The sequence below is a fragment of the Canis aureus genome, chromosome X (genome assembly GCF_053574225.1).
Source record: "Canis aureus isolate CA01 chromosome X, VMU_Caureus_v.1.0, whole genome shotgun sequence".
In the NCBI taxonomy this organism is placed as follows: Eukaryota; Metazoa; Chordata; class Mammalia; order Carnivora; family Canidae; genus Canis; species Canis aureus.
The window spans coordinates 73583714-73727892 of NC_135649.1; the positions used below are offsets into that span (position 1 = coordinate 73583714).

A 144179-nucleotide genomic window follows, 5' to 3' on the forward strand; every position below is an offset into this window, starting at 1 on the left:
AATGTTGGAGAGGATGTGGAGAAAAGGGAACCCTCATACACTGTTGGTGGGAATGTGAACTGGTGCAGCCACTCTGGAAAACTGTGTGGAGGTTCCTCAAACAGTTAAAAATATACCTGCCCTACGACCCAGCAATTGCACTGCTGGGGATTTACCCCAAAGATACAGATGCAGTGAAACACCGGGACACCTGCACCCCGATGTTTATAGCAGCAATGGCCACGATAGCCAAACTGTGGAAGGAGCCTCGGTGTCCAACGAAAGATGAATGGATAAAGAAGATGTGGTTTATGTATACAATGGAATATTACTCAGCTATTAGAAATGACAAATCCCCACCATTTGCTTCAACATGGATGGAACTGGAGGGTATCATGCTGAGTGAAGTAAGCCAGTCGGAGAAGGACAAACATTATATGTTCTCATTCATTTGGGGAATATAAATAATAGTGAAAGGGAATATAAGGGAAGGGGGAAGAAATGTGTGGGAAATATCAGAAAGGGAGACAGAACGTAAAGACTGCTAACTCTGGGAAACGAACTAGGGGTGTTGGAAGGGGAGGAGGGCGGGGGGTGGGAGTGAATGGGTGACGGGCACTGGGGGTTATTCTGTATGTTAGTAAATTGAACACCAATAAAAAATAAATAAAAAAAATCAGTCACACACACACAAAAAAAATCAATCACCATGATCAAGTGGGACTTATTCCTGCTATGTAAGGGTGGTTCAATATTCGTTAATCAATCGACATTATATAGCACATAAATAAGAGAAAGGATAAAAACCATATGATTTTTTGAATAGATACAGTAAAAGCATTTGACAAAGTACAACATCCATTCATGATAAAAACTCTCAACAAAGTAGGTTTAAAGGGAATATACCTCAATATAATAAAGATTGTTATATTAAGAACCCACAGCTAAATCATACTCAATGGGGAGAACCTGAGAGCTTTCACCCTAAGGTCAGGAATAAAACAAGGATGTCCTTTATCACCACCTTTAGGTAACACAGTACTGGAAGTCTTAACCACAACAATTAGACAACAAAAAGAAATAAAAGGCATCCAAACCACTAAGGACAAAGTAAAAATCACTATTTTCAGATGACACAACACTATGTAGAAAACCCAAAAGACTCCACCAAAAAAAATGCTAGTACTGATAAACACACTCAGTAAAGTCACACCACACAAAATCGATGTGCAGAAATCTTTTTTAAAGAGATTTTTATTAATTTATTCATGAGAAACACACAGAGAGAGAGAGAGAGGCAGAGACACAGGCAGAGGTAGAAGCAGGTTCCATGCAGGGAGCCCAATGTGGGACTCTATCCCGGGACTCCAGGATCTCGCCCTGGGCCAAAGGCAGGCGCTAAACCGCTAAACTGCTGAGCCACCCAGGGATCCCCCAATGTGCAGAAATCTGCTGCATTTCTATATACTCATAATGAGGCAGCAAAAACAGAAATTAAGAGAACAATTCCATTTACAATCGCACCAAATAAATAAGACACCTAGGAATAAACCTAACCAAAGAGGTGAAAGAACTGTACTCTGAAAACTATAAAACACTGATGAAAGAAATTGAAGATGACATAAAGAAATGAAAAACATTCCATGCTCATGGATTGGAAGTATAAGTATTGTTAAAATGTCCATACTACCCAAAGTGATCTATACATGTAATGCAATCCCTATCAAAATACTAATAGCATTTTTCACAGAGTTAGTACAAACAATCCTAACATATGTATGGAACAACAAAAGATCCTGGGTTGCAAAAGCAATTTGTAAGAAGAAAAGCAAAGCTGGATGTATCATAATTCCAGATTTCAAGATATATTACACAGCTGTAGTAATCAAAATAGTATGGTATCGGCACAAACATAGACACATATATCAATGGAACCGGAAAGAAAACCCAGAAAAGAACCCACAACTATATGGCCAATCAATCTTTGAGAAAGCAGAAAAGAATATCCAGTGGGCAAAAGACAGTCTCTTCAAGAAATGTTGCTGGGAAAACTTGTCAGCTACATGCAAAAGAATGAAACTGGACCACTTTCTTACACCATACACAAAAATAAATTCAAAGTGGACTAAAGATCTAAATCTGAGAACTGAAACCATAAACGTTCCAGAAGAAAGGACAGGCAGTAATGTCTCTGACACTGGCCATAGCAATTTTTTTCTAGATATGTCTTCTGAGGTTAGGGAAATAAAAGCAAAAATTAACTCTTGGAGCTATATCAAAATAAAAAGCTTCTGCACAGTGAAGGAAACAATCCACAAAACTAAAGGCAACCTACTGTATGGGAGAAGATATTTGCAAATGACATATCTGATAAAGGATTAGTACCCAAAATATATAAAGGACTTATATAAATCAATACCCAAAAAACAAATAATCCAATTAAAAATTGAGCACAAGAAATTAACAGACATTTCTCCAAAGAAGATAACCAGATCACCAACAGACATATGAAATGATGCTTAACATCATTCATCATGAGGGAAATGGAAATCAAAACTACAATGAGATATCACCTCACATTTGTCAGAATCGCTAAAATAAAAAACTCAAGAAACAACAAATATTGGCAAAGATGTAGAGAAGATGGAACCCTCTTGCACTGTTGGTGAGAATGTGAACTGGTGAAGCCACTGCGGAAAACATTATGGAGGTTCCTAAAAAGTTAAAAATAGAACCACCCTATGATCCAGCAATGGCACTACTGGGTATCTATCCCCCCAAAAATGCAAGGACACTGATACAAAGGGATACTTGCACCCCTATGTTTATAGCAGCATTATTTGCAATAGTCAAATTATGGAAGTAGCCCAAGTGTCCATTGACAGATGAATGGATAAAGAAGTGATGTGATACACACACACACACACACACACACACACACACACACAGGAATATTATTCAGCCAGAACAAAAAATGGAATCTTGCCATTTGCAATGACGTGGATAGAGCTAGGGAATATAATGCTAAGTAGGTCAGTCAGAGAAAGACAAATGCCATGTGATTTCACTTGTGTGGAATTTAATAAAATAAGCAAAGGAAAAAAAAGGAGAGAGGGGCCAACCAAGAAACAGACTCTTAGCTATAGAGAATATATTGATGGTTACCAGAGAGGAGGTGGATGGGGGAGATGGGTGAAATGGGCAATGAGCACTGGGAGATGTATGCAATTGTTGAATCATTGTATTGTATACCTGAAACTAATATAACACTATATGTTAACTATACTGCAGTCAAAATAAAATTTAAAAATTTTTAAAAAGTGTTAAAAAATAGTATGTCTTCAGAGTAGTGGTTCCCAAGTCTGTCTACACATTGGAATCATCAAATGTACTGATGCCTATATCCCACTACTACAGATTGCAATTTGATCTGAGCATGTGGTCTAGGCTTTTCAATCTTTAATATTACAATGTGCAGGGACATCTGGGTGGCTCAGCGGTTGAGCATCTGCCTTTGGCTCAGGGTGTGATCCCGGGATCAAGCTCCATGTCGAACTCCCTGCATGGAGCCTGCTTCTCCCTCTGCCTGTGTCTCTGCCTCTCTCTCTCTCTCTCTCTGTGTGTGTGTGTTTCTCATGAATATGTAAATAAAATCTTTAAAAATAAGAAAACTTTATTATAAAAAATCAAATAAAATTCCACTGTGCAGACAAGTTCAGGTGTTCTGGCTCAAAGGTTTGTTGTGAAGGATTTAAAGCTCACAGAATACATAGTTTGCTTTTTCCTCCAAGTGTTGATTCACCAAGAAGGAGACTGGTAAGTAAGATAATGTGCCAGGTTCAAGACAGCCTAGTAATTATCCGGGTCTCAGTTTCCTCATCTGTAAAACTGGCATAACCCCATTTAGGTTTCAAAACTAATGTGTTTTGTAAGCCATAAGGAACTTCCCAACAGCTTTTTTACATATATATAATATTTATATGTAATATATATATTATATATATATATATATATACACACACAATCTCTCTCTCTCTCTCACACACACACACATACACACACACACACACTCCATCCTCACTTCACACTCCACTCCCCTTTTACAACAGGGCTCAAGGTAATCTTTCTTTCTGACCTTCACTGGTACTGCAATAAGTAACAGTAGTAGGAAGTTGGCAAGCCTGGAGGACTTCCTGACAAGAAGACAGGACAGAGCCTAACTATCCCAGGAGGAGTCTAGAGATACAAACCATCCCTCACAAACAACTCTAAAGTCCCAAGTGCAAGCGAGCCACAGAGCATCACATGGTCAACGCAAGGCCCACCTACACTACAACAGTTGGCCTGGAGTTGTGGAAAGGGCATAAGTGATTAAGACAGTTCTGTGCCCTCGGGTAGTTATTCTTCTTTTTCAAGTCCATTGTCCCCTTTTTAAAATGAGGATAGTTATATGCATTCTCCATAGGGCTGAAATGAGGATGAAATGAGACCAAGGATTGGAAGGTGGTCTACAGAATGGAAATTACAGTGAAGTATATTATAGCCACCCACTGATACCACGCACACAAAAAAATCAAGTCACAGAGAAGTCTTCCTAAATTTTATTGGCACTGAAATAGAACATGGGTTGAGCATAAACCTCTCCAAAAAACAATTTTTTTAAACCCCAAAGATACACACACACAAAAAAAACCCTGAATACAAAATCTAACCTTTATCCCCAGCCTCCCTGTGGATGTGTTTATTGTCCTTAAGGCAGCTAGATTGCCCCACAATTCCAGGTTTGAATTTAGCCAGTATAGGGCATATCACCAAGATAGCATCAATATAATTCACAGCAATGCACATAAGACTCCCCAAGGTCAGGCGGGATGGAGTCATGGAGGAATCGAAGTCAAGGGCTCTGGGCTAGGGGCACTGCATGGAGGGACAGTATGAACTTTAGGGACTGAACTCTGGGGAGAAGAGAAAATAAAAAGAACAACAAAACCAAATACTAAGTACTTTAAGAATGGACTATATGACCTATGGTGACAGGTGACATCACTAATACTGAAAGTTTATTACAATAATGTTTCTGGCAAAATAGTCTTTTAAAATATAGTATATGCTTCCCAGGTATGGGGTGGTAAGGAAATGAGGCCAAAATGATCCCGCCTCAAAACTATTATCTTCTAAGAGTATGTTAGCAAGAAACACAGAAATCATTATTGAATTAGATGCCACTAGAATATATAATTCTGGTAGAGAATAAAAGAGCACACATGAAATAAAGAGGAGGAGGTTACTCTTGTGTTGAGAGAAAGAGGTTAGAGTGTAGAAGGGATCAGGTCAAAGTCTCCAATAGCTCTCTGAAGCCCAATGTGAACATTTCCCCTCTTTGGCAAGACTCCTGGATAGGGCTGGCTAGGTTTTTGGGTAACCATCCCTACCATTCTAGCTGGAGGTAATTGGGAACTAGAATGCAGAGGGGCAGATCCCAAGAAGGGAAGAACCCGGAGTAATAGTAAGGGATACCTTTGCTCATAGAGTTCACTTGAAACAAGCCTAGGTTCCCATAAGGCATGGGGGAGGATCTTCTAACCAGTCTTGCCTGAATAGAATGGCCAATAAGTTTCTAAGATGTTGGTGAAGTCTCTTGAAGGTACTGTCTCCTCCCATCTCACTGTGGGGAGAAGCTGAATTCCTGAACTCAGGGATAAGACTTCTAAGAATTGAGTTTGTAACAGGTCCAAACTGGGAGGTATAGGGAAGAATGACTGAACATCTCTTTAGCTTCCAATCATTACAAACCCTACATAACTCTAGAAGAAATGGACATTGGAAGGTCTAATCCTAGGTCAATTGACATCCTAGAGTATATACCTAGGGCCCTGCCTCCTTCCCTAAACCTTGTGCTATTCCAATTGTGCAAATCACAGGACCCTGAAAAGAAAGGCAGTTACAAGGCAGGGATGAGGGCTAGTTTTCAATCTACACCATGCTTTGGTTCTAGAGAACAGTAAATGTGGGGGTATTTCCCCAATCAAGTGGGAAGTGCCTCTGAGCAAGGGAAGTGGTCTTTTCTAAGTAAGCTAGATTAAAATGTGACAGAGAGGGAAGAGAGGGCCCAATTGGCACCATAGTAGGCCATTTATTTGCCCAAGGAAGTGAGTGAGGGCTGAGGGGTTAGGTTTGGTCCCATAGTGGCACTGAATGCTTAGCATGACTCCAGGGCTGCTCTAGTTAGTGGCTTCAGCACAGTGTGAGCTAGCAAGAGTACAGGAGTGTGGGGGCAAGGGAGAAGGGAGGGGAGTCCCTAGAGGCTGGGTGAGCATTACATGGACTCAAACTCATCAATACGCTGCTTGGTATTGCCCTGCCGGATCTGACGCAGGGTCTTGTATTTGTCTCGGCCAAGTCGCATGTTCTCAGCATGGATCATATCATTGGCAGTCTTCTTGGACTCATCACGGGCATTGGCCAGTTCTGAAGTAAGGGCCTGTGAGAGTGCAAGGGGTATGAGGTGTTAATGGCTTGCTCTTGCTTTCCCTCCCCCTATTTAACCAGATTCAATCTCTCTCTCTCTCTCTCTCTCTCTACACATAGACACACACACACACACACACACACACGCACGCACTTCTTCACTCCTCTCTTTCTACACAAAACACACACATTTTTGAGGGCCATTTTTAGCTCTGTTGGGACTGCAGTGAGGGAAAAGAATAAAACAAAATCTCCACAAACTTAGGGGGCCAATTGATTGGTGGTAAGTATTCTCTGAGAGTAGAAAAATGTATCAAAGATTCAGCTAGAAATTGGGTCAGGGTATTTTCTGAGTACAAGAGGTAAATGGAGCATGGGGCAAAAAAACAAAAGTAAGAGGTAGCCCAAGGTCTGATGAATAAGTGATGGACATCTATCCATAAAACTCTTGTTAGAAAAAGGCTCCAACTCCCATACTCCATTGAGACAGGCTAACCTAACCCCCATGATGACCTAGGGAATTTGCATGGTATCTTTGAGCCTTTGCCCCTGCTGGGATACCTTCAGGTGCTTCTGCACACGTTCATTCTTCTCTGCCTCAGTGGTACGTTCCTCCTCACTGCGGTCCTTGGCCATGGCATCAGCCCGCAGGTCAGCACTGGCTTCTGCTCCATTCTCATCCTGCTCATCTTGCTCATTCTCAGCCGGCTCAGCTACATGAGGTGTACTCATAGCAGTCTTCAGCTCAGCACGGGTCTTCTCCAAGTCTTCTTGTACCATCTGAGCCTGTCCAGTAACAGAGGGCAAAAAGAACCAGCAGTCAGATCAGGCTAACTTATAGCATCCTACTGTGCATAGAATGGCCCAGCAGGAGGCAGGCACCAGGTAGACCAAGTCATTTTGTCTGCCTTTAGTTTCTGCATCTGTACAATAGGAGCAATTTACCAACTTCCCTGGTGCACTAGAGAATTCTGGGAAGTATGTGAGAAAGCCTCAGGCTCCTTCTCCCATGCTAACCTGCTGTCAAGGAAGGATGGAAGGAGTAAGGATCTCAAATCTGAAGAATCTAAGGAATCGAAACCTATGCATGTGGGACCCTTTCACATAATGCTTTTCCTCTGGGCATTGTGTCTCACCTTCTGCTGCCATTCCACAGCCTCATTTTCCTTTTTCTGTCGGGCCATCTCCAACTGGGAGATTCGAGCTGTCAACTCTGCCATTTCCAAGGCCTATGGGTAAATTGGAAGGTTGTGAGATCTGAGCCTTCTGGTCCTCAGGACCCAGGATATCTTCAACCCCAGTTCCCCTGGAGAAACTGCTGTTCCACTTGCATACCATCCTGGAAGCCCTTTTACCACACCTTCTCCAGGAAGCCTGGTGGACCACTCTGATTCCCAGATCTACTATTTCTCATCAACTCCAAAACATTTCCTTATAAGTCACAGATCTGCACCTAGACAACAGACCACCTGAACACAAACACATCATCTATTTCTTCCTCATCTCTCTATCCCTCCCTCCCCCTCTCTTTCTCTCTCACATGCACTATTGCCCACTGCATATTTAGGGCCTCTGTAAAGCTATGGAGATCACCATGTCACTGCCTAAAGTGCCAGACTCTTTCCTGTTTTCCTACAATGCTCAGGGGGCTCCACTAAGACTCCTCCCAGGACAAGTATAAGAAAGGCAGTGTAGTGTCACAAGGGAATCTAAACAAGGGACAAGCTTATGCACATCCTCACACCTTTGACATATCTCCTAGAGGAAGCTTCCCCCTGGTAATTAGGTCTTAGTTCCTACACTCAGACTCCAAACAGTAGAGGAGAAGAGCATATATCAAGGAATTTGGACATAGGTTCTAATTTTTGAGTCAAAAGAGTAAGTAAAGATGAAAGTAAAGATGTTCACCTTCCTCCCCTGAAAAATACATAGACACATAGTCTAAAAATGCATAATTGCATATGCTTTTAGAGAACAAAGCCTTCAAAGAGAGGCAAAAATGGGCTCTCATCCTACTCAGCCACATTGTGTGATCTTTAACAAGTATCTTAAACCTTCTTGAGCTCTAATTTCCTAATCTGGGCATAATATCCCACATAGCTTAATACCATAGGGTTATTGGGAGAGGAAATAAGAAAGTAAGGGAAAAGGAAAAGTTGCTAGCATAGCTTGTAACACAGAGTAGGTAGTCAATTAAATATAAGTCCATTTCCTTTTTTCCTTCTTCCCTTTCCATTGTCAGGTCATCAGCTTGGATCCCCAAGGGCTAAGAAAGTAGAAAAAAAAATAAGGGTTGGGGAAGACTGTTTGCATCCCTTTCTGGGCCACACCAGTGACTTTATAGCTTACTTCTGAATAAGTTAACTGCTGTGGGCCTGTGGACTGGTATCCTGCTGGAAGAAGCCAGCCCTGCAGGCAGGGGTAACTGAATAGGTAGACAGGGGAGAAAATTCATGTACCACAATCCTGGCCCATTTATTAGTTTTACCAGCTGTTCCTGGGTCTTCTTCTGATCTCGGGAGGCCTGCAACAGGGCTTCTTTGGCCTCTTCAGCTTCTTGACGTTCCTTGGCCAATTTTTCAGCCTCGCTCTGGGCACGCTTCCGCTCCTGTTCGAGCTCTAGAGCCCTGCGGGTCTGTTCTTCCAGTTCTGAAAAGAGAAGAAGTGGGAAATATGATGAAACATACAGACATGGAAGGAACACCTAGTTTCCTTCCTAGAAATGCTTTACCCAGGGCACAGCTGGCAGAAAGCTCTGGGCACTCATCCTCTTGCCCCATCTTTCATCTGTCTGTAGCCACATATGGATTATATAGCCTGAGTCTGCAGCTCAGGCAGAAGGGCCTCCAACTTGTAGAGTGAGGTTCTTGGAAAACCAAGTATCCAAGGTGACTGACTCTAAGCCTCACCATGCTGAGCCTTCTTAGTCTGTTCCTCAATCTGCTTCAGCCTCTCCATCAGTTCCTCCTTTTCCCGTTCAATCTTCTCCTTCTCCTTTTCTGCCATCTCACGTTTCTTCTTCTCATTTTCCAGCAAAGCACTAAGAAAAAAGAAAGGATGGAATAAGTCACATGAAAAGGCCCTAAGGTTCCCTGGCCCTGGATCCTCAGCTCATACCCATCCAATGCACTTAGAGTTTGTGAGTTGGGACCACATTCCCTTATCTCTACATCCTGTTCTCACATCATAGTCCCATGTGCATCAGTATACCCTGTCAGTTTGTCCCAGAGTCACGAGATCCAACCTGGACTCCCAGCTCTACTACTCTACTCTCTACTACTAACAAGTGGATGACCCTAGCTATATCATTTCTTTGCTCTTGTTCTCAGTACCTCTATCTGTAAAATGACCTAATGAGTCCTGCCCTGTCTACCTCATAGTTATAGGGAGTCAGGTTTTGACTTTGTGCTGGGATACTTTGCTTCAAGTCCACTGATCTCTATGGCTAGGGTATCAGTCCTTAGGCCTAATTCTGCAGGCCCTCTGAAGCCCAGCTCTAAGCTCTTTTTCTTCCCAGAATTTGTTGCAAATCTAGAACAAGTATTCACTTTTTCTTGCCCCCAAAACTTCTTCCAGGAAGTTGCTTTCTCACCCTAGCCTAGGTATCTTTCTTTATCTGTGTCCTTAGAATATTTGGCCTATCCTTCTCCCCATCCCTCCTCTTTATTATTTTTCTCCACAGCACTTCTTACCATCTCATATATATCTATTATTTGCTTATTTTTTCTGCTTCTTCCCACTAAAATGTCAGCTTCCTGAGGATAGAGATTTTTGTCTGTTTTATTTTTCACTGCTCAATAAATATTTGATTGAAAAATGACACAGCAAAAAAAAAATAAATAAATAAATAAAATAAATAAAAAATAAAAAATAAAAATAAATAAAAAATAAATAAATAAAAAGAAAAATGACACAGCATTTATACCTTGAACAGTATGTATATATTGTTCCTCTTTCTCCTACCAGATTGTGAGGTCCTTGATGGTAGAAAGATCCTGCCAGATCCAGCTCTGTAAGCTGCCCTCAATCTCAGTAATTTTTTTCTGAATAAATAAGAAGTCTGGTGTCTAACCTCTCAAACAAGGACTCTTTTTCTAGCCTACTAGATTAGAAGCCTCCCAAGGCTCCAAACTCTTTATGACAGAGTACCTACTAAACCTTAACGTGCATAGTAATCACCTGGGATCTTATTTTTTAAATAACTTATTGAGGCAAAATTCACATTATAGTAACCATTAGAAAGCAAAAAAAAAAATTGGTGGCATTTAGTACATTCGCAATGTTGTACACTCACCACCTCTATCTAGTTCCAAAACATTTTCATCAACGCAAAGCAAAATCGCATAGCCATGAGTTTCTTCCTATCTCTCCTTCCCATAGCCCCTAATAACCACCAACCTACATTCTGCCTTTACAGATTTATTTATTTTGGATATTTCATATAAATGGAATCATATGGTATGTGAAATTTTGTGTCTGGTTTCTCTAACTTAGCATAATATTATAGAGGTTCATTCACATTGTAATATATATCAGTATTTCATTCCTTTTGATGGCTGAATAATATTCCATTGTATGGCTATATAATGTTTATTCATTCATTTGTTGGACATTTGGGCTGTTTCTAACTTCTGACTATTATAAATAGCACTGCTGTGAATACTTGTGTATATGTACTGTTTCAAAATATTTTGAATATCTACCTAGGAGTGGAATTGTGGGATCACATAGTAATTCTATGTTTAACTTTTTTGAGAAACCATCAAACTATTTTCCATAGTAGCTGAAACATTTCCACCAGCAATTTACATGAGTTCCAATTTCTCCATGTCCTTAATAACAGCTATTATTTTCTGTATTTATTTATTATATCCATGTTAGTGAGTTATCAAGCTGTACCTCACTGTAGTTTTGATTTGCATTTCCCTAACGACTAAGGATGTTTTCACATGCCTGTGGCCATTTGCATTCCTTCTTTGGAGAACTGATCAGCTAGGATCTTAAGATACAGATTCTGAATCAGTAGGTCTGGAGTAGGGTGTCAGATTCTGCCTTTCTAATAAGTTCCCAAGTTGATGTTACTGTTGCTGAGCCTTTCAGTAGCAAGGAGATTATAGAGCATAGGGGCTTCATTAGGAAAATTCTGGTCGTTCTACTGAATTCCACTAAAAAAATCCCTACAGAGTCCATGTTTAAATTTGCATAGAGCTTTCTGCTAATGCCACTACACTGGTCAGATAGCCCAGAGCAACTCAGAATCTGTCTAGAAGAGCAATGGCATGAGGGTCAGAGAAAATCTGGAACTATGAAACACCCCTCCCTGTGAGCCTCTGAAATCCTAGGCTTCTAATACCTGCTTCCTGGGGAAGGGGGGATGCCTGAGACTTTTTTTTTTATAAATTTATTTTTTATCGGTGTTCAATTTGCCAACATATAGAATAATACCCAGTGCTCATCCTGTCAAGTGCCCACCTCAGTGCCCGTCACCCAGTCACCCCCACCCCCCGCCCACCTCCCTTTCTACCACCTCTAGTTCGTTTCCCAGAGTTAGGAGTCTCTCACGTTCTGTCTCCCTTTCTGATATTTCCCACTCATTTTCCTCCTTTCCCCTTTATTCCCTGTCACTATTTTTTATATTCCCCAAATGAATGAGACCATATAATGTTGGTCCTTCTCTGATTGACTTATTTCACTCAGCATAATACCCTCCAGTTCCATCCACATCGAAGCAAATGGTGGGTATTTGTCGTTTCTAGTGGCTGAGTAATATTCCATTGTATACATAGACCACATCTTCTTTATCCATTAATCTTTCGCTGGACACTGAGGCTCCTTCCACAGTTTGGCTATTGTGGACATTGCTGCTATAAACATCGGGGTGCAGGTGTCCCGGCGTTTCATTGCATCTGTATCTTTGGGGTAAATGCCCAGCAGTGCAATTGCCGGGTCATAGGGCAGATCTATTTTTAACTCTTTGAGGAACCGCCACACAGTTTTCCAGAGTGGCTGCACCAGTTCACATTCCACCAACAGTGCAAGAGGGTTCCCCTTTCTCCACATCCTCTCCAACATTTGTTGTTTCCTGTCTTGTTAATTTCCCTCATTCTCACTGGTGTGAGGTGGTATCTCATTGTGGTTTTCATTTGTATTTCCCTGATATGCCTGAAACTTAATGGAGGAGGTGTCATCCCTTTACAGCTCTCTCTCTCTCCCCATCCCAGGATGGCTTCATGTCTTTCCTTATCAATATTGACACTTTTGAGAACCTTCTTTGCCCCAGCTCCAGCCTCCACTCCAGTTCCACAGAACCTACCGTTCCATCTGTTTCTGGTGCTTCTCCTCCCGAGCCTGTGCCTTCATCTGCTGTACCTCAATGGTGTCAGGCTTGCGGCGGCGCATGTATAGTTCATGGTTCCCCATGCACAGAGCCAATATACGCTTGTTAATCCGCAGCCGAGGAGCATAGAAGACAAAGTCCTGATGGGAAACAATCAAAATAAGTTTGGACTGACAGATGAAGGTGATCTTCTACCTTTTGAAAGTATTGGAAGGGTTATTTAGCCCAATTTTCCCATGTTACAGATAGGAAGATTAATTATCAGAGTGGTGAAGTGACTTGTCCAAGATAACAAAGTAGACTAGTAGCAAATCAAGCACTAGAACCCAGGCTTCTTGACACTGAAACTAGTGCTCTTTCCAACAAACCACAATTTCTTTCAACCTTTGTTTATGAAAGCATTGCATCCTAAAATATCCCCAATCTAATTGAAAGACAGGAACTGAATCTATCTGCTAACTAGGGATCCTGCTAAATCTCAGAGGCCCAATAATCCCTGCATAATACACTGATGAGTACAGTATGGAGGGCTGGATTGTTTCTGTAATCTCATAAAAGCATATCCTAGACAAAAGCCCCATAAATCATTTTTTGGAATAAGGCAAGTTGTAAATATATACATAAATCTGAACATTGATTGTCCTGGTTGTCGTTTTTTAAAATAAACCCTCAATCTCAGCTGGCTTTGTTACCTACCTTTCCCAAAACTTGAATACAGCAGCAGTTTAAGAAAAAAGTAAAACCACACACACACACACACACACACACACACACACACACACAGAGACAGAGAGAGAGAGAAAATCCAGTGAGTCTCAGTTTTTTACTACAAATTCTACTGGACCAAGGTTACCAACTAATGGGCTAACTACCAGCTCCTCTGCCACTGAACCCAAACTACTACTGTTTCATATAGCTTAGTGTGCAGTAGAAGGAGCATGGGCTCTAGAGGTCAAATAACCTATGTATAAACCCCAGATTTACCATTTTTAGCTGTGTCATCTTGGGCAAATCACTAAATCTCTTTGGGAATTTTTGTTTTTGTTTTTTTTTCAAATTCAATTAGTTTCAGATGTAGTGTTCAATCATTTATCAGTTGCATATAACACTCAGTGGTCATCACATCATGTGCACTACTTAATGCCTATCACTCTATCACTTTGAACATTAATTTTCTCAGTTATAAAATAGATATGCTACTACCTACCTGGCAATGTTGTTGAGGGTTAAACACAGTAACATATATAAAGTGCCTAGCAGCAGAAGTTCAGAGACCTTAGGGCTGGAGAAAAATGTTGAGGCCTCATGAGGAGGCTCTGTCTCGGCATGGCTTTTGACCTTTGTTAGACATAAGGTACATCAAAAGAGGAGACCCTTTTCTGTTTTCTATCCTACTTTCAATCACTAGCTTTCCAGTCTTATCAGCTACAGGCAGCTGAAAAGTATGGTGAGCATGTTAGAAGAATGACTGGACCCAAAGCCCTTTTTTTGTTGTTGGGTTGCTCTGGAGATAAGTCTTGAGAGTACAGTAGCAAAGTTATACCAAAAGAAAGTTTGGAAGATCATCTTTGGATCTGGACTCCTGACCTTGTCTTTTCTTCACAATTAAAAATAAATCAAGTACATATACAGTTTCACTTTCTGCAGCCTAGATGCTTTAAAAAATAAGATGCACTCTTTGTTTCCACTCCAGAGCATAAGGACAGCAGAAGACAGTGGCTAAGGGGCAGCATTTAGACTGCCTGTGGCTCTCCCTCATCTATGCTTTTCCTAACACACAGGTAGCAGGATGCCTTCTGGTCATGTATTGTCATCAATGTCCCCTTCCAGTGCCAATCTCCTTTTGGGCCTCCTATTCCCACCCCCCTCCACAAAAAAAATGAGAGAAACATACAATGACATGATTTCTCCTAACATTATCCAGGTCTTGGCAAGTACCTGTCTTGGCCAGGAGGAGGAATCACTTACCGGGGCTTTTTTGTCAATGGGCTTGATGACAAATTTCTTGTCATTGAAAGAAATATTTCTGATTTCACTCCAGGGAAAGCCTATCTTGGGAGTCAGTCTGTAGAGAACAAGAACATCAGGACAAAGGAAAGACAAGAAGGACATAGAGGGTTGGTGGTTTGCCCTCTGCACCCCCAACTTCTTCCTTAAGGAGAAAGATTCATTGTCAGCTCAGCCAGTGTTAATCACCAGGTCAGTTGCCAGCATTGAGGGTGCAAAATGTATCTCATGATAACACAACCAGCCTATTATTCCTTGTCCCAAACTCTAAGGTTTGTTTTATTGTATTTTTTGTTGCGGCATGGACCTTGTAAAAATCTCTCACAAGAATCTCTAGCCCTATTTTACTGGGACTCTCTACCCAAGGTTTTAACAGTTGGGAAGAACGTAAACAATGAGCTCCAAGATTAATAAGTTACATGGAACTTGGGATGCCTAGGTGGCTCAGCGGTTGAGCGTCTGCCTCCGACTCTGGGCGTGATCCTGGAGTTCCGGGATCAAGTCCCACATTGGGCTCCTGCAGAGAGCCTGCTTCTTCCTCTGCCTATGTCTCTGCCTCTCTCTGTGTGTCTCTCATGAATAAATAAATAAATCTTTAAAAAAAGAAGTTACATGGAACAATCATTTATTACATCCAACCTCACCAAAGGGAAAAAGAGCAGACAAAGGGGAAAAAAAAATAAGCAAGTGAGATAAGTCCGTAGCAAGAGGTAATATTGGCCAAAAGGCATATAATCATCCTATAGGAGTGGGATTAATGGATTAATTACAAATCCTGACAGGATGGGTACTAGGCTAATGCTGTCCAATGGAAATATAATGAATGGCACACATGTAATTTTAAATTTTCTAGTAGCGACATGAAAATAAGTAAAAAGAAACAGGTAGGAGTAACTATAAGAACACTTCATTTAGGGGATCCCTGGGTGGCGCAGCGGTTTAGCGCCTGCCTTTGGCCCAGGGCGCGATCCTGGAGACCCGGGATCGAATCCCACGTCGGGCTCCCGGTGCATGGAGCCTGCTTCTCCCTCTGCCTATGTCTCTGCCTCTCTCTCTCTCTCTGTGACTACCATAAATAAAAAAAAAAAAAAAAAAAAAAAAGAACACTTCATTTAACCCAGTATATCCAAAAGACTGTAATTTGAACATGTAAATTAGTATTTAAAAAAATATTGAGATATTCATCATTCTGTTTTTCACACTAAGTCTTCAAAGTCTTGTGTATAGTTTACACTTACAGTATATCTCAATTAAAGAGAAGCCACATTTCAAGAGTTTAATAGCCACATGTAGCCAGCAACTACCATACTGGATGGTGCAAGTCTAGTCAATGCAAGATTTAGAGGTCTGGGAGGTTGTGCAATCAGTTGGGCTGATCCAGGTAGAAACAGGTGGGACCCAGGTGGGACCCAGGAGGTAGAGTCCTACTTCATGATGAACCCTAGGTGTCAGAATAGTCCAAATTAACTAAGAGAACTCTGAGCTATACCTGTCATTCTGCTCATAGATGTTGAGACCTAGGGCATCCACCCCCAGCCACAGCTCTGAGCCTTTCTTGTTCTTGATGCTGAAGTAGTTCACACCATACATCTCCAGGTCCTGGGCAATCTTCAGATACTCTAGAACAGCATCTTCCCTAAATAACAGATTTCAGGTGGGGTGGGGAGAGGGGGCTGTTATAGAGTGGAACCTGTGAATCAGACCCAGGGAGATAGCCTATCTGCCCTGCACTTCTGACAAGAACCTTGCCATTGCGGGGGAGTGGGGGAAGGGGAAAAAAGGTGAGATGATGGAAAACAGAGCACAACCTAACTTTTGTCAAACAAAACCTGCTGACAGGAGTCTAAGACCTGAGGTTTTCAAGGGGAATAAGGGTGGGCTGACTCTTGGTAGCCTCTGGTATGTTAGCTGCAATGAAACCTCTTATGTTCTTAGCAGAGCCCAAATGGTGTGGTGATGGCAAAATAAAATTTGTTCCCCAGCTAGACAATGCCCAATTGATCTGCCATGATTATAGGGCTCCTTCCTCATTTCTTTCTTGGGGAGGAGTTCCTGGTACTCCAGAAGCTCTCTAGGGATCCTGAGGTCCCTCCTGGTTCTTTATGGTAAAAACTATTTAGGCTATCAGTTGCCATCATTCAAAAATATATAACTATATAATGATCCTTAATTTACCTTCTATCTCTAATTTCCCCTATAATTGCATTCCTATCCCTTTCTCTCCAACATCCTCCAATGCCCCCAGTCCTTTGCCTCTTTCCCCCAGAACCTACTCTTATTCTCCCTGCAAAAGCAGTAGAACCCAGAGTTGCTAGGGTAATATTTACCTGAGCATGCCTCGGTGCTCCTCATGCCACACCTGGATCCGCTCTTCCCACTGGTCCTTGTTGAGTTTATGCTGCTCTAGGACCCTGGAAAGACAATAGATAGTAGTTTCAAGCACAAAACCCCAAATGCAGGAGTGAAGGGAAGCCCACTAAGCACTCTGAGGGGTTGAGGCAAAGAAGATATAGAGTCAACCCACTGAGGTCATACTGGAAGTAGACTGAAATTATAGCAGGAGGTATTAAGTAGATATAGGGAGTTGCCTGAGAGGTAGGAGAGATACAAGAATGGGTAGAAAATAAAGACAATGGAAACACCTTCCTTTGTAGTTTTAACCAGAAAATCCAATAATGTGCTGTGGTTTCCAAGTAAGGCAGTAATATATCAGGAGTCTATGCTGACCTGAGGAGCTAAGAGTAGAGATTGGCTTCACAGAGGAGGTGATACTCTCTCCCAGATCCTTGTGGGACCAATAGTTTGTGTTTATGAGAAAATTGCTCAGGGATGAGATTACAGCCAGTTACTACAGAACAGAGAACTGAGTCTAAATGGCTTTAGAATAAACTAACAGGCTCAAGTTCCCAGATCTAGTTCATAAACAAGACTTCTTTTAAATATGCCATCTCAGACATCAAAGCAGACTCAGAGAGAGTCTTAGGGCACAGCCATTATCCCTAATACCTTCAGGTAAGTTGTGCATATGCCACAGCTCCAATGGGACTGAGGCTCCCAGAATAACTTTTCCTTCCATCCAAAAGCTTATAAAAATGGCCACTAGATGCAGTAGGGAAAAACCCAGAGTTAAAAATTCAAGAGACTAGGGTTCCAGGTCTGGCACCTCAAATGAGCTGTGAGAGATCTGGCAGCTCAGAGTGAGCACCTTGATCTATTTCCTTAGCCAGGAAATAAGATATGTCTGTCTTATTCATTTTGTGTATTGTTGTGATGCTAAAACAAAAAATAATGAGTGTTTGAAAGCCTTCAGCTTTGAAGTTTATAAAAGCAGAAAGCTCTGTACACTCTTTATTGGTATTTAAAGACTGTTGGAGCTCCCTCATATCCCTGGCTTGGGTATTTCTCCCTTCCTCCTGTGAGCCTCTGATATAAGAGGTCTAAATTAGTGAAAAGGATTGAAAAATGGAACCAGGGTAGGAAGAGTCAATCTGTCTCTGGTAATCTGTATAAGCAACTGCTTCCAGAGTAACACAATTCTGTAATTAGGCCAAAGTAGAGAGGGGAAAAAAGCCTTTTGAGAGTCAGAGAAACAGCAGGGTATGGTGCCATATGCAGATATGTCTCTCTTATACAAACTGCCCCCAAATTTTGAGGTTAGGTTTAAGAAAGCTCCTCTTTGAGGGCTCTCCCAACACCATAAATTAGCAAAGGAAAAACCAGTATTCATAAAATGGTCTTCAGACAGACACTAGTAGAAAGGAACAGATATGGAAGTCCCTGTATAATAAGGCTTGGTCAGCCACAGACCTCCTCCTTGCCAGAGCAGATGACTAAAGGCACCACCTTACCTCTGTGGCAGCAACTTGTCTCCAGCCAAGTAGCCAGACTTGTGGACTTCCTTATTAAAGTCGCCATACTTAGACTGGACAGCATAGGAAGCCAGCAGCACAGCAGTTTCAGGTGGGCAGTAAATCTCATCACTGAGAATGCCCTCCTTTACTTGCAGGAAGAATAGGCGCTGTGTGATGTCCTGGATCAATTCCTCAGATACATCCTCAGGGTAGAACTTGGCCCGGAACTTGAAGAGCAGGGGGCTTTCCTTTCGTACATCCTGGGCAGTCACCTGGGAGAAACAAGCGGTTATGGGGTTTCAAAAAATAGACTTTGGTTGTAGAGTGGGGAGAGACACTGAAAGGTCATCAATTTGGCTAATCCCAAAGAGCCAGTGGCAACTGTTCTGGTAATTCAGAAAAGAGATACATTGTTTTCACTGGGAACCCAATCCCATGTCTATAATTGCTTCCTTTTGGGGATTCCTTCTTGAAATGACCTTATACCCAGTGATGGTCATAAGCCTTCAAGCCACCACTATCTGACAATATGCCAAATGACCCTAAATTTTGAGGTTAGGCTTAAGAAAACTCTTCTTTTAAGGCTCCTCCAACACCATAAATTAGCAAAGTAAAAACTGGTATGTATCATTGGGGCCTGGGAATTGGCTAGACGAAAACAAACTAAGCTGTCTTTTAAAGCCTAAAATTGGCTCTTAACAGCTCCACATTTGTCCAGCAAAAAAGTCTCCACTCTTCAGGAAAATCAGACTTTGCCAGAAGGTGAAGCACTTATCCCTAGACACAATCAGAAACATAAGCCACAAGACATTGGAAACCTCCAAGGATAAAGTTAGGAAGTTTGAGAATACTGAGATGGAGGAACATGATCATGTTCCTTCAGTACGACTGCTTGGAGGTGAAGAGCCTGAATATGCCTATACTCAAATCATCTCATTTGGAGTTCAACTGAGATAGAAAATCAAGAAAGAATGGGTTAAATAGGTGATGGGTATTAAGGAGAGCACTTGTGATGAGCACCAGATGTTGTATGTAAGCAATGAATCACTAAGTTCTATACCTGCAAATAATATTGCACTCTATGTTAACTAGCTACAATTGAAATAAGAAGTTGAAAAAAATATGTATGTTAATAAACTTATGTGTAGATGCCTATGGGAGAAAGAAAATCAAGAAAGAGAGAAGCAGGGGACGCCTGGGTAGCTCAGTGGTTTAACATCTGCTTCAACTCAGGGTGTGATTTCAGGGTCCTGGAATCGAGCCCCATTGGGCTCCCCACAGGGAGCCTGATTCTCCCTCTGCCTATGTCTCTGCCTTTCTCTCTGTGTCTCTCATGGATGAATAAGTTAAATATCTTAAGAAAAAAGAAAAGCCATTAATGACTATGGTATAAAACAAGCCGAAGTTTAAGACAGAGCTCCCAGGAGAAAGGGAAGGCTCTCTTCCTCCTGGACACTGGCCATTCTCAGTGTTAGAAGTCCAAATGGAAACAGGGTAGGAGCTCTGCCTTAGCTGGGTCCTCTGCCCTTATTCTGATCTAGTGGTCAATAGACCACCCGGTGAAAAACACAGCCCTGGATTTGCCAGCTAGCACATATTAACTCCCTTGAATAAGATATGATGGAGGAATGAATTCCAAATCTAACAATGAGGTAAGCAGTTACCTTCTTTTTTTTTTTTTAAGCAGTTACCTTCTTATTGAGTTTCAGCCAAGTGGAGAAGTTTTTAGTGTCCTGGTATTGCAGACCAAAAAACCAAACTTCCCTCAGGCCAATAGTTTTCACCACCTAGAAAAGAAAACAACAACAAACAAACAAACAAAAAAAAAACAGCCAATGACTGAATGCCTACTTTGTGCCAGGCATAGAGGACACAAAAGTTAAACTGACATGATCCCGTATTTTAAAGGACATAAGGTGTCCAGGGTCTGACAAAGAAATACACTTGGGCAGCAGTCAAATGATATCAGCATCGATCTACACAAAATACTTCTGCTGAGGTAGGAAACAGATCCATCACTTAGGACCACTACCACACACCAATAACTATATTCATTATCCCCTTTGATTTTCACAATAGTTCTGTGATACATTTACAATTAGGCTCATTTTATTGATAATGAAAGTAAGATTCTGAGAAGTGGAGGTTCAGTTAGTGAATAGCAGAGGCAGGTCTGTTTGACTCCAAACCCATTCAAATCCAGTGTTTTCTGCCAATTCTTCCCTCTATTATGCCAGGTGCCTTTCTACTCCAGGATGAATTACAAGCTGGAAGTAGAGATTATTAGTTTAACTCCTATATCTTCTATGTTGCTCCTTTATCTTAGCAACTAGGAATATGCCCATACTCTTCTGAGTCCATTTACAATGCCCCAAGAAAGAATGTTTGGGGAGACATAGCAGGCACTGTGGTATCTATATACTCCAAAGATGTGCTATGTCTGGATGCTAATATGCTTCTTTCCAGCCCTGATTAGAGGCTAGTTGTGATTCCCCTTACTACTCACACAGGTTGAAAGTGGAAAAGAGAGTGTAGAAACAGGGTGAGTATCTCAGTAGCTAAGTGGCCTCTGGTGTTCTGGGCCTCTTAGTTAAGCAGTGGTAGGAAAGGGAGGCCAGCCAGGAGATGGGGTTTGTTTTCTAGTCCCTGATATTAGTATATTAATGGTTCTGGCTGACAGCTGAACCCTAGCATGCCTACCACTGGAGATGGAGGCAATAAAGCTGACCCACATTCTAATGATGTTATGCTGACAGTGTTCTTTTTTATTTTTCTTGAGGGGTGGGCAGGGGAGGTAGAAGAGTGAGGTGAAGGAATTTACCTGGAGATAGAAATAGGAAAGAAGAACCCAATATTGCTAATTTCCTTCCTTGTGAATAAATCATATCTCCCCTCAACACACACACACACACACACACACACACACACACACCTCCACTATATCCACAAAGTTCCTACTATGCACCCAAAGCCAGACCCCATAGTCACTCCTAAGGCTTACAGTCTAGAGCTTCAGAGGTCCCAAGGAATAAGTAGCTCAAAACTATTCAGCATCTATTATATACCAGGTAATAAACACTGAACAACCCTGAGATATCTATTCTCTATTTTACAAATGAAGAAACAAAAGATTGAGACAAGTTGCCTAGACGACATGAATAGACACCTTTCCATCCAGATGGCTAACAGATACATGAAAAGATGTTCAACATCACTCATCATTAGGAAAATACAAATATATAATAAAAATAGTGAAAGGGAATAAAGGGGAAAGGAGAAAAAATGAGTGGGAAATATCAGAAAGGGAGACAGAACATGAAAGACTCCTAACTCTGGGAAATGAACCAGGGGTGGTGGAAGGGGAGGTGGGCGGGCGGTGGGGGTGACTGGGTGACGGGCACTGAGGTGGGCACTTGATGGGATGAGCACTGGGTGTTATTCTGTATGTTGGTAAATTGAACACCAATAAAAAATAAATTAAAAATAAATTTATTATTAAAAAATTTCTATATGTTGGCAAATTGAACACAAATAAAAAATAAATTTATATAATAAAAAATAAATAAAAATTAAAAAATGAAAAGTAAAAAAAAAAGGGAAAATACAAATCAAAACCACAATGAGACACCACTTCACACCTGTCAGAATGGCTAAAATTAACAACACAAGAAACAACAGGTCTTGGCAAGGATGTGGAGAAAGGGGAATCCTCTAGCACTGTTGGTCGGAATGTAATGCAAACTGATGCAGTCACTCTGGAGAACAGTATGGAGGTTCCTCAAAACGTTAAAAATAGAACCATGCTATGATCCAGCAATTGCACTACTAGGTATTTACCCAAAGTATAAAATTATACTATATGTTGGCAAACTGAATCAAAATTAAGTAATTCAGTTTCAAAGGGATACATGTACCCTGTTTATTTATTTTTTAAAGATGTTATTTATTTATTCATGAGAGACAGAGAGATAGAGATAGAGAGAGAGAGAGAGAGAGAGAGGCAGAGACACAGGCAGAGGGAGAAGCAGGCTCCATGCAGGGAGCCTGACGTGGGACTCGATCCGGGGTCTCCAGGATCACACCCTGGGCTGAAGGCAGGCGCTAAACCGCTGAGCCACCAGGGCTGCCCAGTACCCTGCTTATAGCAGCATTACCAACAATAGGCAAACTATGGAGAGAGCCCAAATGTCCATGAAATGATGAATGGATAAAGAACATGTGGGAGCAAAGATAAACTCAAAATGGATGAAAGATCTAAATGTGAGACAAGATTCCATCAAAATCCTAGAGAAGAACACAGGCAACACCCTTTTTGAACTCGGCCATAGTAACTTCTTGCAAGATACATCCACGAAGGCAAAAGAAACAAAAAGCAAAAATGAACTATTGGGACTTCATCAAGATAAGAAGCTTTTGCACAGCAAAGGATACAGTCAACAAAACTCAAAGACAACCTACAGAATGGGAGAAGATATTTGCAAATGACATATCAGATAAAGGGCTAGTTTCCAAGATCTATAAAGAACTTATTAAACTCAACACCAAAGAAACAAACAATCCAATCATGAAATGGGCAAAAGACATGAAGAGAAATCTCACAGAGGAAGACATAGACATGGCCAACATGCATATGATAAAATGCTCTGCATCACTTGCCATCAGGGAAATACAAATCAAAACCACAATGAGATACCACCTCACACCAGTGAGAATGGGGCAAATTAACAAGGCAGGAAACCACAAATGTTGGAGAGGATGCGGAGAAAAGGGAACCCTCATACACTGTTGGTGGAATGTGAACTGGTGCAGCCACTCTGGAAAACTGTGTGGAGGTTCCTCAAACAGTTAAAAATAGACCTGCCCTACAACCCAGCAATTGCACTGTTGGGGATTTACCCCAGAGATACAAATGCAATGAAACGCCGGGACACCTGCACCCCGATGTTTATAGCAGCAATGGCCACGATAGCCAAACTGTGGAAGGAGCCTCGGTGTCCAACGAAAGATGAATGGATAAAGAAGATGTGGTTTATGTATACAATGGAATATTACTCAGCCATTAGAAATGACAAATACCCACCATTTGCTTCAATGTGGATGGAACTGGAGGGTATTATGCTGAGTGAAGTAAGTCAGTCAGAGAAGGACAAACATTATATGTTCTCATTCATTTGGGGAATATAAATAATAGTGAAAGGGAATATAAGGGAAGAGAGAAGAAAGGTGTGGGAAATATCAGAAAGGGAGACAGAACGTAAAGACTGCTAGCTCTGGGAAACGAACTAGGGGTGGTAGAAGGGGAGGAGGGAGGGGGGTGGGAGTGAATGGGTGACGGGCACTGGGGGTTATTCTGTATGTTAGTAAATTGAACACCAATAAAAAATAAATTAAAAAAAAAAGAACATGTGGGAGATATATATATATATATATATATTGGAATTTTACTCAGCCAACAAAAAGAATGAAATCTTGCCACTTGCAATGATGTCCATGGAGCTAGAATATATTATGCTAAGCGAAATTAGTCAACCAGAGAAGGACAAATGTACATACACTCATATGTAGAATTTAAGAAACATATGGGAAGGGGGGAAGAAAAGGAGAGAGGGAAACAAACCACAAGAGACTCTTAACAATAGAGAACAAACTCAGGGTTGATGGAGGGATGTGGGTGGGTAATGACCTATGATGGGTGATGGATATTAAAGAAGGCACTTGCTGTGATGAGCACTGGGTGTTTTATGTAAGTGATGAATCATTGAATTCTACCCCTGAAACCAATAATTCACTGTGTGTCAACTAGAATTTAAATATATATTTTTTAATTGCACACCCCTAAAAAGAGGCAACCTACCTAAAACCATAGAGACTAGACTAGAATCCTGATGTGTATGATTTCAAAACCTGTACCCTTTCTTTTATAGAATGCCCTCTTTTAATTCCAAGGATTCATATGAGCTTAGGAACCCTAGAGTTCCCAAGTAACTAACTTCTTTTTTTTTTTTTTTAGTAACTAACTTCTTTATCTCTTTTGCCCACATATCCCAGCCAGGTAATGAACTTTGATCATTTCTGGCTTTCCACTAGGCTCAGTCAACAACCACTTTGGGGAGAAGCCATATCCCCAAATCCTCAACCTTTATTGCCCCCAGGGCATGCATGATGGTCACCCTCCCTTTCATAGCTTAAATCAGGTATCAAGAAACCTGAGTGAAAGTCTCCCCTCTGTCTCTAATTTGCTATGTGATCTTAAGGCAACACATTTCCCTCTCTGGGCCTTAGCTTCCCCATCTATCCAGCTTTCCCATCTACTAAAATGGTGTGACTTACAGCCTCTTTATTCCTTCACATTTATTCCACTAATTAGGTTATTTGTAAATGACTAAGAAATAAAAAAAAAAGAAATAGATTCCCATTTCCCACCTACCTCTTGCTAACTTGAGTAACTAGGAACATGATTAGAAAAGATAAGTTGTCCACATCCTCTCCAACATTTGTTGTTTCCTGTCTTGTTAATTTTCCTCATTCTCAGTGGTGTGAGGTGGTATCTCATTGTGGTTTTGATTTGTATTTCCCTGATGGCCAGTGATGCGGAGCATTTTCTCATGTGCTTGTTGGCCATGTCTATGTCTTCCTCTGTGAGATTTCTGTTCATGTCTTTTGCCCATTTCAGGATTGGATTGTTTGTTTCTTTGCTGTTGACTTTAATAAGTTCTTTATAGATCTTGGATACTAGCCCTTTATCTGATAGGTCCCTCTTGCACTGTTGGTGGGAATGTGAACTGGTACAGCCACTCTGGAAAACTGTGTAGAGGTTCCTCAAAGAGTTAAAAATAGATCTGCCCTACGACCCAGCAATTGCACTGCTGGGCATTTACCCCAAAGATACAGATGCAGTGAAACGCCGGGACACTTGCACCCTAATGTTTATATCAGCAATGTCCACAATAGCCCAACTGTGGAAGGAGCCTCGGTGTCCATCGAAAGATGAATGGATAAAGAAGATGTGGTCTATGTATACAATGGAATATTAGCCATTAGAAATGACAAATACCCACCATTTGTTTCAACGTGGATGGAACAGGAGGGTATTATGCTGAGTGAAGTAAGTCAATCAGAGAAGGACAAACATTATATGGTCTCATTCATTTGGGGAATATAAAAAATAGTGAAAAGGAATAAAGGGGAAAGGAGAGAAAATGAGTGGGAAATATCAAAGAGGGTGACAGAACATGAGAGACTCCTAACTCTGGGAAACGAACAAGGGGTGGTGGAAAGGGAGGTGGGCGGGGGGTTGGGATGACTGACGGGCACTGAGGGGGGCACTTGATGGGATGAGCACTGGGTGTTATGCTCTATGTTGGCAAATTGAACTCCAATAAAAAGAAATTTTTAAAAAATAAAGCAGATTGCCCTCCATAATCGGTGTGGGCGTTATCCAAAAAAAAAAAAAAAAGATAAGTTGTATGTGGGTTATGTTAAGGAAAGATCAAAAGACTTCCATGATTCAATGGCAAGGTGAGTCCCTGAGTCTAAGATAATAGGCAATAGGAATTCCCTATAAGTTTTAGATGGAGAACATAAAAATGTTCATGTTTAAAAGTGATATTTGCTTTTTTTGCAGAGGATAGAGGGGTAGGGTATGGATATAAAAGATTACTTAATGTACCTCTTATCTCATCTTATATTTAAGGTAGAACCCAATTAACAGTTCTAATGATTTTCCACAGGGTTGTAGAAGAATAGTATGTCTAGATGCAATTGGTGGCGAAGAAGTAATTCAGTCCCAGTAGACAAAGAGGCACACTGAAGATGGACCATTAGGGCCAGGATGCTAGGTCATGGGATGGCAGACTCAGAACAGAACTGGTAGGACAGCAACTGGCCTCTGCCTGTACCAATTGTAGAGGCTCAGAAAGCCCAGAATTAAAAAAGGACTAAGGCAGGTACAGACTATGTGGCCGGTCCTAGAGGTTCCAGGAGTGAGCTCCTTTGCTTCATTTTGCACCATGTTGTCTGTTTCACTAGAAGGATGAGTAGGGATGTAATGAGAAGAATATAACAGGGCCCAAAATAGTTCTAGGATCTGCAGTATCTCTCAGGAGCAGTTGAACAAATAACAGCTAAAGTGATATTTAAAAATATATATTTCAAGATCAGTAGCAAATTTTAATCTCTCTGAACTCTGCCCCTTCCTTTATGAACACAGCAAAGTCAGATGCATATAAATTTTCCACTTCCTTAGGCTTCAGGGCTTTGAGAGATGAGCAATCTCTCTCAGCATCCACTGAAGTCCCAAAGTGAGGAAATAAGGGTGTGGAGGGAAGGAAATATGATGTAAAGTCAGAACTGAGACTGGAAAAAAAAACAAAGGATAAAACAGATAACCCCTAAACTCCAGGTCATAAGGAAATCTCCCATTTAAGCTCCACAGGGTACTGGGAATCATTTGATTGGGCTACTCATGTCTCCACTTGGAAATGAGGCCAAGATTTGCTTGCTTCCAGCTGAGACTTCCACCCAAAAGAAAAGAGAAATCTTATTTTCTAGAGGGAGGGAGTCTCTAGGTTCTTGTTCTAGGAACAACATCTGTGACTAGAGTGACTAGGGTCCTTCCCAGTCTACTCATAAATGGCTCCATCTCTGATTAAAAGGAAAAAAAAGATTCTTTCTTGGCTCCCTTTGACTCCAGAATGCCAACTTATCTGGCCTGAACTACCACTTCTCAAATCTGCCATGGAAGAAATCCATGAGCAGCAGCAAATAATAAATGCGTATACCCAGAGGACAAAAAGGGTAGGGGAACATATGTAAATGGCTAAAGCCAGAATTTCTTTGAAGCCTCAGGTTTAATTTTAATGTATCTGCACATCTTACATTTTACTCCTTAAATGTCATTTTTTTTTTATTTTTAAAGATTTATTTAGTTAGTTAGTTAGTTATTTGAGTGAGAGGGCATGCATGCCCATGAGTGGGGCATGGGAGAGAATTCTCAAGCAGACTCCTCACTGAGTGTGGAACCTAAGTGGAGGTCAATCCCACAACCCATGTGATCATGATCTGAATCAAAACCAAGTGTCAGATGCTCAACCGAGACACCTAGGTACCCCAACGTTTTAATGATGAAATAGATAACATCACAACTAAAACTAATGCTCTAAGATACTGAATCAAATTCTGCCCATAGGTCTGTGTACGTCCTAAAACCTGCCATATATACCTACAGAAACTAGGACTTCAGTGTTTAAGACACTGGCTGTTAATTCTATTGAGCCACACAACAGAAACCCTCACAACAGAGTGTGAAGCATTATAAAGTCCAAGCAGCACAAACTAGAAAACTGAGGTTCAGTGAGGGGAAGAGATTTGCCTCTGAGAAAATCCTCACTATTACTAGGAGCATCTGATGTAAGAAATAACCCTCTTTGTCTCTCTTCTGCACGTAAAGGCTGCCTACATCTGAGGTCTATGGAGGGAAGGGGAAATCAGGTCAAGTCCAGAGCCCAGAGCCCTCCTCTCCATATCCCCCATGCATCTATATTAGTAAACCAACTAGTGATATAATGGGCCACTTCAGAAGCCCAGAGCAGGATTGGGAAACTGAAGCCTCAAAAGGAAAACTGCATGAAAAATCATGTGCAGACCCCATCAATGCCCAAACACCTGAGGCCCACTGAGATCCCACTACAGTCTTGGCAGTAGCTGCATCAGCCACCCTTTTGAAAGCAAATCAATGCACTACTAGAAAGTTCTGGTAGGGGCTGCCACCAATGCTGTTTCTGCTACTCTACCCTGCCTGTATTCAACCGGCCACCTGCTCTACAGTGTAGAACACACTCAGCTAGGATTCTAAGTTTAGGGAAAAATTTCCTCCACTCAGAATAGGAACAGACAAAAAGAGAGGAGGTCACAGAAGACACAGCTGACAAAAGCCACTGGGAAAACTGCAAATGATATATGCCTTGATTCAAGCCACTATACCACTTCCTAGCTATCTGACCTAAAACAGGTCTTTTCACCCTTGTAAGCCTAAGTCCTTCATCTATAAGATGAGTATATTACTATTATAATGATAGATGTTATTTTATAAAATAAAAATGGAAGAAAGAGAAGGAAAGGTTGTTGCCGTCAATGCAGAGTCCATAAATCCTAAGGACTTTACAAGCCAGACAAGCTGCCTGATTTAATGGCTCCCTTATCTGAACTCCTAGGGCAATTTCTACTACTTATTTAGCCCTTAATAAGAACAACCAATATTCGAATGTCTGCTATACACAAGACACTTTACTTATTTGAGGATTAAATAAGACCACAAAATCTCTGAAATTAGTTTGGTTACCATTTTACTGAGAAAAGTAAAGTCCTAAGAGGTTAAATGAGCCATCTAAGGTCACACAGCTAGATAGCAGGACAGAATTTGCACCCAAGGATGACACTAAATCCCATACTTTATGCACTACATCACTTCCATACATAACCTTATCTTAAAGGGTGTTTTATGCTATGTGGGAAGAAAGTTGTGTTGCATTTACTTCTCTCTGCTTCTATAGGATAAGGAACTCCAAGATCCTTAAGGACAGAGATGTGTTTGATAGGTCTAGAGATTTTTTTTGAGACACAGTAGACCTTCAGTCAATAGTGAATCAGTCAATGAACAAATAAGTGAATGGATGCTCTGAGACTTCACCTTTTTTGCACAGCTCAGTATCTTGAAGGAAGGGGTAGGTACAGTTAGAACCACTGGCTGGGGTAGAGCGAAGCAAGGGGTTCTCAAAATGGAACTCATGGTGGTGGCACTGTCTTTTAGTGGCACCTAGGTAATCAAGAGCCCTCTAAAGAACCTCAGGCTTTAGAAGTGGTGGTAAGTGACAGAATTGCTGTAGCAAAATGTGTTCTTTCCATTCCCTAGCTATGTGTACATTCCCAAAGGCAAATGGAGAAACTATGGGCCATACTTCCCTTTCCTACCAGGTCTTGTGTCTCCTCAAGCTATGAATTCCTATTATTCCCTGTTATTTATTACTGGTACCAAAGAGGGTGCTTCCTCTCCAGTCAGCTTCCTCTCTAGTCATTGGCCAGACAACTTCTGGGTTCCAGGATGGCCCCAGAGCTTTTGTCAATTTCTTATAAAGAGTCCAACCCCTTCCTCCTAGGCCCCAATGGCACCAGGAGGGCCTCCTTGAATAATGGGTCTCAAAGGCCAGACAGAATAGACTTCTTCCCTATGACTCATCAAGTTAGAGAGAGGGAATAGATCATATCCCCAAATAGCCTGTGAACACATACCTCTGTGGATTCTCATCCAGACCTGCCTCGGCCCTGAGATTGCTAGATGCTCAAATCCTTGTCTGAGTTCAAATCTTTTTCTGTTTTTCATCCACAGGATCCTAGCTCTGCCCCATCTGACCTCACAGAAAATTACTGCTCCCTCCTTCCTATGACAGCCCCTCAGAAATCTCAAGACAGAGAACACATCTCCTCTTAAAGTCTTCTCAACTCAAACAGGCTCATTCATGCAGGAAGACTATTACTGTGGGAAAACTATAGTTTTATACCCAGAGCTGTATTTGAAATTTCATATTACAACTCACTAACATCATAACCTAGAGAATGTTCTTTTACCTCTCAGAGGCATGATCATTGCAAGGGCTAAAGCACCTAGGCAAGGCTAGTTCATTGTAAGTGCTCAATAAGTGATATTTTTCAAAACAACACTGATCTTCCAGATAAGAAATCATGAACTTACTGGTTTTCTCCCTTTCCTCTCTCTATCTAGTATAAAAGATTCAAGTCTCTCAAAGGTTTTGTTTTGGAAGTAGTTACTTTCACAAGTAGCACACCATCTGTCCAGGGCTCTCTACCATCTGGACTTCCTACAGAACAACACCCACAATACATAAATCAAACCAACACTAGCAAAGAATTATCATGCCTTGTGGCTTTTTCAAATTAATAAGTCTCTTTTTTTCAAGAATTTTTCTACCCTGGGTTCTAAATTATGCCTTCCTCACCCTCCCTCCACAGTTATCCCTCTCCAATGCAGCTGAACAAAGCTCCCAGTGTTGAAGGCAGGGGATGGCATCATTTAGCTTGAGAAGGGTAATGTATAGAACCAGGGGTCTGGGAAGAAGTCTGAGAAGAGGTCAAAGGAGCCTTTCTTTCTTTCCCTCCCCAGCTCTGAGTAAGTTCTTAGACAACAGAGGGACTCAGAGGGCAAAGGAGAAAAAGAATCAAGAAAGCCTGGAAAATCCATCAAGGTAACATGTGGTCTCAACATCCTGGACAATATCAGACTCCCACCTCACCAGAAACTGGTAGGAAAATGGGATAATAACCATCTAAAGGGATTCCAGCCTCTGGAAATGGGAGCCCCATTTTTACCCCTTGGAAGTCTGGTCACAAATGGCATATTCCCTTGGCCCCTGGAGAGTCTTTGAATGCTGAAAGATTCTGTGGCCCCCATCTGGCCATTACATTATATATAGAACATCCTTTCTAATAATAGTAACTCCCCATAAAGGGACACCCCTTGTGTTGGACATGGGAATGACATGTCAGCATTATCTGCAGGTATGACTGCAGGATATGAAGTGGTGTTATGTCCTAAGTCCTACTATTATTTTGAGGGAAATGTATATAGAGCACACTACCTCAGGGAGAATAAGTTGATTTCCTTCTACTAGGAAGCAAAAAAAAAATGACAGAACCCATAAGAATACAGTGACTAGAATGCAGCATTGAAATCCCAGCCAAATACTGGCTAGACAGAATAAGTTATTTATTTATTTATTTATTTATTTATTTATTTATTTATTTATTTATTGGTGTTCAATTTACTAACATACAGAATAACCCCCAGTGCCCGTCACCCATTCACTCCCACCCCCCGCCCTCCTCCCCTTCCAACACCCCTAGTTCGTTTCCCAGAGTTAGCAGTCTTTACGTTCTGTCTCCCTTTCTGATATTTCCCACACATTTCTTCCCCCTTCCCTTATATTCCCTTTCACTATTATTTATATTCCCCAAATGAATGAGAACATATAATGTTTGTCCTTCTCCGACTGGCTTACTTCACTCAGCATAATACCCTCCAGTTCCATCCACGTTGAAGCAAATGGTGGGTATTTGTCATTTCTAATAGCTGAGTAATAGAATAAGTTATTTAATTTCTGACTCTCATCATTAAAATAAGGAAGAGATCACTCACATCTTTCAGAGTTGAGAGGAATATTCCATGTGCTAACATTTTTAGAGCATCTAGCACAGAGTCATACCCTGCTTACCTCTCTTTTCTCCCATATTCAGGACCAAGGATAGGATTAATTGGAGCCATCCAAAGTGCAGGCTGCCAAAATCAAAGTTTGCCTCCTTTGTTATTATGGCAGGAGTCAACCTTTGTTTTGACCTATCTTGGAGGAGCATGTAGAAGAGATTCCCAAGAAGTGGGTCTTGTGGTAGAAACTATTGGGACAATTGGAAGAGGCTAAGAAACAAATAGCTCCTCCCTTACCTGGTCAAACAGCTGTTTGCCAGTGGTGTTGGGCTGGATGGCAAACTCCAGCTCTGCGTCCATGGTGGTTACACGCACATTGATCTAGGATGAGATCAAAAGAGGCAAGTTAGTTGTCTAGCTCTGTGCTTAGCAGAACCTAGGACAAGTGTATCTGTTCAGTCACAGAAGAGGAAACTAGAATCCTAAGAATCTGAGAAACTTAGATATTGTTGGGAAGGAAAGGAGAATACTGAACCAAACAAACAATATCCTGGCCCTGGCTCCCAAAATCAGCTTACAGAAGACAAAAAAACATAGCCACAAAGCAATACTTTTTTTTACCTTGTCTTCTCCACATCCCTTTATTTTTTTATTTCTTTTTATTGGAGTTCAATTTGCCAACATATAGCATACACCCAGTGTCACAGAGCAATACTTACCAAGGAGCTACACAAAAATGCAAATCAGCCTACTATCAAGAGGAAGCAAGTGCTGACTATACTTCTTCCAGGAAGCCTTCCCCACCTACACCAGACATCTCTGGGCCCACAGCATTCTCTTCCCACCTCTGATCCACAGCCTGGATTATCTTTGCAAACACAAGTTAAGAGCAAGATAAAGAACACTGGGTTCCAAGCTTAGCACTGTAACTGTCTCAGTCTAAAACCTTGGATAAAAGTCTTATCTCCTTTCTGGCCCCTAGTTCAACCTCATCTGTACAATAGTAGTAATGCTGGAGGAAGGGTCAATTACACTAGGTGATGACCATTTCAGTGCTGGTGTCTATGGTTCTATATATCGACTTGTGTTAATACTTCCTGTATTTATGTCTCATTGGTCTCCTTAAGCACAAAAAAGGAAAGGGGCCTTAGCAAAGGTACAAGTGGGTGGAAAAAAGGTGCTACCAAAGCCAAGTCAGCAGAGGGGAAATGGGAAAGGGACAGGCACCAATGAAAATAACAGTTAGCTATGCACACAATTTTATAGGCACTGGAAAAAAATACCCTCCACTTTTCCAAAGAGATCCCCTAGCTCAGGTCAATGATAGCTGAAATTTCATAAGTCGATTTGTTTCCTTGGTTTAAAACTTAGTAGTAGTGGTAATAGTAATAGCAATATGCAGTAGCTTTCATGTATGCAGACTTGCTACTCACTAGAAGACTCATGTGTACTATCCCATTTAATATCAACAATCACCTTGTGAAGTAAATAATGTTATCTCCACATTGGAGATGAATAAATAAATATTTGTCTAAAGTCATATCACTAGTAAGTTGGGAAGATGGGGTGTGAATTCAGATTAAGTCTAAACCTCATAATTTAAACCAATACACTAGACCCTTTGTATATCAAAGTGCAAAATATGAAAAGAAATCAAATATTAATTCTTTAAATTGTGGGACATTTTGCATAAGTACTCTATACAGTACAACCACAAACTGGCTTGTTATATAAGGTCATATAAAATATTTTGAAGACTATTTCATGGTCAGGGAAAATAACTCAGTAATATTAAGTGAGGAAGGGTAAGCAACAAGATTGTATGAGTTCAATTCTACAAAAGTATACACAGAGAGATAATCATTGGAATCCTGCCCAAGTGTTTAGTCAGGCTTGGTTTTAGGGTGGTGGTGAGTGTGTTCTCCCTTCTTTAAATCAAAAAAAGAAACGGATCTACATTTTCTAAGATACTTATATAGTACTTATACTATTGGTTCGAGACTAAAAATAGAATTATCAAATATGCAAATCCCCATGGAGTGGGTAAGACATTAAGCCTTATCAGTCTTTGACACCTCTGGGTCTTTCCTGAGCATAGGGGTCAGTTAGCAGGGAAGAGGGGGCCAAACAGCTATTTTGCCAGAAGAACAATTCCAATGAGGACCAGACCTGGGGAACAACTTTGTAAATAAATATCACTAGGGAGCCAGGGAGGAAATCTATTTCCAGATTGACAATGGGACAGGAAAGGCCCTGAAGGCAGGAACAAGAAAGGCAAGTTATCCCAGTGGGAGACAACGGGCAAGATTAGCCACCTTGACTCGGTGTTATCCTAGGCTTCCTGCCAATCCAGTGACCTCTGTAGAATGGGCCTTCATAAGGTAGGAAGAATGAGGCCCAATGGGCTGGAATTTGGCCTCAACATCTAGCTTCAAACCACCCTTGAGCTGAGTCAAGGGAAACCTCAAAATGCCAATGACTGAGGAGATAGGAAAAGAGACAGTAGGACTTTTAGTACACTGAACTTCATCATCACCTCAAGATTTTTGTGTTACTTAGAGTTACATCTCCAGTACCCAAGACTCAGAAGATGTTAGTTAAATGAGCAGTTCTAAGTATGGGAGTATAAGAAATACAGAGATATAGCATAGTCTACAGATTCAGAGGTGAGAAGATTTTATATCTTGACCTTTTTACCGTGCCATGGACCCTTCTGGGCAGTCTGGTAAAGTCTATGGGGATCCCCTTCCAGAATATTTGTAAATGCATGAAATTAAGTGATACAAAGAAACCAATTATATTGAAATACGCATAAAAATATGTGCTTTTCATCATATTAATTGTCTAGCACTGCACCTTATTAGTTATTACTAGTGTAATTTCAGCATTGTGTTGAGCATAGTGATATTTTGAGAAATATACAATAACTAGAGAATTGAGTAATGCATTGAATTGCCAAATCACTGTTGTACACTTAAAACTAACATAACATTGTATATCAACTATAATTTAATAGTAATTTTTTAAAAGATTGTATTTATTTATTCATGAGAGACACAGAGAGAGAGAGACAGAGACATAGGCAGAGGGAGAAGCAGGCTCCATGCAGGAAGCCAGATGTGGGGCTCGATCCTGGGAGTCCAGGATCATGCCCTGAGCCAAAGGCAGACACTCAACCACTGAGCCACCCAGGTGTCCCAATAATAATTTTTTAAATCAAAATAAAAATTACATTTCACATGGGATCCCTGGGTGGCGCAGCGGTTTAGCGCCTGCCTTTGGCCCAGAGCGCGATCCTGGAGACCCGGGATCGAATCCCACGTCGGGCTCCTGGTGCATGGAGCCTGCTTCTCCCTCTGCCTATGTCTCTGCCTCTCTCTCTCTCTCTCTCTCTCTCTCTCTCTCTGTGTGTGACTATCATAAATAAATAAATTAAAAAAAATTACATTTCACCAAAAAAATGTGATATAAAAGTCTTAGATTTCCATTAATGACAAAGTCACAGGTACTGCCATTTTTACCACTTTTTTTGCCTGTATTCATAATTGAAGGAGGTCTAAGTCTCAGTAAGAGGTTAATAAAAACAAATATGTAATTTTTCTCAATCCAAGTTCATAGATGTTTCCCACTTCAGATTATATCCATGGGACCCCATGAAGGCCTAAGGATTCCAGGTTAAGGAGCTTCCTATTACTCAGCCATTAGAAATGACAAATACCCACCATTTGCTTCAACGTGGATGGAACTGGAGAGTATTATGCTGAGTGAAATAAGTCAATCGGAGAAGGAAAAACATTATATGTTCTCATTCATTTGGGGAATACAAATAATAGTGAAAGGGAGTAGAAGGGAAGGGAGAAGACATGGGTAGGAAATATCAGAAAGGGAGACAGAACATAAAGACTCCTAACTCTGGGAAATGAACTAGGGGTGGTGGAAGGGGAGGAGGGCGGGGGGTGGGGGTGAATGTGTGACGGGCACTGAGGTGGGCACTTGACAGGATGAGCACTGGGTGTTATTCTGTATGTTGTCAATTTGAACACCAATAAAAAATAAATTTATTATTAAAAAAATAAATAAAAGTAAAAAAATAAAAAAGGAGCTTCCTATAAATTTATTTCAATTCACCCAATATTAATGGAACACTACGTTTAAGGAACTATGGTCAGAGTAGAGCTGTAGGACCAGTCCCTGATCCCAAGGCACTTATTGAATAATAGGAAAACTATTAATATACAAGGAAGACCCTAAGAAATGCCATAACAGAAGAAACCTCTTGTAGAGATAAAAAAATAATAGTTCAAAGTGATATTTGTATTGGTCCATAAGGATAAGCTGCATTTTTTAAAAAGAGAGATTGCAGGATGGAATCTTGCAAAAGAGGAATACCCAAATGTCTCAGATAGAGAAATCATTATATGAAATAGCCCGGATTGAGATAGGAATGGAGATGGCCCATTTAGAAGCAGGGTGAATGAGGCCTATCCAGTGAAGAGTAGGCTGAGAGGCTGGGAAGGTAAGTGGAGAGGTTTGAAGGCTACTCTAGAAAGCTGGGCCTTAATTCTGTTGCCAGTGGCCAGCCAGCCTGGAGGTTCTGAACAGAGTGGGGCAAAAATCAGAACAGGACTTTTTGGAAGAAAGTGCCCAGGAAGGAAACTGACAAAAGAGGTGGGACTCCAGGGAAACATTCCACAGCCTAGGAATTCCCTTTAATTCACACTACTGGTAAGAATTTTCAAAGTAAATAAGCCAGTGTCAACCACAGATCATGTCAATCACAGGTCATATCAATGTCCCATCTTTAGGGCCTATTTCAGAAGCCCAAATATTTAAGTTAAATGTTTTTTAAAGAAATGTTTCTTGAATAAATCAGTTGGTAGAAAAGGACCCAGTCTGGGTTAGGAATAAGTATGTCATCCAGGGTAGTGCTGTCTATGCTTCCTTCCCCCTAAATAGAGCATGATCCCAGAACAAGGGCCCTCCTAAAAATCTAAATACGTTCAGCTGAAACCAAAATGGAACCTACTTCTCCAGAATCCCTGCTCAAGGTTTCTGCCATTTCCACAGTGGCTGTTACTCCAGGAAGAAGAGCCTAAGATCTCCTGAATTTCACTGAAAGGACAAATAATCTTAGCTTTAAAAAATTAGAAAGAAAAGCAAACACAAAGGGACTTATATTCTTACCACCACTTAACGCGGAAGAAAATGTGAATCATGAGGACAGGGTCATAGGTCTGTACTCTCCTGTTTTCTGTGTGTCAGAGGTACGGGGAGGCAATAAGGGTAAAAACATAGCTGGGGCCTAAAGGTGACGGGTAAAGCAGGAGTCTTTTTTTTTTTTAATTTTTTATTTATTTATGATAGTCACAGAGAGAGAGAGAGAGAGAGGCAGAGACATAGGCAGAGGGAGAAGCAGGCTCCATGCACCGGGAGCCTGATGTGGGATTCGATCCTGGGTCTCCAGGATCGCGCCCTGGGCCAAAGGCAGGCGCCAAACCGCTGCGCCACCCAGGGATCCCTAAAGCAGGAGTCTTGATCAAAGAAGATCCCTTGTTCTCCTTTAGACTAATCTGGAACCCAAGTATGTAACAACATAAGCTGCATGCCCAGACCCACTGCCACACAGGGTCCACCCACTGCTCACCCTAGGAGGTACCCATTGACTTCCTTTGAGGCCTGGTTTCTGCAATTTCAATCAGAAGAAGGTAGCCTAGTTTGGGAGGCAAGAGCCTGAAAATAAAACCACCAAAGTCAGCAGAAATTTCCCAGGCAGCCCCTCAGCTTGGCAGGAGTGGAGGAACTGGCCTGGGTGGGTTATTATTTCAATATGTAGAGAATTTAATCCCTTCCAAAGCCTGTCCCTGAGGACCTAGGCATAGCCTGAGGTTAAAGACTGTGTCTCTGGAGAACACTTAAGGGTTTAGGGAACAAAAAAAAAAGTTTGGGTGTGGTAGGGACAGTGTCACCCTCTCATATAACTAGCCCTCCCACCTCTAGCCCAAAAACAATACATACACTGTTATTTATTGAACAGTTAAACACAGACAGTTCCCACACTAATGCCCTTCACTGGACATTAACAAACCCATCTCAGTGGCCTGTCATCCAAAGCTCTCAACAAACTGGGATCTCTCCTATGTCCCCACTTGACTGGCCTTGGAAACAAAAATAACCAGATCAGATGCTGCAGCAGCTGGGGTGCTTTGGACTCTGTGCCTGGGCAGCATCAAAGAAGGGACCAACCCTCTCTTTCTTCTTTAGCCAGGAACATCCAGGTAAGCAGTCACCAGACCACAGTGAAATCAGGGCAATGCTTCCCCTCACTTATCCCATATCACTGAACTACAAGATAGATGGCTCTTCCTGGAGAGGAGTTTGGGGGAGGGAGAGAGAATGTAGAGAGAGTCGAATAACCACAAGTAAATTGCCTGAACATGGACATGTAAGCCACAAAGAATTAAAATTACCAGCCCCGAACACCAATAAAAAATAAATTTATAAAAAAAATTACCAGCCCCACTTCATGGATGATGAAACTGAAGTACACAGAGGCAGAGACACCTGCGTGGCTCAGTCAGTTAAGTATCTGCCTTCAGCTCAGGTCATGATCCCAGGGTCCTGGAATCAAGCCCAGTGTTGGGCTCCCTGCTCAGTAGGGAGTTTGCCTCTCTCTCTCTCTCCTTTTGCCTCTCCCTCTGCTTGTGCTCTCTCTCGCTCTCTCTCAAATAAATAATTTTTTTAAAAAAAAGGAGTATGAAGTACACAGAGGCAGGTGACAGGATGGAAATGAACACTTACTGAATATCAACTATGTGCTAAGCCCCATCACCCACAGTTTCACTTAACATCACTGAAACCAAATTTAATCAGTCAGCAAGTGGGGAAGACTGGTCTTCTAGACATCCCCGCAGCTCCTTCCATGACTCCACCCCACTCTCTGGTCATGCTGATTTCACTGCTGTCTTCAGACACTGCCTTGGCAACTACTTTGGCCAAGGTCCAAACACTCTGGCATTGAAAGCCTGAACACATCTGGGAAGCACTCCTTGGGAAGGCCCCCTCGCAGGGGCAGAGCTTGTGAGTCAACCCAGTTGGGTCCAAGCTCAATGACCTCACCTGCACCTGCCATCTCCCCATTCTTCTCAGGGGTCCACCGGCTTTAACATTTCAGTGGAGCTACTGGTATGAAGAAGACAAAGGCAAATGGGGGAGGGGGACAAAGGCAGAAAAAGCCTTACTAGGGCAACTTCAGAACTTCAGTCTCTCCACTGGACAGAGAACAGTCACCACAGTGTTACTCAAACTACCTAATCTACAATATTTAGGCTCCAGCATCCACCATTTCCTGCTGCCAGAACTGAGGCAAGGGCAGGGCAGGGCCCGGCAAGGCCTGGTCTGTCTTGCCTCTTGGGATGACAGCACTGCCTCAAGCAGCTGTTTTCCATAAGGGGGAAAACAAGGGTTGCTTTGAATCTCCAGCCTAGGAGGCATTCTTCCTCTCCACCACCCCCTCCTCCTCCGCTGACTCACTCACTTCCCAGCAACTTAGCCACTGTTGACTTGGAAATGGTACCTGAAACAGTTATGTGTTCTTACCTCTTCCTACCTATCTCTAGACCCTTAACACTGCCGTCAAGACCTTCCTGGGGTTAACCCTTCCTATGCCTGTGCCTTTTCCCAGTAGTTTCTCGAAAGGAGAGCCACATTCAACTCCACCACGCACACCCATATCTTAGTGGATCAGCAGTAGTTCTTCAACCACTTCAATTACTGCAAAGGCCATGGGAGACAAGGGTTCCCCTTTTACTTGCTTTGGCCCAGTCCTTCCCTCCAAAAGCTCCCCAAAAAGCATTGGGAGACAAGGGCATATTGGAAATGGAGTGTTGCTCCACCATTCACCATATATTTGGGGGAGTAACCCTCACATGTAACTAATCTCTCTTAGCAATGAGAACATAACTAGTCACTATGGGAATGGCAGTTCAGAGCAGAGGCTAAAGCTGAAAAGGTCAGTGACAATAAGACCACCTTAGCAAGCTGCAGCTTCCCCCATTAATCCAGCCTTAATTGTATTACCTTCTGATCAAGCTCAGACTGAGGTTGAGTCCCTCTCTCGACACATGAAGGTAAGGAAGGAAACTAGAGCTCAACGATTTGCACCTAACTCCAGGACTTACTCTCAAAATCAACTCAGCCAGAAGTGCCTGGGTGGCTCAGTTGATTTAAGCATCTGCCTTCAGCTCAGGTCATGGTCCCAGGGTCCTGGAACTGAGCTCCCTGTTGGGCTCCCTACTCAACAGGGAGCCTGCTTCTCTCTCCCTCCTGCTCATGCTCTCTCTCACTCTCTCTCTCACTCTCTCTCTCACCCTCTCTCTCTCCCAAATAAATAAGCAAAAATCTTTTTTTATAAAATCAGCTCAGCCAAACAATACTCTAGGATCAAATAACACCTACTCCTCTATCCCCACCCCAGCTCATCTCTCCTTTTTTTTTTTAAATTTTTATTTATTTATGACAGTCACAGAGAGAGAGAGAGAGAGGCAGAGACACAAGCAGAGGGAGAAGCAGGCTCCATGCACCGGGAGCCCGACGTGGGACTCGATCCCGGGTCTCCAGGATCGCGCCCTGGGCCAAAGACAGGCGCTAAACCACTGCGCCACCCAGGGATCCCATCATCTCTCCTTAACTACAGGGGCTGTCCCACCAGATCCTTAGCATAGCTATTTCTCCTCTTTATAATTCCTCAAGATTTCAATCCACTCATCCTAGAATATCATCTGGCTCCTCCAGAATAGCACCCTTTTGAACTTCTCATTACTGTTCGCCAAGAGAATAAACAGTCCAGAATCCCAAACTGTCAGATCAGAAAGGAACCTTAGAGATTATTTGGTTCAAACATGCAACATAACAGCTGGAGAAACTGAGGTCCAGGAAAGGAGAGGCACTATTCTCGAGTCACACGGCTGCTAGGCAGCATGAGATCAAGGATTAAAAAACTGGTTCTTGATCCACTAGCCATTTAATCAGCTATAGAATCACCCTGGCACTTAGAAACAGTAGACACCTCAGGTGCACCACTCCTGAAAACTATGAAGACTACGTAGAGGAGGCTGGCCCATCCTGCTTCCATGAAAATCTCCAAGCTCACATGGCTTGGAAGTCTAGCTTTCAACAGAGGGCAGGCATAACTTTCAGGCTCTGAGACATTCACTAACACTCATTTTAGGGAGACTAAACCTTTCATAACACTATAGAAGAAAACTCAAAGATCCCTTGTTTTTAGGACAGCTTCTTTTGCAAGAACTTGGATAGCAACTGATTGGGAGGTTCCCTGATAGCAGACACAGCCAAGATCTGAGCTGGAGGTGGTGAGGAGAGGGTGGGATGCAAAAGAGAAAGAGGCAGGGAGTTTGAGGAACAGATTTATACCTTGGTAGCTAAGAACAACAGATTCTTCAATTCCTGTAAAACTCTGAAGCTGCTGAAATAAAAGGGGACAGGGCCTGTCATTAATAAAGTAAGTCTCCCAAATGGGCAAAGCCCCTCTCTGGGACTACACCCAGGTGGATTTTAGACTCTCACATCAGTTTCCTGCTTGACCCAGCTTCCTACCTGAAAGTTTCATAAGAAATATTTGCAGGCTGGGAACACAGACCTTTTGCAACTGCATGGAGATGCCAGGTCTGCCCAGAGCACCAGAAGAGGGCTCTACTTTCTCTGCTCAGGAACACACCCCAACAACCTCCAGCATCATAGCTCTGAAGCACACTGGAGCTAATCCAAGCCTCAGCTTGAGTTCGAACTAATAGTCATGGGATTTCTGCCCTGTATTGTGCTTCCGGTTGTTCAAAATTGCTGAAGCCAGGATCAATTAACTCTGCAGGCGCAGGAGGAGACCCAGGCCATCCAAAAGCTCTTTTTAACTCTAGAGGTAGAGTAAGGCCAGCTTTCTGCCAATGAACCTTACTGGTAAGCTGACAGCTAAACCCAGCATGTGGGAAACCCACAAAATTGGAATTCTTGTCCCAGAAATAATTGTTTCAGCATTTTGAGGAGTAAAGCATGATATGATAGAAAAAAGTTTTGGAGCTTCTTTGACCTCCCTTTTTTTGAAACTCATTTTCCTAATCTATAAAACAATTCTAATAATATCAACTTCACAAAAGAGTTATTGGGAGATTTCAGTTAAAATAATAGACTTGAAACTACATAGCACATCATAAGTAGAATAGGATGACTACTAACCCCTCCTTTTAAGACATATTTTTAAAAGATTGATTGATTGATTTAAAAGAGAGTGAGCAAGCATGCAAGATTGAGAGGGAGAAAGAGAGAGAGAAAGTGTGCACAGAGGAAGGCCAGAGGGAGAGGGACAAGCAGACTGCCTGCTGAGCAGGGAGCCTGACCAGGGCCCGGTCCCAGGGCCCTGGGATCATGACCTGAGCCAACGGCACTTTACCAACTGAGCCACTCAGGTGCCCCACTTTTTTAGCTATATTATTAAAAATATCCAACCTCTCAGAAATGATTTAAAATGAAAATGTGTTAAACTTCAAAGGTCTAGGGCCTACCAAAGAAGATCTCCAGAGAGCCCTTTCAGCATAAAGGATTCTTTCACTTTGGGAGCAAACTCTAAAATGTGATTAGATTTCTAGTCAGTTAGCCATGTGAAGTTCTGCACATCAGGTACACATACACATATCCTTGCATGCATTATTTTAAATGCCTTCCCTATTATGAGGAATGGGGATTTTCCCCAAGAAGCAGAGCCCCAAGGAGAGGTAGAACACAAAAGAGCACCTATGCTACCCTGTCGTTTTCAGAGGCTGCCTGATCTTCCTTAATATGGGCTCTGCTTTGTCATTTTCTCCAATCGTATTTCACCAAAATACACAAATCCCCACCCCCTCAATACAACCCACCAGGACCTCCAAACTTTTTTCAGCTGGTATCCAGAAAAATCAAAGCTGAGTCTGCAAACTGGCTTATCAGATCACCTAAGGAAATTTTTAAAATACAGATTCCCTGAGCTCACCCACAGAAATATTCCTTTATTATCAAAGAAGGAGGGCCTGGATATCAGAAGTTAAGAACTTCAGATTATTCTAAGGGCCAGTCAGATTTGGGAATATCTGACACAGAACAAACTAGCTTCTCATCGGCTGGAATTATTATGGTCAGAGGGATGCTTGAAGGAAGGAAAACACAATTAGAGAACAACTATAGAGGCATTTAAGCTGTTGGGCCTATTGAACAGCTTTTCAGGGTCGAATACAGTCCACCTCCACAAAAGATCAGCAATGCAATCAGTCCTGTTACTGCCTCCAAATCCCTCTGCAACTTGGTCTCCCTATTTGTAAAATTGGGCATGGATTATCCTTGCCCCTTGCTACCTAGTATCATCACTCCCCACCACTACAGAGACTATTGTGCACTAAAGCAGTGTCTCTGTTGTAGGAAGAACATAGCTTTATATTCTGAAAACCTATGTGCCAGAATAAGCCATGAGCTCTCCATCTTCCCACCCATAAAGTGGGTATAATGATGCCAACCTGGCAGTGTTGTACAGTACTAATGTGGTGTTTCCCAAACTTAAGTGATCATAAGAATCATCTGGGGCACTAATTTAAAAACTCAAATTCCTGGATCCCATTCCAACTGACTGAAACACTCTCTAGAAGAGGATCTTGGGAATTAGTGATTTTGCCCCAGGTGATTCTTATCTCTTAGGAAATTTAAAGAAACATCACCTGGCACAGATACTGTTGAGAGGAGATGAGGGGTTGGATCAGAGTTCTGGTCTTCTAAACTGCTGTCTGGTCCAGATATCCTCATGACAAGGACCTTGAAGTTAGGGCTCAGTAGAGCAGGCTCTGCAGGCAGAAGAAGGAGGAGACTTTGGAATTCCAAACAGAAAGCTAAGTGCTTTCTGAAATGACCAAATGCTCAGGTCATTGTCCAGAGCCTTCCACCATCCTCACATCTAGTTAAGAATCAGACAATGGGAGAAAACAGCTGATGCAGATACCTCACCAGACAAAACACATTGATCAAAATGTTCTAATTAGGTTCCCAATCAAAGCCTTCTTGAGTTCTCTGTCCCTTAAACACTCTATATTCGCTCTTTCCTGAGAGACCTTTCAGGCAAGAAGCAGACCTTAAATGATACTTTCCCATTTCCCAGATGCTCTGGGAACTTGGGAGTAAAGAAGAGACATGGCGAGGGGGTTCTATATTTGCATAGAGATGTGAGCAGGTTGGAGGGGTGAAGGAGGTCTGAGATAGGTATGATTAATAACGGTGCACTAGATTCAGCTTACACTAGCCCTGAATCATGTGCATCTCTTTACAATTCCTTCCTCAAGGACCTCACATTGGTATCTTGGAATTGGCTATGGTGAGAGTATTTATACCACGGGGATCAATACACCGTACAAATCTTGACTTCACCAGAAAGTTTGTTTTTAAATTATTTACTAGCACATGATACACATGTGAAGTAAGCATCTTTAGCCCCATTTTACAAATGAGGAAACTGAGTCTCAATGAAGGGAAACAACTGCCATCTTCTAGCTGCGTGACCTTGGCCAAAAGCCAGGTCTGTTTGACTAGCAACAAATTCCTGACTCTCCCTAACAACACTCCAAGAGAGTAGGCAGCCCCTCTTGTTAAAAAGGTGGCTGACCCAAAAGGCTCATCCATCAGCTAAAGGCCAAACAAGGGCACTTAAATGTGCCTGGTGCCAAGGAAAGCTAGGGGTAAGACATGAAAGCAACAAGAACAGTTCCATCACTACCACAGGAGAAAGGCTGGAGTGAGGCAGGGAATGGGTTAGAAAGCTCCAGTGGAAACCATAGCACATTCTTAGGGTCTCTTCATAAATATCTGACAGTATGGGCTCTGGAGGGAGGCCCCCGTACACTGCAAGTCCATTGACCTCTTGAAGCCTCAATTTCCCTACAAGTAAAATGAGAGTAATAATGTCTATGTCACAGGATTATTGTGAGGAAAACCATCATCTCCTTTACTTATAAGAAAGTAATGGGGCAGCTGGGAGGCTGAGTTGGTTAAATGTCTGACTTCAGCTCAGGTCATGATCTCAGGGTCCTGGGATAGAGCCCTGCATCTGGCTCCCCATTCAGTGGGAGTCTGCTTCTCCCTTTCCTTCTGCCTCTCCCCCTTCTTGTGCTCTCTCTCTCTCTCTCATTCTCTTTCTCTTGCTCTCAAATAAAAAAGTAAATCTTAAAAAGAAAGAAGGAACAAACAAACGGACCTGGCTTGGCACTAAGCATGTATTAGATGCTTGATAAATTTTAGTTCTTTTTCTCCTGCAACCTTATTATCCAATCTAGATTCTTCCAAGGTGCCTGGTTCACCCTTATACAATAATAACCATAGCCTTATGTACACAGTACTTTACAGGTTAAAAGACAGTTGTTTATATGTATTCTTTCATCAAATTCAATTCTGTATGAAAGTCAGGGCATAGACAAGCCCAATTTTACAGAAGGGAGAAATGGAGCCTCAGTGAGGTAAACAGCAATTTGCTCAAGTGTGAAGGAGACAGGACTAGAACCCAGGGCTTCCCAACTACTAGTATACTGTTCTTTACCCTTCCAACTTTCTCTTTAAAAAAAAGAAAAACAAAGGCTAAAAGAAAGTCCGATGGTTTACTTATTGTCATTTATTTTATCTAATAAATCTAGTGGCCTCTGGCCTCTAGCTCCATCTCAGGTGCTACAAGAGGAACTGTTCTTGGGATGGGAGAAGATCAATGCAGCAATGGAGTAGGAACAGTCTTCTTGTGGTAGAGGGAGTTACATCATTATCTAGGAGCAACCAACCAGGAACAATGGGCCAGAAATTGGTCCTGGGTCTGGTCCCAATAACCTTGGGATAATCTCCTCCCCTTCTAGGTAGAGTGTCCCCAAATGTACTGGGTAAGTCTTAAAGTTTTAGTCAGTGGTTTTCAATTTTATTATATTCTTAGCAGCTTCTTGCCTCTTCACTCTTCCAAATAGAAAACCACATGCACCTTCAAAGTATGAAGTACATAAAAGCAGAGCTGTTCTAGTTAAAGGGGGACTGCAGCTGCCTAGGCAGCTCAGCCAAATCTAGTTTACAAACCACTGGACTACCAGTTTAGGGAAATGGAGAGAGCTCCAGGTATAACTTTCTAGAATTTTACTCATCTTAACCCTGCCACTGATTCTTTACAGGACTTAAAGGACTCTCTTGGCCTCAGTTTCCCCACCTAAGGTAGTTGGACCAATTGGCCTCTAAAGGCCCTTTCAGCATTGGGATTTGAGGAAAAGGAAGCCCAGCAATCCCCATAGTAAAGAACTGTGAAGAGAGACAATTAAAAGCAAATCCCCATCCTTTTGCCCCTCAGCCTCTGGTGACTCTGAACTCTTCAGTCAGGTCCTCAAGCACTGGGTAAATGGCAACTGGGCGGGTGGGCAGGCAGGCAGGAAGGCAAGCACCCCACCCTCCCTTGCACAGGAAGCTAGCCACATCCTCTTTTCCCCACCCCAGGCAGCACATCTCCAAAGATCCCCAACAGAAGTAGTGGGGGCAGGGAGAAGAAGATGATGAGGCCTGAAAAAAAAAAAACTAAACATGCAAATCACCACAGTATGGTAGGGAGCCACCTGGGGGGAGGGGAATGACTAAGGCCCTGGGAAAGAAGCAACAAAGCAGCCCCATTCTTTACTGGGGTCCAGGTCCCCCAACAAAACCTTTCCAAATGGCATATGGCTTCAGGAATCACAAGTAATCATAAGCTGGTAGTGGGAAGCCTAGGTGCATCCATCCTTACTACTGAGTTTCTCCAGCCTGAAGAGGTGTGCTTCATGCACAAGTGTTTACAGTTCCTTCTTAGGGTAAGAACACAGACATGTACATATAAGTGTGCACATAAGTGAACCCTTAAGAATACAGGAGCTCCTCATGCCTTTCAAAGCCAAGGAGACAGGTACCAGCCCACATGGCCACACCAACAGCCCACTTTCCCATGCCCTCCCCAAACCCTGTGACTGGGGCCCAGCCCTCTCCACATCCTGTTCTCAGAGAACACATGGCTGGCTGGGGAAAGATAATGTCATTACCACATTTCCCCTCCTTGGAGGAGGCTTTGGTTGACTAGGGAGGGAGCTGGAGTTCTCTGCCTGATCAGGCTAAATAATCTGCAGTAAATCTCCCAGTTTCACAGACAGGGACAGGAAAGATGACAAGTTAACACTGAGAGCACTTTCCATATTACAGGATCCATGTCTAGAGACAAATGGTGATGATCCAAAATACTTCTGGAAAAACTAATTTTCCTGGAAAAACATAAAATGGTGAGTTCTACATTTGGAAACTGGAAAACAACATGCTAATGCTCTTCCTTGATTAATGAACCAGGAGGTGCAAAAATACAGTAAACTTATTTTTAAAAAAGTCTCCCAAACATTACTCAAGTCATTACGTATTGGTTTTAGATGCCCATATCACCATTTCTGCTAAAGTAGCATGATCTGCAGGCAGTCTTAATGGGCTCTGGACACTAGGAAAAAGAAAATGACTTCAGATCCATAATAAACAGCTCCCCTAACATACTCAGAGTAAGGGATGGCAAGAGAGTACCACAGCTATAGCCCACTCATTGTTCAATTTCCCTTCACTCCTAACCAGCTGAGTCCCTGGCCCTTCCTTGTCTTTACTTCCTAGACTATAAGTAGCAAAGAATGTGGTTGAACATTCCATCTGAATATTCAGGTAGAATCTCCTCATTTATCCAGAGTGAAGTGAGGACACAGATGACATTTTACAACACAGCATTCACTAAGTGCATACGTTCAGTGCAGCATAATCCTTGGCTAGGCTTTTTTTTTTAAAGATTTTATTTATTCATGAGAGCCACAGAGTGAGGCAGAGACATAGGCAGAGGGAGAAGCAGGTTCCCTGTGGGGAACCTGATGAGGGACTAGATCCCAGGATGTAGGAATCAGGACCTGATATTTATTACATAGGCCTTAAGAAAATACTAACTTCTCAGCACCAGCCACCACTGGATGTGCTTGAAGCCAGAAGAGTACTCTCATACTTACCCTAGGTATCTCTGTTTGTGGCCATAGCTTTATAGTCTTCATTTTTGTCATGGTCATCTTCCTGGAAGCAGAGGTGAAGGGACCCCAAATAATGTCCTTGAGCTCTATGAATCATGATTATTTTGAAAAAGTTACAGAGCAGGGATGGCCAGTAAGAGAACTAAGACATAACAACCAGCTTATTAGTTTTGGTCCCTATATAGATTGATATAACTTCTTTAAAAGTTGGCCTTGTATTTTTTCAGTTGATAAAACCACATCTTGCCCTCCAAACTACAAGCTCAGCTACCAAATTACTGAGACTGGTAAAAACCATTTAACCGATTCAGCCAACAATACCAGGGGTTTTAGTACTCCTACCACCACAAACACAATCTTTGCACTCCCTAAAGCTGAGGAGAGCATGCATGAAACCACTCACCTTCTTTTTTTTTCTTTTTTTTTAAGATTTATTTATTTATGATAGACAGAGAGAGAGAGAGAGAGAGGCAGAGACACAGGAGGAGGGAGAAGCAGGCTCCATGCTGGGAGCCTGACGTGGGACTCGATCCTGGGACTCCAGGATCGCGCCCTGGGCCAAAGGCAGGCGCTAAAGCGCTGAGCCACCCAGGGATCCCAACCACTCACCTTCCAACACACACACACATGAGTTCTTTGGGTAGACTAAGAAGCCCCTTCCCCCACAACCCTAATTTTGGTCTAGTTTTTTCAAACAGCAGGAAAGAGGCCTACCAGAATCTCTATAGTAATTACCCAGCAGCCTCCCTAATGGCCCATGCAATAGACATTGTTCCATAATCCAAAGTAAACCCTAAAATTGTACCTAAAATTCTAGTAATATTTAGAAAATCAAATAGGGCCAACTCTTACCTACCTTAGGTGTTTTAGAAAGGATCTATTCCTCTGATACAGTCACATATATATATATGCTGGCTCCATACACCAACTTATCAGACACCAATATGGATCAAGTCTTGAGATTATTTTCATGCTTGCACATGAGTGTGAAAGTGAGTGAATGAGCATGTGAGAGATTTTTTGGGGGGGAGGATGGGGAGGCAGAGGCATGCAGACAAGTGAATGTGTAATTACCATTCTGTACAGCAAGACCAGTGATAGAGGTAATCAGAGGGAACTGTGGAAACATAAAGGGGCACTCAGGCCATAACGTAGAAAACAGAAGGGCAGAGAGTTTTTAGAGGAAGAGCTGACATGTCCTGAGATAAATAAGACTGTCACAGGAAAAAAGATGTTAAACGGAAAGGGAAGCGCAGTGTTCCGGTTAGAGAAATAGCATGTACAACAAGGACGCAGAGGCAAGAAACACAATGCATGCCTCCAAATGCTACATGTAAATATATAACATGTGAAAACTGTTCTTAAGGTACAAAGAATCCAAGTCTCCTTTCCCAACCTCCACTCTCTCCCTAGAATTTATCGGAAGAGAGTGAATTATAGACCATTTCAACACCACAATATTAGGCACCAGATCACCAGATTAGGGGGAAAGTTGTTCCACAGGCAGAGAGAGAAACTCCTGAAGACAAAGCCAAACAAGGTGGCCTAACATACGACATACAGATAGGAAGCTGGCTGTGTTCTGCACAGCCCCACCAAAGTACCAGATTAGCGTAATGAGTACTCCCTACCCTAGCTCCCACAAACCTGGGAGGAACCACTCTCCAGACCTCAAGGAAGCCTAATACAACCCATTCAGTCCATACAGAAAACCTGTCTACCTATAGATAGGCTTGGAAAAGCAATCAGACGAAGATTTCCATTGTACCCACACCCCACCACACGTACACACACAAAGAGGAAGTGAAAGCTACCAGCACAGCAAGGGCTTGGGCTGGGCCTCAGCCACAGCTGCCTGGCTTCTGCAAAGAGGCGGGGCACACTGATTTCACAAAAAAAAATTGCTGTCTTGAGTAAAGTTTCCTTTTTTAATTTATTTATTTGTTCATTTATTTACTTATTTATTTACTCATGAGAGACACAGAAAGAGAGGCAGAGACATAGGCAGAGAGAGAAGCAGACTCCCTGCAGGGGAGCCTGATGTAGTACTCAATCCCAGGACCTCAGGACAATGACCTGAGCTGAAGGCAGATGCTCAACCACTGAGCCACGCAGGTGTCTAATCATTTTCTCCTCTGTACATCCTCTCTTCTTTCCACCGCATAACATTCCAGTCTAACCTGGGTCTCAATATAGCTCTTCTTTCCCCCACTCCCTCCTCCTGAGATTTTCAAGGCTCCCAAGAGTTGAGGTTCCTCTTCACAAAACAAGACATGTCCATATAGATTCTCAGTGCTCCCCAACAGGCTGCAGTGTAAGGTACAGTGGGGTTAACTACAAACTGGGCCAGTAATTGGCATTATTGCTTCAAATATCAGTTTCCTCACCTATTAAAAAAATCATACAGAGATAGTGCTACTGCACATGGGAAGCACACTTACAAATTAGAGGCAAAACCTAATCAGGGTCCTAAAATTTTTTTATGTCAAATAATTAAAGATGGCATAATACCATGAAAGAAATTAAGAGCAGCAGGATATTTATCAAGCACTTTCAATATTCCAGGCACCCTCCTAGATGTATTTTCACACTTAGGAGCTATTTTCTCTCTCATAAATCCCAAGGAAGTGGGTATCATTATTACCCACATTTTTAAAATGGAAAATTTAGGTTCAGAAATGTTAAATGCCTTACCTAAGGAGGTCATACACCTATAAATAGTAGTTGAAAATGACTATATAATTGACCTACTTTATTTACCTTGTGGCTACCACCCTTCCTTTCTCTCGAATCACCTTGAACAATGCTGACCAGACCCCCACCCAAAAAAGTCACAGGAAAACCTGAGGCAACTCTACTTGGAATGCTCACCATTGTCATGTTGAAACTATTTAAGCTAACTTTACTCACTGACTATCCACAAATATACTTCAATCATTAAGGGTAGAAATATCTTGGGGCACCTGGGTGGCTCAGTAGTTGAGCATCTGCCTTCAGCTCAGGGCATGATCCTGGGTCTGGGGATGGAGTCCCACAACGGACTCCCTGCAGGGAGCCTGCTTCTCCCTCTGCCTGTGTCTCTGCTTCTCTCTCTGTCTCTCATGAATAAATAAATAAAATCTTAAAAATAAAAGAAACATCTTTGCATATTCCACAAGTCTTCTATGTTGTTTGGTAGAGGTGTAGGTTATTGAGGACATTAGGGAAGGGGAGAAGAGGAGCATCTCTGATGAATGCTACTCACTCCTGTGTGCCCTGTTCATCTCAGGTCAGGAAGCCCAGTGGTTGAGTCTCCCTAGTAGTCTGGAGTTGGATGTGTATCCACAAGCCTAGGTGTGTTTGGGGAAGGGTAATCAGCAGAAGGGAGAAGAAAAGGCATTCCAGAGCAAATCTGGTTCAACTCCTCTTAAAATTATGACCTTTCCAGAAGAGTGACTCAACCTTGGCACTATACTCTCCCCATTTCAAGATTCCCAAAGACTTGGCATGAATCAGCACAGGTGTCTGAATAGGCATGTACCCCACATAAACACACAAGAGCTAACAAAGTGGAAGCCTTCAGAACACTGGATGTAAGGGCTACATATAGAGCTGGGAATGTCTCCATGTCTCAGTAATCCTGTCACTAGAGTTATACTATAGTATCATGCCCATAACTCCAAACAGTTTCAGTGTCATGCTCCAAAAGTACCAGGATTCCTTCTGTTTAGGCATGATCTTAGAGGAACACAAAGGAGGTATCTTCTCAAAAACCTAGGCTGGATTTTAGGAGGCTCAGCAAAGCAAAAGAAAATGTGGGGGAAAAAATAGGAAGAACTAGCTCCAGCTCTTGAATCTTTTGTTGAGTATAGCTTTGGACTTCTGTGTTTTCGTTTTCAGATCTCCTTAATTACTATCAACAACAGCTGCATACTTATCAGATTTAGGGCCATCTGAAATGAAAAGTTAAATCTTACATAGGAACAGTGAGCTAGAAGAAAAGCATTATCTACCAGGTTTTTTTTACCCTAAGGATACAATCTTAATTCTAAGCCTCGTGACTAAGACCCCAAGTGTACACAAGAAGGAGACAGAGTGGTTCAGTTAGTAATCAATGTAGAGAGGGCAGGCTACAAATAGTTCCATCTTAAATCAGGATTCAGAGGCCCACCATATGTGCATGGCTCAAGAATGAGGTGACTATAAAGGTATCATGAGTTTACAAGACACCTTTGCCCAGGGATGGGCAAACTGCTTCTGTGAGCCACATATGGTCTCTGTAGCATATTCCTCTTTTTTTCTTTTTAACAATGATTTTTTCCCTTTTTAACAATGATTACTTTGTGAAACCTATTCTTATGATACATACAAAAACAGGACTCACAAACAAGTTTGCCAACTGCTAGGTTCAACCAAATACTGTCATGCTAATAACTCCACTCACTATCAGTAAGGCCTCAAATCTGAACTAACACCTCTCTTCACATTCTACTTTCCATAAAAGATGGGCAGCAAGGGTATTATCCAAAAGTTAGCCAAAGATAACTGGTCCAAACAATCATACACGGTAGGTTACTCCCTTCCTAAGTAAAACAACTGGGAAAAAAAGTAAAACAACTGGGAAAAAATAAGCAATAAGCTTAGAGCACTAACCATCTTCCCAAAAGGCTCATTTACATACCAGAAAGGCCCTGGGTCACACTGATTCTCCTCAGTAGTAGGCCCCAGGCCAGAAGCTGAGCCATGGAGAGCCTTGCCCCTAGGCCTCTGGCTCAAACCCCAGGCCTTGAAGAATAATAAGAAGAAGAACAAAAGGGACCTTCCCAGCTGACCTTTAAGGGCTCAAGAAATTAATGGACATGTGTGGCTTGCTTTCCCTCCTATCCCTTTAGAAAAGGTTTAAATAATAAAAAGAAATCAAGTCAGAGATGCCAAACTCAATGGGAAGGAGAGCTAAGAATGAAATTAATGCCAACCACAAAGCTCTAAGGCTAAAGATCCCCATTAGTGGTCAACACTGCACACAAGCCTTTCTCCTCTGGACTAGGTCTAGGATTCTCAGAGTCCAGTTAGTACTTCTCTCATAAGGAAGTGGTGAGAAAAACAACCATTCAGGAGTGCCCACCTTCTCACCTCCCACTCTATGCCCTGGATCCTCACATTTACCTCTCCTGTAGAAAAAAAGAAAAGAAAAACATGTATTTTGAAAGCATGTGTACCCTAAAAATCAACTACTACTAAAAACTATGGACTTCTGGATACAAGGGATACCACTGATGGCCAATGCTCATATGTAGCTCCTTTCTCCCCATTAGCTTCCAGATTCTTCCCTCAGGAGATGGAGGGTTTCTAGAGAATCTAGTTGGACTCAACAGAGGAAACAGGAGAAGAAAATTCAGCAGCTATTGAGTACTTGCAAAGTGTGAGGCAGGGTATTGGATAGTGAGAATACAAAGATTATAATAAGCCCTTACTTCAAGGGGTTCCCCATCTAGTAGTTAAAAAGATATAATTATTGGATCCCACAGAATGCAGTATATGTTATATCCACTCTAAAGCTGTGGTCACCTTTCTTCTCATATGAAAAGTTCCTTTGGAGGCTAATGGGTGAAAAGAAACCAAGATGTCCTCCTGGCATTGCCTGGTTCTCCACCGTCATGTGCCCCAGAGAGGATTTGGAACAAAATCCCCTTTTCTACCATAGAAAAGGCTATGGCTCAGTGGTTGAGCGTCTGCCTTCGGCCCAGGGCCTGATCCTGGGGTCCGGGATCAAGTCCCACATCGGGTTCCCTTCAGGGAGCCTGCTTCTCCCTCTGCCTGTGTCTCTGCCTCTCTCTATGTGTCGCTCATAAATAAATAAATAAATAAATAAATAAATGTCTAAAAAAATTAGCTGCTGCTGATTTAAGTGGGTGCTCTGGCTGTTTAAAAAAAAAAAAAAAGCTTATGCCCTAACTGGAGTGTCACACATAAAACAATGAAAAAATAATTACAGAATACATTGTGATATGGTGTCAGGCCTTGTAGGCTATACTTCTAAAAGTATAGAAGTAGCAGGGCCTGGGGCCTACTCAGGTGTAAAAGCCATCTAGCTGAAGCAGGAAACAAAACAAGCAGTCTTAGGTTCCCAAGCACCTTGCTTTGAACAGAGGGCAGGGTCCCAGATCAGCACTTCTATACGGAGCTGAAAAATGAAGTCATGGGGTCCTTGGGCTCTTACTCACCAACTCCCTATAATGTTCCCACTAACTGAATGCCTTGGAACCCACAGAATTACTCACTTCCCATCCTGTCCTATCTTTTCTCCCTACCACCACTGGTCTGCACATGCCCAGACAGTGAATTCTTGCTCTAAAGAGTTTACTTCCCAAATCCCCAGTTACTTTGAATCCCACTCCTTCCTCCAGCACTTGTGGTGGGGGAGGGAGCACATAACTTCCATCTCATCCAGGCCCAGGGACTAAGTTTAAAGACTGCCCAGTTGAGCAATCAGGGCCACCTTTACCTCCAGCTACAAGAATGGAGTGAAAAGATCCCTGGACAAATCACAGCTAAGTTCAGCTCTATTCACACTGTGTGGGCACCGTCATAGGCCTCTACTTTTCTCAGACTCCATTTTCTTGGATGTAAACTGAACATGCTTTGATTGAGTGTGTAGTTATCAACTCTAGCCCAACATTAGACTAGGAAAGCTCTTAAAAATGCTGATGCCCAAAGCCCTAAGCCAGAACAATTGCCTAATCAGTCTAAACATGCTTCCCAAAGCTGGCCAAGACCAACTGCACAGGAAAGCTAGACTTTCCCAGTGGCTCAGAAGATAAGGAACCTAGCTGGTCCCATGTAAAACTCAGCTCCCTACTATAAGAATAGCAGCTCTAACAGTTAAACTCGACCTTCATTCTAGCACCTAGGGCCACTTGGGGAATGAGTTCAAATTTCCCCCTTTTTCTAACCTTGCTTCAGATCTGCAAACAAAAAAAATCAAAATCAAAATGTATTAGCACTAGTAAATTCAACCTCACATGCTCTGAAATCAAGCAAGCATTATGACCTTTCCTTCTTCTAAAGGACCAGGCCTATCTACCATTATGAACTAGATTTTATATTCCATTTGCCACTTCTGGCCCCTATGGCCCAATTTTAAGGAACTCACATCCTAAACAGAGGGGATGGTAACAATGGAGAACTGTTCTTCCTGCTTCCATAGGCTTTGGCTGCTCTTGTGACACATTCCCATGTGACAGTGTCACATTCCTGAGGGCTTACCAGCTACTTGTGATCAGGAACTATCTGGCCAGGGACTATACTAAACCATCAACTTCATGATGCCATTCTATCACCTGTTTCTGATAGGTTCCCTAAAAACTACCTTTCCAGAGTATCTCTTCCTACCTAGACTGAGTCTTACCACCTTACCTGCCTATCCCTCCACCCAGTAATGCTACTTAACATTCCCAAAGCTTTTCTTTCTTTTTTTTTCCCAAGGCCTTTCTATGAAGTTCTCCCCTCCAAAATCCAGACACACATGATCTCAAGGTCCTGGGATGGAGCCCTATGTAGGGCTCCCTACTCAGTGGGGAGTCTGTTTCTCCCTCTCTCTCTGCCCCTCCCCCACTCATATTCTCTCTCTCTCTCTCTCTCTCTCTCTCTCTCTCTCTCTCTCTCTCCCTTTCTCTCCCTCTCTCTCTCCTCTTTCAAATAAATAAATAAAATCTTTATTTTAAAAAAATCCAGACATAACTGACCACTTCCAACCTCTCAAAGCTGGTAGAGCTGACTCTTGCCCCAGTTCCCAACAGAATGAGAACTTTGCTGAGATATGGCCACCATCCCCTTACCCGAGGTGGGGCAGATAAATGTCCATTGTTGGGAGAATATAACATTTCTGAGTAAATCACAGACTTTCAGAACACAAATGGTCCTCAGAGATTAGGCAAACTAACTCCTTATAGAACCACCTATGGCCCCAAAAGGCCAAGATTGCCCTGGGAAGCTAGTGGCAGAGCCCAAACAAAGCTCTCGCTCTTCTATTCCTAAACTAAAAGAGTGCCCTTTTCACAATTTCCCCAATACCTCCATTCACTAACAAGTTTGATCAATGCTCATGATCCCAAGGTACAAACAAGACCCTACATTAGCTAGGTCAAAGCAGTCCCCCAAAATACTCATTTCCTAACAAGTAACATCTATGTGTTCAGAAGTAAGGCAAAACCAAGTAAGTTATTGGCTCAACCAGGTGGAAAGCTCAACTAGCCTTGAAGGCAGTAGTCTGACATTAGCAAGAATGGTGATACAGGATACCATTCTTGCAGACAAGAGTCAGGCCAGGCCCCAGACAAGCAGAACATAAACTGACAGGTGGATATCCATGCACAAATCCCAGTCACTAAAATCCTTTCTAAACTTTATTCTTGACCCATAATATATTAGAAAGAGAAACTAAAGAAAGATTGAGCAACGATTGATATAGAGGAAGAACCCCATGTTTAAACTTGAAACTTCCTTCCTAGCCTTAGAGCTCTGGCTTAACCATGACTACAGCTTAAGTCCAGGCCTTTGTGAAACAACATTTATCTCCCCTTCCCACACTCTACCTTATTATATGGAGTCTAAAACTAAAGTCTTCTGTATCCCACTCAAGTCCTGTTTCCCTTATTCATTAGCTGAATAATTGTGCAGAGTCCCTTAGCCTCTTTGAGCCTCAGTTTTCCCATATGAAAATATGGGGATAATAATTCCTATCCTGACAAGTGGAGAGAGCTAATGAATATCACATGACATAGTAACTGGTAAAAACGGTTTTGACAGCTATGATGCCTGTCACAAACATAGAGAATTATTAGTATTTTGTTGGAGACCTTTTTGTTTTGTTTGTTTGTTGTCCAGGCAAGGGATAAGGAAAGCTAGGAACACTGGAAAATAATTTCAGGACAATGCCAACCAACCTGTAAAAGGATTCCTTCAATTCACATCTGTCAAGGTTGTTTTAAACAGGGAACTACTTGGAAAGCAGGCACCTCTCCTCTAAACCTGTAACTCCCTCCAAGCTTTCTAACCCACGTATTTCTTTTTCAGAGCTGCTCAAAGCTAGAGGCTCCAGAGGAACTTATCTAGAGGGGTCTCTAAGAGCTCCTTCAAGAGCTCCTCAGTCTTAACACTCCCTGAAAAAGGCTTAATTCCAATACAGTGGGGAAAGGAGAACTGTTCAAACTCACCCTGGAATAACATCTGTGTAGTACAATTTCATACGTGGTCTCTTTTACCTCCATTCTTTGAAGGGTTGCCTCCCTCTCAATCCCAGTCTCATAAATTCATCACCCCTGCCTGAGTTCACAGCCTGGAAGGATGGTACTGGAAGTACCAGGAAAGTAGAAGCCTATTTCTTTTCTTATTCCAGAAGCCAAAGTCCATTATTTTCTTTGTGGTTAAGGTCAGTTATCCACATCAACATAAGAGTAGGACCCTATGGATAACTCAGCAGGAGCACCCTAACCACTTTCTGTCTGGGAAATTGTTTGGAAAATATTTCCCTACCTAATTATTCTTGCTTAGACTGTCAGATTCAAATATTCTTCCTTGGTGTGAACGCTACCAACATTGTGTGAAGACATGAAAAAAAGGGAGTGGAAATTGTCTGTGAACAAGCTGGCCACTCACAGGTAAACAGGATCTCCAAGGTATATAAGAGGAACAACTCCTCCCCATTCCTTGACACTACTCAGTTCCATTCTGCCAGGGCCCAGGTGGGTCTACATTAGCTAATTTACAGTAGGCCACTGGAATTGTTGTTTGGCTTTCCAGTAGATTTAGCCAAAGAAGCCTGAGAAAGACAATCCAACTTGACAACAGTAGCCATTAATGCATCTATTCAACGTATATTTGTTGAGTACCTCCTCTATGCCAGGTACTGTACTAGGTACTGGGGATACAATAAGTAGTGGGAAACTCTCCCTGTTCTCATGAATTTTACACTCTTAGTGGAAAAGAACACACTCCTGAGAGTCCTGACTCACTATGGGACCTCAAGCAAGTCCCTTCCCTTTGTTGTGTTTTATAGTTAGGAATCTTCCATGGATTCATATAATTTGCTTCCTTTATAAAACAAAATCCTGGGGTAGCTTGGGGATTTTCAAATGGCCAGAACAGCAGCAAGAAGCCATGGTAGTATGTGGAGAAAACAAAAGCAGACTAAATAGAGCAGAATCTCCATCCAAAGACCTTGATCTGGCTTTGATGGCTCCCCATGAGCTATTTGCCCAAGACAGGTGGGATATTCTTCTTTGAATATATAGTCAGTGACAGACACAGAGACCTGTCCTTCTAACCATGGCAAATTTGGAGCCAGAAGGCCTGAAAGGTACCCAGTTTCACTGCAGCTTCCACAAATATTTCCACCTTCCTTGCATACCTTCCACTAAAGCACTAAGCTGTAGGGCTTGCTCAGGGAAACCATAGCATCTCCCATTCTGGGTTCAGAGGCTTAATAGGAACTACACATAAGAAAGAGCTCTAAGAGGATAACTGGAAAAGTTCTAGCATATCCTAGGCCTTCCCTTCTTCCCTTGTGGCCCATATCTCACAGAGCACTTTAGATGCATTAGTGGATGAATCTTCACCATAACCCTAAAACGTAGGGTGCTGTTACTCTTTCCATATTGCAGACATGAAACTGAGATTTGGAATGATTTAAGAAGTTTGCACTGGTGGTTGAAGGCCAACAATACTCTCTCAGCTGCCTCTCCTCCCTATTGGTGCTAATGCATTTTTTCCCTTCTCCAAGGTGTATTTTTTCCATTACTAGTGCCTAGTACCTTCTACCAGGTTCTAATTCAACACTCTTGGATCCCTTGCATACATTACCACTGCTTCTCCCTCTCTATGTCTGTCACTGACTATACATTCTTCAAAGACTTGCCCATCCCTAACCACCTCCACCTGGATAAGAGCCCCTTCTTGAGGCAAGGGAGTTAGAAACTTTCAAGTCCACGAGTTTACTGAAGAAGAAAATCTGGGAACCCAGAGGGTTGCTACTCTGCATGGTATGTATCATAACAGAAATTCTTATGAAGGAAGTACAGTCAGCATACAGAAGATGGTACAAGTAATACCACCTAAGAGTATTAAAGAAAGCTTCCAGTAGAGGTGACATAGAGTGGAAGGAGGTAAAGAAGACACACTTGACATTTCAAACTGAAAGAAAAGACATATGCTAGAGCTGAAAGATATAAAAGGCATGGCTTACTTGGAAAACCATGATCCCACAAAGCCATAGTACAGCATACATGTGGAGAGGTAAGTCCAGAAAGTAAGCTAGGATGGAGCCAGGTTTACAGGCAGCCCGGGTGGCTCAGCGGTTTAGCGCCGCCTTCAGCCCAGGTTATGATCCTGGAGACCTGGGATTGAGTCCCATGTCAGGCTCCCTGCATGGAGCCTGCTTCTCCCTCTGCCTGTGTCTCTGCCTCTCTCTCTTTCTGTGTCTCTCATGAATAAATAAATAAAATCTTTAAAAAAAAGTTTAGACATTCTTTTCACATATACTGCAATGTTATTAATACTAGCAAATGCTGGGAGTAATCTAAATGGCTCCTAAAAGAGTAATGTAAAATTATGGCACAGCCATTGGATGGAATTTTATAAAACCATTAAAGTGTTCACTTTAAAAAAAACTAAACAGCATTTATGTAAGTTTTTAGTGATATATTAGGTAAGGATAATGTAGCAGGATTTTTTAATGTATACTATGGCTGCACTATGGAAAATTATATTACATATATGAGCTATGACAAGAAATATACATAAATTGCTATGTTAAAATGGTGGATTTATGGAAGATTTCTTCCTCTACTAAACTTTGTCATATGTCATGTTGGGTTTTATAAAAAGAGGAAATATAAAATTAGCTATTCTTCTTTCATTTGACTCCTCTTTCTTTCTCCCCTTCTCACTAATCCACCTGCTTCCTTACTCTCCCTCACCAACAGTCATTCCAATCTACCATCTGAGAGGCCTCTAGAAAGGAAAGGCTGACAGCAAGGTGGTTGTACTCAGCAACAAGTTCCTACACAGCCTGGAGGCTATTTCTGCCCGATATTGGGGAAGAATTTTCTACCCAAAAGCACTACCCAGCTCTACCCAACTAAGCCTTCTTTGGTTAAATTGCCCTAGGAACTTGTTCCCAAACAAATGAAGACAAATACCAAGAATACTTCTATCATGCCCTCCCCACAGAGGGCACAGGGTAGGTAAAGATCAAATTCATGGCCAACTCCTAGATGGCTGAATTATAGCCTAGGATCCTTGATTCACAAGTAAGAACTATACAAAATAGTCAGTAAAGAGGAAGAAGATGGGTAAACAGATCCAGCCCCAAAACACATAATTTCTAGGACCTTGCTTATGTCCCATCAGCCCATTAGGCCTTGACAGGAAATTCAAACTCTTCTTTGATCTACAGGTCTAACACCAAAGAAAGCCATATTCACAAAATGCAGGATCAGTTGAAAGTTTAACACTAGGCGTGCAGCAATCTCCCTCACTAGAAATTCCTCCTCTCCTTTCCACCCAAGTCCACATCACCTAGCTCTCCCCATCCAAGGGAAACATAGATATTAGTGACTCAGAGGAAAAGGAAGGGGACCTTAGCAATTTAAGATTTGGCCAAAAGCAATTTCATAGCCCTAAGAAGAGGGATGTTGTGGAGGAAGGGGGTAAGGGAAGTCAAATCTCATTTGCATTCAGTTTTGGTTTGTTTCTTAGCCTCCCTCTTCCCTGCTTGAACAATGACAAGGGTCTTCTATTCTTCCTAGAGTCACTAATGACCCAAAATAACCAGCAATTGTGGTTTTCAGGCCAGATTCCAAGGCCCTACCCAAGGCACTTAGTCAACAGTTGTCTCTCCAAGAAGCCAGGATGCCCACAGTGACTCTGTAGTAGGTGGATCTAATACCTCCAAGCAGAGCTCACTGAAATAAAGAGGGCTACTTACACATGGATAGCTGGGTGGGGGGGATGATGTTCCCAATGTTATTGTAAAAAGTGGGCAACTTCTCCAAATAGTCACTGCTGTCTGTTCTGTTACACTCCTTCCAAAAAGCCTTACTATCTTCTTAAAAACTGGCACAAATAATCAGAATGTCAGGAAAAAACAATGTTCTCCTGACAATAGAATATTAATATTAATAATGTTAATATTTTACAGATATTAAAACTATGGCCCATAGAAATGACTTGCCTAAGGTCACACAGGCAGATACTAAGAAGCAGATATCCTGATTAAGTACGTTATTCTTTTCATTGCACCATTTATATTAAAAAGCATTAAGAAAAAAAAAAACATCTAGAGACGTGTCTCAAGCTTTAAATGTCAAAAGCACAGGTCTTATAACCTAGGGCTAGACTGCTCAGGACTGAGGATGGGAAGCAGGGGGACACTGGACTCATTCCACTCAGGAAAGCCACGTGAAAAGGTTAGGCATACCAAAGGCACACACAAAGAATTTACTAACTGGAAGGCTTTACCTACTCCAAAGGAATAGTTAAAGATGCTGAGACGCCCAGCATGACCCCGCCCCACCCCCACACTCTGAGCCTTTTTAGATTAAGCAAGACTACCCTTAGGCTGTCAGAGATCTAAGAAGTTAGACAGGGGTGGCCAGACTGGGTCACCAGAGCCAGGAGAGATAAAAAAGAATGAGGAGAAATGAAAGCAGGGTGGAAAAATTACATTATTCCAGATATCTTCCATATTTCTCTCTTCTTTCCCACTTTTCCCCCACCTCCATGAAAGAGCCTCAACCACCTGCTCCAAGCAAGCCCTACACCAGGCAAAAAAGAAAAGTTTGCAGGTGGCACTATATAAACTATAAAGAGAAATGCATTCCTTATACCAAAAAAGAACGGGACTAGTTGAGGTAGCAAAGGGCATTTGAGGGGGGAGAAAATAGCCAAATAAGGCATACTTAACTGGTAGGGAATTATCAGGAAAGGGTCCAAAAGCTGACGTCTCAAGGAGGAAGCATTTAGTCATTGGTTTCCTCTGGCAACTGGCCTAAGGCCAGGAGGCAAACTCCCAACCTTAGGAAAATGTCCAGGCTATTGCAGAGAGAAAGACAAGCAAAAGAGATTTTTCCCCAAGCCTAGGTCAGGCTGTGCTGGAGCCTAGCTTTTCAAGTACCAGCAGAGAGGTATAGTAGAACTCTGAAGCAAAATGCCAGATGTTCTCACTAAGCATATTCTAGATTCACCATGGCCCAGGTGCCAAGATGAGTAAGAAACCTGAAGAGGACTCTGATCTACTATAGTTACATATTTCTGATATTGTTATAGTTTCATCTTAGAGAAAAGAAAATTTCAAAGGCAAAGAGGTTAAGTGAATTTTGTTCTCAGCAGGGAATTTCTGAGTTATTAACATCCTAGGAATATCTACAAAAATGTTTGGAGAAGAGTTTTGTTCACTTAAAACCCTTGAAGATAGTGGGGTACCTGGGTGGCTCAGTCAGTTAAGCATCCAACTCTTGATTTCGGCTCAGGTCATGATCTCAGGATCATGAGATCAAGCCTCCCATCAGACTCTGTGCTCAGTGCAGAGTCTGTTTAAGATTCTCTCTCTCCTTTTCCCTTAGCCCCTCCGTCTGCTCATGCTCTATCTCTCTCTAAAAATAAATAAATAAATACATACATACATACATACATACATAAATTCTTAAAAGAAAACACCCTTGAGGATAGCAAAGATTGGTACAACTTAACTGATGACACTCAAATTGTCTATTACCTTGACTCCCACCCTACAACTCCATAACACGGATTAGTCAACCTCAGTCAAAGATTACAACAGATAAGAACTTCTTGGTGTACTTCATCTAACCTTCAGGTTGAGATTTCTGAAAAAGGTTGGGGGATGTGGGAGGGAGTGGTAGACGGCAGATTAGACCAAGACAGCAAAATTAGGAACCTTATCTAAACACACTACACTGGAGAAAAATAAAGTCTTGAGCCTTCCCAAGTATCTTTTTTTAAAGATTTATTTATTTGAGAGAGAGAGAAAAAGAGAGAGAATGACTGGGAGGGGCTGAGGGAGAGGGAATATTAAGCAGACTCTGCACTGAGCATGGATCCTAACACGGGAGCTTGATTCTCAGGACCCTGAGCCAAAAGTCAGAAGCTCAACTGACTGCATCACTCAGGCACCCCCCTCTTCCCAGGTATTTAAGGGAATCCAGAACTAAAGAGAGGAAAGGAAATACTGACCAAGCCTGATAGGTATGCATTGTTCCCCCTTCGAGGCGCTGACCCCTGTCACCTCCCAAATACATATCCAGGAAAGGATTTCTTGGGATTATACTTTGTTTTGTAAGACACCAAATGCCCACTTTTCTCTTTCATTAGGCCCTAACTGACACTCTGTAACACAAAATACCTACATGGGCAACAAAGACAATAAAATTTATTTCAGTTAATTCACCCAATTTTAGAAAATCCAAAGTGCAGTCTTTCTCCAATAGACCCCTTCAGAACTATTGCCTCTAACTGACCATACAAAGAATAACTTGGTCTGTCTAAGCTTACTTACATGTACTCTGTGGCTCTCCTGGAAACACCTGAAGGCTTCCTTCATTTCAGACAAACTCACTTTCTTTCTAAAAATGATTTTATTTATTGATTTGAGAGAGAGAGAGAGAGCAGCACTAGCAGGAGGACAGAGGGGGAGAAGCAGATGCCCTACTGAGCATGGATTCCAACTTGGGGCTCAATCCCAGGACCCTGGGATCATGCCCTGAGCTGAAGCAGACACTTAACCGACTGAGCCATGTAGGCCCCCCAAACTCACTTTCCAAAGAGCATTAGACTAGGGTTTATGTCCACATACCAAAACCACATCACTCTCCTACCCAGAACAGCCACCACTCCCAAGGATACACTTCAAAGTCCTGTTCATGTCCCATTAAACCCCCTTCCCAAAATCCATAGAGATTGCCATATAAATATATTTTTCTCAAAATGTTTTTAAGTGAGCTAGCCCTAAATCTCCAATTAAACAGAAGATCTATGAACGTAGCAATTGTACACTCCCGTCATTTATTTGTACCCCTTATAGTAAATAGTACCTAGCAGCCACTCAATAAATGGTGAGGATGCAACTGCCTGCCTTCTTTCTTATCCATTTTACCTAACACATGGTTGGGTAGTTCGATTCCATAAGTAATTATAATAACTAACATTTGCATCTAACTTATTAGATGCTAGGCATAGTTCTAAGCACTTTACACATATTGCCTCATTTAATCCTCAGAACAACCCTATGAAATAGGTACTATTATTATCTTCACTTTGCAGTTGAGGAAAAATGAGGCATACAATTAAGTAACTTGCCCCAGTCTACACAACTAATTGGTCACACAGCTGGGATTTGAGTCCAAGAAGTCTGGTTGCAGAGTCTGTGCTTTTCTCTACTACTCTATGCTACCCTTCTATGAAGGCCTGAAAAGTCTTTTTTTTTTTGTAACAGTGCGGGTGGTCTCTACCTGCCCTAGGCCTGGCCTATAACACCTAGAGGTAAGTAGTGAGGGTTGAGGCCAGGAGATTCCAGTCTGATTTCAAATGGTTGCTACAGCATCAAATACTGCCACCAAAGTACTAATGAAAGTACCATAATGTTCTCCTTACTCAAGAAACAGGTCAAGCTGGAGCACTGAGTCAGATACAGAAAGGTCAGAACTCAAAATTTAGAAAGAGAAAGCAACAATTTGGGTGAGGGGCAGGCAGGAAAATTAAACAGTGATTCTGGGGCCCCAGAAAAACTGAGTCACACGCTGATTGAAACCTCTACAGCAGAAGCTGTTTAGGGGAACTCCACTGCAGCCATCTTGTTAATGTAATCACCAGAGCCAATTCTCTGGAAGTCTGTGCCCCCATGGTGAACAGAGTCATTCTTCCAAGGCAGGCAAGTTAGTGAGAGACTACTAACTTAGTGATTGGGAAAGCCAAGTTCTCCTTTCCAACTCTATGTGATCCTGAATAAGCTGGCTGACTCCTCTAGCTATGAATATACATAAAAGGAATAACTATACTCCATTAAGACTCTTAGGACAGTTGAGGCCAGTCACAAGCAGGAAAATGAGGCTAGTCTCCTCTCTTTACCTCCCTTCAACACACACATCTGTTTTCTACCACCCACTGCAAACAAAGCAAAAAACTCTTACCTTCCTGGGATGTGCTACAAAGAGTCTCAAACACACTGTAAGAGCTTGAACCATCCCCATATAAAGTAACCGCTGAGGTCAGCTGTACACACTCAGAAGGACTTGCTCTTTCCATAGCCATAAAACTATGGTCAAGTCACCCTAGTACAAAGGTAGGAAACTCTGAGCACACTACACCAAGTGCCACTTAGAAGGAATATCTTAAAAGTTCCTCCCCTATGGATACCTGGGTGACTCAATCCATTGGACATCTGACTCTTGATTTTGGCTCAGGTCCTGCTCTCCCTAAAATAAATAAATAAATCTTTTTTTTTAATGTTCTTTCCCTACACTGGAGGCCAGCTAATTTGAGTTTTAGTCCCAACCTTATTACCATTCATGCATATCACTTCCCTTTGCTGGACTTTGCTGGCCTCATCTAAAACAAAAAAGGTAGAACTAAAAGTTTTAAGGCCTGGTCATTTGGTCTCTGGTTCAAAATACCATGTGAGAAACCTAGACCATCCAGAATAATCAGCTGAAGTGAAGCTTAAGGCTAAGGTCATCCTAAGTAGAGACGCACTTGAAATGTACCTCACAACAGCTAGCCCTCAGATCACTGGTAGTAGATACCTTGGGAAGAGGTCCATTAGCTCCTCAAGGTCTACCAATATCTAACTACCACACTCATAAGGTTAAAAGTACTTTTGAAACATGACCTAGGGCAGCCCGGGTAGCTCAGCGGTTTAGCGCTGCCTTCAGCCCAGGGCCTGATTCTGGAGCCCTGGAATCGAGTCCTATGTCAGGCTCCTTGCATGGAGCCTGCTTCTCCCTCTGCCTGTGTCTCTGCTTCTCTCTCTCTCTCTCTCTCTCTCTCTCTCTGTGTGTCTCATGAATAAATAAAATCTTTGAAAAAAAAAAAAGAAACATGACCTAGCAGCTTCCTGACATTTCCATTTCCATTTCCATTTCCATATCCTACAGAGGATATATGCTACTGGCAGCCAGTGAAAAGAAAGGGAAGGAAACTCATGCAGTTGTCTGTTTGTCTGAGGCTCTTCAGTCAAATCACAGCCTTCACAATATAATGTTATTTGGTTTCTTTTTTATTCCTCAGTAAGGAAAGACATACCCCGTTCCCCTCTATAAACTTAAGAAGAAACATCAAGGACACTCATTCCAGTGTTCTTGTCAAAGCTACTAATGAAACAAACCAACTCTCCATTCTAAACTCAGCACACAGTACTATTTTTTTAGTACTGCAGAGGTACACGGGGACAAAGAAGGCATATTCTAGCAAATGCTGATAAACTGTGTATTCCCAGCAAAGCCTAGCACACTGCCTGGTACAAAGAAGGCACCCTAATTTTGAGGGGAAAAATGTCTTAAGAAAAACATACAAATGGGAGGCCTGAAGCTGTATCATCAAGGCACTCAGGGACATTAGTACTGGAGTACACTAGAGTGTACTTACTACTTTTATAGTACCCTCATGACAAACTGGAGAGACTGGGACCCTAAAGAAAGAACTTGCCTAAATATTTACTTCATTTAGATCACTTTATTGAGGACAGGGAAGATGTTATTTTTACATGGAAAGAGAAAAAGAAAAATTCTCAGGTCAGTGTTACTTGCCACTTTCCAAATCAATGGAGTCCTGAGCTACCCTTCAAGTTACTGTACCACAAATCAAAACCTGGAAATGTAAGGTTTTTCAGCTCTATCAAGCAGGAAATGGTAAAGATGAAAAACAAAAGCCATCCTATCATGACAAGACCACCTCTCCACTTGATCACCAGGCTGGCCAAAGGAGACCACCTTTGTACTCTTTTTTTTCCTTTGAGGCAGAAGAGTGGGGTGTGGTAGCAGGAAGAAATGATTATGAGTTTGGAAAGATGTACATGATAAACTCAGTTCTATCTTGGAAAATCAGAAACACACTGTTCCCAGCCTATAATAATGCCAATTTTCAGCTACTCTAGCCATTAAAGCACCAATGCTGGTAGTGTTGGTAGCCAGATACTCTCCCTTCTGGAGACCTTGAGTCTGGAAATTCCAGTGAGGGGGACTCCAAGGAAGATACAAAGGAACCTAGACAGACTGTTGCCAAGCAACACAAGTAGAACAGAACTCAGAATAAATGTAGCTGTCATCTCATCTTATCCAGATAGAATTGGATTTGGAGTCAGGAAGAAAGACCAGATGACCTCTAAATATCACTTCACCATCTATTAAAGCACTCTCCTGAAAGGAGGAAGAGAGAAAAGTAAAAATAACACCCTTAACACAAGCAATTGTTACAGGCAGCTAGAGAATAATGGAGAGTTAGCAGACTAGTGGTCAATATCATCTCTGTCACCCACTCACCGAGCAACTTTCCCCTCTACAAAACTAAGTATAGATTAGTTAGTGCCTTCAAGTGTCCTCCTGCCCCACCACCCCCTCTCTGCCCAGATGGCTATTCAAGAAGCAGCCTAAAGGAAATCCCCAAGATGGTTCCTGCTTTATCATCTATGCTTTCACAAAGGGCCGAATGGACTGGAGGAATAAAGCAGTGAAAGGATGCAGAATCCAGAGGCACCCTCTCTTACATATAACTTTCATTCCTAATCCCTTGCCCCACCCTGAAGTCTGTAGGCAGGGCTGGTTCGAGGGTTAAAAGACTGAGATTCTGCCTTCTATTCACAAAGTACCAGTTTAGTGCCACTCGAGTGGCTCAAGCAATGCTAGGAATGGCAGGAGAATAAATAGCCCACACAGTCCCTGTTAAAGTTTAGCTGAATGCAGATCCAGAAGCCTTCAAATATTTCAAGGAGGTGGACTCTATATCTGCCCACATGGATGGTCCCCTCAACAATCATTTGATCACCTTTCTCTGACCTATTGAGATAGGGGTAAAAATCCAGCAAATTGAAAAGGTTTTATTTACCAAGACTGATACTCGAACTCAGACCTAGATTCAAGTCCTGGCTTTGCTACTGACATGCTACATTATTCTAGGTCAGCCCTTCCTTATATGTGGGTCTCAGTTTCCCCATCTATACAATGAGAAGGGTTAGACTTGAAGAGCCTTTTCAACTCTAACAAACCAAAAACTTAAGGAAACCTTGAAAATTTAAAACAATCTCTTTTTAGGAAATCAGTCCGAAATATTCTGTGATCTGAAAAAAAAAAATGAAAAAGGGCAGGGAGAGGCAAGGTTTTTTGTTTTGTTTTGTTTTTTGTTTCTTACAAATATCATGGCAGAAAGTGTAGATATCAGTTAAAAAGCTTCTTCATACTGGCTACTAAAGCAAACTTAGGAAAATGGCAAATAGAAGCAGAATCTAAGAATTGGCAGGGAGAGGGTGCAGAGAAGCATGTTTTAACAGATTTAATGGAGGTTGGGCTTACTAAGGGAGACAACTGACTATAAAAGTGAAACCAACCTTCAACAGAGTATGGACATGGTTCATATGAATGAACGGATTTTATTTTTCCACTATCCTTCCCTATCTATCATACTCCAGAAATAGCCTGGTAGCCTAACTAGTGAAGAAGGAAGGGAAAATAGGGAATTTCCATCCTTCATTAAAGCTGGCCTGCAGTGAACTAGTGTATGCCTCTGGATGCATTGAGATGAGGAATGAGAAAAGTAACAGGGGGCAGGAACCTTGTGAAACCCCCAACTCTCACCCAGAGACCACCAAATGCCAATGTTACTTTGTCTATTTTATCTGAGGACCAGGAAGGGCTACAAACAGGGGCAGTTTGCTTTGGCCAGGAGAGAAGACTCCACTTCAAGAACCTAATCACTAAGTCAGAATGGAGGGTCACTGAAATAAGCATCAAAAAGCCTGGGTCCTAATCTTGGTAGGGTCTTTTCTCTTTTTTTAAAGATTTTATTTATTTATCCATGAGACACACACACACACACACACACACACACACACACACACCCCGAGGCAGAGACAGAAGCAGGCTCCATGCAGAGAGCCCAACGTGGAACTCGTTCCTGGGTCTCCAGGATCACACCCTGGGCTGAAGGCGGCGCTAAACTGCTGAGCCACCCAGGCTGCCTGGTAGGGTCTTTTCTATAGGCCCAATATACTCATTAGTTAAAAGAGATAAATAGTGGGTTGGGGAGAGGGCGAAAGTTGTACTAGACAGTCTCAGAGGTCCCTTTCAGGTCAAGATTGTATGGTCTTAATAGGCATGATATAATTACTTCTGCTAAAATTTGACCATCTCTTAAACTGAACAGAATGTAAAATTCTCCAAAGCTTTTAGACTATAAAAATTCATCCCTCTCCTTCCAATTTGATTCAAGTTTCAGTCAATCTCCATAAAAATACCTTCAGCATTCAGGTACCTAGGCCTGACCTCAAACTGCTCATTCTCCAGCCTCTCTCCAAGCCCTGGAAAGGATCACCACACTATCTTCTTTGCCAATTCTTACTGAGATGGGATGATTAAGGCAACTTTGAGATAATTTCCAGGCCCGTCAAGTTGCATTTAAAGATGAGATATTTTATTTATTTTTTCAGGGTTTTTTTCGGTTATTTTTATATAACTCTCAGTTATTTTTTTAAAGATTTTATCTATTTATTCATGAGAGACACACACAGAGAGAGAGAGAGAGGCAGAGACATAGGTAGAGGGAGAAGCAGGCTCCCTGCAAGGAGCCTGATGTGGGACTGGATCCCGGATCTTGGGCAGGATCACACCCTAAGCCTGGAGGCAGATGCTCAACCGCGTCCCTCAGTTATTTTTTTACATTTATTTTTATTTAAGTTCAATTTACCAACATATAGCATAACACCCAGTGCTCATCCCATCAAGTGCCCTCCTCAGTGCTCATCACCCAGTTACCCCATGCCCCCACTCACCTCCCCTTCAGCAATCCATTGTTTGTTTCTCAGAGTTAGGAGATATTTTAGAATTGAGGATGAAAGATACCACTAGTGAAGAGAGGTCATGGGTCAAAGTCTGTTCCCAGAGATCCACCCATCTTATTTAGGTAAAACCACCCACAGAGAGATAAACTCAAAAGGAATCTCCTGGAAGAATCTTTGTAATCCTCTGTGTTGGCAGAGACAGTGGACTTTTTTTCCTTCTTTCTCTTTCCAAAACCATTCTCTTTCACTTTAAGTGTGTTGGGGGTGGAGGGACAAGTGTGGAAAAACCCCATGTCATAAAACCACGAACAATTTTTAAAAAGAGAGAATGTAGAAGCACATACTTGTTGAAAATTTGATGTTTCTAATGGACAGGCAAGAAAAGCAAGAATGACTTGGCAGAAAGGCTGGAATACAGCAATGTGACAACAAAATTCAATATACACCCAAAGAACCAGGCCGGCCCCCCACTACTCTCCTCCAGGGACCCTCAGACTTTCTCAAGACTACTAGTCACTATCTCAGCTCTACAAGGCTCAGGCAGTCCTCTAGGGAGAGGGGTCTGGAAGCACAACAAACTGTTTGGCCTTAGGGACTCAAGCCAGGGTGGTCACCAGGCCTTCCTGAACAAGAGAAGGGCCTCAGTAGCCTTTTGGTATGACTTGCACAAAAGCAAGCAGGACTCATTACTCAGACAAACCCCTCCCATGCCCCTCCCTTCTGGGCATCCGGCCTCCCTAGGCCCCAACTCCCAGGAGGCTTCTGCTCTTCTCATAATAGCCAGTGGGGTGGAGATCAAATCCTAGAAGCTACCACCATTCTAGAAATGTGTGGCCCAAGAGGGGAGAATCCAAACCCCACAGTCTGGAGGGGATAGGAGGAGGTAAAGAGACATTAAGCAATAGGAAGAACAGGGATCTGTTGGTGGAAAGAAGGAAGAAACCGGTCTTTTACCCTAGGAAGTAGAGCAGAACTTCTCTTCCCAGTGAAGTATTAGTGATCCTAGGTAAAAGCAAACAGCCTCTGATGAGTCCCTCCACAACTCTCTCCTCCACCAACTCTTTCCTCCCCTACTAGTGGGAAACAGCTGGAGCCACTGGGGGAGACTATGACAAATGTGAGTGGGGGTGCAGAATCATCCCATTGCATCTCCCTAAAACCCCCTTGCTTCTTGGTTCCAGAGCCCCTCCTGGACCATGGCCTTGCCCCCCAGAAAGGCGCCAGTTCCTGATCTGGAGGAAGTGTTCCTCTCCCCTGCCCCCATAGCCTGTCAGGGGCAAGAGGAGACCTCAGGCCCCTATGGAACGTTCCCTACTGTCTCATCCCACACGCAGGAAACTGGAATCTGAGAAAGAGGCCAGTCCCGCCCAGTCCACACTTCTAGCCCGGCAGCCCCTCACACCCCAGGGCTCACCATAGGATATCTCCATTCTCGCCCCTCCCCAACCCAGGCCTTGGGGAGGGCACGGTGTTCTGAGTGAGCGGAAGGCTGATCAAGCCCCTAACCACAGCAAGAGGCTACTAGAGTCAGCTAGAGTTCCCAGGGCGGCAGCGCACATCCCCCTACTCACCGTCTTAGGCATGGTGACTGCAGAAGTGGCAGAGTTGATAAAGTTCGGCTAGTTGCTGTCGGGCAGCACTGAGCATTCAGTACACACAGCAAGGATTCTGGGGGCTGGGGGCTCAGATTGGGTCCCTCTCTAGCGTCGGGACAACTGCTCGGCTTCCTGCTAACGGGCCACAACTTCACAAACCCCACCCAGGAAAGAGCCGCCCCTGTCGCGTAGCCGGCTTCTTTATGTGGCCGGGCTTCCGCGCTGCTCCCCGCCCTCGCGCCCGCCTTCTCGCCGGCCGCTGGCCTGGCCCCGCCCAGCCCAGCCTGGCCACACCAGCCTCGTGGGTGTCAGGCTGGGCCTGGGCATTCCAAGAGGGACTCCCACCGCCGACCCAGGTCCACTCTTAATCCCACCCCTTTCACAGCCCCTACACCTTCAAATCCAGGCCATCTGGCCCCACCTTCAAGCAGAGCCCAACCCAGGGCAGCACCCTGGCAGAGGCTTACAGCTTCTGACTGCAAGTTTCCACTAATGGGGAGCTCACTACCTATAAAACTGTTCCCTCTCAAGACAGTTCTGACTCTCAAAAAGTCCTTGTGTGTAGCTGAACTCCTTTTCTCTGTGACTTACCCTATGGATCTCAGCTCTGCTCCCTGTGCCCCACAAAAGTCCCCTACTGCCCCTGATAATTCCTTAGAGGTCTGAAGATTACAGATCCCCCCCAAACTTCTCTTCTCTTGGCTACACTGCCTCAGCTCCACTAACACTTCATTCATTATCTTCTGTATGTCTCCGTATCCCTTTTCCCATCATATTTCCTCCCTGTTCTTACTCAATTCTCATTTTCAACAGAATTTGGCTTCTTTCCTATTTGTCTGCTTATTTTCCTTCCTTCAAATCCCAGTCTTCACCTTCTTCAAATCAATGGCTTGATGCTTTATCCCCTCTCCCAACACATTCATGATTTACGTGTTTACTTTCTGATAAGACTATAATATCCCAGGTTGGATGCACCCTCCGTCCAAGCCTTTGATGTGTCTGCCAGCAATCATTCTACTTCTTTCAAGGTCACAGAATCCCAGGACAATGGAGTTCAAGATTGTAGCAGTTATCTGGCTAGTTTGAGTTTTACTTTGAAAAAACCTGGTCAGGTTTTTTTCCTCTTGTGCATAGGCAACAAGGTATGGTCTGGGTATCCTTTAAAATGTAGGGCACCACATAACTCAAGTATGATAAGCCAACTGGGAGAAGTGGAATGGATATTTGAGATGGGTAGTCAGACACCTGGCTTCTAGTTGTAGCTTTGCCATTAACTCACTCTGACCACTGTGTGGCCTTGGGAAGTCCCTTCCCCTCTCCGGACTTGAGTTTCCCTTTTTTAACAAGAAAACATTGGATTCATGGGCTTCCAAGGTCCTTTCCCACTCTGACATTATAAAAGGATGAGAAAGAAAGTAGAATCCTTAGAACAATAGATGAGTGTAGCAGGGTTGCATAAAGACTAGCCTTGCATTTGCACTCAGGAATCAGCAGTCTTATTCCCTGCTCCTCTGCTTTCCCAATTCAACACTGTGCATCAATCAGTGTGTCTCAGTTTCTCTCACTGCTGTCAAAATTTATTGATGTGTGCTAAGGTAAACAAAGTTCCCCACTCAGCTCATCATCAGGGGAATGTAAATCAAAACTACAAGGAGATATCACCTCATACCTGTCAGAATGGCTAAAATCAACCACACAAGAAACAACAGGTTTTGGAGAGGTTATGGAGAAAAAAGAAACTTCTTGCAACTGTTGGTAGGAATGCAAATGTACAGCCATTCCTGAAAACATATGGAGGTTCCTCAAAAAGTTCAAAATAGAACTACCTTATGATTCAGTAATCATCCTGTGTATTTACCGAAAAAATACAAAAACACTAATTCAAAAGGATACATGCACAAACTATACATGTTTATAGCAACATTATTTACACATAACTGAAGCAGCTCAGTGTCCATCTACAGATGAATGGTTAAAGAAGATATAGTATATACACAATGGAATATTAGCCATAAAAAGAATGAAATCTTGCCATTTGCAGTGACATGAATAGAGCTAGAGAGTGTAATGCTGAGTGAAATAAGTGAGTCGAGAAAGATAAATACCATATGATTTCACTCATATGTGGAATATAAAAAAACAAGCAAAACAAGCAAAGTAAAAAGAGAAAGAGGCAAACCAAAAAACAGACTCTTAGCTATAGAGAAACTGATGATTATCAGAGGGGAGATAGAGTTGGGAGGATGGGTGAAATAGGTGATAGGAATTAAGGTGTACACTTGTTGTGATGAGTACAGAGTGATGTATGGAATTGTTGAATAACTATATTGTACACCTGAAAGTACTATAACACTCTATGTTAAATATACTGGAATTTAAAATAAAATTTAAAAAATAAAATTACTTTAGATGTATTATACTACTGAAAAAAAAACCTCCCTGCCCAAACTATTTTCTTAAGCTGAGCAGTTGATCCTCCAAGGAAGAGCAGCACTCCCCAGGAAGCTCAGCAGGAAGGATAGCAAGAGCAGCCAATCACATTCCTTGACATTACCATGTCCTTTTTCTCCCTGAAGTTCAAGGAACTTATGGATTTCCTCATTTATTTTCTCCTAAAACCCACAAGGGCCTCAGATTAGACTAAGTGCCTAAAGAGGGAGGGGAAGTTGATTGGAAACTCCAACTTTCATTACTCATTCTGGAGAGTGGAATCCCCCTGTGTGTCATTCCCCATGTCCCATGTCAACACTCCCTGTAACACACAAGAGAGAGCTGGTCAGGGAGTGTCAAGCAGCTGAACATACTATTAAAAGGGAAAGGGGGAACAGGAGTCCAAATGGGGAAAGAAAGATCAGAGGGTGGGGAAGCTAAGGAAGCTGATGGGAAGAGGGGCCAAGAGAGGATAGGGTTTGCCCTTTGGGGAGGAGAAATGTGGGAAATAGGAGAAAAACATAGACTATCAGAAACTGTGTAGTCCAGTCCCCAAATTGAGCATTGGAAAGAGGAAAGAACTTATCCATGAGTGGGCAATAGGTGTAAATAATGGATTCAGGGATAATAGAGAAGACTGAGTTCAGTTAAGCTGTTGTGATAACACAAGCAAGAAATTTTGAAAGTTAGAACAAGGGAAGTAGTCCCCTCTCCAACTTCACCAGACAGAGGCTGATTATGGTTATTATGGTCAAGCAGCTGGACATTGCTTAAAGGGTTACATTTAAAGCCATCTAGCTAGGGAGGGAGCCATCCTAGTTATCCCTCCATCTCCAGAGAAAAGTAGAGGCAGCTGAGGTGCTCTCTTGTTCTTCAAGATGGCCAGAGAAATACACCTTTGTTTCTTACTTCTTTGTAAAACACTTTATACCTATATGGCCAGAACTTCTTATCTTCCCCCACCCCACTCCCTACCATGATATGTGAAATGAGAGCACAACCTTCTTATGGCCAGAGTAATCCCTACACTTAGGTTTAGATATGATGAGGTTTATGCCACTGTTTGTAGAGAGAAGACATGTGTATGAAAGTTAATGTATATTGGCTACCTTGGGTAAGGAAAGTGAAAGGTATAAAGACACTTGGATTTTCAGAAGATCTGAATTCAGAAGGTTCAATGAGGAATAGGCAAGTATTTTTTAAGCAGTAAAGGTAGGTGAGATCCAGTTATGAGCAGAGGGTGGTACAGAATCATTCTAGAGCTAGAGTCCAAGGTAGGTGGAGGCATTTGAATCAGAGGATAACAGATGCATAAGATCTGGGCTTTTGGGCCAGACATGAGGTCCAGGTGGAAAGGCTCAGGATTCCTGGGAGACTGGGACTATTATAAAGCAGCAGCAAGTCTGGATATCAAAGTCAAGGAAATTGAAAGCAGGAACTGCATAATGTTGATTTATGTGAAAGCCTATGCCAAACTCAAGAAAGAAATGAGATTGGACTATTGATCACCTCCCACCCCCAATATCTAAACTCAATGCAATAAAGAAGCTTCTGCATTCTAAATACTATTTCTCCTTCAGAGGACATGATAGTGCAGGGGAGACAATACCAGAGAGGAATTGGATAGGGAGCAATCCTGAATTCCAGAGATACATTGGATAAAGAAGCACCCCCACACTCCCATTTATTGGATGGTAACAGTTGAAAGATCCCATCACTTAGAACTTTCTGAGGGCTGCTTTTCATTTTCATCACTGTTGGAAAGTCCTTCTTTACATCTACATTAGATCTTTTCTGCTTCACTCAGCACAATTGCTCTTGGCTGATGCTTACGTAAGCAATTAACTAAGCCTCCAAAGTTGCTTTTCTCCCCTATTCATTCCTTTTCTTTCTCTCTCTCTCTCTCTCTTCCTTCCTTCCTTCCTCCCTCCTTCCTTCCTTCCTTCCTCCCTTCTTTCCAGGAGGCTCCACACTCAGCATGGAGCCCAATGTAGGGCTTGAACTCACCACTCTGAGATCAAGATCTAAGCTGAGATCAAGAGACCAAGGCCTAATCAACTAAGCCACCCTGGCACCCCTCCCCTATTCATAAAAGAGAAATATGGCAGAAATGAGGGCAAACATTAGCTTGAGGCCACACACTCAGGCTCTTTCTCTTACTTCCTTCCACTGGGTCAGTAGACCAAGCACTACGCTAGCTGTACCCTTTACACAAACAAGAGAATAAGCAAAAGAATATACTGCTGTGTCCTCAAAATAGGTCCTCCTGGTACAATATGGCTGTGAGTACACTATGTTTCAGCAGTAGAGAAGTACTGTTTTTAAGCATCCTCAGTCTTCTACCCACTTCTTCGAAGTAAAAGCTAAGGTTTGGGTGAAAGGGGAGAGGATACATTAATGAGGCACCTATTGTGTGCTAAGCAGTGAGGAGGACGTTTCAAAATCTAGCAAGAAACTGTAGAGGTAGAAATGAGGAATTTGAAGCTTTGAGGAGTGAAGTGACTTATCTAAAAGTCACACAGTTTGTTGACTTGGACAACAAAAACAAGGATTTGGGGGCTCTGGTTTTGTGAGTCAAAAGGCCACATTCTTTCCACAACCTGACCTGTGATCAGAAAACCCAAGGAGAGAGATGCATTTTAGGATTCATATCACCACTGCACCTCAGTAGTCACACTAGACAGCTTAAGATAGTAGGGAGGAGATAATAAACAGGGGTGATACAGCATCTTGCCAATATCAAGTTCCTGGGAATGTTTATTATTAATCATATTAATGGACCACAATGAAAGGGAAGAGCTTGCCTCTGGCTTTTCCTCTAAAAAGGCTGGAAACTTTTCAAGAGCTTCCCCCAACCAGCTATTATCAATTCAGTTTGAGCCAGTGTCCTCTTGGAATATGAAAGTAGCCTTGCAGAGAGAGTCTCTCAGTCTCCCAATAGAGTCTCTAGCCCTCAGCTCTACCCTCAGTGACCAGAGACCATATGTGGCCAGATAGCCTGATGAGTAAATGGCAATTTCCATGAATGACCCACATTTCACAAATTCAATACACCTAGAAAGAAACTATTTGTCCACTCCACTCATGCCTCCAGCAGTGACCAGGTGCCTGGTTCTACCTGAGGCTCTACAAGGGGTATTCACCCTCTGCCTCCCTAGGAGCCCTCCTTCCTATATTTTTTTAAGAGTTCAGCTTTTTATTGGGCAGCTTATAGAAGTTTAGTTAAAAAGACCAAAGCCCATATCATCATCAGACTCCTCAGATTCTTCTTTCTTTGCTTCACCTTTTTTCTCCTCAGCTGGGGCAGCAGTGGTTGAAGGAGCAGAATATCCCATTGGTGCAGCGCCAGCTGCTGTGGTGAATCCACCAGCTCCTACATTGCAGATGAGGCTCCCAATGTTCATGTTGGCCAGGGCCTTTGCAAACAAACCCGGCCAGAAAGGTTCAACATTCACACCTGCTGCTTTAATGAGGGAATTGATCTTATCCTCCGTGACCATCACTTCATTGTCATGCAGGATGAGGGCTGAGTAGATGCAGGTGAGCTTATAGATGGAGGCCATGGTGAGGGCAAGTGCTGAGCGGGCACTGCCAAAGGCGGTGTTAGTGGCCAGATGAATTGAGGGCCTCACCCCAAAGCAGCCTTAGCTTCCTAGACCGAGCACCATAGTGGCAGCTGAGGAAAGGCCTCTCCTTCCTATTGGCACTGTGTCTGTTGGTGGTTTTGCTGTCAGCACCGTCCTCTATGTGCACACCATTACCATCATTAACTCCCTTCTTCCTGACCCCTACCATCCAGTCACCAAGCCCCGCTTTCACAACTTCTTCCCTTCATCTCCACTGTCAGTGCCCTAGGACAACCCTCACTGGCTTCCTGGTCTCCCTGCCCCCTGGCTGCCCCATCCAGGCCATCCTCCACATAGCCATCCTCCACATGGGCTCCATGATGATCTTCAGAAATGCAGCCATCACCTGTGCTTAGAGTGGGTCAGGTGACCCCCTCTCCCCAGCACACACTTAACCTTTGTAGACTTTTCTTCCTCCCACAGATCCCCAGCATACCCCTTCCCCTGGACCCAGGCTACTTCCACTACATGAACACAGTACAGTGTACTCTTGTCTCTGCACAAATCCCTCCTTTGATCTCTCCTGCCTTCCTTGTACTCTCTGCCTCTCCCCACCTCCTGTAGTGACCAAGGTCTTCAGTGCTTATCTGGCTTCCCTCCCACATCTTTTCTTTGTCTTGTCAACTGTTGTATTTTTTTTCTTTTCTTTTCCTCATTTCAGGCTGGGCTACAGTTGCTTCTGGAAAGGGATCACATTTTGTGTTCCATGCAGAAAGAACCCAACACACTTCCAGGCATATCTTTGGAGCTGAGGACAAATTGCTCAGGGGAAGAGAGGGATCTGTTATTCTCATGTCTATCCCTGCATGCCTATCAAGTTGTATTATGTCCAGATGCTCCAAGGGCCCAAATTTCCCTTACACTGACTTAAATTCTCCTAGTAGAAGACAAAACTAACAGAACAGAACCTCCTAGTTCTATCCTATCTCATTATTCCTCCCTCCACTTACGACACACACACACTCTCACTCTCTCTCTCTCTCTTTCCCTCTCTCTCTCTCTCTCATCTCTCCCCCTTTTGTGTGTGTGTGTGTGTGTGTGTGTGTGCGCGCGCGCACATATGCCAGCTCTGCTACCACTCTACCTTAGGGAAACACATTACTGTTCACAAAGAGGAATTAATAAGAACATTCACTGTAATACTAATATAATTAAGGGAAACAACTAAATGCCCATCCTTAGGGGACTAATTATATACAATATACATTATATTATATCCATTCAACAGGATGTTGTTCAGCCTTTTAAAACCATCAACTACCATGAAAAGAACTACTATGACTATGAAGTTACAGAACAATATGAATAGAATGATACTATTTATGAATGAAAATATCCATGTGTTGCGTGATCCCAGAGTCCTGGGATCAAGTCCTGCATTGGGCTCTCTGCATAGGGCCTGCTTCTCGCTCTGTGTCTCTGCCTCTCTCTCTGTGTCTCTAATGAATAAATAAATAAAATATTTATTTAAAAATCCATGTGTTTATACCTATGTAAGTCCCCAGAAAAGGAGAAATATGCACAGTAAACTGATACCGGTTGTTATCTCCAGAAAGGGAACTGGGATTAAAAATGAAAGAGAAATTTTTTTCTTCTTTGTGTATATATTTCTATATTATTTATTTTTTCAATTAGCCTGAATTACTACTGTAATTATATAAAATGGTAAAAAGAAAAAGAAAAAAAGAAACATGAATAGGAGTAAGAAGAGGAAGAGAGGGAAGAAAAGAACAAAAGAGAAAAAAAGAAGAATCTAAGAGAGAATTTGGATAGGTTGAGCAATAGAGTTAGGATCCAAAAAGTTTGTGACAAGCCCAAATAATGGTAAAACATAAAAGTAGAACAAACTGTAATATTTGTGCTGGAGTCCAAAGAGTCAACGTTATGAGGAAAAATGGGGGAAATGTGACTTAGCAGTACCATGGCTAAAAAGATTTCTGTGGTGATGTATAGAATTGTTGAATTACTATATTACATACCTGAAACTAACATAACACTGTAAATAAAATACATAAAATGAAATAAAATAATTGAAAAGAAAGACCTCTGATGCTTTACTTGATAATAAACTTCATAAACATTAGCAGTGAGCTGTGGTTTCCAAGAGAGTTAATTCAAACCTAGAAGACTAAGCTCCAGGAGGAAAAGAGAGTTCTGTCTTCTTCCCTACTCATGCCTCATCTAAAAAACTATATGCCTCTGTAGTTCCCCCACTTTAAGAGGAGACACACACATTGAGGTATATCCATAGGAGAATGAGCTAGTTGGGGAGGGCCTGGAACCCAGGATGCATGAGAAATAGTTAGAGGATCTGAGATTGTTTGATTTTGAAGGATTCAGAAGGATGTTGCCTATGTGTTTGGACTTGATCATCCAAATTCAAACACATAGAATGTCACTGTTAAGAATGGTCACCTTAAGAAATCGGCTCTATAGGCTTTAAAGGACAGAGCTGGGAGAAATCTACAATGAGATGCAAGGAATAAGGTTCTTATCATATCTGTCTAAAACTGGAGAGTCACTGAATAAGTACTGAAGTCATGGGGCACCTAGGTGGCTGAGTTGGTTAAGTATCCAACTCTTGATTTTGGCTCAGATCACGATCTCAAGATTCTGAGATCAAGCCCTGAGTCAAGCTCCACATCAGGCTCTGCATTGGGCATGGAGCCTGCTTAAGATTCTCTTTTTCCCTCTCCCTCTGTCTCTCTCCCTTGAAAAAAGTACTGAAGTCATAATTGGAGATGTGTGAGCAAACATGTTGGAGGAGCCCACACTCTGGGAGGTTGAGGAAGAGATTCCTATGTTCTAAAAATCTATGAAACCAATATGTTAAACACCCTCAAGTGAAAACAAAGCTAATTTCAAATCATTATCTCATTCACTCCTATGAATATTTAAGTTAGATGGAATAGGTAACAATCCTTATTTGACATATAAGTTAACTGAGGCTCAAAAAAGTGAGGTCACTTGGCCATGATCACACTACAAATAAGAATCTTAAATTCAACAAAAACAAAAAAAGGGCATTCAAATTGGCAAAGAAGAAGTCAAACTCTCCCTCTTCACCAATGACATGATACTCTACGTAGAAAACCCAAAAGCCTCCACCCCAAGATTGCTAGAACTCATACAGCAATTTGGCAGTGTGGCAGGATACAAAATCAATGCCCAGAAATCAGTTGCATTTCTATACACTAACAATCAGACTGAAGAAAGAGAAATTAAGGAATTAATGCCTTTTACAATTGCACCCAAATGCGTAAGATACCTAGGAATAAACCTAACCAAAGAAGTAAAGGATCTATACCCTCAAAACTATAGAACACTTCTGAAAGAAATTGAGGAAGACACAATGAGATGGGAAAATATTCCATGCTCATGGATTGGAAGAATTAATATTGTGAAAATGTCAATATTATCCAGGGTAATTTACACATTTAATGCAAGGCCTATCAAAATACCATGGACTTTCTTCAGAGAGTTGGAACAAATCATCTTAAGATTTGTGTGGAATCAGAAAAGACCCTGAATAGCCAGGGGAATATTGAAAAAGAAAATCAGAGCCGGGAGCATCACAGTGCTAGATTTCAAGTTGTACTACAGAGTTGTGATCATCAAGACAGTATGGTACTGGCACAAAAACAGACACCTAGATCAATGGAACAGAATAGAGAATCCAGAAATGGGCCCTCAACTCTATGGTCAACTAATATTCGACAAAGCAGGAAAAACTATCCACTGGAGAAAGGACAGTCTCTTCAATAAATGGTGCTGGAAAAACATGCAGAATAATGAAACTAGACCATTCTCTTACACCATACACGAAGATAAACTCAAAATGGATGAGAGATCTAAATGTGAGACAAGAATCCATCAAAATCCTAGAGGAGAACACAGGCAACACGCGTTTTTAAGTTGGCCACAGCAACTTCTTGCAAGATACATCTATGAAGGCAAAGGAAAAAAGCCAAGATGAACTGTCGGGACTTAATCAAGATAAAAAGCTTCTGCACAGCAAAAGAAACAGTCAACAAAACTAAAAGACAACCTACAATGGGAGAAGATATTTGCAAATGACCTATCAGGTAAAGGGCTAGTATCCAAGATGTATAAAGAACCTATTAAATTCAACAGCAAAGAAGCAAACAATCCAATCATGAAATGGGCTAAAGACATGAACAGAAATTTCACAGAGGAAGACATAGACCTGGTCAACAAACACATGAGAAAATGCTCCACATCGCTTGCCATCAGGGAAATACAAATCAAAATCACAATGAGATACCCGTCACACCATTGAGAATGGTGAAAATTAACAAGACAGGAAACAATAGATGTTGGAGAGGATTTAGAGGGAGGGGATCCCTCTTGTTGGTGGTGGTGAGAATGTGAACTGGTACAACCACTCTGGAAACTGTGGAGATTCCTCAGAGTGAAAAATAGAGCTATGCTATGATCCAGCAATGGCAGTACTGGGTATTTACTCCAAGGATTTTGATGCAGTGAAAACTGAGACACCTGCTCCTATGTTTATAACAGCAGTGTCCACAATAGCCAGACTGTGAATGGAGGTTCGGCATCCTTCAAAAGATATGGATAAAGAAGATGTGGTCTATATATACAATGGAATGTTGCTCAGCCATTTGAAACAACGAATACCCACCATTTGCCTCGATGTGGATGGAACTGCAGGGTATTATGCTGAGTGAAGTAAGTCGATTGGAGAAGGACAAACATTATATGGTTTCATTTATATGGAGAATATAAAAAATAGTGAAAGCGATCATAGGAGAAAGGAAATAAAATGAGTGGGAAAAATCAAAAAGGGTGACAGAACATGAGAGACTCCCTACTCTGGGAAACAAATGATAGGTAATGGAAGAGGAGGTGGGCAGAGGAATGGGGTGATTGGGTGACGGGCATTGATGTGGGCACATGACAGGATGAGCACTGGGTGTTATACTATATGTTGGTAAATCAAACTCCAATAAAAAGTATACAAAAAATAAATTAATTAAGCTAAATTCTTTAGAATCTGAAAAAAATGTTGTGATGTATTCATACATATATGAATACACATCATACATCTTATGTATATATCTCTACACACTGGTCCACATTTATTCCTCAGTTGGTCAAAGGGTAAGCAAATTTTAAATTTTGATACGTATCACCAAACAATCCTCAGAGAAATTGTCTAACTTCCATTTCTATGATCAGTGCATGCAAGTTCTTTTATCCTGCATACCCATCAACACTTGGTATCAGTCATCATAATCTTTGCCAATATGCTACACCAAAAAAATCCTCTTAATCTTTATTTTCATTTATTAGTTACTAATGAGGTTAAGCATCTTTTCATATAATCATTTATATTTCTTCTTTTATAAATCTTTTTATTTCCATTGTTCAATTTTTCCTGAGGTATTATCTTTTAATTATTGATTTATAAAATTTCTCTGTTTTAAGGATGGCAGTCCCTTTTATGTTGAATATCTTTTAAATTTGTCCCTAGTTTGTCCTTTGTCTTCTGATTTCAATTTTTGCAGCATAAAATATATTTTTGAATTTTTATATCATCAACCTTTATCAGTATTCATTTTGTTATTTCTGTCTTATCCTGCCAAAGTTACAAAAATATCAATCTGTATTTACTTTTGATACATTAGGCGCTCATTCTAGATACTAACTCTTTCCTTCTCCAACCTCTGCCCTCCATAATAACTCATTACCTGATATTCACTCTCCTCTGCTTTCTGCTGGATGACTGCCAGATGAAAGCTCATAAACTGAGAATATGTTAATAGCTGCCTATATGTTCTCAGGCTCCCAGGTATGCTATTTGTTAGGGAATTCTGGGATGTAACTGTTACCCATAGGAATATCTTCCTTTTTAAAAAAGATTTTATTTTAATTCATGAGAGACATAGAGAGAGGCAGAGACCCAGGCAAAGGGAGAAGCAAGCTCCCCGTGGGGACCCTGATGTGGGACTCAATCCTAGGACCATGGAATCACAACCTGAGCCCTGGAGTCCATAGCCTTCTTACTTCCCAGAAAGAAAGCAAGCTTCCAATTTGGAATACTCATAATGGGGTCGTGGCTCTGCCACTTATTTATTCTGCAACCTGAAAATTCACCTTCACTTCTCAGGGTCTCTGAAAAATGGAGCTCATAATACTTGTCCTACTTCCTCATAATGAGCAAGTGAGATAATGAGAGGTCTACATATTTATTACAGCACTTTATGCATGTATTTATTTCATTTAATCCTTACCATAACCCCATGTGGTAAGTATCATGATGCCTGTGTTACAGGATATGAAACTGGGACTCAGGGCAGCCCAGGTGGCTCAGCGGTTTAGCGCCGCCTTCAGCCCAGGGCATGATCCTGGAGACCCGGGATCCAGTCCCACATCGGGCTCCCTGCATGGAGCCTGCTTCTCCCTCTGCCTGTGTTTCTGCCTCTGTGTGTGTGTGTGTGTGTGTGTGTGTGTCTCATGAATAAATAAATAAAAACTTAAAAAAAAAGAAACTGAGACTCAGCAGGGTTAAGTAAGTTGTACAAGATCACACAGCTATAAATTAGCACAGTTGGATTTATTTTTTTAATAATAAATGTATTTTTATTGGTGTTCAATTTGCCAACATACATCTCGTCAAGTGCCCCCCTCAGTGCCTGCCACCCAGTCACCCCCACCCCCCACCCTCCTCCCCTTCCGCCACCCCTAGTTCGTTTCCCAGAGTTAAGAGTCTTCCATGTTCCATCTCCCTTTCTGATATTTCTTCTCCCTTCCCCTCTATTCCCTTTCACTATTATTCATATTCCCCAAATGAATGAGAACATATAATGTTTGTCCTTCTCCAATTGGCTTATTTCACTCAGCATAATACCCTCCAGTTCCATCCACGTTGAAGCAAATGGTGGGTATTTGTCATTTCTAATGGCTGAGTAATATTCCATTGTATACATAGACCACATCTTCTTTATCCTTTCATCTTTCTTTTTTTAATAGTAAATTTATTTTTTATTGGAGTTCAATTTGCCAACATACAGAATAACACCCAGTGCCTGCCACCCAGTCACCCCCACCCCCCGCCCTCCTCCCCTTCCACCACCCCTAGTTCGTTTCCCAGAGTTAGGAGTCTTTATGTTGTCTCCCTTTCTGATATTTCCTACCCATTTCTTCTCCCTTCCCTTCTATTCCCTTTCACTATTATTTGTATTCCCCAAATGAATGAGAACATATAATGTTTGTCCTTCTCCGATTGACTCATTTCACTCAGCATAATACTCTCCAGTTCCATCCATGTTGAAGCAAATGGTGGGTATTTGTCATTTCTAATGGCTGAGTAATATTCCATTGTATACATAAACCACATCTTCTTCATCCATTCATCTTTCGATGGACACCGAGGCTCCTTCCACAGTTGGATTTAAATTCAGCTCTGTCTGATTACAGCTGCTCCTACTGAATTCCAGGCACTGTGCTGGGCACTACGGATACCAACATCAAGTCCTGATCCCTCAAAGTGTTTACAATTTACTAACGGAAGAAGGTGTACAAATAGATGACCAAGTCACAGAGTGATAAATACAATGACAGAGAGACTATGAGAGAATGGAGGAGGGACATCTAATCCAGCACTGCAGAAGCAGAAAAATTTTACAAAAAGGTGGAGCTTGACATGAGACTTGAAGAATAAGAGGCAGTTTCCCACATAGAACCGGGAGGGGGAAACTAATGCCAGGCAGAAGGAACAGCAAGTACACAAGTCAGAAGTATGGGACCATACATCAACCATAAAAATCTGTAGTAATTGAAGCAGTTTTGTACCAAAGAAACAAACAAACAAATCAGCTGGTCAGCACTGAGTGTATTTACAGTCTCAACTACATAGGTGAATTTATGGCTATCATCTGTTGAACTTTATTCAGTGAATATTTTATCAAAAACCTATGATGTGATAGGTGCTGTATTAGTATAGGGTACAGCTGTGTAGAAAAATCACTGCCCTATGGACCTTACATTCTAATGGGATGGAACTGGAGGGTATTATGCTGAGTGAAATAAGTCAATCGGAGAAGGACAAATCAGTCTAATATGTAGTAAATTAGATGGTGATAAGTGCTAAATAATAAAGCAAGGGAAGAAATAAGGAAAGAATTTGGAAAAGTAAGTGGAGGCTAAATCATAAACATGCTTAGGCTTGTGTGTCAGGCTAAGGGGTTTTAGATTGTATCAAAATACTGTAGAGCTTAGAGAAGTCTTTAAGCAGAAGTGACACGGAGTTGGCCCTTCACTCCAACCTCCACCCTCAAAATATAATAGGTTTCTCTGGCTAGTATGGACACTAGATTGCCCAGGGAGAGTCTGGAAGCAGAAAAGCCAAGCTATTACAACAATCCATGCCAGAAATAGTAAACTAGAGTAAAGGTGAGGGGGGTGGGTCTGAGAAATTCTTTTTTCTCCCTTCCTTTTAAAAGACATTAATAGCACCCTTTTCAGCCTTCTCTATATATACATAATGAGGGGAAAAAGACCAACTGACCTCTAGGATCCCTCTCAGCTGAGACACTGTGGTCTTGGGATTTGAAGCACTTTATTAACCTCCTTCCTACTCTCTGGCTGGCTCATAATCTATTACTACTCCTCCCCTCTCCATTCAAGACCCACTCTGGGGGCAGTGTTACTACTATTTTCTCAGGGCTGGTAGTAGCTAGGGAAGAATAGAAATCAGGTCTCAGTTCTTTTATCACCTGTGAATCTTCTGGCATCCCAGACTGAATGGAGGGAGGGGTAGGAGCTTTCTGGTATATTTTGAAAGCATCTAAAAATAGCCTCAAGGCCTCAGTCAGAGAAGGCAGGGCCAGGACAGTGACTGAACGTTGGAACTCACAGTCTTTGCCAAGTTCCCACCACAGGCTCCATCCTCTTACTAAATAAGCCAGTTTTCGCTCCTTCCTTAGTTGTCTTCTTGGAGGCCCCACCCAAGCCTGAAAAGTTCAAATTTAGCCCTAAGTCCCCATCCCTAACTCTCCTAGAAAGGAGATAGCCCAAAATATAGCAGTCAATCCTCTCTAAAAGTCCCTGTGGGTTCTGGGATGATAAAGAAAATAAGACAGGGAAAAGTTGGGACCAAGACACATGCCCACAAAGGTCAAGAATTAAAGGAAGAGACACTGAGATATGAGAAAAATAGAGAAGGAAAGAACATAAGAATAGAAACAGAAGGATAAGAAAAAGGAAAAATGGACTGAGGCAAAGAAGGAGAAAGACTCAGATATAGAAATAAATAGAGAGGGCAAGAAAAAAGAAAAAGAAAGTGCAAAACAGATACATAGAGTCAGAGACAGGCAGAGAAAAAGGGAGAATGAGAGCCAGAGAAAAGAGAAAGAGGGGCAGCCCCGGTGGCCCAGCAGTTTAGCGTCACCTTCAGCCTTGGGTGTGATCCTGGAGACCTGGGATTGAGTCCCACGTTGGGGTCCCTGCTCGGAGCCTGCTTCTCCCTCTGTCTCTGTCTCTGTCTCTCTCTCTATCTCTCTGTCATGAATAAATAAATAAAATCTTTAAAAAAAAAAAGAAAAGAGAAAGAGGCTCAGTTCTTTGTTCTGTTCTGAACCTTTGCATCATCCAATAGCCTGTGGCTAGAGGCCTGAATTGAAGCCTAGAGGTAGTCCCTATGGAACCTAATTCCTCAGGGGTGGGAGCAGGCAAGATCTCCTAGAGGTATGACCAACTGAAACACGAAGATAAGCATGCCAGTGAGCCCAAGCAGCCTTCATATTTGCATGGTTCTGTCATTAGGCATTCATACCCACCATGTACTGCAGATAGGCCAATAGTCACCCTCACAGTAATTATACAAAAAATGGCCCCGGGGAGATTCCTGGGTGGCTCAGCGGTTTAGCACCTGCCTTTGGCCCAGGACATGATCCTGGAGTCCCAGGATCGAGTCCCACATTAGGCTCCCTGCATGGAGCCTGCTTCTCCCTCTGCCTGTGTCTCTGCCTCTGTTTCTCTCCCTGTGCCTATCATGAAATAAATAAAATCTTTAAAAAATGGCCCCCTAAGTGAGAACATTTTCCTATTTGATATTTAAAAAGACTTCGAATAAGTAATATCAGAATATTAATAAACTTCTTTACATTGATTTCAATGGTTTATTATTGTTTTGTTGTTTTGTTTTTTTAATTATAAAGAAGTAGAATCTACTCATCATTTAGGGCCTTTAAAGGTCTTCACCTGACCTGCCACCATAGTTCTGGATATTAGGGTAAGGTGATAGAAAACACATGCTCCCCTTCTGGGCCTGTTTATATGCCTCTTTTAACTGTCCCTTCTCAGTCATCTTTGCCAGGGTCCCTGAACAAGTAGAAACTTTTTAGCAAAGACCTCTTTTGGGAATTGTGAGAACCAGCTGGGGAGAAAGCAAAGAGATTTGGGCAAAAATGTGAAGAAAAGATATCTGGTTTGGTGGTAAGGCATTGAACCATGTAGGTTTAAAGCCTAACTCTACTCCTGAAATACAGTGTAACCTTTGATACAGACTTAAACTTTCTGAAACTTGGCCTCATTTTTAATAAAATGGAACTATTACCCATTGTGCTAGCATTCTGGTGAGATTTGCAGACGAATAAGCAACTAGAAACTGTGAGTGTAAGAATATTTCCGATTATTACAAGTAGCTTTAGGAAATGTCAGACCATTAAGGTGAACACAGTGCCTAGTACAGATGAGATAAGCGAGGCTCTCTGAATTTTATTAGGGCAGGAACAAGAGGAGAGAGCAAGAAAGCCCAAGAGAAGCTGAGAGAAAAAACAGGAGAAACTAGAGCAGAGTTAAGAAATGGAAATCTGACTTTATTGTCATAATAAGAACTGAGATGTGATTAATTTTTTTATGGCCTTATTTGGGCTTTGTTTGGTGATGTGTTAGAGAGGAATCATAAATATGTCTAATATGTAAAGAGCTCTTTATAACAGAAACCCTTGAAAAGGGAGCGTGGCCAGGCCATTAGGGACCCAGGAAGTAGCTGGAAGGAGTCTGGACAGGAACCTCTGAGAGGTGGGCACCATGAAAGTCTCCCACCTGTCCAAATGTTGCTTTTAGGGATTATATGGCTCCTTGGTGCTTATCAGGTTAATTTTAAATTTTTTGTAGTATATAGGTCCTTGCTTCAACCCTTCCATGTTCTCCCTAGACTCTGGCTTCTCTCCACCTTTATATCCTTGACCTACAGCCATATTAAAATCCTGTCCCCATAATCTATATTCACTCTCTGTCTGAAATGCATCCTTGTCACCCCTTCCTTTGCTTAGCTAAGCTAACTGAAGAATTTAGTTTAAAGATCACCTTTACTGAGAAGTCTTCCCTGGCCAACTTCTATACCCAGTATTGGGTCTGCTTCATGCCTCCTCCACTCAGGAATCTGGATTGACATTATTCCAAAAGAAAATAAACATTTTGAAGGTGGGAACAATATCATCTTCATCTTTGTAATAATAGTGGGAAGAGACTGATCAGGTACATAGGATTTACTTTTATAGTGATGAAAAAGTTTTAAGTTTATTTTTTAAGTTTTTATTTGAATTCCAGTTAGTTAACATACAGAGTAATATTAGTTCCAGGTATGCAATTTAGTGATTTAACACTTCTACACATCATGAATTGCTCATGACAAGTGTCCACCTTAGTCCCATCAACTATTTAACCCTTCCCCCCACCTCTCCTCTGATAACCATCATTTTGTTCTCCAAAGATAAAAGTGTTCTTCTTGAGTTTCCCCCCCTCTTTTTCCCCCTTTGTTTGTTTGTTTAGATTTTATTTTATTATATATATATTATATATAATATATATTTTTTTATTGGAGTTCAATTTGCCAACATATGGCATAACAGCCAGTGCTCATCCCATCAAGTACCCTCCTCAGTGCCCGTCACCCAGTCACCCCAACCCCCCCACTTCCCTTTCCACCACCCCTTGTTTGCTTCCCAGAGTTAGGTGTCTCTCATGTTCTGTCACCCTCACTGATATTTCCCAGTCATTTTCTCTCCTTTCCCTTTTATTCCCTTTCACTATTCTGCCCCCTTTTCTCTCTGTTCTTCTTGAGACTCTTGTAATACAAATATTATTATGTTTGATGAACAGTGAGTTCCTTAAGCCTATTCTCTTGTGCATAATTCTCTCTCTCTTTTAAAGATTTTATTTATTTATTCATGAGAGATATATAGAGAGAGGCAGAGACACAGGCAGAGGGAGAAGCAGGCTCCCTGTAGAAAGCCTGACCTAGGACTTGATCCCAGGACCTCAGGATCACGACCTGAGCTGAAGACAGATGCTCAACCACTGAGCCACCCAGGCACCCCTTCTTTCTCTCTTTTATTTAGCTTCATTATTTCCCATTACTTTGGCATTACTAGGCCCGTAATTCATTCTTCTGCTTCATCCAGCCTGCTGTTACAATGCAATCATCAAGCGTGTTTCTAATTGTGTTTATTGAACTCTTCATTTGTGATTAATTTCTTTTTAAATTTTCTTATCTCTGTGGTGAGGGTCACACTGATGTCTTCTATTCTTTTCTCAAGTCTAGTGAGTAACTTTATGATTATTGCTTTACATTCTCCATCAGCCATGCTAGTTATACCTGTTTCACTTAGATCTCTGGCCTGGACCTTATCTTGTTCTTTCATTTGGGATAAATTCCTCCATATTTACATTTTGTCTAAGTCTCATCCTTCTACTCTGTGTTAGAAAATCTGGTTATGTCTCCTGCTCCTAAAAGTAGTGGTCTTATGAAGATATCATGTAGTGCCCAGGGTCTGGCGCTTCAGGGAGTGTCTCTGGTGTGTGCTGCATGTGCTCTGCTATTGTGTTTCTGCTGCTCTAACCTTCAGGCCAGTTGTCTGCAGGGGCTGTCCTTGGCTGCTATGGGCAGTGATTGGTCCCAGGCCTGAATGTGGTAAGTTTTACTTAGGTGTGCTCTGGTCTGCTTGTGAAATGAGACCTGACACAAACTCCACCAGAACTGAGGCCATGCAGAAGTCTCTGGCCCAGAGATGTGTCTGGGGTGTGGTGAGGTCTTCTAGGGAAAGTACTTTCTGTGATGGGACTGAGGCAAGCTTGAGTGAGAAGGGCAGTCCCACAGAACACTGGAACATGGGGTTTTGTATAAGCATAGGCAGCCAGTGCCAATGCTGTTCTCCTTCCCAAAAGTTGTTCTGTTTATGTTGAAGGGTAAGAGGGGAATGGTAATGGCACCAGAAACTCTTTGTTTCCAGGGAGGTGTCTCAATGAACACTGCCTCTCAGTGAGGTGCTCGGAGAAGAGTGAGTAATCTCCACACTGTGTGCCCCAGGCACTCTGCAGATTGCTGTTTCCAAGCTGTCTGTCCCAGCTTTTTTGCCTGCCTTCTTTCTAGGAGCAGCACAGTGCCCTCCAGGCTCTATCCCAGCCAAACCCACTGATCTTGAAACTCCAGGCTTCAAGCCCCACTGGCTGTAAGAATTCATGAAATTCTGCCTCTCTTGTTTTTCCAAGCCAATAATTTTGGGGAAATGTTCTACTTCTGCCTCTCTCTCTCTCTCTCTCTATCTGTCTCTCTCTCTCTCTCTCTCCATTCTCCATGACCAGGGCTCCCTCCCCTACACAGCACCCATGATCTGTTTCTCCCCTAAGCACCATCTCTGTATTTCCTTCCTTCTTCAATGAGGCATCTTCTCTCCCTTTAGTTGTGGTGTTTGTTTTGTCAGTCTTCAGGCCTATTTCTGGTGCACTTAGGATGATGATTTTTAGTATCCAGTTGTGTTCATGAGATAAGGCAAGCCTAGGGTCCTCCTACTCCACTGCCATTTTCTCTTAGTAACCAAGCCATCTTTCAGGAACTTCAGTGGATCACTGGGAGGAAGTTGCTACAGAACTCATCCTCTGAAAGTGTCCAGATCCTGTTGAATGCCTGTTCTAAGTTCTCTGGGGGCTTTCTGAAGGACAAATGCAAATAACTTGCCTCTATTTTGCCTCATTTATAACTAAGACTCTAAATGTTCACCTCAGGCTCAGTGAAATCCTAGATAAGTGTTGGATGGACCCAGAACAGAGCCAATCTACAAATATTGGGACACATGTTTTGTATTTTGGATTTTTTAAAATGGAAGATGTTTTTTCTTTTGTTGTTGTTGTTGTTGTTTTTGTTATTGTTTTTGTTTTTAGCTCCTGGCATTCAAGGAAATATGTCAAAACACTAGCCAAACATGAGCTAAGGAAATAGAAACTTCAGAGACCATACATAATAAGGAATTCAGTCTTTCCAAAAATAGTTTGGAATACTCACTAAACATATATAATAGTCCCTTCAGCAATCAACAAAAGAGCAAACCTTGGGGAAGTAGAAAAATCAGATTTCCAGATTTACCACATTATAATATTCAAATGTCCAGTTTTCAACTACATAAAAAACCTGTAAGATATATTTTTTAAATGAACATTGTATTTAAATTGCTAAAAAACCTATCAACCAAGAATTTTGCAAAACTCTCCTTCAAAAATAAGAGGAAAATTGAGGCATTTACAGATAAACAATAGCTGAGGTGATATGTTAATGCTAGACTTGCCCTATAAGGGAGTCTTTGGCATTGAAATAAAAAGGACATTAAACAGTAAGTAGAAATCGTATGAAGAAATCAACATTTCTGATAAAGGTCCATAGATGAGCAAACATAAAAGCCAATATTATTGTGTATTTGGCTTTTAACTCTAGTTTTTATTTCCTACATTATTTAAAAGATGTATGTATTAAAATAATTGTAAATTTACATTATTGAGCACACAACCTATAAAGCTGTGATTTGTGAAAGCCATAACACAAAGCGACAGAGTTGTATCTTAGTAGAGTTTTTGAATAATATTGAAGTTAAGTTGGTAACACTTCAAATTAGATTGTTAAATGGAATCCCCATGGTAACCACAAAATAATACCTAATGAATATACACAGAAACAAAAGAGAAGGAGCTGAAAACAATTTTTCTCAAAAAACACTGAACATACAAGTAGGCAGTAATGGAGAAAATGAGTGACAAATAAGAAAATAGTAATTACATTAAATATAAATATATCAAACTACCCAAAGGCAGAGATTAATGAAATGGTTTGAAAACATGACTCAACTACATCGTGTTTACAAAAGATTCACTTTATGTCCAAAGACACAGATAGACTGAAAGTGAAAAGATGGGAAAAGATGTTTTGTGAAAATAGCAACCAAAATTAGCTGGTTATGAGTATTAGACTTCAAGGGACAAAGGAGCAAATTATATTTTGGTAGAGAGTCAATCTATCAAGGACATATAATAATTATGAATATATATACACCAAACAATTGAGCCAATAAAATATGAAGCAAACATTGACAAAATTAAAGTGAGAAATAAACAGCTGTAAAATAATAATGAAAAATTTAATATCATACTTTCAACGATAAATAGAACATTTAGACAGAAAATAAAGAAATAGAAGACTTGCATAGCACTGTAAACCAACTAACCTAACAGACATATAGAGAATACTCCGCCCAACAACAGCAGAATGCACATTCTTCTCAAGTGTACATGGAACATTCTCCAGGATAAGCCATGTGTTAGGTCACAAGAGAAGTCCCAATAACTTTTGAAAAGATTGACATACAAACATACAAACTTTCTTTTCCAACAACAATGGAATGAAGCTAGAAATCAATAACAAAAGAAAAATGTAAATGTTGCAAATTTGTAGAACTTAAACAGCATAATCTTAAAAAACAAATGGATCAAAGAATAAGAAAATCAATAATGTAATATATTACATTAATAGAATGAAAAGAAAAATCATATAATCATTTCAATTGAGGCAGAAAAGGTATCTCACAAAATGACATCCTTTCATAATAAAAAAATAACACTCAAAAACTCGGAATAGAAGGGAACTTTGTCAACATGGGGAATTATATTTATGAAAAAATCACAGCTAACATCATACTCTGGTGTAAGAGACTTGAAAGGTTTCCTCTCAAAATCTGGAACAAGGCCAAAATGCTGTCTTTTACCACTGCAATTCAATATTGTACTGGAAGTTCTAGCTAGAGGAACATCACACACAAAGAAAGAAATAAAAAGCGACCAAATTGAAAAGTAAAAGAATAAAATTATCTTTATTCACAAATGACATAATCCCACATAGAGAAAAATCCCAAATAATTGGGGATCCTAGCTTAGCGGTTTGGCGCCTGCCTTCAGCCCAGGATGTGATCCTGGAGTCCCAGGATCGAGTCCCACATCTGACTCCCTGCACGGAGCCTGCTTCTCCCTCTTCCTGTGCCTCTGACTCTCTCTCTCTCTCTCTCTGTCATGAACAAATAAATAAAATCTTTAAAGAATCCCAAAGAATTCACAAAAAAAAAACCTAGTGAGCTAATACACAAGTTCAGCCAAGTTGTAGGATACAATATCAACATAAAAATCATTTGTATTTTTATTCACCAGCAATGAACAATCAAAGAAAGGGAATTATGAAAGGAATTCCACTTAAAATAACATATAAAAGAATAAAATACTCAGGAAATAAATTTAACCAACAAGGTGAAATAAATGTACACGGAAACTACAAAACTTTGCTGAAAGAAAATTAACAAGATTTAAACAAACGGAAAACACCCCATGTTAATTAGTATGAAGATTTAATATTGTTAAAATATCAATATTACCACCCCAACAACCTACAGATTCAAGGCAATCCCTACCAAGTTCCAACAATCTTTTTTGAAGAAAGGGAAAAGCCAGTCCTCAAATTTGTATACAATTGCAAGCCAAAAAATTCTTGAAAAAAGTAGAAGGAGAAAGCTGGAGTGAGCTTTTCCCTATTTTAAAACTTACTACAATAAAAAGCTGACTACAAAGATACAGTAATCAAGAGTATGGCAATGGCATAAGTATAGACATATAGAATATGGAATAGAATTGAAAGTCTAGAAATAAATGCATACAAAATTGATTTTTGACAAGAGTACCAAGGCCATTCATTCAATGGGAGAAAATAGTTTTTAAATGGATGACCCTGGTACAATTGGACTTCCACATACAAAAGAATGCAATTGGACCCTAACCTCATACCAGATACAAAAACCAAGTAAAAAAATATCAATGGCCTAAATATAAAAGCTAAAAATATAAAAAAAACCTTTATAAAAAACATACAGGTGAATCTTCATGATCTTGGATTTGGTATTCTTAAATATAACACCAAAAGCACCAAAATTTAAAGTAGATAAATTGGGGATCCCTGGGTGGCGCAGCGGTTTGGCGCCTGTCTTTGGCCCAGGGCACGATCCTGGAGACCCGGGATCGAGTCCCACGTCGGGCTCCCGGTGCGTGGAGCCTGCTTCTCCCTCTGCCTGTGTGTGTCTCTGCCTCTCTCTCTCTCACTGTGTGCCTATCATAAATAAATTTAAAAAATTATTAATTAAAAAAAATAATAATAAAAATAAAGTAGATAAATTGGACAGCATCAAAATTAAAACCTTATGTGCATCAAAAGACATTATCAATAAACTGAAAAAAATAACTTACATAAAAACAGAAAACATTTGCAAATCACATATGTCATAAGGGTTTAATGTTCAGAATATATAAAGAACTCTTACAATTCACCAACAAAAAGACAAGAAAAACCTAATTTAAAAAATAGGCAAATCAGGGAAATACAAATAAAAACCACAATGGGTTACCACCTTACACCAATGAGAATGGTGAAAATTAACAATGCAGGCAACCACAAATTTTGGAGAGGATGTGGAGAAAGGGGAACTCTCTTGCACTGTTGGTGGGAATGTAAACTGGTACAGCCACTCTGGAAAACTGTGTGGAGGTTCCTCAAAGAGTGAAAAATAGAGCTACCCTACAACCCAGCAATTGCACTACTGGGGATACCCCAAAGATATAGATGCAGTGAAAACCGAGACACCTGCACCCCAATGTTTATAGCAGCAATGTCCAAAATAGCCAAACTGTGGATGAAGCCTTGGCATCCATCGAAAGATGAATGGATAAAGATGTGGTCTATATATACAATGGAATGTTACTCAACCATTTGAAATGACAAATACCCACCATTTTCTTCAACGTGGATAGAACTGGAGGGTAATATGCTGTGTGAAGTAAGTCAAGTTTGTCCTTGGAGAAGGACAAACATTATATGGTTTCATTTATTTGGGGAATATAAAAAATAGTGATAGGGATTAAAGGGGAAAGGAGAGAAAATGAGTGTGAAATATCATAGAGGGTGACAGAAAATGAGAGATCCTAACTCTGGGAAACGAACAAAGGGTAGTGGAAGGGGAGGTGGGCGGAGGGATGGGGTGACTGGATGACTGGCATTGAGGGGAGCACTTGATGGGATGAGCACTGGGTTTTTTTTTTTAAGATTTTATTCATTTATTCATGACAGACACAGAGAGAGAGGCAGAGACACCAGCAGAGGGAGAAGCAGGCTCCATGCAAGGAGCTCAACGTGGAACTCGATCCTGGGACTCCAGGATTATGCCCTGGGCCAAAGGCAGGCACCAAACCACTGAGCAACCCTAGCACTGGGTATTATACTATATGTTGGCAAATTGAACTCCTATAAAAAAATATACAAAAAATAAAATAAAAAATAAAATATAAGCAAAAGAAATTGCAATGACATATATGGAGCTAGAGAGTATAATGTTAATGAAATAAATCAGAGAAAGACAAACACTGCATGATTTCACTCATATGTGGAATTTAATATACAAAATAAATAAGCAAAGGAAAAGAGTAAGAGAGGGAAAGAGAGAGATTGAAATCCAGAAACAAACAATTCTAGAGAACAAGCCAATGGTTACCAAAGGGAAGTTAGGTGGGAGGTGGGTTAAATAGGATAGGGATTAAGGAATGGACTTGTGATAAGCAAAGGGTCATGTATGAAAGTGCTGAATTACAATATTGTACACCTGACAGTAATATAACACTGTATGTTAACTAACTGGAATTAAAATTAAACATAGATACATACATACATACATACATACATACATAAAATATTGAGGCACTGGAAAAAAATAAGCAACAATTTGAATATATATTTCTCCAAAAAAGATATAAAATGTCAAACACATGAAAATATGTTCAACATCATTCTTCTTTAGGGATATATGAACCAAAACCACAGTGAGGTATCACTTACCCATTAGGATGGCTATAGTACAAGAAGAATGGAGTGTGGTGAGGATGTAGAGAAATTAAAACACTTGTGCCCTCTTGGTAGGAATTTAAAATGGTATAGTTGCTATGAAAAACAGCATGACAGTTCCTGAAAATATTGAAAATAGAATTACCATATAAGCCAACAATTCCAGTTCTGGGTGTATACAAAAGAATTAAAAGTGGAATCTTGATAAGATATTCATATACTCATGTTCATAGCAGCATTGTTAACAACAGCCAAAATATGGAAGCAACCCAAGTGTCCATCATCAAATAAATGGATACACAAAATATGGTATGTGCACATGATGAAATATTACTCAACCTTTTAAAAAGAAGGAAATGCTGACACAGGCTCCACCATGGATGAAGCTTGAGGACATTATGCTAAGTGAAATAACCCAGTCATAAAAAGTCAAATGCTGTATGATTCCTTGTATATGAGACATCTAGAGTGGTTAAATTAATTGGGACAGAAGGTAGAATGGTAGTTGCCAGGAAATAGGCAAATAAGTAATTATTGCATAATGAATATAGAATTTCATTATATTGAAATTTATAAGATGAATTTTTATAAGATGAAAAGAGTTCTGGGGATTGTTTGCACAACAATGTGAGTATACTAACACTACTGAATTATACACTTAAAATTGTTAAGATAGTTAATTTTATGTTAGGTATATTTTATGACAACAATAAACAAATATCAGAAGCTTAAAAGAAAATAGAAAGTAATGTTGGCAAAGTCTTAGAGAAATTCAAACCCTCATGCACTGCTGTTAGAAATGTTAAATGGTGAAGCCATTGTGGGAAACAATCTGGCAGTTCCTCAAAAAGCCAAACATAAGATTATATATGACCTAGCAATTCTACTTCTATGTATATACTCAGAAGAATTGAAAATAGGGACTCAAACAGATACTTGTATCACCATATTCATTGCAACATTAACCACAATGGCCAAAAAATATGGAAGCAACTCAAGCATTCATAAACAAATGAATGGATAAATAAAATGGGTATGTACATACTGTGGAATATTATACAGCCACTAAAAGAAATGACGTTCTCATACATGGCATAACATAGATGAACCTTGAAGACATTATACCATGTGAAATAAACCAGAAACTACAGGACAAATGTTGTATGCTTCCACTTAGATGAAATATCCAGAATAGGTAAATTCATAGAGAAAGAAAGTAGGTTAAGGGTTACCAGGGATAGAGGGATTCGAAGATTACAGCGTTATTGTTAAGTGGTTGCAGAGTTTCTGCTTGGGACGAATGAAAAGTTTAAGGAATAAAAAGTGGTGAAGATTGTACACACTGAATGTAAATTTTAGTGCTACTTGTATACTTAAAAGTGGTTAAATTGGAGATTTTATACACATATATTATATATATAATATATATATATAATCACAATAAAAATACAAAAAAAAGTTATAATAACAGCTATACTCTTACTGCTGTGATCTAGTATAACCATTTGTGAAATACTGACTCCATGCCAGGTACTATTTTAGGTTCTGGGGAAATGGTTGTGAAGAACACTCTAGTCAGAAGAGACAGACAATATACAAACAAATGAGTAATCAGGAAACCTAATTTATAGTCTTAACATTGTTGTGGACTTGGCACTTTGTAACTTCTGTTGTCTGTGACCACTTAAGCCTCTGTCTAGGCCAGGCCCTAAAGACTTAAGTTGTAGAACTATACTTTGCATGCCCATAGCAGTGGGCAGATGCTCTGCAATAGTTTTTGCTCCCCTCTACCCTCTATTTTGTAGGTGGCCAATTTTGCCTTGTCCCAGATGGGCTTAAGCCTGAAACTCAAGAACTGCCTTGGAATAGCAGAGCTTAGGCAAAAATAGAGAATTCAAATGTTTCTCATTCTTCATAATATTCCCTTGGGTCCTGGCACTGCACTGCCCTCACCTCTCCTTGACTTGGTTTCTTGAATGGTTGGAGAGCTCCTGGTACTGTCTTTCCCCTGCTTTTTGTCCAGGCCTGGGTGGTTTGTTTTCCAACCATCTCTTCTCATCCTACCTTACCCTCTGTGGCACTTGGAATTCCAGGGCTCCCATTTCAGAGTTTTCAACATAGACAAAATAATGGGCCAATTCAAGCCCCAGTTTAGTTATCAACTAAGTATCTACGGAGTATTAAACAGGTAAAAACAAACCAAACAAGTCATTCATTCTTCAGTTTGACAGATATTTAACGAAGCCCTGCTCGGACCCAAATGTCAGTAACTATACTTCACAGCCATAATAATGGTAATAATAATACCTTGAGTATCTATTGTGTGCAGAACACTTCACATGGATTTATTCACTGAATTTTCATGTGTAGAGGTGGGGCTTACCCACATTTCTTAGCAAAAAAGCTGAGATTCAGACAGATGTGGCTAATTTCACTAGGGGCCCCAATTCACTTTCCACAGCTCGTGTATCCTCCACACAGTCAGTGCACCATGCCCTCTGCCAACACCTCACTTCAATGTACTCCACAGTTTACAGCACATACTGCACACTTCACCCCCATGTTCCTCTTGCACATCTCACATATAACATCTCCTTTAGGCATACCTTCTATATCTAGTGTTCTTGAATATCATGCAGAAACTGGCATGCACATCCGGACACTGACACAACTTTTCCTTCCCAACACTTTACACACATATACATATGCCTACCCAGGCCATTTTTGTGATAAGCCATGTCTCCCACTCAAGGATAAACATTTCTTTCAGAAATACACAGTTACACTGTTTTTTGGCAACAAAACTAGGCATAGAGATTCTTCACTCACTCTGCCACATTCCTTTTTGTATCTCCTCCCCTCCCAGACCTTCCCAGTCTCCATGCCATACTGTCATACAGACCCTGCACACAGTCTCATAGTCACAGACAGGCCCAGCCCAAGCCACACCCAGGAGTTGCCCACTCCTCCCCTGCTTTCCTTGTATGACTCTCTTTACCTTGTGACATTTCGAGTCACTTAGCAGAAGGTGTCTATGCAGGCAGAATTCTGCCCTGAACCTCAGGGAAGGATAGAATGGTTAGGGCTGTGCCTCCTTCCACCTGTACTTGCACCTTGATTCCCTTTCAGTGTTTAGAGTATTTTCCATATATCTACCTTTATGGTGGAGAGGGTGAACCACAGAGTTATCTCCTCTGCCTCCTGTCCTCCAGATACTTGGCTCAGGGAGGAGTTGCAAGTGAGGGTTCATTTAATGGCACGGAGGTGGAGTCTTCTTCCTCAGTTGTCCAGGCTTTGAAGTAATAATTGAGTATTTGTTCTATGCCTACTTCTACCCTTCCCCTTCCTGAAGTTAATCCCCAGTGTGCTATTCTATGGTCTCTTAAGTTACAATGGTGCCAGGGCCTTTCTTTACTGCCTATATGCTCTTGGGTGACTTCCTTCTTGATCCTATGTGTCTATTTCCCCCATATGTCAAATATTAACCAATTATGAGGTCTACCCTATAACTATGAGAAATGGAGAGTACAAGGGGTTGCATATCAGACCTGGTGTAGTCTGGTGGTTTTCTGTGTGGCTCTATTTTTTCAAGGTCTCCCTCTGGATCAAGGGCCCTGCAGAGGTTCCTGTGTATGATTTTAAGCCCAAAAGCAGTGTGTTGTAGTCCGATGAGTAAACTGATAGGCTTTGTGGGTAAACTACCTGTCCTTGACTCCTTACTAGTTGTGTGACCTAAGATGAATTGCTAAATCTCTCTGATCTCAGGTGCTCTATCCTAGAAATGGACTTAATGGTGGTATCTCTTTCAGAGGATTATTATGATGATTGAATTAGAGGATGCAAAAGTACCTGGTACATTGAAAATAATAGATGTTTATTGATTAAATAAATAAACTAATATAGTTCTATTAAGGATCACAGACCCAGTAAATATCAACTATAATCCCTGAAACTCACTGTGTGTCTTTTTTTAAGATTTTATTTATTTATTTATTTATTTATTTATTTATGAGAGAGAGAGAGAGAGAGAGAGAGAGAGAGAGAGAGGTATAGGGAGAAGCAGGCTCCATGCAGGGATCCTGATGTGGGACTCGATCCCGGGTCTCCAGGATCATGCCCTGAGCCAAAGGCAGACGCTCAACCACTAAGCCACCCAGGCATCCCAAGAGATTGGATCCTAAAGCCAGCTTTTCCTGGCTTATATCCTGTCCCTGTAACTTACAGTTACTTAAACTTTCTGTGCCTCAGTGCCCTCACCTGAAAAATGTGTGATAATAATAATACTTCATAAGGTTTTTGTGAGAACCAAATGAGTTAATTCAGCTAGCACTTAAAGCAGATGCCTAGCATATAGTATTTAATACTTGCTAACTATCTATAATAATGGTGATGATAATGATAATGATCTCTCAATTATGTCCCCTTTGTCCCTCTTGACTGTGACTGTCATAGTGTGGATTTTCATCTTGCCTAAATCACAAGAGCCTCCTAATGTAGCTGAATTTGAACATTATAGATGTGCCATGCACTGTGTGGAGCATTGTCATAATACAAACATTTATTAGATATGATTTGTGGGTAAACTACCTGTCCTTGGAGTCCCTTGGAGTCTGGAAAATCCCTTGGAGTCTGGAAAATCAGTATAGCCAATAGCTTCTCTGTCCAACATGGTAACCAGAAGCTTTAAGTGGCTATTAAAATTTAACTTTAGATTCATTAGAAGTTAAATGTCTTTGTCACAGTAACCACATTTCAAGTGCTCATGAGTTTGAAGGCAGGCTACTAAGATTCATATCTGGACCTGACTCTTGCAGCTGTGTGATCTTGGGAAAATTATATAACCTTTCTGAGCCTATCTTTTCATCTATTAAATGGTCTAATAATAGTACCTATCTTTAAGAGTTGTAGGATAAAGGTGAAATGAGTTAACTTGTAAAGTGTTCAGACTAGCACCTGATACATAATAACACTTAATAAATTATAGTATTGTAGTCTAACAGCAGTAATACTTGTAGTCTAACAGTAGTAATAACAGTATATCACAGAAAAGGAAGTACACACACACACACACACACACACAGAGAGAGAGAGAGAGAAAACCTCTCAGAGGAAAGTAACATTGCCAGCTGATGCATCTTAAAGGCTAAGAGTTCTGTCCAGCAGTTGGTGAAGTGGAACCATGACTGGAATAGAATTCTGGAGAATCCTAGTTCTACTTCTAGTAGTGGTTCTAGCTGAAACTTTGATATTCATTCTCTATGTATCCTTAGGTACATTGTTTATCCTCACTGGCCTCAAGGTGGTGATTGCACTGACCTAGATGGTATCTCAGCCTTACCAGTTTCTGTCCTCTTCAACGAAAATGATCCTGCTTCAGATTGCATAAAGGAATTAAGATAGAAAAGAACATGGCAGGGCACTTGGGTGGCTCTATGGTTGTCTGCTTTTAGCTCAGGTTGTGATCCTGGGGTCTTGGGATCAAGTCCCACATCAGTGGGGAGACTACTTCCCTCTCTGCCTATGTCTCTGCCTTTCTGTCTCTCATGAACACATAAAAAAATCTTTAAAACAAAAAAAAAATAAAATAACATGGCATATCTGAGAGATAACAATTAGAGCTGTCATTCACCAAATGCTAACTCTGTACTGGGCACCATATATACATTATTTCATTTAATTTTCACAACTACCCTAAGAGGTAGTCATTATCTTCATTTTGCCAGTGAAGAAACTGAGGCTAGAGAAGTAGAGGTTTAGAAAGGCAAAGCCATTGCCCACTTTTAGATAGGAAATGGTGAGGGATCCCTGGGTGGCGCAGCGGTTTGGCATCTGCCTTTGGCCCGGGGCACGATCCTGGAAACCTGGGATCAAATCGCACGTCGGGCTCCTGGTGCATGGAGCCTGCTTCTCCCTCTGCCTGTCTCTCTCTCTCTCTCTCTCTCTCTCTCTCTGTGGCTATCATAAATAAATAAAAAAATTTTTTAAAAAAGGAAATGGTGAGTGATAAGGTAGACAATCAAACCCGGGTCTGCCTGCTACTAAGACTACATTTTGAGCCCTTGTCATACTGCCTAGGAGGCTTGATAGGAGAGAGTGGCACTGGAAAGTTGGGTCAGAGTCACTCTAGTATAACTATGAAGGAAGCATGGGAGGAGGGAAGATTGGAAACAGGAAGACCCATTATGAGAGTGTTAAATGTAGTAGGAAGTGATGGGGTTCCTGAACTGGGGCAATAACTTTGGGGATGAAAAGAATGAAACAGGTGAATGACATCACACTGCTACTCCACCACTCTATTCTCAATTCCTTGAGGGTATGAACTGTTGTTTTTTTCATCTTTGTACCTTACCACTGCCTGTGTTGTCTACTGACACAGACGTACAGACACAGCACTGTGTATATGAATTACTAGTGATTAAATTGATCAAATTAAATTGAATTTACAAGACTAGGTGACTGATTTCATCTTAGGAAAACTCCAAGATGGCTTCTAGGTTTAGGACCGGAATCTTAGGGAGAATTCTGAAGTTTCTTTCCATGTAGTTGTGGAACACTCAAAGTATGTCCTAACTACCTTGCTTTCCCTACCCTAAGGTCAGTCCTTGGCAGGACTCCAGCTAAAGTAAAGCCCTTTGGGCTGGGGAAGGGGTTATTTCTCCTGGGGGCCTCCCTTCCGCTTTCCGTGCCCTGGGCAGGAGTCCCTCTTCATAGTATTTGAATTAGAGGAAACAGATAGACTGAGGAAGTGAAGAAAAAACAGGCTGCCTAGGCTCTGCAAGCCAATGTAAACACTCAGTGGTTTCCTGTTGTTGCAGCCCAAAATGTCCCATGACATCATTCCTGGCCTTTCCAGAGCATGCTGGCTTGGCTCAGCCTGCTTACCTGTCCAGGAATGAGTGACAGTCACCCCCTTTTTTCACCAGGGTCAGATCTTCTGGAACTAGAGGACGTCTCTGGGCCAACTATTCCCCACCTGCCCAGTTGGCCACTTAGGCCTTTATAGTCCTATAAGACATTGGAGGATATGGGTTGGACAGGCTGTCCCACTTCCCAGAGACCCAGTGGCTTATAGGTCAGAGCAAGATTTCCAAAGCTGGAAAAGCTATTTTACTTCTTTTAATGGAGATTTGGAGTCAAAAGAGTGGGATGAAGGCGTGACACACAGCCTCTGAGACAAGCTCTAACTGCTTCCTCCCCTCTCTACACTACCCAATGGCATACAGTTTTATGTTCTCAGTGTTGGTCACAAATTCCTAGGAACAAAACTGTAAGGACATTTTTGAAATTTGTAATCTAATCTTGCATGGTACAGATGAGAGCACTGAGACTCAGAAAAAGGGAAAATACTGGTCCCAGTCACACATTTGGTTAGTGCAGTATAAGCCATCCACTGCCAGAAATCTCAACCTGAGCTTTCTTGAGACAAGATGATATAAGTGCAAGAGCTCTTGACAGACAATTGTCTGTCACTATTGTGACTTCATCAAAACAAAAAGCTTCTACACAGCAAAGGAAACAACCAACAAAACTAAAAAACAACATACTGAATGTGAGAAGATAATTGCAAATGACACATCTGTTAAGGGGTTAGTATCCAAAATATATAAAGAACTTACAAAATATAACACCCAAAAAACAAATAATCCAATGGACAGACTATATGAAAAGACATTTCTCCAAAGAAGACACCCAGATCTCCAACAGACATATGTAAACATGCTCAACATTACTCATCATCAAGGAAATGCAAATCAAAACTACAATGAGATATCACCTCACATGAATTAGAATGGCTAAAATAAAAAATACAAGAAAGGGCAAGTGCTGACAAGGATGTAGGAAAAAAGGAACCCTCATGCCCTGTTGGTGGAAATGCAAACTGTTTCAGTCACTGTGGAAAAGAGTACGGAAGTTTCTCAAAATTTTATTTTATTATTTTATTTTATTTTATCTTATTTTACTATTTCATTTTATTTTATTTTATTTTAATAACAAATTTATTTTTTATTGCTGTTCAATTTGCTAACATACAGAATAACACCCAGGGCTCATCCTGTAAAGTGACCCCTCAGTGCCCGTCACCCATTCACCCCAACCCACCGCCCGCCTCCCCTTACACCACCACTAGTTCATTTGCCAGAGTTAGGAGTCTTTACGTTCTGTCTCCCTTTCTGATATTTCCCACACATTTCTTTTCCCTTCCCTTCTATTCCCTTTCACTATTATTTATATTCCCCAAATGAATGAGAACGTATAATGTTTGTCCTTCTCCGATTGACTTATTTCACTAAGCATAATACCCTCCAGTTCCATCTATGTCGAAATAAATGGTGGGTATTTGTCGTTCCTAGTGACTAATATTCCATTGTATATATATACCACATCTTCTTTATCCATTCATCTTTCGACAGACACCGAGGCTCCTTCCACAGTTTGGCTATTGTGGACATTGCTCCTATTAAACATCGGGGTGCAGGTGTTCTGGTAATTCATTGCATCTTTGGGGTAAATCCCCAACAGTGCAAATGCTGGGTCGTAGGGCAGGTCTATTTTTAACTCTTTGAGGAACCTCCACACAGTTTTCCAGAGTGGCTGCACCAGTTCACATTCCCACCAACAGTGTAAGAGGGTTCCCTTTTCTACACATCCTCTCCAACATTTGTGGTTTCCTGCCTTTTTAATTTTCCCCATTCTCACTGGTGTGAGGTGGTATCTCATTGTGGTTTTGATTTGTATTTCCCTGATGGCAAGTGATGCAGAGCATTTTCTCATGTGCCTGTTGACCATGTCTATGTCTTCCTCTGTGAGATTTCTGTTCATGTCTTTTGCCCATTTCATGATTGGGTTGTTTGTTTCTTTGGTATTGACTTTAATAAGTTCTTTGTAGATCGTGGAAACTAACTAGCCCTTTATCTGATATGTCATTTGCAAATATGTTCTCCCATTCTGTAGGTTGTCTTTTAGTTTTGTTGACTGTATCCTTTGCTGGGCAAAAGCTTCTTATCTTGATGAAGTCCCAATAGTTCATTTTTGCTTTTCTTTCTTTTTCCATCGCGGATGTATCTTGAAAGAAGTTACTGTGGCCGAGTTCAAAAGGGGTGTTGCCTGTGTTCTCCCCTAGGATTTTTTTAAATTTATTTTTTATTGGTGTTCAATTTACTAACATACAGAATAACCCCCAGTGCCCGTCACCCATTCACTCCCACCCCCCGCCCTCCTCCCCTTCTACCACCCCTAGTTCGTTTCCCAGAGTTAGCAGTCTTTACGTTCTGTCTCCCTTTCTGATATTTCCCACACATTTCTTCTCCCTTCCCTTATATTCCCTTTCACTATTCTTTATATTCCCCAAATGAATGAGAACATATAATGTTTGTCCTTCTCCGACTGACTTACTTCACTCAGCATAATACCCTCCAGTTCCATCCACGTTGAAGCAAATGGTGGGTATTTGTCATTTCTAATAGCTGAGTAATATTCCATTGTATACATAAACCACATCTTCTTTATCCATTCCTCCTCTAGGATTTTGATGGAATCTTGTCTCACATTTAGATCATTCACCCATTTTGAGTTTATATTTGTGTATGGTGAAAGAGAGTGGTCTAGATTCATTCTTCTGCATGTGGATGTCCAATTTTCCCAGCACCATTTATTGAAGAGACTGTCTTTCTTCCAGTGGATAGTCTTTCCTCCTTTATTGAATATTAGTTGACCATAACTAGTGGTGAGGGTCCACTCCTGGATTCTCTATTCTGTTACATTGATCTATGTATCTGTTTTTCTGCCAGTACCACATTGTGTTGATGACCACAGCTTTGTAGTACAACCTGAAATCTGGCATTGTGATGCCCCCAGCTATGGTTTCTTTTTTAAAATTACCCTGGCTATTCGGGGTCTTTTCTGATTCCACACAAATCTTAAAATAATTTGTTCTAACTCTCTGAAGAAAGTCCATGGTATTTGGATAGGGATTGCATTAAACGTGTAAATTGCCCTAGGTCACATTGACATTTTCACAATACTAATTTTGCCAATCCATGAGCATGGAATATTTCTCCTTCTCGTTGTGTCTGCCTCAATTTCTTTCAGAAGTGTTCTATAGTTTTTAGGATATAGATCCTTGACCTCTTTGATTAGGTTTATTCCTAGGTATCTTATGCTTTTGGGTGCAATTGTAAATGGGATTGACTCCTTCATTTCTGTTTCTTCAGTCTCATTGTTAGTGTAAAGAAATGCCACTCACTTCTGGGCATTGATTTTGTATCCTGCCACACTGCCAAATTGCTGTATGAGTTCTAGCAATCTTGGGATGGAGGCTTTTGGGTTTTCTATGTAGAGTATCATATCATCGGCAAAGAGGGAGAGTTTCACTTCTTCTTTGCCAATTCGAATGCCTTTAATGTCTTTTTGTTGTTTGATTGCTGATGCTAGGACTTCCAGTACTATGTTGAATAGCAGTGGTGAGAGTGGACATCCCTGTCTTGTTCCTGACCTTAGAGCAAAGGCTCCCAGTGCTTCCCCATTGAGAATGATATTAGCTGTGGGCTTTTCGTAGATGGCTTTTAAGATGTTGAGGAATGTTCCCTCTATCCCTATACTCTGAAGAATTTTGATCAGGAATGGATGCTTTATTTTGTCAAATGCTTTCTCTGCATCTAAGGAGAGGATCATATGGTCCTTTGTTTTTCTCTTACTGATATGATGAATCACATTGTTGTTTTATGAGTGTTGAACCAGACTTGTGTCCCGGGAATAAATCCTACTTGGTCATGGTGAATAATTTTCTTAATGTAGTGTTGGATCCTATTGGCTAGTATCTTGTTGGGAATTTTTGCATCCATGTTCATCAGGGATATTGGTCCACTTTCCACTTTTTGGTGGGGTGTTTGTCTGGTTTTGGAATTAAGGTGATGCTGGCCTCATAGAACGAATTTAGAAGTACTTCATCTGTTTCTATCTTTCCAAACAGCTTTAGGAGAATAGGTATAGTTTCTTCTTTAAACATTTGATAGAATTCCCCTGGGAAGCCATCTGGCCCTGGACTTTTATGTCTTGGGAGGTTTTTGATGACTGCTTCAATTTCCTCCCAGATTATTGGGCTGTTCATGTTTTCTATTTCTTCCTATTCTATTTTGGTAGTTTCTGGCTTTCCAAAAAATGCGTCCATTTATTCTAGATTGCCTAATTGTTTGGTGTACAGCAGTTCATAATATGTTTTTAAAATCGTTTGTATTTCCTTGCTGTTGGTAGTGATCTCTCCTTTCTCATTCATGATTTTATTAATTTGAGTCTTGTCTCTCTTCTTTTTAATAAGGCTGGCTAATGGTTTATTTATCTTATTAATTCTTTCAAAGAACCAATCCTGGTTTTGTTGATCTGTTCCACAGTTCTTCTGTTCTCTATTTCATTGAGTTCTGCTCGAATCTTTATTAAGTCTCTTCTTCTGCTTGGTGTAGGATCTTTTTGCTGTTTTTTTTTTTTCTAGCTCCTTTAGGTGTAAGGTTAGGTTTTGTATTTGAGTTCTTTCCAGTTTTTGAATGGATGCTTGTATTGCAATGTATTTCCCCCTCAGGACTGCTTTTGCTGCATCCCAAAGATTTTGAACGGTTGTACCTTCATTCTCATTTGTTTCCATGAATCTTTTAAATTCTTCCTTAATTTCCTGGTTGACCCTTTCACTTTTAGCAGGATGGTCCTTAACCTCCATGTGTTTGAAGTCCTTCCAAATTTCTTGTGATTTAGTTCTAACTTCAAGGAATTATGTTCTGAGAATACGCAGGGCACAATCCCAATCTTTTGGTATCAGTTAAGACCCGATTTGTGACCCGGTATGTGGTCTATTCTGGAGAAAGTTCCATGTGCACTTGAGAGGAGTGTGTATTCAGTTGAGTTTGGACGAAAAGTTCTGTAGATATCTGTGAAATCCATCTGGTCCAGTGTATCATTTAAAGCTCTCGTTTCTTTGGAGAAGTTGTGTTTAGAAGACCTATCAAGTGTAGAAAGCACTAGATTGAAGTCACCAAGTGTAAGTGTATTATTATCTAAGTATGCCTTAACTTTCGTTATTAATTGATTGATATATTTGGCAGCTCCCACATTCAGGGCATATATATTGAGGATTGTTAAGTCCTCTTGTTGGATAGATCCTTTAAGTATGATATAGTGTCCCTCTTCATCTCTCACTACAGTCTTCGGGACAAATTTTAGTTTATCTGATGTAAGGATGGCTACCCCTGCTTTCTTTTGAGGACCATTTGAATGGTAAATGGTTCTCCAACCTTTTATTTTCAGGCTGGAGGTGTCCTTATGTCTAAAATGAGTCTCTTGTAGACAGAAAATTGATGGGTCCTGCTTTTTTATCCAGTCCGACACCCTGCGCCCTTTAATGGGGTCATTAAGCCCGTTCACGTTCAGAGTTAGTATTGAAAGATATGAGTTTAGTGTCATCATGATATCTATTCAGTCCTTGTTTTTGTGGATTGTTCCATTGGACTTCTTCTTAAAGGGGAATTTTGAGAGTCCCCCTTAAAATTTCTTGCAGAGCTGGTTTGGAGGTCACATATTCTTTCAGTTCCTGCCTGTCTCAGAAGCTCTTTAACTCTCCTTCCATTCTGAATGAGAGCCTTGCTGGATAAAGTATTCTTGGTTGCGTGGTTTTCTCATTTAGGACCCTGAATATATCCTGCCACCCCTTTCTGGCCTGCCAGGTCTCTGTGGAGAAGTCTGCTGTTACCCTCATACTCCTCCCCTAAATTCAGGGATTTCTTGTCTCTTGCTGCTTTAAGGATCCTCTCTTTATCTTTGGAATTTGCAAGCTTCACTATTAAATGTCAACGTGTTGAATGGTTTTTGTTGATTTTAGGGGAGTATCTCTCTATTTCCTGGATCTGAATGCCTGTTTCCCTTCCCAGATTAGGAAAGTTTTTAGCTAGGATTTGTTCAAATACATATTCTGGCCCTCTGGCCCTTTCGGCGCCCTCGAGAACCCCAATTAAACGTAGATTTTTCTTCCTCAGGCTGTCACTTATTTTCCTTAATCTATCCTCATGGTTATTTAATTGTTTGTCTCTTTTTTCCTCAGTTTCCCTCTTTGCCATCAACTTGTCTTCTATGTCACTCACTCGTTCTTCCACCTCGTTAACCCTCGTCATTAGGACTTCTAGTTTGGATTGCATCTCATTCAATTGATTTTTAATTTCTGCCTGATTGGATCTAAATTCTGCAGTCATGAAGTCTCTTGAGTCCTTTATGCTTTTTTCTAGAGCCACCAGTTGCTTTATAATAGTGCTTCTGAATTGGCTTTCTGACATTGAATTGTAATCCAGATTTTGTAACTGTGGGAGAGGACTATTTCTGATTCTTTCTTTTGAGGTGAGGTTTTCCTTCTAGTCATTTTGCTCAGTGTAGAGTGGCCAAAAACAAGTTGTATTGGGAAAAGGAGAAAAAGAAAGAATTGGAAGAAGGAAAGAAAAAGAACAAAGGAGAAAAAAAGACAAAAGAAGAGAAGAAAAAGAAAAAAAAGAAAAAGAGAAAAAGGGGGGAATCTAACGGAAATGAAAAAGAAAACAAAACAAAACAAAAACAAAAAAAACAAGGGGGAGTATCCTCTGATTCTGTATACTGTAAATCCCTTGATTTCCCCTGGAAGTTTCCAGTGCTGCTTGGTCAATAATTTGTTTTTCCCCTGTCTGTCTAGCTGGTCTTCTGGGGGAGGGGCCTGTTGTGCTGATTTTCAGGTGTTAGCCCTTGGGGGAGCTGCTCAGCCCCCTGCCTGGTGCAGGGTCAGTGAAAGATATTTAAGCTGTTTATCCGGTGAGGCCCTGGTGAGGCCACTGTGAGGCTCAGTGGGGGTTGTTTACCCTGTGAGGCCCCAGGAGGAACAACCACATTGGCAGAGGCCCGCTCTGGAGCCCTGGATTCAGCTCTGGCAGGAACTATGGGGCTCTTGGTCTGCAGGGCCTGGATGCTCTGGGGGCGGGGCCGCTGATCTGCTCAGCTGGGGGCAGGAGCGTCCTTGCTGTCCTATGCCCTCCTGGCCTCTTCCTGTCCCGGGGGGGAGGTCAGATCCTGGGCTGTGTCCCCGGTGCCCTGTGCTCCTGGGCCTGCGCTGTTGGATTCCAGCTCCCGGCCACTGCAGTCCCCTCTCCGCGGAGCCGCTGCCTGGGTCCCTCAGAGCTGCTGCTCCCGGGTCCAGCCGTGTGTGCGCTGCAGCCCTTTAGGGAACTAGGCGCACTCTCTCCCAGGCACATGTGCTCTATTAGTGTCCCAGGGAGCCTGAGGGCATCCCCGCCCTCCTGGGGTCCTGCTCTAACTCCCTGCGAGCGCCTTTCCACCCCGGAAGATTGGTGAAGCTTCTGCTTCTCCAGGACGGGACAGAGCTCTCCTGTCCTGGGGACACTCACCCTGACCTTAGCCTGGCTCCTCTCAGGGCTCCTCCCCCTTGGATGCCTTTTGTTTATTTCTTTTTTCCCTCGTCTACCTACCTTGATAGAAGCATGAACTCTTCTCACTGTAGCATTCCAGCTGTTCTCTCTTTAAATCTCAGGCCGAATTCATAGATTTTCAGAATGGTTTGTGTTAAGTTTTTTAGAAACTAGATGGAAATGAGACCGCCAAGGCAAGCGAGGGTCCAAGAACAGATTTTATTGCAGGCACCCTCGGGCGAGGTTCCACGACTCACGGGGGAAAGAGAGTGAGTCGAGGAAGTTGCGCCAAGACAAGGTGGTAGGGGGTTTACATAACGTTGTAAGGCAGAACGGTTTCCTATTGGTTGGCTCATATGCAAAGGAAGGATTGCAATCCAACCAGTCAGAGTGACCCTCACTATGCAAAGGAAGGATTGCAATTCGACCAGTCAAAGGTGACTTCCTCCTCTGGGGTTTGAAGGGCATTGGGTTCGGTTGAGGAAGTTCAAAGGAGAGGTGTAAGGGTCTGCTCAAGCTGTCGTCCCAAGTGGAGGTGGTGACAGGAACCTCAGCCATTTTGGCGTATCCGCCATCTTGAGGAGTTTCCCTTCCCGCCTGGCCCCAACAGTTTGAAAGTTATCTAGGTAATTTGGTGGGGACAGGTGACTTGGGACCCTACTCTTCCACCATCTTGCCCCTCCCTCCGAAGTTTCTCAAAACTTTAAAATTATAACTACCCTATGAACCAGTAATTACACTACTAGGTATTTACTCAAAGAATACAAAAACACTAATTTGAAAGGATGTATTCACCCCTATTTTTTTTACCTGATGAAGTTTATATACCTTAAGAAAAATATTTTATTTATTTGTTCATGAGAGAGAGAGAGAGAGAGAGAGAGGCAGACACAGGCAGAGGGAGAAGCAGGCTTCATGCAGGGAGCCTGATGTGGGACTCGATCACGGGACTCCAGGATCATGCCCTGGGCGGAAGGCAGGCACCCAACCACTGAGCCACCCGAGGATTCCCCCCTATTTTTATTGTAGCATTATTTACAATTACCAAATTCTGGAAGCAGCACAAGTGTCCATGGGCAGATGAATGGATAAAGAAGATGTAGGATATAGATATAGATAGATAGATATAGATATAGATATAGATAGATAGATATATAGATAATGGAACATTATTCAGCCATACAAAATAAGTTGGAGCTAGAGAGCATAATGCTAAGTGAAATACGTTAGAGAAAGACAAATATCATGTGAATTCAGTGATATATGGCATTTAAAAAACAAAGCAAATGATCAAAATGGGGGAAAAATAAAAAACAGACTCTTAACTATAGAGAACAAAGAGATGGTTACCTGAGGGAAGGTAGGTGTAGAATGGGTGAAATAGGCAAAGACATTAAGAGTACACTTATCTCAATGGGCACTGAGTAGTATATAGAATTGTTGAAACACTATATTGTATACCTGAAACTAATAAAACTTAGAATATTAACTATACTGGAATTAAGAATTTTTAAAAAGATTTTATTTATTTATTCATGAGAGAAACAGAGAGGCTGAGACATAGAGGGAGAAGCAGGCTCCATGCAGGGAGCCTGATGTGGTACCCGATCCTGGGACCCCGGGATCACACCCTGAGCCAAAGGCAGATCCACAACCACTGAGCCACCCAGGTGTCCCTAGAATTAAGAATTTTTAAATTAAATTATAAAAAAAAACAGTCTTGCCCACATTAGATTTTCCTGGGTTGTTTGAAAGTTTTAGTAGGATGACTACATAATTGTCATTAACTTTTTGTTGTTTTCATCCTTCAAGGTCCCACCCTAAAGTTAATTCCTACCTGAAGTCTGCTTGTAATCTCCCAAAAACATTGTATTTGAAAATTAAAGTTACCCCATTCAGCCTTCACAGGTATGTTTCTAGGTCCTCAGAGCAGAGCTGGTGGAGGAAAAGGATGGAATTCCCTGATGCTAGTGCTTCCTGTGGGGCAGACAATGTAGTGGCACCCTTGTGTTACTACATTACCCATAGCTATGTAAAGACAGACTAACAAAGTTCAAGCCTCTGAGCTATCTTTTGAGCTATCCTATTTTAGTTATGGGTTTGAATCCTGGCACTGATACTAAATTGCTGTGTCATTATGAACACATTTAAATCCTTCTCTATTCTCAATTTCTGAAGGATCCTTCCAGTTTGGGATTCTATTACTGCAAGATGTAGGATTTTATGCAGCATTTTTATGAGGACTTCTGGGACTGGGTATGTCCACTATCTTTCTTTCTCTCACACACTCACTCATCTTGTCTCTATTTATTATCTGTATCTGTCTCTTTCTTTCTCCTTCTTTCTCTTAATTCCTCCCTTCTTCCTCTTCTCCCTCTCTGGTATTCTCTCTTGCTCCCTCTTTGTCTCTCTGACTTAGTTTCTACCTCTCTCTCCTCTGTGTCTCTCTGTCTCTGATTCTTTCTCTCCCTCTGCCCCACCCCCAACCCCAGGAAGTGAATTTGGCTGAATAGCTCTCAACCAAAAATAGCTTTAATGCTTCCTGAGTGTTGCAGTTGAGTAAAAGTAGAAATGAGGTCCCTCTGAAGGCCTCAGGAAGCTCAAATCTCCCACCTCTCCCCTAGGGAAGTGGTCACAGAGCTCAGGAGGAAGGCAGCAGGATGAAGCATCTCATAGCAGGCTCTTACCATCCATCCTTTCACCCAGAGAGGGTATTGCCCACAGATCACAAAGGATCTCCATCACCTAGATGATATGAACCAGAGATTCTTAACAATCATATACTCCCTCTTTCTTCTCCCTGACCCATCATTTTAGAGAGATGAAAACTGAGGTGCATGGACATGAAGAAATGGAGCACTCCTCCACATGAAGTAATAGAAGAACTAGAAATAGATTCTGGTCTCCAGATTCCTAATCAAGTGCTCTTGAAAAAAATTATAAAATCTAAAACACCATCAGTTGAAAGACAATTTTCAGACCACTTGGAAAAAGAAAGAAGGTTGAAGATAGTGATGATTGGGATGGAGACTTAATGATACTCATATTGTGGGGTGCCTGTGTGACTAAGTTGGTTAAGTGGCTGATTCTTGATTTTGGCTCAGGTCATGATCTCAGGGTCCTGAGATCAAGCCCCATATTTGGCTCTGTGTTCAGCAGGGAGTCTGCCTGAGGATGCTCTCTGTATGCCCCTCTCCATCCCTCTCAAATAAAAATAATTTAAAAAAAAATAGATACCCAGATTGTGAACACTCAAGGACAATGTCCAGATTTCCTTTGTCGGCAATGAAAGTCCAATACAGTATCTGGCCCCAAGTCAGTGATAAATAAATGAGGGAGTGGGTTGCTATCAGAGCACTTGAGGGACACTGAAGACTCTTCTGGGGCTCTGAGTACTTACATGGAACATTCCAGAAACTTAGAAAAAATTCGGTAGAGAGATTTAGTCTCAGTCTCTTTTACACTTGCTCAGTCAAGCATTCTCCCCCTCACTAGCCCCCATAAATCAGTTTTCTCTTTGTAAAAGAAGCTCCCTGGACCTTAGAGCAGTAGCAATTTTTTATGTATAATTATTATTGGAATTCAATTTGCCAACATATAGTATAACACCCAGTGCTCACCCATCAAGATCCCCCTCAGTGCCCATCACCCAGTCACTCCAAACCCTGCCCACTTCCCCTTAAACTACCCCTTATTTGTTTTCCAGAGTTAGGAGTCTCCCATGTTCTGTCACGCTCTCTGATTTTTCCCACTCATTTTCTATCCTTTACCCTTATAATCCCTTTCACTATTTTTATATTCCCCAAATGAGTGAAACCGTATAATTCTTGTCCTTCTCCAATTGACTTACTTCACTCAGCATAATACCTTCTAGTTCCATCCACATCGAGGAAAAATGGTGGGTATTCATCGTTTCCTTTTTTTCAGATTTTACTTATTTATTCATGAGACACACACACAGAGAGAGAGACAGAGAGAAAGAGAGAGACAGAGAGAGAGAGAGAGAGAGGTAGAGACACAGGCAGAGGAAGAAGCCGGCTCCATGCAGGGAACCCAACGTGGGACCCAATCCCAGATCTCCAGGATCACACCCTGGGCTGAAGGCAGCACTAAACCGCTGAGCCCCCTGGGCTGCCCATATTCGTCTTTCTAATGGCTGAGTAATATTCCATTGTATATATAGACCACATTTTTTTTTATCCATTCATCTTTCTATGGACGCCGAGGCTCCTTCCACAGTTTGGCTATTGTGGACATTGCTGCTATAAATATTAGGGTGCAGTTGTCTCCGTTTTCACTGCATCAATATCTTTGGGGTAAATACCCAGTAGTGACATTGCTGGGTCATAGGGTAGCTCTATTTTTAACTCTTTGAGTAACCTCCACACAGTGTTCCAGAGTCGCTGTATCAGTTCACATTCTCACCAACAATGCAAGAGGGATCCCCTTTCTCCACATCTTCTCCAACAGCTGTTGTTTCTGGTCTTGTTAATTTTCACCAGTCTCACTGGTGTGAGGTGGTATCTCATTGTGGTTTTGATTTGTATTTCCCTGATGGCCAGTGATGCGGAGCATTTTCTCATGTGCTTCTTGGCCATGTCTATGTCTTCCTCTGTGAAATTTCTGTTCATGACTTTTGCCCATTTCATGATGGGATTGTTTGTTTCTTTGCTGTTGAGTTTAGTAAGTTCTTTATACATCTTCAATACTAGCCCTTTATCTGATAGGTCATTTGCAAATATCTTCTCCCATTCTGTAGGTTGGCTTTAGTTTTGTTGACTGTTTTTTTTTTCTTTTGCTGTGCAGAGCCTTTTTATCTTGATTAACTCCCAGTAGTTCAGTTTTCCTCTGTTTCCCTTGACTTCAGAGACATATCTTGCAAGAAGTTGCTGTGACCAAGTTCAAAAAGGGTGTTGCCTGTGTTATCCTCTAGAATTTTGATGGATTCTTGTCTCACATTTAGATCTTTCATCCATTTTGAGTTTATCTTTGGGTATGGTGTAAGAGAATAGTCTATTTTCATTCTTCTGCACGTGGCTGTCCAATTTTCCCAGCACCATTTTTTGAAGACACTGTCCTTTTTGCATTGGATATTATTGCCTACCTTGTCAAAGATTAGTTGACCATAGAGTTGTGGATCCATTTCTGGGTTTTCTATTCTGTTCCATTCATCTATGTGTTTTGTGCCAGTACTATACTGTCTTGATGACCACAGCTTTGTAATATAGCTTGAATTCAGGAATTGTGATGCCTCCAGTTTTGTTTTTCCTTTTCAGGATTGCTTGGATATTCAGGGTCTTTACAGATGGTTCCATACAAATTATAGAATTGTTTTTTATAGATCTATGAAAAAAGTTGTTGGATTTTGATAGAGATTGCATTGAATGTGTAGATTGCTTTGGGTGGTATAGACATTTTAACAGTATTTTTCTTCCAATCCATTAGCATGGCATGTTTCTCCATAGCCTTCCTTTGTGCCTGTCACCCAGTTACCCCATCTCCCCACCCACCTCCCCTTCCACTACCTTTTGTTCATTCCCAGAGTTAAGAGTATCTCGTGGTTTGTCTCACCCTCTAATTATTCCCACTCAGTTCCCCTCATTTCCCTTATAATCCCTTTCACTAGGTCTTATATTCTACATATGAGTAAAACCATATGATGATTGTCCTTCTCTGACTGACTTATTTCCCTCAGCATAATACCTTCCAGCTCCATTCATGTTGAAGCAAATGGTGGGTATTCGTCTTCTCTGATGGCTGAGTAATATTCCATTGTACATATATACCACATCTTCTTTATCCATTCATCTATTGAAGGACATTGTGGCTATTTCCAGAGTTTGGCGATTGTGGACATTGCTGTTATGAACATGGGGGTGCAGGTGTCCTGGTATTTCACTACATCAGTATCTTTAGGGTAAAAAACCAGTAGTGCAATTTCTGGGTCATAGGGTAGCTCTATTTTTAACTTCTTGAGGAACCTCTACACTGTTCTCCAGAGTGGCTGTACCAGTTTGCATTCCTATCAATAATGCAAGAGTGTTCCCCTTTTTCCACATCCTCTACAATATTTGTTGTTTCCTGTCTTGTTAATTTTTGACATTCTCACTGGAGTGAAGGGGTATTTCATTGTGATTTTGATTTGTATTTCCCTGATGGCAAGTGATGTGGCGCATTTTTTTCATGTGCTTGTTGGCCATGTGTATGTATTCCTTGGAGAAATTTGTTCATGTCTTCTGCCCATTTCCTGACTGCATTGTTTGTTTCTTTGGTGTTGAATTTGATAAGTTCTTTTAAAAATATATTTTATTTAGTCTCATTCATTCATTCATTCATGAGAGATGGAGAAAAGGAGGCAGAGAGAAAAGCAGGCTCCATGAAGGAAGCCCCATGTCTTCGGGATCATGCCCTGGGCTGAGGGCAGGTGTTCAACCACTGAGCCACCCAGGCATCCCAATAAGTTCTTTCTAGATCTTGGATACTAGCCCTTTATCTGATATGTCATTTGCAAATATCTTCTCCCATTCTTTTAGGTTGTGTTTTGGTATTGTTGTATGTTTCTGTTGCTGTGCAGAAGATTTTTATCTTGATTAAGTCCCAATAGTTCATCTTTGCTTTGTTTCCTTTGCCTTCATGAATGTATCTTGCAAGAAGTTGCTGTGGCCAAGATCAAAACGGGTGTTGCCTGTGTTCTCCTCTAGGATTTTGATGGATTCTTGTCTCACATTTATTTATTTATTTTATCTTTTGATTGTTGTGGCTATTTTTATTACCCCTCTGTTTAACCTATAATTCTGATTCAACAGTACAATAAATTACAAGAGTAATTCACTGTATTATAACTACTAGAAATTGGAAGCATTGCCATTTTGCTTAAAAGATAGTACCTGGCTAGAAAATTCAATTTTTCTAAAACTAACTGTTTATTTTTTAAGGGGTTTTATTTTATTTGCTTATTCATTTTTATTATTTTATATATTTATTTATTTTTTCTTTGCTTTGGCATTTTGTTTGGTATTTCCAGTATTTTTTAACTATTTATTTATTTATTATTTATTGGAGTCCAATTTGCCAACATATAGCATAACATCCAGTGCTCATCCCATCAAATGCCCCCCTCAGTACCCATCATGCAGTCACCCCCAGCCCCACCCACCTCCCATTCCACCACCCTTTGCTCATTTCCCAGACTTAGGAGTCTCTTGTGTTCTGTCACCCTCACTGATATTTCCCACTCATTGTCTCTCCTTTCCCCTTTATTCCCTTTCACAATTTTTTATATTCCCCAAGTGAATGAGACCATATAATGTTTGTCTTTCTCTGATTGACTCGCTTCACTCAGCATAATACTCACCAGTTCAATCCAAGTTGAAGCAAATGGTGGGCATTTGTCGTTTCTAATGGCTGAGTAATATTCCATTGTATGTAAAGACCACATTTTCTTTATCCATTCATTTTTCGATGGACACTGAGACTCCTTCTACTGTTTGGCTATTGTGGACATTGTTGCTATAAATTTTGGGGTGCAGGTGTCTCAGCTTTTCACTGCATCTGTATTTTTGGGTTAAATCCCAGCACTGCAATTGCTGGGTAGTAGGTTAGATCTTTTTTTAACTCTTTGAGGAACCTCCACACAGTTTTCCAGAGTGGCTGCACCAGTTTGCATTTCCACCAACATTGCAAGAGGGTTCCACTTTCTCCACATCCACTCCAACATTTGTTGTTTCCTCTCTTGTTAATTATCACCATCCTCACTGGTGTGAGGTGGTAGCTCATTGCAGTTTTGATCTCTTTTTTAAAAAAATAAATTTATTTTTTATTGGTGTTCAATTTGCCAACATACAGAATAACACCCAGTGCTCATCCCATCAAGTGCCCACCTCAGTGCCCACCACACAGTCACCCCCACCCCCCACCCTTCTCCTCTTCCACCACCCCTACTTCGTTTCTCAGAGTTAGGAGTCTTCCATGTTCTGTCTCCCTTTCTGATATTTCCCACTTATTATTCCCCTTTCCCCTTTATTCCCTTTCACTATTATTTATATTCCCCAAATAAATGAGACCATATAATGTTTGTCCTTCTCCGATTGACTTGATTTCTATTTCCTTGATGGCAAGGGACGTGGAGCATTTTCTCATGTGTTTGTTGGACATGTCTATATCTTCCTCTGTGAAATTTCCGTTCATGTCTTTTGACCATTTCATGATTAGATTGTTTATTTGCTGTTGAGTTGAATAAGTTCTTTATACATCTTGGATACTAGCCCTTTATCTGATAGGTCATTTGCATATATCTTCTCCCATTCTGTAGGTTGCCTTTGAGTTTTGTTGACTGTTTCTTTGGCTGTGCAGAAGGTTTTTATCTTGATTAAGTCCCAATAATTCATTTCTGTTTTTGTTTCCCTTGCCTTCATAGATGTATCTTGCAAGATTTGCTGAGGCCAAGTTCAAAAAGGGTGTTGTCTGTGTTCTCCTCTAGGATTTTGATGGATTCCTGTGTCACATTTAGATCTTTCATCCATTTTGAGTTGATCTTTGTGTATAGTGTAAAAGAATGGTCTAGTTTTATTCTTCTGCATGTGGCTGTCCATTTCCACAGCACCATTTTTTTGAAGAGACTGTCCTTTTTCCAGTGGATAGTCTTTCCCATAGAGTTGAGGGCACATTTCTGGATACTCTAAACTATTCCATTGATCTATGTGTCTGTTTTTGTGCCAGTACTACACTGTCTTGGTAATTACAGCTTTGTAGTACAACCTGAAATCTGGCATTGTGATGCCCCTGGCTCTGTTTTTCTTTTGCAATATCCCCCGGCTATTCGGGGTCTTTTTCTTTCTACACAAATCTTAAGATTATTTCTTCCAACTCTCTGAATAAAATCCGTTTCTTTTTGATCGGGATTGCATTAAATGTGTAAATTGCCCTGGGTAGCATTGACATTTTCACAATGTTAATTCTTCCAATCCATGAGCATGGATTATTTTTCCATCCCATTGTGTCTTCCTCAATTTCTTTGAGAAGTGTTCTGTAGTTTTTAGTATAGAGATCCTTTACTTCTTTGGTTAGGTTTATTCCAAGTTATCTTATGCTTTTGGGTTCAATTGTAAATGGGACTGGCTCCTTAATTTCTCTTCAGTTTCTCTGTTAGTGTCTAGAAATGCCACTGATTTCTGGGCATTGATTTTGTATCATGCCATACTGCTGAATTCCTGTCTGAGTTCTAGCAATCTTGGGGTGGAGTCTTTTGGGTTTTCTACGTGCAGTATTGTGTCATCTGCAAAGAGGGAGAATTTGACTTCTTCTTTGCCAATTTGAATGCCTTTTATTAGTTTTTGTTGCCTGATTGCTGAGGCTAGGACTTCTAATACTATGTTGAATAGCAGTCGTGTTCCTGATCCTAGGGGCAAGGTTCCCACTGTTTTGCCATTGAAAACTTTATTTGCTATGGGCTATTTGATTGGTTTTAGGATGCTGAGGAATGTTCCCCCTATCTCTATATTCGGAAGAGTTCTGATGAGGAATGGATGCTGTATTTTGTCAAATGCTTTCTCTGCATCTGTGTAGAGGATCATATGGTTCTTGTTTTTTCTGTTGTTGATAGGATCTATCACGTTGATTATTTTATGAGTGTTGAACCAGCCTTGCATCCCGGGGATGAATCCTGCTTGGACATGGTGAATAATCTTCTTAATGTGCTGTTGGATCCTATTGGCTAGTATCTTGTTGAGAATTTTTGCATCTGTGTTCATCAGGGATATTGGTCTATAATTCTCCTTTTGGTCGGGTCTTTGTCTGGTTTTGGAATTAAAGTCATGCTGGCCTCATAGAACGAGTTTGGAAGTATTCCATCTCTGTCTATCTTTTGGAACTCGTTAGTAGAATAGGTGTTGTTTCTTCTATAAATGTTAGATACAATTCCCCTGGGAATCCATCTGTCCCTGGACTTTTGTGTCTTGGGAGGTTTTTGATGATTGCTTCCTCCCTGGTTATCATCCTGTTCAAGTTTTCTATTTCTTCATGTTCCAGTTTTGGTAGTTTGTGGTTTTCCAGAAATGTGTCCATTTCTTTCAGATTGCCTAACTTAGTGGCATATAACTGCTCATAATATTTTTTAAAAATCGTTTGTATTTCCTTACTATTGGTTGGATCTCTCCCTTTTCATTCGTGATTTTAGTAATTAGAGTCTTTTCTCTTTTGTTTTAAAAAAGACTGGATAATGGTTTATCTCTCTTATTAATTCTTTCAAGGAACCAACTCCTGGTTTTGTTGATGTGCTCTACAGTTCTTCCAGCCTCTATTTTATTGAGTTCTGCTCACATCTTTATTAACTCTCTTTTTCTGTTGGGTGGAGGTTTTATTTGCTGTTCTTTCTCCAGTTCCTTTAGGTGTGAAGTCTTCTTGAGTATTTGAGTTTTTTCCAATTTTTTGAGGGAGCCTTGTATTGTGATGCATTTCCCTCCCAGGACTGCTTTTGCTGTATCCCAAAGATTTTGAACAGTTTTATCTTCATTTTAATTAGTTTCTATAAATCTTTTTTAATTCTTCTCTAATTTCCTGGTTGATCCTTTCATCTTTTAGCAAGATGGTCTTTAACCTCCAAGTGTTTGAATTTCTTCTAAATTTCTTCTGTTGATTGAGTCTAGTTTCAAAGCATTATGGTCTGAAAATATGCAGGGGACAATTCCAATCTTTTGGTATCAGTTAAGATCTGATTTGTGACCTACTATGTGATCTATTCTGGAGAAAGTTCCATGTGCCCTTGAGAAGGTGTACTCAGTTGCGTTTGGATGTAAAGTTTGTAATTATCTGTGAAATCCATCTGGTCCAGTGTATCATTTAAAGCCCTTGTTTCTTGGAGATATTGTGCTTAGAATATCTCATTTACAGAAAGTGCCATGTTGACGTCTCCCCGTATTAGTGTATTATTGTCTAAGTATGACTTTACTTTGGTTATTAATTGATTGATATACTTGGCAGCTCCCACATTTGGGGCGTAAATATTCATGATTGTTAGGTCCTCTTATTGAATAGGTCCTTTAACTATGATATAGTGTCCCTCTTCATCTCTTACCACAGTGTTTGGGATAAATCATAATTTATCTGATATAAGGACTGCTACCCTTGCTTTATTTTGAGGACCATTTGAATGGTAAATAGTTCTGCAAACTTTATTTTCAGGCTGGAGGTGTCCTTATTTCTAAAATAAGTCTTTTATATGCAACAAAGAGATGGGTTTTGCTTTTTTTTAATTATAGATTTATTTTTTATTGGTGTTCAATGTGCCAGCATATAGAATAACACCTAGTGCTCATCCCTTCAAGTGCCCCCCTCAGTGCCCATCACCCAGTCACTCCCACCCCCCGCCCACCTTTCCTTCTACCACTCCTAGTTCGTTTCCCAGATTTAGCAGTCTTTATGTTCTGTCTCCCTTTCTGATATTTCCCACTCATTTTCTCTCCTTTCCCCTTTATTCCCTTTCACTATTTTTTATATTCTCCAAATGAATGAGACCATATAATGTTTGTCCTTCTCTGATTGACTTATTTCACTCAGCATAATTCCCTCCAGTTCCATCCATGTCGAAGCAAATGGTGGGTATTTATTGTTTCTAATGGCTGAGTAATATACCATCGTATACATATACCACATCTTCTTTATCCATTCATCTTTCGATAGACACCGAGGCTCCTTCCAAAGTTTGGCTACTGTAGACATTGCGGCTATAAGCATCAGGGTGCAGGTGTCCCCGTGTTTCATTGCATATGTATCTTTGGGGTAAATCCCCAGTAGTGCCTGTCCTACATTAGCCCTGGGCTTGCTGCACAGAAACATGAAGAACCAGGGCTCTGTGGAACCAAGGAAGCTCAAAGATGGAAGTCAGCCCAGTCCCTGTGAGCATAAAGGAACAGGGGGGCCTGGGCCTGCACCTCTCTTACTGTCTGCTATCAATTCTGACATGAGTGCCTTAGGGGTTTTAATCCTCTTGGAATGTGTCCTTCCCACCTGGTACCCCAATCCACCACCCTAGCCCCCTTGTTATGGAGGTGGTATAGCTGGTGCCCTAACTCAGCCTAGGGGTTGGGGACAAAAGGAATTGTAGGGGCTCCCATTCCAGCCCTAGCCTCTGAGAGACCAAGGCAAGTCCGACAACCCCCCCATCTCACTTGTGAAGTGAGAGAAAGGGCTCCCCACAGGTCCCTTGAAAAGCTGAAGGCTGTGTCCCATGGCAGAATAAATTTCTTGCATTCCTCACATAATAAAAAAAAATCCTCTCTGCCCTCTGTCGTAGGGCAGATCTATTTTTAACTCTTTGAGGAACCTCCACACAGTTTTCCAGAGTGGCTGCACCAGTTCCCATTCCTACCAACAGTGCAGGAGGGTTCCCCTTTCTCCGCATCCTCTCCAACATTTGTGGTTTCCTGACTTGTTAATTTTCCCCATTCTCACTGGTGTGAGGCGGTATCTCATTGTGGTTTTGATTTGTATTTCTCTGATGGCAAGTGATGAGGAGCATTTCCTCATGTGCCTGTTGGCCATGTGTATGTCTTCTACTGTGAGATTTCTTTTCATGTCTTTTGCCCATTTCATGATTGGATTGTTTGTTTCTTTGGTGTTGAGTTTAAGAAGTTCTTTATAGATCTTGGAAACTAGCCCTTTATCTGATATGTCATTTGCAAATATCTTCTCCCATTGTCTTTTAGTTTTATTGACTGTATCCTTTGCTGTGCAAAAGCTTCTTATCTTGATGAAGTCCCAATAGTTCATTTTTGCTTTTGTTTCTCTTGCTTTTATGGCTGAATCTTGCAAGAATTTACTGTGGCCAACTTCAAAAAGGGTGTTGCTTGTGTTCCCCTCTAGGATTTTGATGGAATCTTGTCTCACATTTAGATCTTTCATCCATTTTGAGTTTATCTTTGTGTATGGTACAACAGAATGGTCCAGTTTCTTTCATCTGCATGTGGCTGTCCAATTTTCCTAGCACCATTTATTGAAGAGACTGTCTTTCTTCCAGTGGATAGTCTTTCCTGCTTTGTTGAATATTAGTTGACTATAAAGTTGAAGGTCCACTTCTGGATTCTCTATTCTGTTCCATTGATCTATGTGTCTGTTTTTGTGCCACTACCACACTGTCTTGATGACCACAGCTTTGTAGTACAACCTGAACTCTGGCATTGTGATGCCCCCAGCTATGGTTTTCTTTTTTCATATCCCCCTGGCTATTCGGGGTCTTTTCTGATTCCACACAAATCTTAAAACAATTTGTTCTAATTCTCTGAAGAAAGTCCATGGTATTTGGATAGGGATTGCATTAAACGTGTAAATTGCCCTGGGTAACATTGACATTTTCACAATACTAATTCTACCAATCCATGAGCATGGAATATTTTTCCATCTCTTTATGTCTTCCTCAATTTCTTTCAGAAGTGTTCTATAGTTTTTAGGGTATAGATCCTTTACCTCTTTGGTTAGGTTTATTCCTAGGTATTTTATGCTTTTGGGTGCAATTGTCAATGGGATTGACTCCTTCATTTCTCTTTCTTCAGTCTCATTGTTAGTGTAAAGAAATGCCACTAACTTCTGGGCATTGATTTTGTATCCTGCCACACTGCCAAATTGCTGTATGAGTTCTAGCAATCTTGGGGTGCAGGCTTTTGGGTTTTCTTTTTTTATCTTTTTTTTTTTTTTTTTTTTTTTTTTTTTGCTTTTGGGTTTTCTATGTAGAGTATCATGTCATTGGCGAAGAAGGAGAGTTTGACTTCTTCTTTGCCAATTCGAATGCCTTTAATGTCTTTTTGTTGTCTGATTGCTGAGGCTAGTAGTATGTTGAATAGCAGTGGTGAGAGTGGATATCCCTGTCTTGTTCCTGATCTTAGGGGAAAGGCTCCTAGTGCTTCCCCATTGAGAATATTTGCTGTGGGCTTTTCGTAGATGGCTTTTAAGATGTTGAGGAATGTTCCCTCTCTCCCTACACTCTGAAGGGTTTTGCTTTTTTTATCCAGTCTGAACAAAGTGTCTTTTGATGGGATCATTAAGCCCACTCACATTCAGAGTTTCTATTGAAAGATATGAATTTAGTGTCATCATAATACCTATTCAGTCCCTGTTTTTGTTGATTATTTCTTTGTCCTTCTTTTCTCTTTTACAGAGTTCCCCTTAATAGTTTGCAGAGCTGGTTTGGTGGTCACATATTCTTTTATTTTCTGCGTATCTTGGAAGCTCTTTATCACTCCTTCAATTCTGAATAAGAGCCTTGCTGGACACAGTATTCTTGGCTGCATGTTCTTCTCATTTAGGACCCTGAATATGTCCTGCCAGTGCTTTCTGGCCTGCCATGTGTCTGTGGAGAGGTCTGCTGTTAATGTAATATTTTTTCCCATCTAAGTTAGAGATTTTTTATCTCTTGCTGTTTTAAGGATTTTTTCTTTATCTTTAGAATTTACAAAAAAAAAGAATTTACAAGTCTCACTATTAAATATCGAGGTGAAAAAGAATTTACAAGTCTCACTATTAAATATCGAGGTGTTGAACAGTTTTTATTGATTTTAGGGTGGTGAATCTCTCTATCTCCTGGATCTGAATGCCTGTTTCCCTCCCCTAATTAGGGAAGTTCTCAGCTATTATTTGTTCAAATACAGTTTCTGGTCCTCTGTCCCTTTTGGTATCCTCTGGAACCCCAATGAAATGTAGATTTTTCTTCTGAGATCGTCATTTATTTCCCTTAACCTTCCTTCATGGTCTTTTAATAGTTTTTCTCTTTTTTCCTCAGCTTCCTTCCTTGCCATCAACTTGTCTTCTATCTCACTCACTCATTCATCTATCTCATTAACCCTCATTGTTAGGACCTCCAGTTTGGATTGCATCTCATTTAATCGATTTTTAATTTCAGTCTAATTAGATCTAAATTCTGCAGTCACAAAGTCTCTTGATTCCTTTATGCTTTTTTTCTAGAGCCACCAGTAGCTTTATTATTGGGCTTCTGAATTAGCTTTCTGACATCGAATTGTAATCCAAATTCTGTAACTCTGTGGGAGTAGTGTTTCTGTGCCTTTCTTTTGTGTTGAGTTCTTCTTCCTAGTCAATTTGCTCAGTGCAGAATGGCTAAAAACGAGTTGTACTGGAAGAAAGAAGAAAACAAGAGAGAGATAGAAAAAAAACAATCAACAACGAAGAAGAAGAAGAAGAAGAAGAAGAAGAAGAAGAAGAAGAAGAAGAAGAAGAAAACAAGGCAGGATATCCTCTGGTTCTATATATTGTAAATCCCTTGACTTCCAGCGCTGCTCGGTCAAGAACTAGGTCTTCCCCTGTCCCTCCAAGCTAGTCTTCTGGGGGAGGGGCCTGCTGTGCTGATTCTCAGGTTTGTGCATCTGTGGGATCTGTCTTGCCCCCTGTCAGGTGCACGGCTCAGTGTGAGCTGTTTACCCCGTGAGGCCTCTGTCCTCTGGGGCCCCTCTCCATCCCAGGCACAGGGTGACACCAAGAGGAACAACCTCACTGGTGGTGGCCAGCTCTCCAGCCCTAGAGTCAGCTCCCGCAGTAACTACCGCAGCTCCCAGTCTGCACTGGCCTGGATGCTCTGGGGCAGGAGGCACTGATCTACATAGCTCGGGGGCGCCTGGCGGCAGGAGCGTCCTCGCTGTCCTGGGCCCTCCTGGCCTCTTTCTGTCCCAGGGGCAGGGTGCAGGATTCTGGGATGTGTTCCCCGGATTCCTGGGATCCGGGGCCTGTGCCACTGGATTCACATTCCTGGGGCTTCGCATCTCCCTCCCCGCCTGAGCTGCTCCCGAGGCCCCACCGGGCATTTGCTCCAGCCCTTTCCCTGAGCTTGGCCTGCAGTCTGTGGCATGCTCTCCCCCGGGGCCACTTCCTTTGTTAGTGACTCCGGGAACCTGGAGGCTCCACTGCCCCTCCTGGGATCCTGCCCATGTTCCCTGCGACTGCCTTTCCATCTGGAAAGAATCTGGTGCCTATTTTTAAAGTTCCTGCTTCTCCACGACTGGGCTTTCATGTCCTGGAGGCTTTCACCACCCCACTTATCCCGGCTCCTCACAGGTTGCCCCTCCCCGACTTGATTCTTATTTATTTACTTACTGACTTATTTATTTGTCTTCCTACTTTGTTAGAAGCGCAAATTCTTCTCTCTGTAGCATTCCAGCTGTTCTCTCTTTAAATCCCAGGCCAAATTTGTAGGTGTTCAGGATGATTTGAAAGTTATCTAGGTAAGTTGGTGGGGACAGGTGACTTGGGGACCCTACTCTTCCGCCATCTCTGTCTCACATTTAGATCTTTCATCCATTTTGAGTTTATCTTTGTGTATGGTGTAAGAGAATGGTCTAGTTTCATTCTGGTGCATGTGGCTGTCCAATTTTCCCAATATATTTATTGAAGAGGCTTTTTTCCAGTGGATACTCTTTTCTGCTTTGTCAAATATTAGATGACCATAGAGTTGAGGGTTCATTTCTGAGTTTTCTATTCTGTTCCATTGATCTATGTGTCTTTTTTTTGTGGCAGTACCATACTGTCTTGATGATCACAGCTTTGTAATACACCTTGAAATCGGGCATTGTGATGCCCCAAGCTCTGGTTTTCTTTTTCAATATTCCTCTGGCTATTCAGGGTCTTTTCTGATTCCATACAAATCCTAAGATTATTTGTTTCAACTCTCTGAAGAAAGTCCATGGTATTTTGATAGGGATTACTTTGAACGCGTAAATTGCCCTGGATAACATAGACATAAGTATTCTGTAGTTTTAAGAATACAGATGTTTTACCTCTTTGGTTAGGTTTATTCCTATGTATCTAGTGGCTTTTGATGCAATTTTAAATGGGATATCCTGCTTGATTTATCTTTGTTCTGCTTCATTATTGGTGTATAGAAATGCAACTCATTTCTGTAAGTTAATTACTGTTATCCTGTGACTTTGCTGAATTTACTTATCAGTTCTACCACTTTTTGGTGGAATCTTTCAGGTTTTCTACATAGAATATCATATCATCTCTGAATAGTAAAAGTTTCCCTTCTTCCTTGCTGATTTAGATGCCTTTTATTTCTTTTTGATTTCTGATTGCTGAGGCTAAACTTCCAGTACTATGTTAAATAATGATGGTGAGAGTGAATATCCCTGTCTTTTTCCTGTTCATAGAGGAAAAGCTCTTAGTTTTTCCCCATTGAGGATGATATTACCTGTGGGTCTTTTATATATGGCTTTCATGATGTTGAAGTATGTTCCATATATCCTTACTTTTTTGAGGGTTTTTATCAAGAATGGATGGTGTATTTTTTCAAATGCTTTTTCTGCATCTTTTAAATGGGTCATATGTTTCTTATCCTATCTTTTATTACTGTGATTTATCACATTGACTGATTTGTGAATACTGAACCACCTCTGCAGCCCAAAAGTAAATCCCACTTGATTGTGGTGAATAATTCTTTTAATGTACTTTTGCATTTGATTTACTAATATTTTATTGAGAATTTTTGCAGCTATGTTCATCAGGGATATTGGCCTTAAATTCCCCTTTTGAGGACTTTGCCTGGTTTTGGAATCAAGGTAATGCTGGCCTTATAAAATGAGTTTGTTGATTTTCATCCCATTTCTATTTTTTAAAAACAGAGAAAAGTAGGTATAAACTCTTCTTGAAATATTTGATATAATTCTTCCTGGGAAGCCATCTGGCCCTGAATTTTTTTTGTTGGGAGGTTTTTGATTACTGGTTCCATTTCTTTGCTGGTTATGTATCTGTTCAAATATCCTATAGTTTATATATTTCTATGAATTTATTCATTTCTTCTAGAGAGCCCAATTTGTTGGCATTTAATTTTTCATAATATTCTCATAATTATTTGTATGTCTGTGGTATTGGTTGTGGTCACTCTTCTTTCATTCGTGATTTTATTTATCTGAGTCCTTTCTCTCTTCATTTTGATATGTCTGGGTAGAGGTTTATCAATTTTATTAATTCTTTTTTAAAAATAGCTCATAGTTTCAATTATATGTTCTACTGAGTTTTTTTGTTTGTTTCTGTGTCACTTATTTCTGTTCTAATTTGTAATATTACCCTTTTTTCTGTTGGCTTTAGTCTTCATTTGCTGTACCTTTTCTAGCTCCTTTAAGGTAGGTGTAAGGTTAGGTTTGTAATTGAGATTTTTCTTGCTTCTTGAGGTAGACCTATATTGCTATATAATTCCCTCTTATGATTGCCTTTGATGCATCCCAAAGGTCTGGAATGTTGTGTTTTCATTTTTATTTGCTTCCATGTATTTTTTAAATTTCTCCATTAATATCCTTGTTAACCCATTCATTCTTTAGTAGGATATTTTTTAACCTCCATAGATTTGAGGTCTTTCCAATTTTTTCTTGTGATTTATCTCAAGTTCATAGTGTTGTGGTTGGAAAATATGCTTGGTTTGTTATCAAACATTTTGTATTGTTGGAACCTGATTTGTGACCCAGTATAAGATCTATTCTCAAGAATGTTCTATGTGTACTCAAAAATAATGTGTTTTCTGCTGCTTTAGGATGAAATGCTCTGAATATATCTGTTAAGTCCATCAGGTCCAATGTGTCATTCAAAGGCATGTTTGTTGATTTTCTGGTTAGAAGATCTGTCCATTGCTGTAAGTGAGAAGTTAAAGTCCCCTTTTGTTATCAATGAGTTTCTTTATGTTCATTATTAATTGATTTATATATTTGGGTGCTCCCAAGTTAGGTGCATAAATATTTACAATTGTTAGATCTTCTTTATTGATAGACTGTTTAATTATGACATAGTGCCCTTCTTCATCTCTTATTAGAGTCTTTGATTTAAAATGGTTTGTCTGATATAAGTATGGCTACTCAGGCTTTTTTTAGATGTCCATTAGCATGATTGATGGTTCTCTATTCCCTTTCTTCCAATCTGCAGGTGTCTTTAGGTCTATAATGAGTCTGTTGTAGGCATCACATAGATAGGTCATATTGTTGTTGTTCTTTAATCCATTCTGATACCCTATGTCTTCTTACTGGAGCATTTAGTCCATTTATATTCAAAGTGATTACTGATAGATACGAACTTAGTGCCATTGTATTACCCGTAAAGTCATTATTTCTGGAAATTTTTTTCTATTCCTTTCTAGTCTTTGTTTATTTTCGTCCTTCCCACTCAAAGACTCCCACTAAAGAGTCCTCTTTAATATTTCTTGCAGGGCTGGTTTAGTGGTCACGAACTCCCTTTGTTTTTGTTTGTCTGCAAAACTCTTCATCTCTTCTCTTCTGAATGACAGCCTTGCTGTTTTTGGCTGCATATTTTCCCCATTCATCATGTTAAATATATCATGCCACTGTCTTCTGGCCTGCCAGGCTTCTGTGGAGAGATCTGCTGCTAACCTTGTTTGTTTTCCCTTCTAGGTTAGGGATTTGTCTTCCTTTCTAGTTTAGGGATTTTTTCCCTTTCTACTTTCAGGATTCTTTCCTTATTTGTGTATTTTGTAAATTTTACTATGATATATCTTGGTGTTGGCTGGCTTTTGTTGATTTTAGTGGGAGTTCTTTGTTCCTCTTGGATGTGGATACCTCTTTCTTTCCCCAGATTAGGGAGGTATTCAGCTATAATTTCCTCAGCCCCTTTTCCTCTATCTTCTTCTTCTGGGACTCCAATGATACAAAAGTTATCACTTTCTGTAGAGTCACTGAGTTCCCTAAGTCTATATTCTTGATCAAATATTTTTCTTTCCCTCTCCTTTTCAGCTTCATTATTTTACACAATTTTATTTTCTATATCAATTATTGATTCATCTCCTTCTTCCATCCTTGTAGTGATTATCTCCAGTCAGTTTTGCATTGTTTATAGTATTTTTTATTTTGTTCTGACTAGATTTTAGGTCTTTTTTCTCTGCAATAACAGTCTCTCCAGTTTCTTACATGCTTCTCAAGCCCAGCTAGTATCTTTATGATTCTTGATTTAAATTCTTGTCTTAAATTCTGGTTCAGATGTACTATTTTGACTTAGGCCCTGGCTATGACCTCTGCTTGCTTTTTTTTGTATATTTTTTATTGAAGTTCGATTTGCCAACATATAATATAGCACCTAGTGCTCATCCTGTCAAGTGCCCCCTTTAGCTCCTGTAGCCCAGTCACCCTATCCTTTTGCCTCCCCTTCCACTACCACTTGTTCATTTCCCAGAGTTAGGAGTCTCATGTTTTGTCACCCTCTCTGATTTTTCCCACTCATCTCTTTATTTTGGATGCAATCCTCCAACTTGACATTTTTGTCTAGGACTCTATCTTTTGTGTGTTAGGAAAGTCTATGCCTGGTCCTATTTCCACTAAAGCTGAAGCTTCACAGCACTGTATGAACAGTGGACCTGGTCTGCGTGAGAGGGAATGGATGTGGGGTGGGGGTGAAGTTGTTCTAGTGTTGTGGGGACGGGCTCCACTGCTGCTCTGGCTCTCAATCACACTTGCCCTAATAAAAAAGGCATCTGCAGAGTGCAGGGTGGTGGGGCTTGGTGTAAGAGGCTCAAGCCTCCACTGTGTATTATGTCACTCACTGAAATCCATCTGTACTGAAAGGACAGTGAAAAATGGTGTCAGCCCACTTTCTTTCCTGGAGAAGGAGTTCACACCCACTGCTATTCAGGAAACCCTCCTTCACAGAGGAATGAACAATCTCCCCTCTTGTGTCCCAGGCCTCGATCTAATCCCCCCCTTCACCGTGTCTGTGTCCAAGCCATCTGCCTACCTGGTGTTTTATTTTAGGCATGCACATGGGTTTCAAGACTCCAAATTTTAGGGACACAGCACAGCATGAACCTACACTGATCCTCTGGGAGAAGGTCTCATCATGGTGTGGCTGGTGCCAGGTTTAACCAGAAAAGTAGTCACACAACTGTTCAAGGGCTTGGGCTTGATTTAATGGTAAAGTGTATCACAATGCTGACATCCAGGTTAGCTGCCCTCAGCACATAACTCTGCTGTTATGTTAATGAACAAGGCAACTCGATGGTAACCCACCAGCTCTTTTGTCCTCTGAAAGGTAGTGCCACTTCTCCCAAATGCACTTCAAGAAGGGGAACTGTTTCTTCCAGTGTGATACAGGGGATCTTCAGATCATACTCTCTGCTTCTGGGCCTTTGTCCTCCTTATCCACAGGAGCACCACTATGCCCACCAGGCTCAACCATGGTGATGGCATGGATTTCTAAAACTTTAGACTTTCAGCTCCACTTATTTTTTAAAAGATTTTATTTATTTATTCATGAGAAATACAGAGAAAGAGAGAGGCAGAGACACAGGCAGAGGGAGAAGCAGGCTCCAAGCAGGAAGCCTGATGTGGGACTTGATCCCGGGACTCCAGGATCATGCCTTGGGCGGAAGGCAGATTCTCAACTGCTGAGCCACTTAAGGATCCCCATTGGCTCCACTTCTTGTAAAACTTGCAATATGCAGCCCCTCTCATTTTCCCATTCGATGGTTTGGGGAATGTTTTTCTTATGCAATTCCCTATATGCTGCTTTATCTCTTTCTCTCTCTCCTTTCTCCGTGATCATGGCTCCCTCTCCTCCACAGGACCCATGATTCTTTTCTCCTTCAAATCACCTATCCACATCTCCTACTTTCCATCATGTGACATCTTTTCTCCCTCTAGTTGTTCAGTTTGTTCTCTCATTCCTCAGATTTATTTCCTGGGTATTCAGAATGATTTGACAATTATTTAGCTGTATTCAAAGAATAAGGCAAGCAAGAGCCACCAACTATTCTGCCATTTTAGCTTGTCCTTCTCCTACTCTACTATTTATTTATTTTTTAAAATATTTTATTTACTCATGAGAGATACAGAGACAGAGAGAGACATAGACAGAGGGAAAAGCAGGCCCCCTGCAGAGAACCCAATGCAAGACTCAATCTCAGGACTCCAGGATCATGACCTGAGCCAAAGGCAGTTGCTCAACCACTGAGCTACCCAGGTGCCCCTCCTACTATGCTATTTAATTTTGAAATGCCATGTCCCCAAGCCATTGGGGTTTCTGAGGGACTAGAAGTCAAAATCTCCAATTTCTGCTCAGTCTTGGTTTTACAGCCAACTTTGGGCTCTGTTATTTTTTTTAAGGTTTTATTTATTTATTCATGAGACACACACACAGAGAAAGAGAGAGAGAGACAGAGACAGAGACAGAGACGACAGAGACAGAGGGAGAAGCAGGCCCCATGCAGGGGAGCCTGACATGGGACTTGATCCCAGGTCTCCAGGATCAGGCCCTGGACTGAAGGTGGCACTAAACCGCTGAGCCCCCCAGGCTGCCCTGGGCTCTGGTTTTGACTGTAACTAATTTACTCTGTGACTTCAGACAAATTGCATTCCCTCTCTGAGCCCTTATTGCTTGTAATATACAAAATTATCTACATGAATAAAATTAGTTTTCAAGATTCCTGGACTAGGATTTAGAATATCTGGATATCCTAGCTTTGTCACAATAACTGCATGACCTTACACAGGTTCTTTTTGGGGCCTGTTTTGGCAACTATAAAATGATGTATTTGGATTAGATACTTATCACTGTGTTTCCAGAGTTTTGAGATTCAGGAATTCTGAGTTCTTGCTCTAATTGTCACAGAGTGAATCATTGTCTCAGTTTAGACTGATCTTATCCTTTCTTTGGGCTTCAACTTCCCAATATGTATCATGAGGGAGTTCAAACATAAGTTATTTAAACACACTCCCCCTATTCTAATAGCCTGTCTTTCTAAAATTTTACAACTACTGAAAATAAGTGAAGGGAGTGGGAGGACACACCCAGAATAATTTATCATAAATTAGTAGTGGTTGCCCTCTATAGATATTACCTGAAAGTGCAGGACCAGCTATATTTAACCTGCTGATGGAACTGCTGGAGAGCTGAGGCAGGAGTGGAACAACAAGACAACTGGATGCTTTACCAGATAGGGCCAGACACATAGGCTAGAGTTGGCCTACAAACCTCTTGGGCCCTTCTTAATAAGAAGGATAGAGAGACAAGTATGTGCTGGAAGAGTACATCTTCCCTACCAGCCACCAATAACAAAAGGCTTTCCAGGACAGCACAGAGAGCCTAGTCAGTGGCATATCTGTCATAGGTAAAGTTGGTAAATTTGGGGAGATGTGGATGAATGTTTGAGGGTGGAGGGTGATTGTGTTATGAAGTAGGATGCAAGAATGAGTTAGTTCCATGGCTGAGAATTTTCACATTTAAGGAAAAGAACTGTTCTTAACGTTTGGCAAGAGCTCCTCAAATTAAAGTGTTTTCCAGTGTCCCTCTCTACCCCTTGTCCTTCTCAGAGTAGAAGCAATTTATGCTTGGGCAGAAGCCCCAATAAGACCTTAGTGTGAAGTAAGTACCTAAATCATGAAAAGGAGAATAATGTTGAGGAATGCTCAGTATTCAGAGAAGACTCTAAACGTCTAGAGGATTTGTAGGCTTAGTCTTGGAGTATCACTAAATTTGAAACAATCCATGGACTCATTCTTACAGGACATTATGTGCTGGAGGCTGAGGAAATATTCAGATATAGGATTCTACTACAAAAATAAGGATATACTAAACCTTTCATCTCTGTCATTCTATAATGTTTTATTATAGAATACTAGGCAGATCATGAAACCCTATTCTCCCCTCCCCCTTCTCTCCTTTTCAATTATAAAGTCTGACCATCCAATCCAGAGACAAGGAAGAATACAAAGGAAGAAACTGTTTCTTGTGTTATAGATGTGGTTGCAACTCTACTTCTGCTCCTGACTCGCTATATAACTCAGGTCAAGTCCCAGCCTCTCTCCAGGCTTATTTTCCCAGCTGAAATGGAAGGGGTTTGGACTTGATGAGTTCCCAGGCTTCTCCTAGCCCTAATATGATGCAAGGTTCTTTTATAATGTTCTGTGACATTCTTCACCTACTCAAATAGTGCCCAGCCATCCCCAAGGTCCTTTCAACTCTAAGATCCTACCTTAGTCATTCAAACTTCTAAGGCTCTCCATAGCATCCTAGCCCCATATGATGATTATCCTTCACTGATTTACATTTCACTCAGCATAATACCCTCCAGTTCCGTACACTTTGAAGCAAATGGAGGGTATTCGTATCTTCTGATGGCTGACTAATATTCCATCATCATATGGTTTCACTCATACTTGGAATATAAGAAATAGTGAAAGGGATTATAAGGGAAAGGAGGGGAACTGAGTGGGAAAAATTAGAGAGGGAGACAAACCATGAGAGACTCCTAACTCTGGGAAATAAAGGGTTGCAGAAGGGGAGGTGGGCAGAGGGATGGGGTAACTGGATGATGGGCACTGAGGAGAGCACTTGATGGGATGAGTACTGGGTATTATACTATATGTTAGCAAATTGAATTTAAATTAAAACATGTAAAAAAAATCCTAGCCCTAACCCCATCCCTTCATTCTACTGTCACTGATACTGCTGCTTGCAATGGGGTTGACTTTAGGTTGGAAATTCTAATAATCTATTTCTGATACTGGGGAGTTAACACAGATTAATACAGTATTCCTCTGAAGAGACAGAACTCCCAGTTCTGTTACTACTTCTAAAATTCCCAATTAAAAATGACAAAAATAAGTTGTCATTCACAACTTATTTTTGTCATTTTTAACTTAAAAGCAGTGAACTAGAATAGTAGTCTCTGAAAGCACCAAATTGTCCCAGCATGTTTTAGGCATGGGAAGGTGGAGATTTTCTTTGATGTTTTGCCCTAATCTTGATCTTCTTTCAGTGCTTCTTAAGTGGAAACCTCTCTCCCTAAAACCTGCCTCCTCTGAGGGGTATCCACGGTTTCCACTCTGTGCCCTAAACAGGAGAGTCAACCTCCCATTCAACTACAACTCTTGGACTTTTCTCCTTCCCCTCCCCACTCTATTCCCACACAAACAAAAAGTTCTGTATTAATCAAGGTGTTTGTGAGTGATAATAGTTTATTTTGAGGAGCAGATAAAATAAAAATAGCAAATTCTTTCTTAACTTATCAAATTCTTTGCCCACACAACACCTTTTTTTTTTTTCTTAAGTAAAATCTTATTTTGGAAAAATTTTTAGATTTACGGAAAGTTGCAAAGATGTTAGAGAGTTTCTGTCTGCACTTTGTCATCAGTGGTGTGATCCAGTCCCCCCAAGATGTCCCCGTCCTCGTCCCAGGACCTGGGATGTGTCGCCTCCTGCGGCAGAGGGGACCTGGTCCAGGCCTCCAAGACGGAGGCCAGGGGGGAGCCCCAGAGACAGGCAGACCCTGTGCTGCTGGTGGTGAGGACGGAGGAGTGGCTGCGGGCCGGGAGGGGGCACCTCTGGAAGATGGGGGGCAGGAGGGGGTCTCCCTGGGGCCCGGGGGGACGAGGGGTGACCAGCTCTGTCCACGCCTGGGTTTTGGGACTCCCAACTTCACCACGTGAGGTTGATAAACGGGTGATTTTTTTTAAAGCTACAGACTTTGTGGTGATTTGTTACAATAGCCTCAGGAAACGGACACTTGCTGTGGCAGCTCAGGCGCTGGTGCCGGCTCACCGCTATGACTAATTAATGTATTAGCAGTTACTATTCCTGTGACCCAACTCCCAACTTCATATGCATTTCACCGTGTGTGTGTGTGTGTGTGTGTGTGTGTGTTTTAAATTTGGTGTTTTTATGTGTGTGAGAAATTTGCAGGTTTTTTCATCTAAGCTACTGCCATATTGAGTTACAGTGATATTAATACACTTCTGTCGATTTACACAGGAAAACCATGAAGAACCGCTACATGGAACTGTATGACCTTAACAGAGACTTGTTACATGGATACAAAATTCGCTGTAACAACCACACAGAACTCTTGGGAAACCTAAAAGCAGTAGATCAGGCCATTCAAAGAGCAGGTCGTCTGCGGGGTAAGTCTCTTTTTGTAGCACTGTAAGTAGTCTGTAATTTGAGGGTTAGGACACTTAGAGGTAGTGGTAGGTTCTAGAATTCATATTGGGGCCAACAGCAGTATACCTTTAACACCAAGCTTGGCCTTAGTCACTTGAGTTTGGTCAGCCTATTGTTTGGCTTTAGTCAGTCTGCAGACTTCAGAGAGAAAGAACACTTTCAGCCCCTATTTTTAGATCTTGCTGTATCTTCCAAGAAAAACCTAGTGACATAGACATATACCCAAGGGAAAGCCCTAAATATTGGAAAAAAAAAAAAACCCTCTCGCAAAGAGTCTTGAGACAGCTGGTGCTCCAGCCCGCGGGAACATCCTCCAGTCCTCAATCATGGCTTGTGGTCTGGTCGCCAGCAATCTGAGTCTCAAACCTGGGCAGTGCCTCAGAGCGCAATGCGAGGTGGTCCCCGAAGCCAAGAGCTTCGTGCTGAACCTGGGCAAAGACGGGGACAACCTGTGCCTGCACTTCAACCCTCGCTTTGAAGCCCACAGCGACGTCAACACCATTGTGTGTAACAGCAAGGATGGCGGGGCCAGGGACGAGGAGCATCGAGAGTCCGCCTTCCCCTTCCAGCCCGGGACTGTCACAGAGGTGTGCATCTCCTTCGACCAGGCCGACTTGACCATCAAGCTGCCAGATGGATACACCTTCAAGTTCCCCAACCGCCTCAACCTGGAGGCCATCAGCTACCTGGCAGCTGATGGTGACATGAAGATCAAGTGCCTGGCCTTTGACTAAAGGCGCCGGCCCGTGGGGCCTAATAAAGGCAGCTGCCTCTGCTCCCCCTCAAAAAAATATTAGTTTAATATATCCCCCCCATGCCTGCTGATGCACATAAGTCTCTCCCAGAAAAAAAAAAAACACAGACCCTGCAATGGAGACTTCAAAGGAATTTTTCTTAAAGTTTTGTAAACAGAATTATGTTCACAGCTTCAGCAACAGTGAGAGTTCAGTTCAACCTCTCAGCTCAGCCTCAGTGTCCAGAGCAATTCCCCAAACACCTCAGTGGCTTGATTTGAAGTCAGACCTTGAAGAAGTCCCTTTTCTCCCTCTTATAAGCCAGTTCCAAGAGAGGTAGTGGGCATGGTGGTAGGCACCACAGAAAAAGCCAGGAGGGAAGAGCATGCAGGTAATAGAAGAAAGAGGAGGAAGAAGAGGAGAAAAAGGAAGAGGGAAAGAGGAAATATTCAATAACAGTGAGGATCAGAAGTAGACCCATTGTGTTCACTAAAAAATGTTGGAAAAATAGTAATTATAAATAAGTAACATCTAAAAATATGTCTTAAAAGTACTGGAAGAGGAAGTCACTTGCTTATTCTTGCCAACAAATACAGTTCCCTCATTCCTGTCTATGCAACGTGTGATGATAACATTTCACGTCTACTAGTGACTATATGTTGTTACTGTAGCTGAAAGGTGTGGCTAATATTGAGTAATACATTGTGATGAACTTTAATACTATATCTAAAATATTATAGAAAAAACACAGAGATGGGAAGTAAAAGGAAGAAGTGAGGAAGGAAAAAATGGAATAAGGAGGAAGTCCTGGAGTTAGAGTGCTTCTATGGGTTCATAACTGGCATCAAAACAGCATCTGGGAGGGAGGGGCAAGATGGCGTAAGAGGAGGGTCCCCAAGTCACCTGTCTGCACCAAATTACCTAGATAACCTTCAAACCATCCTGAAAATCTACGAATTCACCTGAGATTTAAAGAGAGAACAGCTGGAATGCTACAGTGAGAAGAGTTCACGCTTCTATCAAGGTAGGAAGACAGGGGAAAAAAGAAATAAAGAAACAAAAGGCATCCAAGGAGGAGGGGCCCAGCAAGGAGCCAGGCTAAGGCCGGGGCAAGTGTCCCCAGGACAGGAGAGCTCCATCCTGGAGAAGCAGGAGAATCACCAATCTTCCTGGGCGGAAAGGCGCTCGCAAGGAGTTACAGCAGGACCCAAGGAAGGGCGGGGATGCCCTCAGGCTCCCTGGGACACTAACAGAGCACCTGTGCACCGGGGAGCGTGCCATACCCTGTGGCCGAGCTCGCTAAAGGGCTGCAGCACGCTCACAGCTAGACTTGGGAACAACTCGATGGGGCTCAGGTGGTGGTTCTACACAGAGGGGGCTGCGTGGCTGGGAGCGAGAATCCAATAGTGCATTCCCGGAAGCACAGGGCTCTGGGGACACAGCCCAGGATCGGGCCTACCCCCAGGACAGGCAGAGGCCAGGAGGGTACAGGACAGCAAGGACGCGCCTGCCCCAAGCTGAGCAGAGCAGTGGCCCCGCCACCTGAGCATCCAAGCCCCTGCAGATTGAGAACTCTGTAGTTACTGCAGGAGCTGAATCCAGGGCTCCAGAGTTGGCTACTGCCACTGTGGTTGTTCATCCTGGGGCCGCACAGGATAAACCCCCACTGAGCCTCACAGTGGCCTCACCATGGCCTCACCCGATAAGCTTAAATATCTTTCACTGCCCCTGCACCAGGCATGGGGCTGAGCAGCTCCCCCAAGTACTAGCACCTGAAAATCAGTAAAACAGGCCCCTCGCCCAGAAGACCAGCTAGACAGACAGGCGAAAACAAATTATTGACCAAGCAGCACTGGAAAGTTCCAGGGGAAGTCAAGGGACTTACAGTATACAGAATCAGAGGATACTCCCTCTTGTTTTTGTGTTTTGTTTTGTTTTGTTTTGTTTTTGCTTTTTGATTTCTGTTTGCTTCCCCCCCTTTTTTTCTTTTTTCTTCTTTTTGCTTTTTTTTCTCTTTTTTCTTCCTTTTTTCTTTTTTTCTTCTTTTTCTCTTTTACTTTCCTTCTTTCTATTCTCTCTTTTTCTCCTTTTCCCAATACAACTTGTTTTTGGCCACTCTGCAATGAGCAAAATGACTAGAAGGAAAAACTCACCTCAAAAGAAAGAATCAGAAACAATCCTCTCTCCCAAAGAGTTACAAAATCTTGATTACAATTCAATGTCCAAAAGCCAATTCAGAAGCACTATTATAAAGCTACTGGTGGCTCTACAAAAAAGCAGAAAGGACTCAAGAGACTTCATTACTGCAGAATTTAGATCTAATCTGGCAGAAATTAAAAATCAATTGGATGAGATGCAATCCAAACTAGAAGTCCTAATGACGAGGGTTAACGAGGTGGAAGAAAGAGTGAGTGACATAGAAGACAAGTTGATGGCAAACAGAGAAACTGAGGAAAAAAGAGACAAACAATTAAAAGACCATGAGGCTAGACTAAGGGAAATAAATGACAGCCTGAGGAAGAAAAACCTATGTTTAATTGGGGTGCCCGTGGGCGCCGAAAGGGCCAGAAGGCCAGAATATGTATTTAAATAAATCATAGCTGAAAACTTTCCTAATCTGGGAAGGGAAACAGGCATTCAGATCCAGGAAAATAGAGAGATTCCCCCCTAAAATAAATAAAAACCGTTCAACACCCGGACATTTAATAGTTAAGCTTGCAAATTCCAAAGATAAAGAGAAGATCCTTAAAGCAGCAAGAGACAAGAAATCCCTGAATTTTATGGAGAGGAGTATTAGGGTAACAGCAGACCTCTCCACAGAGACCTGGCAGGCCAGAAAGGGCTGGCAGGATATATTCAGGGTCCAAAATGAGAAGAACATGCAACCAAGAAAACTTTATCCAGCAAGGCTCTCATTCAGAATGGAAGGAGAGAGAAAGAGCTTCCAAAACAGGCAGGAGCTGAAAGAATATGTGACCTCCAAACCAGCTCTCCAAGAAATTTTAAGGGGACTCTTAAAATCCCATTTAAGACTGCTAACTCTGGGAAATGAACTAGGGGTGGTGGAAGGGGAGAAGGGCGGGGGGTGTGAGTGAATGGGTGACGGGCACTGGGGGCTATTCTGTATGTTAGTAAATTGAACACCAATAAAAAATAAATTAAAAAAAAAGAAGTAGTCCAGTGGAACAATCCACAAAAACAAGGACTGAATAGATATCATGATGACACTAAACTCATATCTTTCTATAGTAACTCTGAACGTGAATGGGCTTAATGACACCATCAAAAGGCTCAGGGCTTCAGACTGGATAAAAAAGCAGGACCCATCTAGTTGCTGACTACAAGAGACTCATTTTAGACAGAAGGACACCTACAACCTGAAAATAAAAGGTTGGAGAACCATTTACCATTCAAATGGTCCTCAAAAGAAAGCAGGGGTAGCTATCCTTATATCAGATAAACTAAAATTTGCACCGAAGAATGTAGTGAGAGATGAAGAGGGACACTATCTCATACTTAAAGGATCTATCCAACAAGAGGACTTAACAATCCTCAATATATATGCCCCGAATGTGGGATCTGACAAATATTTAAACCAATTAATAACCAAAGTGAAGAAATACTTAGATAATAATACACTTATACTTGGTGACTTCAATCTAACTCTTTCTACCCTGGATAGCTCTTCTAAGCACATCTCCAAAGAAACGAGAGCTTTAAATGATACACTGGACCAGATGGATTTCACAGATATCTACAGAACTTTACATCCAAACTCAACTGAATACACATTCTTCTCAAGTGCACATGGAAGTTTCTCCAAAATAGACCACATACTGGGTCACAAATCGGGTCTGAACCGATACCAAAAGATTGGGATCGTCCCCTGCATATTCTCAGATCATAATGCCTTGAAATTAGAACTAAATCACAACAAGAAGTTTGGAAGGACCTCAAACACGTGGAGGTTAAGGACCATCCTGCTAAAAGATGAAAGGGTCAACCAGGAAATTATGGAAGAATTAAAAAAATTCATGGAAACTAATGAGAATGAAGATACAACTGTTCAAAATCTTTGGGATGCAGCAAAAGCAGTCCTAAGGGGGAAATACATTGCAATACAAGCATCCATTCAAAAACTGGAAAGAACTCAAATACAAAAGCTAACCTTACACATAAAGTAGCTAGAGAAAAAACATCAGATGTACCCCACGCCCAGCAGAAGAAGAGAGTTAATTAAAATTCGAACAGAACTCAACAAAATCGAGACCAGAAGAAATGTGGAACAGATCAACTGAACCAGGGGTTGGTTCTTTGAAAGAATTAATAAGATAGATCAACCATTAGCCAACCATATTAAAGAGAGAGGAGACTCAAATTAATAAAATCATGAATGAGAAAGGAGAGATCACTACCAACACCAAGGAAATACAAACGATTTTAAAAACATATTATGAACAGCTGTACACCAAACAATTAGGCAATCCAGAAGAAATGGACGCATTCCTGGAGAGCCACAAACTACCAAAACTGGAACAAGAAGAAATAGAAAACCTGAACAGGCCAATAACCAGGGAGGAAATTGAAGCAGTCATCAAAAACCTCCCAAGACACAAGAGTCCAGGGCCAGATGGCTTCCCAGGGGAATTCTATCAAACGTTTATTTTTTTTTTAATTTTTATTTATTTATGAGAGTCACAGAGAGAGAGAGAGAGGCAGAGACACAGGCAGAGGGAGAAGCAGGCTCCATGCACCGGGAGCCCGATGTGGGATTCGATCCCGGGTCTCCAGGATCGCGCCCTGGGCCAAAGGCAGGCGCCAAACCGCTGCGCCACCCAGGGATCCCTCTATCAAACGTTTAAAGAAGAAATCATACCTATTCTACTAAAGCTGTTTGGAAAGATAGAAAGAGATGGAGTACTTCCAAATTCGTTCTATGAGGCCAGCATCACCTTAATTCCAAAACCAGACAAAGACCCCACCAAAAAGGAGAATTACAGACCAATATCCCTGATGAACACGGATGCAAAAATTATCAACAAGATACTAGCCAATAGGATCCAGCAACACATTAAGAAAATTATTCACCATGACCAAGTAGGATTTATCCCTGGGACACAAGGCTGGTTCAACACTCATAAAACAATCAATGTGATTCTTCATATCAGCAAGAGAAAATCCAAGAACCATATGATCCTCTCATTAGATGCAGAGAAAGCATTTGTCAAAATACAGCATCCATTCCTGATCAAAACTCTTCATAGTGTAGGGATAGAGGGAACTTTCCTCGACATCTTAAAAGCCATCTACGAAAAGCCCACAGCAAATATCATTCTCAATGGGGAAGCACTGGGAGCCTTTCCCCTAAGATCAGGAACAAGACAGGGATATCCACTCTCACCACTGCTATTCATCATAGTATTGGAAGTCCTAGCCTCAGCAATCAGACAACAAAAAGACATTAAAGGCATTCAAATTGGCAAAGAAGTCAAACTCTCCCTCTTCGCCAATGACATGATACTCTACGTAGAAAACCCAAAAGCCTCCATCCCAAGATTGCTAGAACTCATACAGCAATTTGGTAGCGTGGCAGGATACAAAATCAATGCCCAGAAATCAACGGCATTTCTATACACTAACAATGAGACTGAAGAAAGAGAAATTAAGGAGTCAATCCCATTGACAATTGCACCCAAAAGCATAAGATACCTAGGAATAAACCTAACCAAAGAGGTCAAGGATCTATACCCTAAAAACTATAGAAGACTTCTGAATGAAATTGAGGAAGAGACAAAGAGATGGAAAAATATTCCATGCTCATGGATTGGCAGAATTAATATTGTGAAAATGTCAATGTTACCCAGGGCAATATACACGTTTAATGCAATCCCTATCAAAATACCATGGACTTTCTTCAGAGAGTTAGAACAAATTGTTTTTAGATTTGTGTGGAATCAGAAAAGACCCCGAGGGATCCCTGGGTGGCGCAGCGGTTTACCGCCTGCCTTTGGCCCAGAGCGCGATCCTGGAGACCTGGGATCGAATCCCACATTGGGCTCCCAGTGCATGGAGCCTGCTTCTCCCCCTGCCTATATCTCTGCCTCTCTCTCTGTGTGTGACTATCATAAATAAATAAAAAAACTTAAAAAAAAAAGGCATAGCCAGGGGAATTTAAAAAAAGAAAACCATAGCTGGGGGCATCACAATGCCA

At 41.4% G+C, this 144179-nt stretch overlaps 1 protein-coding gene and 2 pseudogenes across 3 annotated transcripts; 1 reads left to right on the top strand and 2 right to left on the bottom strand.

Annotated features, from left to right (window-relative positions):
* Window positions 1–4564: 4564 nt before the first annotated feature.
* Window positions 4565–71806, bottom strand: MSN (moesin). Of its 3 annotated transcripts, XM_077889275.1 has the most exons (14): window positions 71572–71806; window positions 43606–43728; window positions 32153–32236; window positions 20334–20429; window positions 18640–18914; window positions 17119–17202; window positions 16281–16427; window positions 14753–14849; window positions 12761–12924; window positions 9357–9487; window positions 8936–9096; window positions 7584–7676; window positions 7009–7233; window positions 4565–6460 (listed from the first exon to the last, which is right to left on the bottom strand). In XM_077889275.1, the coding sequence occupies exons 3-14, from the start codon at window positions 32213–32215 to the stop codon at window positions 6296–6298; spliced, it is 1701 nt and encodes a 566-aa protein (XP_077745401.1). In that variant the 5' UTR covers window positions 32216–32236; window positions 43606–43728; window positions 71572–71806; the 3' UTR covers window positions 4565–6295. The 3 variants fall into 3 exon arrangements, with proteins under 3 accessions (XP_077745401.1, XP_077745400.1, XP_077745399.1); XM_077889274.1 differs by lacking the exon at window positions 43606–43728; XM_077889273.1 differs by lacking the exons at window positions 43606–43728; window positions 71572–71806 and adding an exon at window positions 47947–48007.
* A 5409-nt stretch (window positions 71807–77215) lies between these two features.
* Window positions 77216–77603, bottom strand: LOC144308020 (large ribosomal subunit protein P1 pseudogene; annotated as a pseudogene).
* Window positions 77604–137500: 59897 nt separating this feature from the next.
* Window positions 137501–138025, top strand: LOC144308779 (galectin-1 pseudogene; annotated as a pseudogene).
* The last annotated feature ends 6154 nt before the right edge of the window (window positions 138026–144179 follow it).

Bases quoted from the DNA above. Each gene is read 5' to 3' on its own strand.
- MSN (XM_077889273.1), bottom strand. From the start codon at position 48,003: ATGACCATGACAAAAATGAAGACTATAAAGCTATGGCCACAAACAGAG. The intron at 18,915-20,333 runs GTAACTGCTTAA...TGTTTCTCCCAG, and splicing joins GGCTGAAACTCAATAAGAAG to GTGACTGCCCAGGATGTACG. The intron at 9,488-12,760 runs GTAGGTTCTGTG...CTTTTTTCTTAG, and splicing joins CACCAGAAACAGATGGAACG to TGCTTTGCTGGAAAATGAGA.